The sequence below is a fragment of the Aphis gossypii genome, chromosome 2 (genome assembly GCF_020184175.1).
Source record: "Aphis gossypii isolate Hap1 chromosome 2, ASM2018417v2, whole genome shotgun sequence".
Taxonomy (NCBI): Eukaryota; Metazoa; Arthropoda; class Insecta; order Hemiptera; family Aphididae; genus Aphis; species Aphis gossypii.
Window position 1 is genome coordinate 23,544,026 of NC_065531.1, and position 113,601 is coordinate 23,657,626.

The 113,601-nt window shown below is 26.8% G+C and overlaps 10 protein-coding genes across 17 annotated transcripts; 4 read left to right on the forward strand and 6 right to left on the reverse strand.

The window, feature by feature from the left end:
• Positions 1 to 1,337: 1,337 nt before the first annotated feature.
• On the reverse strand, positions 1,338 to 16,125 carry LOC114130721 (F-box only protein 11). Its single transcript, XM_027995759.2, has 9 exons — positions 15,072 to 16,125; positions 12,613 to 12,942; positions 7,801 to 8,747; positions 7,427 to 7,730; positions 7,057 to 7,360; positions 6,145 to 6,365; positions 3,515 to 3,733; positions 3,238 to 3,445; positions 1,338 to 3,039 (listed from the first exon to the last, which is right to left on the reverse strand). The coding sequence occupies exons 1-9, from the start codon at positions 15,169 to 15,171 to the stop codon at positions 2,910 to 2,912; spliced, it is 2,763 nt and encodes a 920-aa protein (XP_027851560.1). The 5' UTR covers positions 15,172 to 16,125; the 3' UTR covers positions 1,338 to 2,909.
• A 160-nt stretch (positions 16,126 to 16,285) lies between these two features.
• LOC114130722 (CAAX prenyl protease 2) lies at positions 16,286 to 20,222 on the forward strand. Of its 3 annotated transcripts, none has more exons than XM_027995761.2 (7): positions 17,188 to 17,512; positions 18,370 to 18,529; positions 18,622 to 18,721; positions 18,782 to 18,923; positions 19,002 to 19,169; positions 19,237 to 19,305; positions 19,677 to 20,222. In XM_027995761.2, exons 2-7 carry the CDS (start codon positions 18,414 to 18,416, stop codon positions 19,994 to 19,996), a joined length of 915 nt encoding a protein of 304 aa, XP_027851562.2. In that variant the 5' UTR covers positions 17,188 to 17,512; positions 18,370 to 18,413; the 3' UTR covers positions 19,997 to 20,222. The 3 variants fall into 3 exon arrangements, with proteins under 3 accessions (XP_050054948.1, XP_027851562.2, XP_027851561.2); XM_027995760.2 differs by having other exon boundaries at positions 17,189 to 17,421; XM_050198991.1 differs by lacking the exon at positions 19,237 to 19,305 and having other exon boundaries at positions 16,286 to 17,512.
• On the reverse strand, positions 20,210 to 23,913 carry LOC114130704 (egl nine homolog 1). Of its 3 annotated transcripts, none has more exons than XM_050198992.1 (6): positions 23,390 to 23,913; positions 22,858 to 23,303; positions 21,835 to 21,954; positions 21,193 to 21,332; positions 21,021 to 21,120; positions 20,210 to 20,958 (listed from the first exon to the last, which is right to left on the reverse strand). In XM_050198992.1, exons 2-6 carry the CDS (start codon positions 23,269 to 23,271, stop codon positions 20,950 to 20,952), a joined length of 783 nt encoding a protein of 260 aa, XP_050054949.1. In that variant the 5' UTR covers positions 23,272 to 23,303; positions 23,390 to 23,913; the 3' UTR covers positions 20,210 to 20,949. The 3 variants fall into 3 exon arrangements, with proteins under 3 accessions (XP_050054949.1, XP_027851535.1, XP_027851534.1); XM_027995734.2 differs by having other exon boundaries at positions 21,050 to 21,120; positions 22,858 to 23,285; positions 23,390 to 23,912; XM_027995733.2 differs by having other exon boundaries at positions 22,858 to 23,285; positions 23,390 to 23,912.
• Positions 23,914 to 29,627: 5,714 nt separating this feature from the next.
• Positions 29,628 to 34,230, forward strand: LOC114130718 (vascular endothelial growth factor A-like). Its single transcript, XM_027995754.2, has 6 exons — positions 29,628 to 29,918; positions 32,835 to 32,955; positions 33,150 to 33,334; positions 33,415 to 33,519; positions 33,598 to 33,779; positions 33,954 to 34,230. Exons 1-6 carry the CDS (start codon positions 29,715 to 29,717, stop codon positions 33,967 to 33,969), a joined length of 813 nt encoding a protein of 270 aa, XP_027851555.1. The 5' UTR covers positions 29,628 to 29,714; the 3' UTR covers positions 33,970 to 34,230.
• A 2,929-nt stretch (positions 34,231 to 37,159) lies between these two features.
• LOC114130706 (40S ribosomal protein S12) lies at positions 37,160 to 37,806 on the reverse strand. The gene is made up of 2 exons (XM_027995735.2): positions 37,520 to 37,806; positions 37,160 to 37,454 (listed from the first exon to the last, which is right to left on the reverse strand). The coding sequence occupies exons 1-2, from the start codon at positions 37,662 to 37,664 to the stop codon at positions 37,189 to 37,191; spliced, it is 411 nt and encodes a 136-aa protein (XP_027851536.2). The 5' UTR covers positions 37,665 to 37,806; the 3' UTR covers positions 37,160 to 37,188.
• Positions 37,807 to 37,986: 180 nt separating this feature from the next.
• On the forward strand, positions 37,987 to 42,061 carry LOC114130716 (toll-interacting protein-like). Of its 3 annotated transcripts, none has more exons than XM_027995753.2 (6): positions 37,987 to 38,131; positions 38,414 to 38,507; positions 39,692 to 40,002; positions 40,092 to 40,293; positions 40,390 to 40,536; positions 40,596 to 42,061. In XM_027995753.2, the coding sequence occupies exons 2-6, from the start codon at positions 38,463 to 38,465 to the stop codon at positions 40,704 to 40,706; spliced, it is 816 nt and encodes a 271-aa protein (XP_027851554.2). In that variant the 5' UTR covers positions 37,987 to 38,131; positions 38,414 to 38,462; the 3' UTR covers positions 40,707 to 42,061. The 3 variants fall into 3 exon arrangements, with proteins under 3 accessions (XP_027851554.2, XP_050055156.1, XP_050055155.1); XM_050199199.1 differs by having other exon boundaries at positions 38,038 to 38,056; XM_050199198.1 differs by lacking the exon at positions 37,987 to 38,131 and adding an exon at positions 38,156 to 38,174.
• A 496-nt stretch (positions 42,062 to 42,557) lies between these two features.
• On the reverse strand, positions 42,558 to 48,290 carry LOC114130692 (protein cramped). The gene is made up of 14 exons (XM_027995719.2): positions 47,769 to 48,290; positions 47,471 to 47,660; positions 47,131 to 47,379; positions 46,856 to 47,059; positions 46,605 to 46,795; positions 46,287 to 46,487; positions 45,900 to 46,214; positions 45,685 to 45,816; positions 45,543 to 45,599; positions 45,298 to 45,444; positions 44,890 to 45,112; positions 44,380 to 44,612; positions 44,169 to 44,264; positions 42,558 to 42,916 (listed from the first exon to the last, which is right to left on the reverse strand). The coding sequence occupies exons 2-14, from the start codon at positions 47,628 to 47,630 to the stop codon at positions 42,809 to 42,811; spliced, it is 2,316 nt and encodes a 771-aa protein (XP_027851520.1). The 5' UTR covers positions 47,631 to 47,660; positions 47,769 to 48,290; the 3' UTR covers positions 42,558 to 42,808.
• Positions 48,291 to 57,905: 9,615 nt separating this feature from the next.
• Positions 57,906 to 63,138, reverse strand: LOC114130678 (apoptosis-inducing factor 1, mitochondrial). Of its 2 annotated transcripts, XM_027995698.2 has the most exons (10): positions 62,607 to 63,138; positions 62,439 to 62,536; positions 61,645 to 61,779; positions 61,412 to 61,567; positions 61,201 to 61,267; positions 60,998 to 61,137; positions 60,211 to 60,906; positions 60,008 to 60,148; positions 59,823 to 59,934; positions 57,906 to 58,441 (listed from the first exon to the last, which is right to left on the reverse strand). In XM_027995698.2, exons 1-10 carry the CDS (start codon positions 62,647 to 62,649, stop codon positions 58,041 to 58,043), a joined length of 1,989 nt encoding a protein of 662 aa, XP_027851499.1. In that variant the 5' UTR covers positions 62,650 to 63,138; the 3' UTR covers positions 57,906 to 58,040. The 2 variants fall into 2 exon arrangements, with proteins under 2 accessions (XP_027851499.1, XP_027851500.1); XM_027995699.2 differs by lacking the exon at positions 61,645 to 61,779 and having other exon boundaries at positions 62,607 to 63,129.
• A 1,027-nt stretch (positions 63,139 to 64,165) lies between these two features.
• Positions 64,166 to 73,199, forward strand: LOC114130677 (squamous cell carcinoma antigen recognized by T-cells 3-like). The gene is made up of 16 exons (XM_027995697.2): positions 64,166 to 64,408; positions 64,594 to 64,720; positions 65,629 to 65,733; positions 65,984 to 66,168; positions 66,242 to 66,460; positions 67,334 to 67,643; positions 67,724 to 67,903; positions 68,651 to 68,819; positions 68,930 to 69,088; positions 69,436 to 69,523; positions 69,594 to 69,714; positions 70,772 to 70,977; positions 71,171 to 71,318; positions 71,990 to 72,123; positions 72,185 to 72,351; positions 72,410 to 73,199. The coding sequence occupies exons 1-16, from the start codon at positions 64,295 to 64,297 to the stop codon at positions 72,537 to 72,539; spliced, it is 2,562 nt and encodes an 853-aa protein (XP_027851498.1). The 5' UTR covers positions 64,166 to 64,294; the 3' UTR covers positions 72,540 to 73,199.
• LOC114130703 (uncharacterized) lies at positions 72,836 to 101,382 on the reverse strand. The gene is made up of 4 exons (XM_027995732.2): positions 101,125 to 101,382; positions 74,502 to 74,620; positions 74,295 to 74,418; positions 72,836 to 74,060 (listed from the first exon to the last, which is right to left on the reverse strand). The coding sequence occupies exons 2-4, from the start codon at positions 74,612 to 74,614 to the stop codon at positions 73,227 to 73,229; spliced, it is 1,071 nt and encodes a 356-aa protein (XP_027851533.1). The 5' UTR covers positions 74,615 to 74,620; positions 101,125 to 101,382; the 3' UTR covers positions 72,836 to 73,226.
• Between the last annotated feature and the right edge of the window lie 12,219 nt (positions 101,383 to 113,601).

The window sequence follows — 113,601 nt, forward strand, 5'->3', positions numbered from 1 at the left end:
ATTTAAATAGTACCCAAAAATAATTATAACTTAAACGGAAATAAAGCACTAGCCACTGTCTACCACACATATATTTTGTTCACTTGGACGAAAGAAAGATGCAAAGTAGGCAGTATACTTAACAGTAATAGTTAATGAATCAATTATTATTATCTAAACTTGTCTATAAAATACCTATGTAAATATATTTGGAATCGTAATAAAACGAAAAATGCTCTATCAACATATATCGGTACTGGGTCTGGTTGTGGTTAAGGTTCCTATGGGCCTAGCCACACTATAAAATGGTTTTGACGAGATGGTATCTCTTCATCATGCTTCAAAGTAAAAAGTATAATATATCAATTAACCCTTTTTGCTCAACAAAAATAATGACCTTATCCTTATGATAAAACCAATGAATGAAATATAACAAAAAATGATTAGTAACACATACCGTAATATTCGAGTTGTATCTTGTATAATAATAAATATAATTTACAATAGGTAGGCTAGGTAGCCCTATGACAAATAGCATAATTATGATTTATGACATTTAGAATAGACCAAAAATCAAGAACAGTTACTAAAAAGTAATAATGATGAAACTATAATGTTTATAATCTTAGTCTAAGGGTGAATGTGATATGCAGATAGGTAGTAGACTTTCATTTATTTATTTTTATTTTCCGGGTATTGCACCAATGAGGTAGCATGACTATATCTAAACAGCTAAACTGTATTTTTTCGTTTCGAGAGTAAGTAGAAGAAATAAGATAAACAACTCTGTTGGGACTAGTAAAATATGAATGTATGTTCACAGGCGCTTCGTCATCAAACAATTTCATTGATCTCTAAATCTGTGTGAAATCTTATAAAATGCAAAATTATGCTAAAGCAAACAAATAACATGGATCATAACATCCTATAAGATAAAATGAAATACCAGCATATAACATTCAATTTAAAATGAATTTCAAATTATTTTAGTTACTCAATTACTCAATTGGGTACATGTGTGACGATCACAATGGTAATCGTCAAGCTTACCAAAATTTTTTTTGGGATTCAAGGCATTAAATCACGAATCTTTAGTCTTGGAATAAATTTGGTTACATAATATTAAGTCAAAAAATCATTTTGAAGAGTACTAGATATTAAGGTGGTCACACTAATCTACAACATTGAAAGGAACATCCTTGTAATTTGCAATAAAAGTTAATATAGCTTCATTATATTAGAAAACTAATTCCTAGCTAGGGATACTGGTGTTTTATAACTAAGCACAGGAGTACCACATACTGTGCGTAAGTATTATAAGGAAAAGTGTGATACAACAGTCAATTAAGATCAAAAAATAAAGTATTTTACTAGTTTTATTAATCATCATAATATTATGTTAAAATGAAATTAAATCACAACCTTAAATACATTTGAAGTATAGAAAAAATATTAAATAATTATGAAAATAAAAACAGCAAATTAAAAATGTTTAAAAAAAAACTGTCTTGAGAGTTTGGATTGTTTTACTGTACAAAATATTATTTTATGGCACAACACAGCATAAAAAAAAGAAAAACAAATTGAATTTAAAAAAATTATTTACACATTTTTGTTAAATAAATGCATTACAATAAAAGGTCAAGCAAACACGTAAATAACAAATCTAAACACTAAGAAAAATTGCACACGGACCTGTGATTTTATTTAATGATGATAATAATCATCAAGTGCTTTATAATTTCTAACATTTTTTTTTTTATTATTATTATTTGTTTGTTTTGAGCAATGGAAAGACAGTAAAAATTGTTAAAGAGTATGGTAACGTTTTTTCTTTCTTTTTTTCATCAAGTGCTGTTTATTTATGTGTATGTCAAGTATAAATATATATTAATATATCTTATTATATATTTATATATAAATATATAAAAAAAAAATTGTGAAATCAACATTTTTTTGATGTTATTTTGAAAACATGTACATTAGGTCTACAAAAAAAAAAAAAACGAATACAAATTAACAAATACAAATATTTTAAATTATTTTTAACTCTATTTACAAATTTATTTTTGATGTCGAGTTTTAAATGTTCCTAAAATTATTCATAAACAATATAGACGTAGTATATTCTATTACCATAGTAATTAAAGCTTAGATGTTACATGGAAATAATTTATACACAAAACGGCCTTAGTAATATACAATAATTGTCTAGAATGATACAAAAAAAAAAAAAAAAACTGATAATTTATATGAAAAAAAAATATATATATATATTCAATAAATATATTGCACAATTTATAAAAAGTACACACTCTAATATTAATTACATTAAATAAATTAAATCGGTATATAATATATATATTTATTATATTATACATCATAATTAATAATTATAATACGAAAAAAAAAATACAATTTAATCTTAATTTTGTTAATTTATTAACAGACTTGATAGAGTAATACCATAAATTAGTTTTAAGCCTAATGGTAAATAATGTTTAGGTAATCTGATAATCTGATTTAAGTATATAAAAAAAAATTACCTAGCAAGAATGAGGTGAGCCAACCAATTGTTTTGTTTAAATTTGAATGGCTTATTATTATTAACATGAAATGATAAATCACATTATTATGCAGTCAAAAATATTTATCCAAAATAATACACAATGAGCTAATAATAATAACTTGGACAATATATTAGGTTGTACGTTTTATTATGTTTTAAAACGAAAAGTTTTTATGTTAAGTAGAAGAACAAAAGGAATGAATAAATTTATACTTAGGTTACATAATAAACCATGTAATAGGTTTGTTAATTGGTTCATTTACCATCAAGTATTATTCACTAACAATTAAAAAATCCTAATATGATATATACATTTTGTTTTACTTAATTTTTAAAGTACTTAAAATGTCTTCTTTACTTTTTAATTCACCATTAAAGTATGTGATTCAATAGGTGCAGCTGAGTCATACAGTGTATCTGTGTCCTGTGTTGGCTCGCCTTGTAACTGACATTGGTTATTTAATGTGCCAGCTCCACAATCACAGAAAAATCTTTAATACAAAAGTTTTATAGTTATTAAATTAAATTTTATTATGATTATGTCCTAAAAGATTACATATTATAAAAATACAATGTGATTGTTTAAAAGATTTGTAACCCCTTATTCTGAATTGAAAATATAAATAACCCAAATAAAATATTTTTTATGAAATATAATCATATTATATTATATTGTATACTTAACATACCTATCATGCCTTATGAATTCAACATCATGTCCAGCATGACATGTTTTTATACAATTTACACAAATTGCATTTCTATCAGTCGTGTTGCAAGTCTGACAACGGTAAAAATCATGCATTGGAAATGAAGTGTATGAAGATATTTTATACAAACATTGACCATTACATACAGCCTTTTCTACAGCATCTTGGTTACTATAAATTTTATTGCCTATAAATATACAATAATTAATAACAATTCTTCAAAAATCAAATTATAACTCACAAATAAACCACTTACATCTAACAACAGGTTGTACACCACTGGCTAAACAAAGCCCACCAAAACGATTATTAAATATTTGATTACTATCTAAAGTGGCTGTTGCGTTGTTGGTGATTTCAACGCCAGCAGCTAAGCCATCAAAAATTCTATTGCGTCTCAATGTGGGATGACTTTGAGTTGAAATTAAAACACCAGCTTGAGCATTTCTAAATATTTCATTTTCTTCTAAATTACCTAGAAACATAATATATAACGGAAATATATTAATGGAGGTTTTTATAACATAATAAAAAGACATTGTGAGATTGAATGTTTGGTATAATTTTGTATAAAAAATAAAATTATATTTAATAATATTATTTTTTATATACAAGTATTATAATAAAAATATAGAATATTGGTATTAGTAACTATTGGATTGTTGGTTCAAAATACTTTAATCACAGACAGAGAGAAGAATGACTGTAAACTAACCAGTTGATGGATAGGCAGTTAAAATAGACAAAAAAGATTAATACAAATTATACATGGGAAAAAAATACAATAAATATTAAATAAAATGCTAAACTTGCATCAAAAACATTGTATCACCAGTTATGATTATATTTAATTAACATAGCTATAACCTACTAAAACTGGCAGTAACTATGTTCCAACTTCTAAATGAATTTTTCAAGTAATTAGTTATTAAATCATTTTTATCAATTCAAATACATTTTTAAAATAATTAATTTTGTAAAATATAAATAGTTGAATGCAGAAAATGCTACTATAAGAAAAAAGTAAGTGAAACAAAAATTTGAAATTGAAAAATAACTATAACGCTGTACCACATGTATCCAACACCGTGATTTGGTCAACACCAAGTCAACTATGTTTACTCCAATAAACAATCATATAACCTCAAACAACGGTTCTCAAACTGTGCTCCGCGGAGTCCTAGGGTTCTGCAAAACTAATCTAGGGGCTCCGCGGGCACATCTAAATTAAATACATATATTATTATTCATTAAATTGTTACAAGTTACATTTATATTGTAAAACGTTTGAATATTAGCAATTTATTGATCCATATTTTTTTATAAGTCGTAAAATTGGTATTTCAAGTTTTTGGGGCTCTGTACATTTTTTTTAGCATCTCAAGGGCTCCGCGAAAAAAAAATTTTGAGAACCGCTGATCTAAAATATGTTATAACATGCTGAGACAGAAAGTTACACTAAAATCAGAACTAGTAAAATAGGCTGAGTGAAGTCTGCAATATGGGCCTAGCTCTAGCATGGTGAATTTATATGGGGGGCGGGTCTATAGCCTTTTTTAGTTCTCTTACATGGACGTATAAAATAATACATTTTTAAACAGGGGGCTAAACAGAATTGTAGGACTGTAGCCCCCCTAAGCCCCCCCTGCCATTCTATGTCTATGAGTATGGGAGCAACCACTCACTGTATTTTGTTATTTAACTATAGTAATATGTACTACTGTTCAATAATTTAATTCTAGAAAAACAAATAAATTCTGATTTCCAGAACTTCCTATTTTAATCTGTGCTTTAAATTAAAGGACATTACAACACTAACAACAAGTTTGTTTAGATTTAAACTATGTCATTGTCTAAGAAATATGATGTGGTTCTCACTTTTAAATACTAATCATTATTAGTATTTTATTAGTTATAAATCATTCAATGAGATACAGGCGTTTGAAAATATGCGTGATAGAGCATCATCACGTCATAGAGCAAAAGTCAGAACAGCAACATATGTTTTACGTACAAAAGTGTCAAGATTAATGCCACAATTTCAATTGTTACATATAATATTTTTAAATTTTTTTTAATTGTTTTTTTGTGTTTATGTCACTGGTATGATTATAATTTTAACATGCTTTTTAATTTTTTCATAGTAGATAAAACTAATATCGTAAATTTGGTTTATACGGCAATACGATCCAGGTCGCCAATTCATTTATTTTACTAAATTATAATTTATAAGTACCTATGCAATAACAAGATACATACAATTTTAAATCACACCATAAACTATAAACTTAGGATTATGAAAAAAAAAATTCTAAAATACTGTTTTAAGATATTAAAATCATTGACTAAATAAAACTATTTTAAACGTCAAACATAAGTGGCGGCGACTCAGTTATTGGCTCTATGACGTCAAACGGCTATTCATCGACTCTCATTATCTCGTTGAATTATCATTTATACCAAAACATTTTTCATTGTGTAATGATGTCCTTTAATAAATTTAACACATTAGCTACATATCATATTTGATTAATTTGTTGATACTGAAAAATTGAGTTTTAAAAAAGGAAAATCTTAAAAACTAAAAATTTAATTAATAAACGATTTGCACATACGTATGAAAAATATTTGTAGGACACAAACAAAAAAAAAAAAACAATAGTTTAATTGTAATATCTAACAAATTGTGGTGCATTTAACAAGGTTTAACATTCAATAAGGTAGATGACACCAATTATTGGGAAAATATGCAAATTATGTTAATTGATGCCATTTAGTACAGTGAACATAGTAAGGAAGATATTAATTTAATATAATAAAATTGGCAAATATTAACACAATTGTTTTTAAAAATTTTACATAAATATAAAATAACAAATATTTTACCTTTTCCACCATTAAATATACAAATTCCACCATCTCTACCATCATAGATCTTATTTCGTTTTAGCGTTGGGTTCGAGTCTGTTTTTATCCATACACCAGCCATTGCATTATCAAATATTTCATTTTGTTCCAAAACTCCTAATCCACCATTGTAGACTAAAACTCCACCATTTTGACCACCCCAGATTTTATTACCTTTAATTATAGGATTACTACCAGTTCTAAAAAAAATAAACAAATTATTAATTTACAAATTGAGTACTAATTAAATACGATTAACAAAACACTAAATGTATCAAAAAATTAAAATATACCTATTTTATATTTTAAAATAATCTCAATTTAACAGAATTTATCACAATCTAATATTTAATATGCAAGATAAAAAATATGAATTTAACACAAAAACTTTTTGCATTTTTCATTTCTACTGTTTTATATAACATTTATTTTGGTAAGTTAAACAGTAAATGTTTTTCAATAATCAATAATTTTTATAAATAGTCATAATTGATAAATAATTTATCTTAACTACTAATATGTTATTTATACTTTTTTAATATAATAAATAATTTTAAAAACCTACTTAAATCACCAGATATTAGATAAACTTTTACCTTATAATTTATAATCCTAATTTTAAGTATTTATATAAAAATGAAAAATTAGAAAAATGGTTGTTTTAATAAGTGATCCACATCAATTAACAGACATCAAATATTATGATGTCATTAGCTTTAGAAGAAAGATCAGTAATACTATTTAAATGTGTTATATTTTTAAAGTGTACAATGTTTCAAGTACAATTTAAAATAGTTAAGCGAAAAAGTAGCCTAACTCTATATCACTTCAGAATACAGCAACAGATTTTTTTGATATTTAATGTTTTTACATGAAAAAAATACTACTCACCTTATTTGAACACCAGAATATAAGTGATTAAAAATATCGTTGTCTTCAAGTTTTCCATGTCCATTATCATAGAAATATACACCCACTTGTTTACCAGAATGTATTCGGTTGCGGCGCAAAACTGGAGTACTACCAGTAGTGATCCAAACACCAGCTAATGTATTTGCATATACTTCATTTTCTTCAACAAGTCCTGCACCTTTCTCATGTACGTATATTCCACCATGTTGACCATGATGAATTTTGTTATGCCTAACAATAGGATCACTATTTGTGCGAATTTGAATACCAGCTAATGCATTTCCTGATAAAATAAATATTTATATATTTATATATTTTATATCATGAAATTTATTATATTTGTACTAACCATATATATTGTTATGTTCAATAAGACCTCTGCCTTCACCAAATATATAAACTCCACCTTGGTGTCCATTATATATATCATTGCGCCGTATTGTTGGATTGCTGTTTGAAGTGATCCAAACACCAGCAAAATTGTTACTATGAATTCTGTTATCTATAAACTGGCCAAGACCATTTTCATGAACATAGATGCCGCCTGTCTGCCCATGATGAATCTCGCATTGTACAACAGATGGATTAGCTCCAGCTTTAACTTCAAAACCCGCAATGCGGTTATTATGAATATCATTGGCTTCGAAAAAACCCTAAACAGAAAGAAGAAATTGTAACAATTGCAAACTATAAGAATGATTTATTTTTAAAATTAATAATTACCAATCCATTATCAAATGTAAATATGCCCACATCTCTTCCATGATGTATATGGTTGCGACGCATCACTGGATTTGCATGATTTTTAACCCAAACACCAGCTAAAGCATTTCTACAAATTTCGTTGTCTTCAAATGTTCCTTGAGCATGATCAGTAACATATATGCCAACATTTTCACAGTCGCTAACATCACAATGGTGAATCCTAGGATTTGCACCAGCTCCACTTACACATACAGCAGCTCCTACAACTGATGAGCTTCTTATAATACAATGATCGATTGTAGGTGAACAGTTTTCGCCAACTTCCAAACAAAAATGTTTATGATGTGGTACAGTTGAAGTAACATTGGGAGTAAATTTTAATGTGACATGTCCCAAATAGGCACTTTTGGCACCCTCAACAAACATAACAGTTGATTCAGAATCTCTTTCAAGAATTACTGCATCAGCAACTACACCAGGAGCAGCTCCAATTAATGTTACATCTGAATCTATCACCAAAAATTCTCCTCGATAAGTACCAGGATGTAAAAATATTTTTGCTCCTCCATTTAAATGCTCATCTGCATAATCTAAACTAGCTTGAATTGTTTCAAAATGTGGCATTTTCCTAACTGGATCTTTAGCAGTACCATTATAATGTGGCCGTACATGTAAACAACGTTTTTTTAGTTGCCTAAAACTTTCTTTCCATGGATTGTGGTGTTCACTTTCTTCAAATGGAATAAAATCGAAACGACAATTTTCTGTATGAAATAGTGGTGTATCATACTCGAATACACTTTGATACAATCTTTTCCATAGATTATTATCATTAGCTATTGCTTGAAATCGTTTACAAACTTGAGCTATTCTACATAGATCTTGTTCATATAAATAACTGAATATTGTTAACATGACTTCATCTGGCAGTTCACATTGTAAATAATGGGCGGCTGAATTTGAATCTGAAACATTCAAATACATTTTGATATTTTAATTTATTTTTACATATAAATACTTATAAATAGTTTATTATGGAAATGTACTAAAATTGAATTGTAAATGTATACTTATATGCAGGGAGCATATAAGTATATCATAATTTATAAGAACTTTATACTAGGACTATATTTAAAAATCATTAAAAATATAAATTTTAAAATAATTAAAAGCAATTTTTTTTTAAATTTGTAGTAATAAAAAAACCTAAAAGTAAAATAAGTAGATGTATAATAGTATGTATTAATAATAAAATAAATATTATTGTGTACATATTGTACCTAGAAAAATAAAAAAAGCAAGTGGGTTTCAATCATGGAAATATCTTGAGTAATTTATTTTATAGGAGCAAATAATTAAAACCTTACTTTGGACTCTCTCCAATTTCAAGCCTAATTTATATAAATAAAACAGATAGTTAAATTTGTTTATTAACTACTGTATATCAGAACACCCTACTTCACATAGAGCACAGCAATTTATATCTTATTTGTTTTGTTTTGCTTTTTAAACAAATTTAAAAGATATTTAACCAATTTAATGAAAAATTATCACTCAAGAAAAAGGAAAAACTATGTGAAAAGAAGGAAGAGAAATACATTTTAATAGGTATGATAAAATAAATAATTTATAACTGTTAATTATTCAAAGAATATTAGGTACACGCAATTAATTAGGGATTGGTATCAGTAGTATTTGATTTACTTCAAAACCAATATCTATAGTGAAAATGAAAATCAAATCTATCAGCATCATATTATAATAAAAACATAAGAGTACAATTGTATTCTTGTTTGTATTTTACATAAAATTGTTATCATTTAAGTTAAAAAATGTAATTTTAGTCATAACTTTTACTTATAATAATAATCCTATTCAAGGAAATATTAATACCTTAAACAAATAAAGTAAATATAGATACATACATACATGTCTAAATAATGTTTGCAAATAATTATTATGGTAATAATGTCTAAGTAAATATGTCTATATAAAAAAAATAAAAATATTTCTAATGGAAAAAAATAAAAAAATTAATGTACCTATAACAATTTAGAATATTATATTTTAAATAGATTTTTTTAAAGTTTGAAAACATGGCTGCTATGACTAAAGTGTCAAACAAAAATATAAATTATATTAGATATGTCTCAAATATTACATATTCTATAAAATTCAATATAATTTAAAATTTAAAATTTATTAGCGTTGAATAGAGTAGTGTTTTCTAAACTGTGGTCCGCACGTATACCAGAGGGGATCCGCAAACGTAAATTGAAAATACTATATACCAGGGGTGGCCAAACTGCGGCTCGCAATATAGTAATCTACTAAATATTTTTAATTTTTACATTTTGGCTCTTCTATAATTATTAATATATTTGATGGCTCACGAATCTCTTCTCGCTGGCCACCCCTGCTATATACTATAATATAGCAGTGGTTCCTAACCCATGAACCCATGGGCTGGCTCCAACAGCATTGTACTAGGCCATGAACCATATAATATAAAATATATATGATATATAATAATATGTAAATAAATATGTATATAGATGTGCTATTTAGTGGGCCTCAAAGATTTTTTTTATAAAATTGGTGGTCCACACAACTAAAAAGATTGGGAACCGCTACTATATAGTATTATAATATATAAAAAAAATTATTTTTATTAAGGGGGTTCGCAATCATTTTTACTATCTCTAAGAAATTTGGCAGAGAAAAAGTTTGAGAAACGCTGGAATAGAGTGTGTTTTATTTAATTGTGGATCAGTTTAAAAACTAATGTAGTTAATATTGTTTTAAGCCAAGAATTAGTAAAAGATCATTATCATCTAGTTGACTCAGAGGAAGTTTCTTTAACAAAATGTACAGCTGAAATGAAAGTAAGCTATTATATTTTCTTAGTAATATTTATTACTTATTAGGTATATTTATTTTAATATTTTATATTGATTTCTTTTTTTTATGACTTAACAAAAAAAACTGCTAAAAACCTTGCATTTATTTTATTATAATACTATATAGATATTTATGTAATAGAGGCATTAACAAAGTATAAATGTATTTTTTAAGTTTCTACTGCATTTATTAAGTCAATAACAATGTAAATAGATTTGTGGTATAAATAAATAAATTGAAATATTTGAATATTTCTATGAAGAAATTAAAAATATTTGTAAAAAAAACCATTTCAAGTAAGTAATGGATATCTTGTATTTGAGCATATTATTATTTCCTATACACAGTTTTTAATTAAGTTTCCTTTGGCCAATTTTATAAATGAACCAGTGGTGAATGCTGACACCAAGTAAGTGCATACTCATTTATCAAATGTATAATAGTTCTATTTAATTTATAATTAAACGTAGAGCTTGCTACACGGCTATTGCATGGTCTGACAATAAATATATGATCAAGATAAACACAGATAAGTATAACAGAAATAGATGAAAATGTTGTTATTTATTATGATGTTTTTAAATATGTAATATATTTTTGATGACAAAATAAATTTTGCATTTTCACTGATTATATTTATATTCTTAAGCAAACAAGTGCATGCTTAGCATGGCCAGATAAATTTACCACAAAAATAATCATATTTACTTGGACATTTTTAACATGGACTTTATGACTACCATACAGATATAGTACAGTTAGGTATTTTAATTTTTAATAATCATTTTAGTGGTTTAAACATGTTTCTCTAAATGTCCAGTCTACACAAAGTTTAATATTATTGTTTTTTAATTTTATATTCTTTACTTCATTAACTTATTTAAAATGTTACAAAAATAATTCAAGATTATAATAAAAATAAATAATTAATAATTAATAATTTATATAAATAAATATTTAATATTTATATATAACAATCAAGTTTAATTTTAAGTGAGTAACTATTTTACATTTCAGAAATTGAATTTATAGCTAATATTGTTGCATATACCTAGACTAAAAAAAAATAACAAAATGCCTACCTACAAAATCCAACTCTAATACCACATGAAATTTATATTTTATTTTTTTTTTGTATAGGTAATAAATATACTTTACAAATATTGAGAAAATAATAGGTATATTATTCATATCATTAAAGTTTAATGCAGTGTTTAGTTTGTGTTAAAATATTAAATTTTGAAGAAATAATTTAAGAACATAACCAATGTTTCATTCTCTATACTACTTATTTAGGAAATTGAAAAATTAGATACTTCTTCAAACTTATACTAAGTGTACAGTGTTTATATAATGATACAATTGTACTTAATAGTTTCTAAAAAAAATAAAATCTAAATGTATAAAATTAACAGTAATAAATAATAATACAATATGCCATCTACCATAGTTTTATTTAGAATCAATATGCTAACAATAATGCTACCTATCAATATACAAATGAAAATTTAAACATATTCTTATGAAGAACACACATACATCTATTCATTTTGAATTGTACGTCAATGCAAATAATCAAGTAAGTGTAATCATACAACACACAAATACAGAAAGACTAATTTGATTTTAGTCATAAAAAGTCTAATATTAATAACAAAACTATGAAGTATTTCCAAGTATAATATGATAATTGGTAAGTATAATGAACAAATATTGGCTGATATATTTGTAGATAATATACTAAATCATGATAGACAACATATTATACTCGATATTGTACGAGTACCTATCTAGTAATTTATCTACAGAAGTATGAAATATTATTAAGTCAATATCAAGCTATAGATACATGTATGTAAAAAGCAGAAAATAATGATAAAATGTTGTAAATTTATGAATTGATTAAATTAAAATAAATCGATCACTTACTGTCAGAGCTAGTAATTGTACATGAAGTATTTCTTCTAAGCCGTTTTCGGGCAGGCTGAGATAAAGGTGGTGTAGCAGCTGACTGCAATACTGATGCAGTAGCTGATGCTGTAGGTGATGTAGGGCGAGTGGCAGTTGGGTGAACTGGTGCTGTCGCATTAAATCCAGCTGTACTAGCATCATGTAAGTGTAAAGGTGATTTTCGGCCACGTAAATCATAAGGGGGCACATGTTGGAAGCTAGTACTAGTGCTAGCACCTCCTGGAGTTGCATAGCTGCCACTTGCAGCAACTAAAGGTTCACATGTTACTCCAGCTTCAACAACTCCACCTAAACAATAATAATAATAATAAATATTATATTAGGTAAATACAATATACTATATATAAGCAAGATAAAATAAAAAAATATATACCTGAATTCTTTATGGTAAGTAATTATTAAGTTATATATAATTGAAATGCAGTATCATCTCTAGTACCCAAATCCGAACTAAATTCTCAATAACTAAAAATGTGAGAACCCAAATTTTAAAATAGGTATCTAAACACAATAAGTGTTGTGCTAATAAGATGAAAGATATTTTTAATTAAATGAATATATTCAGAGCTAAACAAACCAATACAAGATTAAAATTGAAAAGTACATTAATTTATTCAACATAAGAAAACAAGGGAAAGAATTTTGGTTAACATTATACAAGACAATTTAAAAAAAATTGGTATTAACCAAACCTTTTAATTGTAAGTGTTTCATAAGCAAGTACCTAGGTACCAATATTTTTTATTAAATACAAGTATTTAATTCAACGGTTCAATGATTTAAATTACTAATTTAATATTTCAAGGCCCTGGCCCACGAACAAGTAATTTATAATGGTTTAACTCTGATTTCTTTTTCTTTATTGAACTTCCTTGAAATAATATAATAGGTAGGTAAATGTGTGATTATAAATAAAAATGTTATTATTTAAAACAAGGTCCACACAATTAACAATAGTACCTACCTACCTACTTGAAAAAGATAATAGTTTTTTAATATTTTATAATAACTTGTTTTATTAATAGGTAGATAATTAGGTAGTAATAGTTAAACTAAAATCAATGAATCACATCGATATTTTTAAAGCACACAATAAGTACCTACTCTTTATCATTTACTTAACTAATTATTGATTAAGTAAAATCAGATAGAAACAACAAAGGAATAAAATAATAATAATAGCCAAACAGATAGGTAATCAAATTTTGATGACTAGTGATGGGTCAAAAACTAAGCCAGAAAACCAACTACAAACTATGGTAAATTTATCGTCTAACAAAAAACGTCACCGTATGTTTACTATAATCTAACACTAATCTAGAAAAAAACTGGATGGCATTTCACAAAATGCAGTCATCTGTTTCGAACTTGAACATTTAATAGATAGTGCAGTAGTTAGCAATCTGGCTATCATGGCACACTGGTGGGCCTCAAGTATCCACTAAGTGTGCCACAGTTTTTTCATAAATTACCAATTGCATTTAATTGTGATAAAAGAAAATAAATTAGGTAAAAATTAATTCATTAATTGATTCAAAACAATTTTGTTCATCTAAAAATAAAGGACAGTGTACAGTGTGCAATGTATAATAAAAGTTATAAAACCACTGATATAGTGTATAGCTAACAAAATGGCATAAAATGTTTAAAGAGAGAGAACATACAATTTTAACATAATGTATCTTTATAATATCTAAATTTCTAAACATAGTAAAACTTTTAAAAGATAACAGTAACAGACAATAATGATGAAATATAAAGGTATTTCTGTACGAGACCTACCTAAAATAATTACAAGGTTTACAACTGATAATCTAGCGAGTAATCTAGTAAATGTAAGAGTATTAGACTCTAACAAAATTTCCAAAACATTCATTGAAACTATCTAACGAACACCAACGATCGGTATGGCAGGTTCGTTTACCAGAACAAAAGCATTGGCAACAGACCACCCTAATGCGATCGGAAAGTCCAAATTCCAACTACCCATTACTCAGTCGGTTATTAAACTTCCCCCTCTTCCCCTGTATGCCACGACGTCAGTACTAGCACCCAACCGAGTGTCATACAGGTTACCCGCCCCCCACAGACCAATCAAGGTGGACACCGACCACCCCTCCAAAATTAAAAAATAAAATCTTGTGGCCAACAATACGAGACTATCATTGCCGTGCTGTACCAAAGCGGCAGAACGCAGAAGGTCCCTCACGGGGCCCGATTTATCGATTCAGAAAGTCGTACGCACACGCACACGAAACACATTTTACCTTGAAAGTAATCGCTTCTCGCTAGGCCGTCGCACACTGCTCAGTGCCATGGGGGCACCTCCGAGGGTCCTTACCCCCTCCACCTACCAATTAGCCTGAGGGGAGAAACGGGAAATTGTCAGCGAAGCGATATAACACAAAGGTACTCACCGGAATTCGACGTTCTAGACGGTATTGGCAGACGGTTGGTGCCTTTTCTCCTCGTCCTCCGAGTATAAGAACGGGTAGAGCTGAACGATGCGCTCGGCATTCTCTTCGAGGACGTTTTTCGTACAATTTTTAAAACGCGTCGCGTACGGTCGGACAACGAAATGATCTATAAAAAGGAACGACTAAGGTGTACCTACGGTGGTATAACGAGTAAAAAATTTATCACAAAATTGATTGATTACTATTATTATTATTATTATTATTACTATTACTATTACTATTATTATTATTATTATTATTATTATTATTATTGCACGCGAACGCGAATACCTACGACGGATACATACGGACACCGCACGCGCACACGTACACAATTTTATTTATAAATACACAGACGTCAGACGCACACACGCTCACACTGGTTTCTGCGGTCGGCCGCTCTAAGCCTACTACTCCTTTAAATAAACAATAATATTAAAGTATATTATTTTTTATTGAAATTTTTTATTATGTCGCGTACGTGTGTATACGTGAACGCGACGACGGCGGCGGCGACGACGGCGGCGACGACGACGACGACGACGACGACGCTCTCACACACACACACAGTCACTGTAGACTATACTCTGTAGCTCACGCGCACATATACAGCACATACACACCGTGTAACACTACAACTCGGTTCTCCCGCACGCACACAGACACACACACAACGAATGCACCAACGAGCACACGGGCGCACTCACACGCTCTCGCGGTTCGGTTCGGCGGCGAAACAAAAGAAAGGCACAAGGCAGCTGCTGCTGCTGGTCATGAACGACGGCGGCGGCGGTGAAGTCGCACGGGCATTTTTTTTTCTCCTCTCTCGGCAAACGTCTACTCACTCTCTCTCTCACACGCCGATTATCTCTCTCGTACGCTCTACAACTCTCTCTCCCTCTCTCTCTCTCTCTCTCTCTCTCTCTCTCTCCCCGTGTTTGTCGCACGCACGCACCGTAGCGCCACACAAAGTCTCCCCGCGCGCCCCTCACTGACCACCAACGCCGAATCGGTACTGCTGCTGCCTGCTACTACCACTACTACTACTACTACTACTACTACTACTACTACTACTACTACTACAAAATTATTACTACACAAAATACTACTATACCCACCCCTCGCTCGGCCCGAGTACCGCGAGTCCGCATGAGCGCGGCTCACTCACCCGCGGCTCTTTGTCGGCGGCGGCTAACGACGTCGGACGACGGCGGACGACGACAACGACCATTAATGAAAAAATAAAAATAATACAGACGCGGTCGGTCGCACGCATCGCACCGCACACCGCACACAGTCGAGTCGGCGGCGGCGCCCCTCGAACCAATACCACGTCCCGGAACCAGTCACGTGACGGCCCCGGACAACTACTACTACTATACGGTGAACAGACGAACGTACCCACGTCGCAGACGGGCGTACGGGACGTTCGGTGTGTGGGGCACCGCCGCCGTCGTAGCCCGTTGGGCCGACGACTTGAGTTATTTTTTTTTTTGTTTCTATACACGCGATTTCTAGGTTTTTTTTGTCCGATTTCGGTCACCGGACTCGACCCGACCGCCCGCACCCTACCGAGGCCTCTTAGTAACTAAGACTGTACACGATTTTTTTTTCCGTCTACTTTTACTTAGAATATTCTTACTCAGTACCGATGACGTTATGCACATCGAGTATACGATATTTTCATAACATCAACTATTATTATTGCGCAACTACGAGATTACTTGTAAAATTGATAATTGCACCTACTATTATACTTTCATTGCTGGCTGCAATATATTTATTATTAAAATTCGCAAAGGCACACTTATAAGGAGGAGACTTATGGCGGGTTACATTTACAAATTGATAATTATTTAATAATGATTGTTCATTTGTTCACGGAACTCGACATTAGTATACTGAATTTTTACCAAGTCCTTCCAAATTCAAAATTTAATTTTCTGTAATACCTCTAAGTATATTTCATTTTAAGAACCACCCCTCATCCGGCTCATCCCAAAAAAAAATCATGACCTATTAGTGCCCACGGTCTTAAATTTTAAATAATAATAAATATTAATAGATGTATTTATTTTGGATTTGGACCCTCAACTGAATCCAAAACAGAGTCTATGAATAAATTTAATAATATTACTCTATTATACTCAAAATACTCTACGATTAAAAGCACCATATTTGATAACACTTGTCACCGACTGATAAACTATCAATGATAACAACTGTCGTATTATATTTTTTGTTCGTTTGTATTTTGTAGCCACAATAAAACTTTCATAAATATTTGTAATTCTAAATTCGTACATATTAGGTAATATATTTTATGCTATTCGCTATAATGTATTATGTATAATTCAGTATTCTATATTAATATTTAAGTGCTTTAAAAATTCAAATATAAGGTAAATAATCGCATATTAGATTGCCATTTAAATTAAATTCCCTATTATTTTAAAATGTTTCTCATCATCGTATTTTATAAATCTAATTGCTTTAAAAATTTTGGATTAACAAAAATTAAAGTTCAATATTTTTAATAACTTATGTTTATGTAATTATGTTTATATATTCTATGAAATATTATTTCAATTGAAGTACTTATAGCTTATTTAAATAGATTTTTATTCATCCAACACTCGCAGTTTATTACTTCATCATAAACATATTTTATAATTATTAATTAAAATATTTAAAGTGCCAAATATCAGCAAAAAAGAAATATAACTATATATGTATTTTCAATGAATCGAAATTCTTTTTATAAAACAAAATATATTATGATATTCCTTTAAATTTTAAAGACTTACTTATAATTTATAGTTATTATAATTAAATTATTCTAAAATAATTATAATAATTAACCTTAAAGGTATTGCAAATGCATGTATACTTATTAGTTTAAAAATAATATGTAAATTCTAACCATCAATACAACATTTTTGAGTGTAAAACATTAAATTATTAAAACTAAATTGTTAGGTTACAGATTAATTTCATAATTTAAACTAATAAGAATTTGAATATTTGACAAATACAGTAACACTCCCTGCTAGACAAAAGACATAATTTCAGAAAACATTAAATTTTCATAAAAATTATAAGATGTTGATATTATAGTTAATAATTAGGTAATATTACTTATTAATATTATACTACAACTTTTTAAAATAAATAAATAGGCATTTGAAAATTAATAAATTATTTTAGAATACACAAATTTTAAAATTTTTGTTTATCACTTATCATTAAAATTATTCAGGAATATAAGTAACAAAATGATATGATTAAAATTTTGTTCCTACAATGAACAAAGACAAATTAAACTACCAATGTTCTTACATAAAATGTATTCTGGAGAGTCTTCTATTATCCGTGATTTATGTGTCCAGTTTATATGTGTGGAATTCACAACATTCTAGGTAATTTTTTAATTTATTAATTTCAATAAGTAATATTATAATTTTATATACATATTTGATAACTAATTATTCTTTTTTGTTCTTGTTCTAAGAGATCATCCTTTGACTATAAAGAAAAGATTTCTTAGTGTATCATTCATGTTAATATTTTCACCATTATATACATGGTATTTCATTAACGACAAAACTAAAGTAAGATATACCTATTAAAAAATTATTTTATTATTTAAAATTTTAAATAAATTTTTTTAGGTACCTATTTGGTATTGGTTGGGTTTGAAATGGGATGGAATATTTATGTCTGCTGCATCTTCACTATTTTTAACATGTATATTGTTTCTGGGTTCATTATGTTTAATTTGTTTTAAAAACATTCAATTAAAAAACATCATTAGTAAGTTTTAAATAGCTTATCTAGCATAATATTAATAATATATTAAACACAATTTATTAAATAATTTATTATCCTTAGGTATTGAAAGTATAAAATCAAACTTAACAGATTTGATTTGGCTCAGAAATTATGTGGTAGCACCAATATCTGAAGAATTTACCTTTAGAGCTTGTATTATACCTCTATTACTTCAATGTTTCCAACCAATGACTACTATTTTCATTTGTCCTATATTTTTTGGAGCAGGTAATGCAATTGTTATAGTATTATTACTACTTACCTAATCTTTACTCACGTTATGTATCTTGTTTAGCACATTTTAATCAATGGATTGAAAGAATGCATGCTGGTGTACCATGTTTAGATGCTTTTATTATGTCAGGTACATTTTTAAATTTTTAAAAACATTTTGTTCTTATCAATTGTTAAATTTCACATAATAACTATATGTTATATTGAATACAACCATTAGATTATATAAAAACCATTTTGAAAAGTCTTTTAATTAAATATACTATCTCCTAACCATCTCTACTGACAATTGGTTTTTCTGACATTTGATTCCACTGTAGCTATGTATGCTATGTAGGTGTGGTATCGCATGTGGATACCCAAAATCTGCCATTATTTCACTGGGCAAAGTGTAGATATAATATTTTAAGTAATGTTAATAATACATTCATAAAAATGTTTTGTTTTGAAAATAATCATTTCATAATTACTTGATATTTATTGACATTTACTATTCTATAGTGTTTCAGTTCATGTACACTACAATATTTGGAGCATATTCAGCATTGCTATTCATATCCACTGGGAATGTTATAGGACCAATTATAGCTCATAAATTTTGTAATCACATGGGATTTCCTGACTTTAGAGAAATGTTTCAATTTCAAGAGCCAAAACGTAGCTGTTTATTAGTTCTCTCATTGGTTGGGTTAATACTGTGGTGCATATTAATTAAATATGCTACTGACCCACAGATATATTCTAATCAAATGAATTGGACTGAAATGAATCAATGTAACACAATAAACTCAAGCAATAATTTTGAACAAACATTTTTGTGAAATTGTAAATACAAAAACCTTTATTTACATACACACAAAAAGAGAATATTATGTACATTATAACATTTTAATACAATTGTTTAGCTCAAACATTAATATAAATACTTCTATTTAAAATGAAGCAATCAAACACAATAACATTTTTTAATAAAAGACTGGATTATAGAAAAAGTTGTCAATATATATTTTTTTTTATATATGTAGAAATAAAAATAATTATAATATATTTCGTGTATTTATATAAACATTAAACATCATAGTTAAGGAAAAACAGTAAATGAAAAGAAAATTGTTTAAGATATCACAAAAAGTAATTAATAAATAAATATATGAATTAACACATTATATTGAATACTAAATAGTAAATATTTTTCAATATTCAAAAATATAATTATAATATACTCCTAAACATTTTAACAAATAAAACCATATTATTATGAATCACTGCAAATTTATATAAATAGAACATATTTTCAACTTTAAATTTTACATCATAATGGTAACAAAATATTTGTTGAACTAATAACAATAATTTATTAGATTGCTTTTAAAAATGATGATATTGATATTTGTTGTGATATTTAAATTTATAAAACACATTATTTTATATTATATTTTATTTATAATATACAATTTTTTTCAACAAATTAAAAAAAAATAAAATACTAAGTATTTTTTTTTTTTATACTTATTTCTACTAAACAGGTTAAATGGTTTGAGCCATTTATTTAAAATTCAAAATTAATTGAATTATATTAAGGAATCAATTGTACTGGGTCAATAAACTAAATCACAGATTGAAAACATTAACCCCATTACTGAGTTGATCTGTGTACAAATCACCTTGATTAATATAAATTCTTATTTAAGATCAGTACAGAATTTCAAGAGTCCAATTTACCAGTCAATGAGATATTACTGATATTTTCAAGACTATGGAACATGCATACTGTTTAAGTCGCCTGAAAAATATAAATATAACATTAAAATAATACATTATTCTGAGAAATTATAAATAACAAACATTTTGGTAACAACAGATATTAGACTGACTTGCATCTTGAAATCTTCTTCCAGCTTCTTCTTTCTCGTTGCCATCAAAATACCAAAGAGTAATTGCATACCTAAACAAAATAAACACACATACATTGATTATTCTACACTTCGGAGAAAAGATATTTATATACAAATTTTACCTAGTTTTAAAAGCTGGTTGAACTTCGTGAGGATTTCTTCGGTCAGACCAAAAAAATAATATACGATCAAATAATGGTTCTATATCAGCCACTTGGTCACTCCAACCTTCCGGAAATATTCTTAGCAAGCCACCATTTTCCTGCAATACAAAAAAATTCAATAAACCTATAATTAAATCATAGAAAATAAGGATTTATATTATTAAAAGTATTAAATTATGTCACTCTAATTTCACCTAAACATAAATAAAATAATTTTAAAAACTATTACAAAAACTAATAATTCTGAAAACCAATTATTTTGCATTTAGGAACAAAGAATCTTAGTAAGTTAATTTATGTTGTATATAACCTCAATTATACAGTAAAAAATGCTATTAAATGTTATAAAAAATAAAATATAATAATAAATGAGAAATATGAAACCATATTAATTGATTTATGCCAACTAGTAATATGATTATTTTATTTAATCACAAGTCACAACAATAAATGTAAGTAATTTACACCAACAATTAAGAGCTAATTTTTATTAATGTATATTATAATCATAAAAAATGATAAATAACTAGAACATTAATTTCATAAACCAGACTAAATATAAATCTTGGATGTCTACCAATATTTTACTTGAGTGCTTACTTTTATATCCCAGTCTTTATTTAAATAATATATTGCAGTAATACATCGGCCATCTTTGTTTGGATTATCAACATGCTTGACATAATGAGATCCATGTCCTGGATAACAAGCGACCATAGCCTAAAATAAATTTATGCTATTTAATTTAGTATAAAAATTAATAAATAAAATAAGATTCAAGTATAACTAATTTTTTGATTTGTGTAGGTATTTGTTTATTTGAAATCCAGTAATGTTCGGGGTAGCTAGTTCAATTTCAACTAAAAATTTAGAATGACAAAGAAGAATCATCAATATTTTGAAAAAGCAATAAGATACACAAAAAATTCTTATTCTTCAGTAATATAACTATTGTTTAATAAACACAGTAAACCAAAGAACTACTTTGAAAGGTTAATAAAAGAATAACATAACATTAAGTTTTAAAAAAAATATTGGAGTATTTAAACAAATTATAAAAAATATTTAAAAACATGAATATTTATTTTAGATAAGTTTAAAAAAAACGGTAGTTTTTTATGTGAACCAACACTGTGGCCTTCACCTTGATTCACAAAAGGAAATTGAAAAGACAATATTTTTGAAAATCAGAGTAAAATATCTCTGATGATTAAGTTTATGGCGTGTAGGATATTATGTACTATGCTAGAGTGAACATGTAAATCTTCCAATAAATCATTTGTTAAATATTCATCATATTATTCATAACCATTTTAGAACATTTATTCCATAATCATTGTCATAGTTTTCATTAAAATTTATTTTTATAAACATGTTTACTTAATTAAATTAAGTGATAATAATAATAACCATAGCTAATCATTTTTATTTAATTCTACTTAGCTTTACTAATGTTTAAATTTTGATAATTTTAATTTCCTTAAATAGTTGTATGACATAACGATAATATTAATATTAAAAACCAAGAACAAAAATATACATTCCATGTAAAACCCGATCCAAATTAATACATTTTTATTTTGTACATACATTTTTTAATACAGTTTATTTTTCTTAACTTACTTTAGTCCTGCCATTGATGGTATAGTTTCCAAGTTTACCATTGTCATTCATTTTATTTGACCCCATAACTACAGCATCAACATCACTTATAAGCTGTCCAATTTGTTTACAACTATCCTCTCGACCATCAACCCAAATGATCTGATCACCTCGTATTGTTTTGAGATTATTACTCGCTTTATTTCGAACCAATTGACCATCTTTAAACACTCCCATGTTGTATAAGTTCAAAACTTCATCTAGTACGGTCATACCCCGTTGATAACCCAGAAAATTATCTAGTACACATACTCCATACAGATCCATGTCGCGTATAATGTTGCGACATAGATCGACATAGTCACTGCGCTGGGACATTGGTACATTGGTACTCTGAACACTGTGGTTGGCTCTTCTATTTCGATTTCGTCCCATTACTAAGACATATTCTAAAATAAAAACAATATCTGTTTGTAATAAATTTACATAATATTTATTGAAAAAGCTTTGAGGCAGTCTCGACTAGTACTAGTTTATGTCCTGATCAACCTACTTTACATATTGGTATGAACAATGAGACTTTGTGTCTTTTATTTATATTCAATCGCTTCGTGTCACTAGTGATAATTTTCGTAGGTTCACTATTGTTGATCGTGGTAACGCATTAAGGTCGTAATGACGGAAACGCAGGGGTAGAACCGTGCGATAATACCACAGTCAATATTACTCACACTAACCGAAAAATCTGGCGACTGACAAAATGTTTTGATGACACTGTGACTGATTAATGATTACTAATCAAAAACGGAAAACCATCAGTTCACTCACTTCCAAATTTCTTACAAACACACACGCAAACGAAGAAAAAAGGGTATACACAAGTACGCACGGATGAAGTGCGAACTCGTAGTTCGTAGTGTTAGTACACACGGTGACACACAGACTCGATAGGGTAAAAAACGCATGAATATCACGATTCGCAGACAGACCACGGACGAACCACGAACACAAACTGCACGTACGCACTACGGAGTACGGTTACTACGGTCTACGGCACCTACATATAGGCACATAATACTAAAATAGTAATAATAATATTTATCTCGGTAGCGCATTATCTAGAGAGATAACAACGGCGGCGGTAGCGAATGAAAAACACTGCTCGAATTCTGGTCACGTCGGTATGTGGTCAGGAGACGGTATACAATCAGGGCAGGACAGGTGCACAGATAGCAGCAGGCAGTAGCAAACAACTTACTACTTACTAGCAACTAGCAAGCTATTATAGTTCACAATGTTCACATTAGGTACATCGTGTCATTGTGTATTTGTATTAAATTTTCTGTATTAATAAGTTACGAACAACCACAGAATATTCCTTGACCTATACAATATTTTTCATATCACGTTCAAAAATGTAAGCAAACGCCAAATCATAGACAATAATTATATTATACCTATAGGTATTATAGTTTATAATCTTTTATATTATATAGGTCTATCGTCTACTGAATGTCTGAATAAATTTATTATAAAATGAATAATTTCCATTAGGTATAAGACTACTTTCCCGGGCGAACTCATTTTTTCAATTTTTTTTATTTGAAAAGGAGTGTTTTAACGAGTTAAGAACGATGGTGCTAAAATAAATTGGCGGAAATCATTAGTTTTTAAGTTATGATGACTTATAATTATTATTTATTACTGTATATCGTATACATGTTAAATACCTCAGTAATTACTTGATTTGGAGATTTTTTACTGTTTTTAATGATTTGAATTATAAAAGTAGTACCCTAAAATGTATTTTAACCCAATGCCTACTTGAGGTAGCGTTAGGTACATAGCAAGTCGATGGATATTTTCGATTTGTGCAGAGCAGAGCGACGGCGCCGAGGAGCATAGCAACGAGTACCGAAACACGTGTAGTCACATTTTTTGCATTTGAAAAAATTAGATTGCCGGTAAAATAATTTTTAAAAAAAAGTGCAAAAATTAAATCTTTGTTCGCGGAATTGAATCCTGATCTGGTAGGCACTAGTAAATGTTAGTTACCACTAGACTACGACAATCGATTTTCGAATCATGTAATTATTGAGGTATTTAACGTATATACAATATACAGTAATAATTGTAAGTCGTCATAACTTAAAAAATAATCATTTCCGTCAATTTATTTTAGCACCATCGTTCTTAACTCGTTAAAACACCCCTTTTCAAAAAAAAAAAAAATTGAAAAAATAAGTTCGTCCGGTAAAGTAGTCTTGTTCCAATTGTCCTCAATATAGCTATATATTATACATTTATACACAGTGCTCGATTTTGGGGGGGGAGGGGGGTACGCAAGGGAATGGAGTACCCCAACTAATTTTTCAGAAATTTTAGCGTACCTCTACTTATATTTATAAGGGGAACGTACGAGACGCTGGCACGCTGCATCATTCTGCAATTGTGATAACATCATAATTTTGACAATTTATTTATTTATAATAATTTATGCAGCCATTTAAAAAGTACCTAGTTAATGGATTGTTTTTCATTTAGTATTATAACTTTTAAGTTTTGTTGTTACATTTAATAAGGTATAGCTATACTATACAATATAATATTTACAGTAATTTTTTTTTTGTAATTGATAATTTATAAATATTTTTTATATGTTTAAAGAGGGGGAAAGGGGGTGTGAAGGCATAGTCCCCCACGGCTCAGTAATGTTTAAAAAGTGATAGGGACGCTCTTTTTTTTAAAGTTTACAAAGTCCCCCTACTTTAATTTTGCCAAGTCGAGCACTGTTTATACATGTATTAATAATTAATATATACATGTATTATATTATCTACTTCAATACGTTAGAAATTTAAAATAATCTATTCATCACAATATCACATATCTTAGTCCAGCAGTAAGTTCTCAACCTGGGGTACTCGTATTCCTAGAGGGACGTGCGACATGATCTCAAGAGGTACGCGAAAAAATTATTTTTCGTTTATTTACATTCTAAATTGATACTTGGGGTAAGTGAAATAGTGGTGAGAGAGGTCTAGGAGTACGTGAATGAAAAAAGTTTGAGAACCGCTATCTTAGTTCATGGACCGTGATCCTGAATCCATAGGTCTTGGTATTTATTATTATCTATGACAGTACACAACACCATGTAGTTCACTGTGTTATGCAATGCACGATGTACCTATATATTATACCTACCAAAGTACCTAACTGGTACTTATAAAAATTAATTCTTCCGGAATATTTTCAATATTTTTAAATTTTATCAAATGTAGGTAGTACTTATGAAGTTTATTTTAGTCATAATATATTTACGTATTTATTGCAATAACCATTTTTGAAATTACCTACATTTATTTCATATTATAATTTATACATAAATTGCGCGTACAAAATTATAAATATTTATTATAGGTATTATATTTTAGACTAAAAATGTTGATCAGTACTAGTGGGGCAGCTATAAAACGAAAACAAAAAGAAATTGCGGAATCAAACGCTAAACTTCCTAAAATTACAAATTTTTTAGTTGCACAAAATATAAATAACCCGTGTAAAAATTCTGAAAATACTACAAATGAAACTACAATTACTTGTGTGAAAGAAGTAGAAATAGATATACTCTTAACATCTGATTCTCAGTCGTATATTTTAGAAAATACTGATTTAGGTAATTTTCAAGATACAATATTAACTGATGATTTGAAAAAAAAAATCCAATATCCATAGAAATCGAAGAGGTATTTCTTGGATTTTCAGAAGTGACTGATCACACAGCTGCTGGTCTGTCATCAAGAATATTGCAGTTAATAAAAAATAATAATTAATATGGATTTATCTCCTTGTCGTGGACAAGGATATAATGGGGCCAGCGTTATGAGTGGTAAACATGGTGGTATCCAAACACTTATCAGACAAAAGCAACCAAATACGTTGTATGTACATTACGCAGCACATAATCTTAACTTGAATATTAATGACATCGTTAAATGTTCAACTGAAGTTGAATTATTTTTTTCGAATCTAGAAGATATTTATTCATTTTGTGGAAATAGTATAAACAGATGGGACTTACTATCAACATTTATAGGAGAATCAATAATTACGCTTAAAAGATTAAATCCTACGCGGTGGGCTGATAGATACATGTCACTATTAGCTGTTAAACTTAGATATCTGGACAAAATGAAAGCATTAACCAAAATAAATTTAACTAGCAATAAAAAAAAAAGAACGTGATGAAGCAAATCGTATAAGAAAAAGTATGAGTACGTTTGAATTTATTTTTATTTGTGTAATCTTAAATGAAATATTATCACAACTTCACTTGACATCAAAATTATTACAATCAAAAAATATCGAATTTTTAAAAGCAGCAAATGCATTACAAAATTCTAAAAAAAAATTTGGAAAAATTTAGAAATGATTACGAAAAAGCCAAAACTGATGCTGTAAATATAGCTAATAAATGGAGTGTAAAATGTGTGAGTTCCCACTACAATTAGGTAGTCATGTTAGTTTCAATGGATATTGTAAAAGAAAAACTAGCAAAATTAAATTCAATAAAAAAATTTATTGAGTTTTTAATGAATCAACTATTAATATATTCAAGTGTTCCATATGTAATTACAAGTTTACTATTATTTTTAACGATCCCGAAACCCGTAACATCAGCAAATTCAGAGAGGTCATTTTCGAAAATGAAAATAATAAAAAATTATTTGAGATCCACACAACAACAAGAACGCCTCGGTGAATTAGCAATTTTAGCCATTGAAGCTAAAGAAGCTGAACAAATGGATATACAGGAACTTATAAGACAATTTGCTGATTTAAAGGCAAGAAAAAATCCATTTACGTCATAAATATATTTAAAATGTTGACAATGTAATTTATAAATTATTTCATGTTAATACATATTATTATGTCATTTATTTCATGTATAAGTATAATTTAATTAATTATGGTTTATTTTATGAATTATATACATTATAATGCATAATACAATTATACATTTTATATATATATATACGTGTAATTGTCTAATTTTATTCATAAAACGATTTTTAAGGGCCATAAAATAATATTGCACATGGGCTAGAATATTATAGTTACGCCACTGCTACTGGCTAGTGGTTACTAGTGACAACTGACAATAAACGATTAAATACGAACTCGCATACGGTTATATTATATAATATAATCAAAGAAAATACTTCCCATCAGAAATAAGTATGGTTCACTATTGATAATAATCCGCATGTCTTATTTTAAGAATCGGAATTACAAGTATACAAACGGTCGAACTGTCTGAGTTAACGTAGGCCACGTTGAAGTACCATATAATATAATTTAATTTAATCTGTAATTAGCCACAGCTCACAAGCATAATAATACATCTAATTAATTATAGGTGTATTTAAACTACAATTTATTAATTTAAAGTAAATAAAATTGTTTGCTTTGGAAATGAGAATATAGTTTGAATGGTCATTACCAATACTTTCATCAAATGTTAGCAGTAAAAAAAAGTTTTTGGGGGGATATATCCCCCCAATCTCCCCTTAATTACGCATTTACGCCCCTGGTAAATTGATTAATGATTTCGAGTCCGAACGAATAAAACACACTTTATTACAAGTTACAACACATGACACGCTTCAAAAAGATATACAACACATTGATAATATCACTACTACAGACGAAAATACTACCGATGTTGTCGAAGAAGTCATAGAAGATAATAGTTGTTAAATCTTAAAAGTGCGTGCTATGACGATTCGTTGCCTGGCAGAGACGCACCGTCATCTGAAGAACCTACGCAGTCGGTCGAAAGCACTCTCGAATAAAGAACAGCAACGGCTGCCGACATTTCCGATAACGAAACAAAAGGCGACGTAATGGATATGATTAGAGAATGACAAGAATATACTTATTAATATACTTATTATCGAACATTATTTTTATAAAAAGTGTGGAAAGTGAATCCAGGATTTAACTATTTTAACTGGCGTTAGCGCTTTACCCTTACAGAACCTTCAAAAGTTCATTGAATAAGTATTAGACTCCACTGTACTTGTATTTTATCATATTATATTTGAAATTTGAATTTATAATTATTTATTTTAACCTACCTACCTAACCTACCTACACTTTACGTATATATAGTAATATAATATTAATATTGACTATTCACTATTGTATTACTGTGTTATAAGATATTATAATATGTACTAACTACTAATTGGAATTAAATTAACTAAATAAAGATTATTATAATTATATTATTATTGAAAGGAAACTTCAAGGGATGGAATGGATGGATGATCCATCCCACATTTAATTTGATACCAAAATAGAAAGCAGAGCCTAACTTAGGGGGGGACTAGGGGGGCTGCAGCCCCGGGCCCCGATATTATTTGGGGCCCCGGGCCCCTCTTAATATTTAATTGTTAAAGTGGCATTTAGATAATAATTAATTTTGGGGCCCCATTAGAAAATTTGACCCGGGCTCCAAAATTCGTAAGTTAGGCTCTGATGGTAAGCTACACATACTTGAAGTGTATTGTGTAAATACTACAGTTAGGTACCTACAACCTACACCAATACGGCAACAAACCATATACTCGACAGTCGGCATATCTATACAATATACATATTACGTATACGACACACTTATTAAGATTAGGTATATTTTCAAAGAAATAATTCAATTGATATTCAAACAAATAACAATTAATTCTTATCTCTAGCTTCACTCTTAGTCATAATACTTATAATAATCCATACGATTTTATTTAGGTAACTTACCTATTTAACCTACCACGTTTGATGTAAAACTAACGCAATAACAGTGTGAAACACAATTCATAATGTACTATACATATATACTTTATTGGTTACTACTTTTGATCACAATAACGGCTACTTTCGACAAAAAATATCAGTTTAAACTGTTTAAAGATTCTTATAGTAAAAACATTCATGACATCAATGAACATGGAACCGAACGACTTTGTGATGGACGTACTATCGAGTCAAACAGTCATCAAATTAAAAATTATCCAAAACCAGAAGTAGGTAATTATTAGTTAGTTTTGTTTAGTTATTGGCTTACATGCAATAATAATTATAAAAAAAGTTGAGATGATCAATTAAAAAAATTTTATCTTAAGATTAAATTTTTATGAAATCCAAAATTTACATGTAAAATACCTAACGATTTATTATCAAAAAATGTTAGATATTTGTATTGTTAAAAATTACTAGTCGTAGAAACTTAAAACATACACCAGTGTTCAGTTGTTTAAATTGACATTTTCGGTATAAGAATTAATTTTGGGGTATAGAACTATAGAGCATAAATAAAAGATTATAAGTATAGACTAGGTATAGATGTCATCATTGGCGCAAATCTCAGGGGTGTTAAGGGTGCTTAGCACCCCCAAAATACAAATTAGCACCTCCAATTATTTTCCATTATATTCCATTATACCTAATACCTACCTGGCTACCTACTATAGTTATTAAAAGCACCCCAGGATTTAATAAGGATTTGCGCCAATGGAGGTCATTAAAATATAAACCTGCACCTTTCTCACCATCTAATAAAAAATAGATATGTATCCTAGCGGAATCGTGGAAAAAATGGCCACGGAAAAAAACCCAAACTAAAAAACACACTCCGGAAAAAAAAGCCCAAGAAAATAAAAGTGCTATCATTGTAATCTTATATTATGAAATATTTTATAAACTGAGTTGATTGTTGATTATACAATGGATTTACAATCACATAATATATTTTTAATAATAAATAATAATATTCTTTAAATAATTTTATCATATAAATATATCAGCAATATAAATTAAATTAAATGTCAAAATGCTTATCAAAGGTTGGGCAATAAAAATGAATTTTATTGACAGGGTATAATATTATTGTGTAAAATATAGATTGTATTGTTAATAATTACACACAGAAATCTTGTGTTGAATTAACAACAAAACGTGTCAATATTAAATACATTTGAGTGTAGAAATCTAGCTGAAGTAAGCTTGGTGTTGAAATACTATTAGGTATAAAAAAGTTGAACTTATTTAAGCAAAATCAACATTTATTAAGAGTTAATTAATAATAATTGATTACATTTGTCTCATTTGAGACAATAATAAAATGGTATCAAGACGATAACAATCAATAGTTAATACAACATGATTTTAAAACATAACTTATTGTTGAATTATAAGGTTAATTCAGCTACACACTGGTGTTACCTTATCAACCCAAATCACATAATTTACTTGTAATAATAGGTAATAACTTGTAGGCTATATCAATACATAAAAAAATTAAAATTAACTTAACTGTACAATAATGATAATTAACTATAAAAAGCTAAGTTAAAACAATACAAAATTTAACTGAATAAGTTATATTAATTAATAAGTTTGATTAAACAAAAATAACTAACTAGTTAAGTTAAAAAGTTAAAAAAATAATAATTTTATGTATGTATCATGTATGTATAATTTAATAAAGTATTACATTTTACTACTGTGTATGTTATTTAAAATATGTATCTATAAATGTAAATATATTATGTATAATATATTTTTTGGGCCTTTTTCCGGTGTATGTTTTTTTTTTGTTTGGGTTTTTTTCCATAGGTGTATTGTGGGTTTTTTTTTCCGTGGCCATTTTTTCCGCCTCCCATCCTAGCGACCAAGCGACCTTACCCCAATGCTAACAAATCATCTTTGTTCAGAATCGTTTTTAGTATATTATAATGATACGCTGATGCCTATAATTGCATTCAAATTTAACACACCCATTATAGTGACTTACTCTATGTTCGAGTTTCCCTCGATAGCTATACTGTTCAGCAGAGCGTTACGTACCTATTTGACCACCCTTTTTGTATTTTGTTTTCAACAATTTTTACTTTTGGAGTTGTTTATTGTTTTTTTTTTTTTTAATACCTATTAAACTTTATTTTACTATAGTTTAGAATAAAATAAGGCACAGATAAAAATCAAGATGAAAAAAGATACGCAATGAGCTCTACAATATTTTATTACACGGCGAATACGTCGCCCGCTTTCCACTTTTTTATTCAATAATACTTTTAACTTTTATGTTAACATTTAATATACATATAATTATATAAATGTATAATATATTATTATTTATAGACATAACAATTTATAAATATTAAATATTATTTAATAACATTGTGCTAGCCATTGTTATAATTTAATATAAGTACCTATTTTACAAAAAAAAATATTATATCATCAACTTTTTTTTTCAAAATTAATAAATAATCAGGATAAAATAGTGTATTGTGTAATCACTGATAATTGTAAATAGATTCCTATCAAGTCATCAAGAATTGGTCAATAATTGTTCATTCACTTCATTTTTAAGCCACGACCACACATTTAATTTAGGTACCTATATTTGTTTTTATTTCGCTACAATTTTGACAATATTATTGAGGATTTAAAACACGAGCTTCAATAGATAGGTAGCAAAATTCTAAATACAAAATACAAATAATGTATTTCGAGTGTAAACGTCTATAACATAGTAATAAATAGCCACTTGTAATGGTGAGGTATAGTGGAAGTGCAATAATATTTAAATGAAATTATTCAATTTTAAAATAGGTATTTTTCTGTTTTATAAACTAGTTTTAGAAGAAATAAATAGGTAAGAGATTTGTAGAAAAATAATGGAGATTTTAACACTAAAATAATTTGAATTGTAAAACAAATTACCAAATATAGAAAAAATAAGAACTTTATTAGTTTATAATACATCCTGAACTCAAAAAAAAAAGGAGAAAAATGTATTTACATTTTCCCTAATTGTATACAATTATTGAATTTCAGCATGAACAAAAAATAATTATACACTTAATTTTAATATATGAAAACTACCATGTGTATCTTACTGTCTTATACTAAAAATGATTGTCTTAATGTTTTAGATACCGTTGGACATTATAATGAAATTAAACCAGGTTAAAAGTGTTTCAGAACTATTTTGGAAGTTTATGCCACATGTAGATATTCATGAAGTATTAATATATGAAACTAATGATGGTCAAAGTAAGATACATTTTTAATTATGTTTTTATAGTAGAAAATAAACCTTATAATATTAGACAGGATATGACAAAATATCAATTAATGAATAAAAAATTATAATAATACATTTCAAAACAGTACAAATAGTATCTATGCATTATTTTAATATATTGAAATATAATTAATAGTATTTAATTTTATTATATAATCCAAAGATTCGACAATTATTCCAAAAGCGGCCACTTGCAACATAGAAAATCAAACAGTTAGCCTAAGAGATGATGATAATCCAAGTTTATACTATTCACCACCATGTACACGAGTGAAGCGATGTGGTGGTTGTTGTGGTAGCAGTTTGGTTTCTTGTCAACCAACCGAAGTAGAGATGCTTAATTTTGAAGAAAGTTAAAACGTTTTGAATGATAATTAAATTTTTATTTTGTATTATTCTTACTCTTTATTTAAATTTATTACTCACAGGTCACTGTTCTACAATATAATGAAACGTTCACTTTCAAAGAAAAAAGAATTATTACTGTAGAACAACATGTGAAATGTAAATGTGATTGTATCGTAAAAGAGAAAGTATGTTATGAATAACAAATAAAACTATAAAAGCAGCAAGAAGTAAAAATATTAAATACCTTTTTATTTATTCTACAGGACTGCAAGCCCTCCCAAATGTATAGTACCAGAGAATGTCGATGTGTTTGCAATAATTCAGAAGAAGAACAAAAGTGTGATGAACAAGAAAAAAAAATATGGGATTCAGACACTTGTTCATGCCAATGTATTGAAGAGCAAGAATGTACAACAGGATATAAATTTGATTATGATACATGCTGGTAGGATATATTTGTAAACCATTTAATTATACAGTTCATACTATAGCAGTATATTTAACTTCTAATTAGCCTAATATAATTTTTTTTCAATATTTAGAAAATACTATCGCACACAGTAAAATATTTTGTATAATTTACACTAAAAATTGTAATATTATGTGTTTTATTTTTCAGCTGTGAATTAGCATAGACGATGACACTGCTGTTATTAATTGTTCTTGCAATCCATATAAATACCACTTAGCCAATAATTATGAATTAAGTGAAGACTACAAACTTAACTCGTAAAAGTTATTTTAATTAATATACAAGTATAAATTATTATTACGCCTATATTATATTATACTTAATCAATAATTCTGTAAAATTAATGTATCAACTATATTGATAATATAACTAAATAATAAGTAGTTTCAATAAAACAGACATCAAGCTATTTTAAACTGTGAAATGTGGCAATTTCTTCAAGCAGAGCATTTGAAAAAAAAAATTGTATTTACCTTTATTGATTAATGTCTTTACATTTTAATTGAATCTATTAATAATTTAATTGTATACTCAACGTACCTGTTGAAGCAAATTTCAAAGTGTTGTAGGCCGAAGGATGATGTTTAAGTAATTTCAACGCAATTTGGTGAATATTAAGTGTTTTATGTTTACTAACAATAATACGGCTAAATTAATTAATAATGCAATAATGTGTAGCAATGAGATGTGAAGTGTTGCTTTTAGTTCTGTGATGCAGCGTCTAGCTAATCACTGTCAGTATGAAGACCAGCTCTCCTACACTAAAGTGCTTATTCCTAGGGAGCTATTCCCTTCTCTTTCTGTAAATACTAGTTGTTAAATACATATTATATAGTTACAATATCATATATATGTATACGTATGCATAAGTGTTCACAGCTTGATACAGTATCAATGTTTGGATTCAGTATTTATTTACATATATTATATTATAATATTATGATATGAAAACACTTTTGGTAGAAATTTGTTTTTTTTTTTGGTTTGAACCAATAACTAAAAATAAGGAGCTAGATTTTTAAGAAAAGGTTTTTATCAAAGTTCTTACTAAGGTAGCATTTCTTTATTATGACTTAATTGAATGGAAAAAAATTAAAATGCCAAATTCTGATGATAATTTTTACTCATAGTTTAGGCATACGTTAAACGGTTAAACTAATGAGTTCAAAGTGAAATTTTGTACATTTCAAACAAAAAAAAGTAAATTTAGCTAGATAAAATTAATATTTAATTTTTGACAACACAAATATTTTTAAAAATTAATCAGTTATAAGTTATATTGTAAATACTCGTTTTTAATATTATAGAAATTTAACACATTGACTGCCTTATGAATGCCGGCAGTTAATCAATAGGTATTTGTTATAAGCCAAGCATATTTTTCAATGTCTTCCAAATTTGTATATACTATATATTAGAAAAAAAATGTATCATACAAAAAAATTGTAATGATTCCAACCACGTTCCTTATTTTAGTTGTAGTGCCATAGAAAAGTTAATAATATAAAATCAAATTCATTTATAGTCACCAGCAGTCTTGTGGTATGGTAGTAATGATGAACTATGAGTGCCGGCGGCCACAAATGTATAAAATTTGAGAAATACAGAAAACACCCAGCAGTCAAAGAATTAATAAAGTATATTAAAGACATTTTATAAATATTTAAAAAATTAAATACTTCAAATTGTTAAATAAGGCTAAAAGTAATAAAAAATAAAGTAATAAGGAAGTAAGATCGGCAGCAAAGTTTAAAGAAAATAGTAATTTGCAATATGAACTATTTTGAAAATAATGTCAACTAATAAAATTAGTTAACAATAAAAGAGAACACAATTTCATAAGGCTGTAAAATAATCTTGACATTTACAATGTATTCAGTATAACATCACACAATCCAAATGCTCACTATCAATAATATCTTAGATTACATACTTATAATACGTCATTCTCAAGTGCTTTTTATTCATACTTAATACAAAGATGCTTAAATTCAGCAACACTCATTATTTCAAAAATCCACGAACTTTGTAAATATATTTTTTGACTTTTGAACAACAACATACAACTATAAATTCATATTTAAAAGCAAATTATTTCGATATACAAAAATTTAAATTCAAATGGTTTTTTAAAACTGTTGGTTGATTTATTTCAATTGTAGATTAAGTAGGAAAAATATTTCCAAAAATGTGTGTTTTTTGATTTAAGAATACAGACAATAATATATCAAAGATATACCTAGTAGTATTTTACAGGATCAAAATTATGTTTAAAATTGAAAACTCATACATTGTGCAGTTAAAATTTAACAGAACAATCTTATAATATTAAAAGTACTGATAAGTGAGATCACATATAAATATCTGTGAACAAGGATGTTAGTCTCACATGGAATTTGAAAAATAACAAAAAACCCAATTTCTCATTTTAAGGAAAAATTACCTAGGTTAAGAAAATAAAGAGAACATAACTTATGCTCAATGCCCTATAAATATTGATATTTATAAGTTACTATAAGTACAATAGACACTATTTGATTTAAAACAGCCATTTTACCCAATGCATAATTATTATACTAAGTACATTAGTCACGGCTTATTCAGGAAAATCAGATAGATTTTGTTCTTAATGTAATTATTATAGTGATCATAATTGATTATTTCCTGGGTATTTATTCTGTAGTATTCAATGGTCTAGATATGATAGTAACTACTGTATAATTTTATATGGATTTAACATTTGTATCAAGACAAAATACTGGTAATATTTTATAAAACACACTCATATTTAAATATGTTAATCATATTGTACGAAAAACACAAATGTGGTATGACATTTTATTATTTATTAAAAATTAAAAACTAGGATGACCATACATACCATTTAAACCTATTATCTCTATATTATTAAAAATATAAATATTCCATATTATTACTAAAAGATGTGCAAAAATATAAATATTTTTGATGAGTTATTATAGAAACCCAAATTAGTAGCTATTACTTACAAGTTGTCAACAATAAGCATAAGAATGTCCTATATTGCTATATTAATCAAGGTAAATAATATTAACAACATATAACAGACTAAAATGATCACCAAGATAACATTAAAAATATACTCATCACTAAAATGTAATAGATATGAGCCCAAACTAGTAAGTCATACTTCATTTTAAACATAAATATGGTCACCCTAGAATAGAATAAATTTAATCAAATTATAAAGAAATAAAATTACTAATTTGAATAAAATGTATGTTATGTGATCTTGTGTACATGGTATAAGGCGATCAGTGTCATGTTGGTATTTTCTCGGTTATCAGATGCAAAGAAAAACACAAGTTTAACAATTAAATTAAAAAGATTTGGTTTTATTGATCTACGCAAAATTCTTTTTCTTCAAAATCTCTAACAAAGTGTCCAATTCTTGTGTGTCATCACCGAAATGTTTGACAACCACGCATGAACATCCTACCACTTTCCTGGCTTGACCGTTGTTGTCGTACTTACACAGACCGCTCCATTCCCCTAAAGTTTTGTTGCTGTCTACCTCTATCAGAGGAGTACTGTTCTCGGCACACAATCCAGTCACTAATTTTTTATACATGGCTTCTTCGCAGTTGTTGGCCAACACGCACAGTACTCCTGTACACAAAATCAAAAACATAAAATGTACAATAAAATATGTAAAATGGATAGTTAAAATTTACCAAGTTTCTTCTCCAGAGCTTTGGTACCCTCGTGTATTCCGTGTAAAAGGCTGCCGTTAACTTGGGCATTTTTTAACACTTCTTTCAAAAGGTTGTACATTTCTCCGTGTTCACCAACCTCTACGGCATCTTCAACGTCGGACATTGTGGACTAGTGTATAGATACAGCAATAAATTTAATAAAAAATTAGCAAATACTTGCTAAATTAGTTGAACTAAACAAGAGAATTTCTTGAAAAGAAATAATTAAAGTGAACACGTTTTCGAGAAGGAGAGAGAAACCGATTGATATTGTTGAGGTTAAGTTGTTTGCTTTCTGTTTATTTCGGCAATCAGTGCATGCAACTAACTCTTGTTAGCACGGTAATTTCATCAAATCATATTTTATTATCTATTGCACAGCTTTCGTAGAAAAGCTGATGATATCACATTAAAATTTAGAATATAATAAATAAAATATATTATTATTATTTATTAATTATTTATCATTTTATCATTTATCATAGAACAATATATTATTTTGAATAATATTATGAGGTACCTATAATAAATAATTATTAAAATTTATAATTATCTTTTCTGCATCATGATTGGGTAGTGATCATAGAAAAGGTATTTAAATGTTTTCGCGTGATAGCGTTTGTAATTATTATAGGTATTTACTATTTAGGTGACTAATATAATATTTAATATACTTCTACTGTATTACTGTAATACTATATAGTATATGTATATATATATATATATATACCATATTTTTTTAGCCGCAACTAACACAAATACGCAATTGTGAATTAAGTGTCGACAAAAACAAATAGAAGGATATTATACAAACATCAAATGAACATATGTGTACATTTTTATTTCATTAGTGTTTTTTTTTTAAATTTTTAGCAATTTAACAAATTAATACGTGTCCGTGTTGTGTAACAAATTTTAAACCATGGAATCCGTAACTACAAGGGTGAACGATGAGAGACGAAAAATGGTAATTTAACATCCAATACCTAATTCAATATATTAATCAACATTTTTATGACTTATTACTATTAACAATTAGCATTAGCTACTTTCAAATATTGTACTGTTTGATATTTTACTTATGACTTTTAGCTAATTTTAGCTCATTATTCTATGTATTGTATTCATTCAACCTTTCCATTATTGTATATTTTCATACCTATTAATTCAAGTTATTTCAAAATTTTGAACTCAATATTTATAATTACTTAATATGTAGTAATATTAATGGTTAGTGGTTATCTATATAGTTTTAAAATTCTGAAGAAATAAAAATCAATAATCCAAATGAAAATAAAAATAAAGTTCGTTTGTACTCTTAATTTTATCCAGGTGTATGACGGAATTCTGAATTTAAATTTTTTGTGATATTTTGTATATCCTTCTATATGTCCAATATTAATAATTATTAATGTCTATTTTAAATTATTCATAGAATTCCTTTTAAATGAACAAACTTGGTCTGTGCGTTATAATATAAATGCCTGTAAAAATATATTTTATTAAATATTATACATAATAAAACTATTTTTATGTATTATATTAATTATACATAGTGTTATCTAAAAATATATTATGACTTATTACCGATTTATAACTATATAAAAGTAGGGATTGAAATCAATACTGGTGTATGATATTGAACGTCTTTTTTTTTTACATCATTATTTATTAGTTTACCAACTTTTATATGATAATACAGTTACAGTGTACAATATTATTTTGTATTTTCTTATTAACTAATGCATTATTAAATGTTATTTTTTCTTAGCTTCTATTAACGGATATAAACTAAATGTCTTTAAAACTGAAACAAATTATGAGGATATGAATTTTGTCCTGTTTTTTTAATGTAACAGTAACAAAGTCACTGTTTACCTGTATCTTCTATCTCAAATTTCATTTTTATGGTCATTGGCACTGCAGATTACATTAATCTAAATATTTAATTTATGTTATTAATAGTTTTAATCTAGGTTTTAATTATATGAATTGCTTTATGAACCGAAAGGAAAGATAATAGTTATGTAGGTTTGAAAAAATATGTTCTCTTTTATATTTGTCTGTATAATTAATAAACTTAGCCAATTATAACTTATGTCTTGACAAATTAATATTAAATTTAAATTTAAAATATAATTACATTTGCAGGTATATGTTGGTGATTTACCTAATGACTTTTTACGGCTAGATGTAGCTCCTGTAGATGATTCTACTAATAGATTACAACAAGAGGCTGCTGACCAACAAGCTGCTATGGCTCTACAACAATCATTGTCTTGTATGCAAGATCGTGATAGAAATAGATTAAATATTACAATTGTACAAGCACGGCTAGTCAAAAACTATGGTTTAACCAGAATGGATCCATATGTACGACTTAGAGTTGGGCATTGTGTATATGAAACTCAAACAGATCCTAATGGCGGTAAAACACCTAAATGGCATAAAACTGTTCAAACGTAATTCAAGTTTTAGTGCTGAATAATTAAAGAAAAATAAAATATGTAGATTTTTAGTATATTATTATTAAAGAACTGTATATTTTTAGACTTCCACAAGAAGGTGTTAATCATATTAATGTAGAAATATTTGATGAATGTTCTTTTAAAATGGATGAACTTATTGCTTGGACAACAATACCAATTCCTAATCAAATTTATAAGGGGGTTACAATAGAACAGTGGTACAATCTTACTGGTAAACAAGGGCCAAATAATGAAGGAACTATCAATATAATTATAAGTTATGGGGTAAGTATTTTTTTTTTATGAAAATTATAATTCTGTACCAAATATATTTTTGTTTTGAAGATAATATATTAATTATATTTTCTTGTTGAATTTAAGACTCCACCTAGTTTGGGCTTAACAAGTTCAGTTATGATGTTACCACAAATGCCAAAATTCAACAATTCGAGTGCCAGTTTAACTCCTATTTATATTCAACCTTCAGCACCACAAGTGCCAACTCTTAGTGCAGAAGACTTAAAACAAGTAAATTATTCATAAAATTAAAAAAAAAATTAATATTTAATATTATTTTTCTTTCATAGATTCAAGACATGTTCCCAAATATGGATAAAGAAACAGTGAAGACTGTTTTTGAAGCCAACAATGGCAACAAAGATCTTACTGTTAATTCCTTACTCCAATTGGTCGATTAAATGTTTGTTAAACAATTAAGATTTTACATAATAATTATATATGAGTGCCATTTTAGCAATTTGGCAGCATTATTAAAAGGTATCAGATAATTACCTATAATGGGTACTAAACCCTAATTCATTTTCACTTGCTTTAATTAATAAATCTAATGTAAACAATTATTTAGTCAATTTGTCCTTAATTCATTTATGTGTTAACTGAAATCCCATAAACATATATAACACACTAGTTATTTATCTATTAGTAGTTTATATTTATATTATATGTATTAATTAGATTGTTTTTCAACTATTTATTAATAATACTAATCTTTTATCATTTTATTTTGTTCTGTTATTGTTATTTAAAATTATTTATGTTGTGTACATGTTTATATTTTTCAAAATAACAGATTAAATAATTTTATTAAATTTATTAATACTTACACATTCCTAATTTTTAAATAAAAAAATTTGTGTATTTGATATAATAAAATAGAAATATTGTTTTCATCTTAACTATTACATAGCCATATAGGTATTATCAATTTATATTAATTATACAAATATTTAAAAGATAATTACTTACCTACATAACTCTGTTTTTGTATAATTAGAAAATAGATATTTAGTTTTCAAATTATCACATTCTGTATTTTTTAATATAATGATATAATAAATTTAAAAAGTAATGTTACTTTACTCTTAATATTTAAGAGTAAGATATTTTTATAAAATATATGTATTTGAATTTTTAGATATTTATAGTACAAGTACACTAAATAAATGAAATAATACATAAAAATATTTCCAATGATTCTAGTTTTATTCCTTTATCAAACTATGAAAATAAAAATTTAGAAAGCTATCATTAAAATATACCTCAAGATAAATAGAATTTTAAATGTTATTCATAAGTGTAAACATTTTAAAAATTATTACATAAATAACATATTTTTTTATTTTTATTATATTTCACATTTTCACTCAATATGTAAACAATTTAATTATTACAAGTATCAGTGATGATTTATATTAAGCAGTTAATAGTATTAAGTAAAGAAAACATTAATTTAATTCGAATTAAATTAAAATAAATTTCCTTTTTTTTTATAAAATGTTATAGAGATAAATTTGATACTAACATCTAATTCTTCCGGGTTTTAAAATTATCAAAAAATTTAAATACATTGTTTTCTTTATTATTTTTTTAATTTGTGCAGCATTTTTTATAATTTATTTTTTTGCTTTTTAGAAGTGAATTAATATCATTATGCACCAAAATATGCTTTGTAATATTTTTTATGAAAAATTAATTTCTATATTATATTATAACGTTTTATATGAATATATGTTTTATTTTACTTTAAATATAACTGTTATTTGAGTACTATACAATCTAAAGAATAATTATGTCTAATTTGTCTTTTGCCTTGTTGTTAAAATGTGTTTTTTTTTTTTTATTGAACTTAAGCCCGGCGACTAAGGCCATTAGCTGTTGTAGGGGTTATGAACTGTGGTAGGGGTAAGGTTTGGTTGGATAGGTTGTGTTTTTACGGTTGGTACGGTCGGTTTAGGAACACGTGTATGTGTGGCAAGGTTTTTGCGCACTACGTACCCAGGTGGTCACCCATCCGAGTACTAGTGGCAGCGGCCATTGCTTACTCTTAACCACATGAGTGATTAATTTCAGCCACTGCACCGCTCCAAGCCACTAAAATATGTTTGTTACCCATCTATTTCGCTAAACTTTTTTATTAATTATTATTGAAACTAATTGGAGATTATCATTATAGTACTGATTAGGTAGAATTTAAAATAACATTTAAATTCTCTAACTTTAAATTAAAAATATTATAAAATTTGTTTAAATATTATATTACAAAGAACTCGACTTTATTTTGTAACATATAGTAAGTTAAAAAAATATTAACAACATTATTTAGTTGTATAACATAAAGATATTAAATAATATAAATAAAACAATAAACATTCATATTTTATATTGTACATAACGTCAAAAAAAAAAAAAATGTAATATTATATTAAATAACAAAAGATTGTTTAATATTAAATTATAATTCAATAAATATATATATAATAGTTAAAAATAATAATGAAAGTTACTGGCAGTTGTTATTGCTTGCAGCTACTTGTGCTGCTAAATCTGCAAATTTAGCCGTGTAATCCACACTGTTCTCACTCATAAGACACTGAAATTGGGCTTCCACCTATTACCAAAAATATAACAATTAACTTAGGTAAATAAAAATATTTATGTTTTCCTGTTTATTGTATTAGTTTAAAAACAGATCTAATGAGAAGGTAAAAAAAAAGATTCCTCCTGGCCTGACTGGATTTTTTGGATTAAATAAAATATCCATACAAAAAAAAATATCATTAAATTTACTATATTATTATACCTAGGTCATGATGGTTAGGGCAATTTTTGTGTTGATTATTTTTACATCTAATATTTAAAAAAATGTTTATTAAGATAATATAAATTTGAGATAATGATTTATTTCGACATCTGGTGGTGTAAAGTTGGCATTATGAAGAGGAAAAAATGTAAATACTAAATAAACATATTATGGTAAATAAAAAACTAAAATTTTAAACATCTATAAATAGTTCAATAAGATCTAAACAATTAGATAAAATATAATTATTTATGGTTGCCTATTCGTTTTTAAATTTCAACAAAATAACAAAATCAGTTTTATCAACAAATTATTAGGCATAAATATTCTTTTCTTTAAAATACTGAGAATTGGTTACTCTAAATCTTCTTAAAATACCAACAAAAAACAAGTGTTCTTATTATTCCAAAAGGTGATAAAATATTATTTATGACATAAAAATAAACTATTCATACCCCTACTGGTTGTCAAACAGCAAGGTATGTAACTTAACTGATCATATTGTTTATAATATAATATTTGGGTTTCTAACCTAACTTCTCCTAAGGTATTTACTATTCTGGAAATAAATTGCAAACACCTATGTGATATATCCTTATATCAGTTATCAAATAACATTGTTTTTATCAACCATATAAATAACAAGAATGTGCATCATAAATATTCATTAAAAAATTGCACCGCTGGGTAATGATTTATATTGGTTGACTACCAACTGGTAGACAATCAAACTAAGCTTTCATAAACCTTTATGAATTCAAAACAAGACCGCAAAAGCATTTATATTATTTATATCCTCTCAATGCTAACTTTTTGAAGAGTTTCATCAATAACAAATTAAAAATAAAACACTACTGTTTAGTAGATATATATAATATATTTATCTCAGTATCACAAATCCACTTTTTAATACAAATTTAATACTAAATTAAAGTGTTACAGACCATAAGAATAAACTAGTTTTATTTATCATTATCATTATTAATTACTGTATTGTGTGAAAATATTCATGAAGTAGAGTAGAACTTAAAATAACTTTTAATATTAGTATTATACTTACATCATTTGAAATAACTTTTTGAGTATCATTTCTAGCTGTTTCAGCCATTTGTTCTTTATCTAGATGACCTAAGAAACTACTTAATGAAAAGTCCATCTGAAATTAAAAACTTTATTTAGATGATGAAAACTAAATGACCTAAGTCATAATTATCTAAAATTATGTTGAATGACATATTAGTCATATTTTAAACAATTAAAGTTTGACATACATCTGGATTTAGCCATTGATTGCTATCGTCCTTCAAAAGTCTAGAAGGACTAGTGGATGGTGTTGTTAAGCTAATAGATGTTGTTGGATTACTACAGTTTGATAAGAGACCAGAAAAATTTGGAGCTGAATATTCATTCATGGACGGCAACGCTATGTCCATTAATCTGTTTATAGTCGATGATGTGATACTTACATCATCTGGAATATCTTCATCTGGGGGTTTCCACTCTTCTAAAAGAAAATTAATATTATAATAAATACGAATTAGGCTTAAGGTAATATTTTAAAATTAAGTACAAAATCTCTTATTTTACAAATACAATTTTCAACATGTATAGGTTTACAACAGTTTGATAAATTTAAAATAATACACAATTAAGGGAAGTGTTTAATTCTTAATTGATGAAAAATTGAGAAAGTTTATAATTTATACTCCAAAATTATTAACTTAATATTATAATTTTACTTTTTTAAACTAATTTTAAATAAAAGAAACTATTATACTAACTTTTTGGAGAAAGTGATGTTTGATCTACATGGTTAATATCACATTGCTTGTCATCCAATAACTGATTTTGTTCAGAACTAATTGCTGGTACAATAGGTCTAAAGTTAGATGTTTGCACAATGGTTAAACTGGTCTTTGGTTGGAGTGGCAGAAGTTTTTGAACAATACCAACATGTTTATTACTGGGTCGACCTGTTCGATTACAATACCTAGGTTGTAATTTCTGAAAATAAAAGTTCAAGTGTTTATCATTAATTACACATAGTGTCTTACGTTAGATAGATCACTAGGTATAACTGTATAAGAAATGATACAAATTTTTTCTATAACTAATAGTAAAGTTAATAATTTTAAAATTAAAATTATTAATTGAAATTCAAAACTGAAATTTTACATAAAAAACCTTACATCAAGTTGAGCTTTGAATGAACCAGTCGAATGTAAAGGTTTTGGCTGCAACGGTCGTCTAAATACTGATGATGGGTGAACCATTACTTTGCAACCACTGACTAATGAGTAAGCACCACGTTGATTTTGATCCACCTCTGTTTTAATCTAAAATTGTAAATACAAGCACATTTTATCCGTTAATACTATTTAATACTTTTACTAATTAGCATGATTTGGTTCATTGGTTAGTTATTAAAATATACCTCTGTCTGTCTTGGCAAGCTATGTGGTTTATTGTTTACAGATCCGCATGAACAGCCCTGCAAGTTTCACATAACATTAAGCTTATATTCAGTGAATAATAAAATAAAGATTCAATGTTAAAATTTAAGAATCTAGACATACTTTAGAAGAAGTTAAATTATACTGAGCAATAGAAATGAGTTTATTGAGCGATTGGGATAGTCTATTTTGACTGGTAGCTTCAACACAATCTTCAAACCAATACTCTAGTTGAATTTTAGATTCACTACCACACTAAAAAGAAAAAAAGTTTTATTTAAATGAAAAATAAAGAATATATTATTATATTCATTCAAATTCTAATAAAATAATATTACTATGAGATAAAGTTCCCCTATTTTAATAGCTTCAACATTGGCCAATGTCCACCCCTGCTTAACTCTAGCAATAAATTCTTCTTTCTTCTCTTTTTCTTGGTCATGTGATGAAATAACTGGATCATTTTTGGGAGGACTTGCCATTAGAATATCCAAGTTTTTTTCTCCATCATAACTCATATCTGTTATCGGGCATGCTGTAGATGAACATGGGGTTGAACTATTTTCTTGACTCCCAGATGATCCAGATGCAGAATTAACTGTTTCTGTACGTACCCGTTTAACATATGGTTTTTGGACTTTAGTTGAAGGAAACTTTAAACAAAAAATATATATTTTTTAAAATATACAAAAGAAAATAATATTGTAAAATAATTGTAATGTTACCTTTTGAAGAATTGATTCTACAGATTCTTTAGAAATTCCATGAGTGTTTCTATGAGCTAATAAACTAACATTTGTATTTTCAATATCACTAAAATTTACACTAATAGGAGTAATATTAACACCAGTTGCTGGCGCAACTCTTAGAATTCTTTTGGATTCTTGATCAACTTCTAGTGATTTAACTCTGTGTATTTGTTCACGCTAGTAATATGATGTTTAAGGACATTTAATTTAGAACTTATACAGATAAAATAAATATAATACTTAGTACATCATAAAAAATCAAAGTTAAAAATAAACTAAATGGTAAAAGGATACAAGTTTTCGATTTTCAGTTTGCCATCTATTTTCTAAAAATGATAAAAGCATAGATAAAGGTTTCTGTAACTCAACTGTTGCTCTAATACGAGGGTTCATCGCAAGTGATTGCACTAAAGACCATGTATCCATATCTCGAGGCCTTAATTCAACACTAACTTTTCCTGGTAGTTTTAAGTCTCCAATAGTATCTGGAAAAATGTGAATTGCATTAGAACAAATTATAGAAACAGAAAAAAAATACATTATACCTTCAAGACAGTTGAGCTTCCTCAAAGCTCTACAATGTGGTGTTTTAACTTTCCACAATTTTCCTTTACTCCTGACTTTAGTCGAACCATGATAAATCATTTCATACAATTTTGACCAATTTTTATCATTACAAAATCCAATTCTTCGTTTAAGTTCACCATAATTAATCAATCCGTAAAGCTCTTGCACTACTTTTTGCATTTCTACAATAATACAGTAATATGAATAATTAATTTTAAACAAATAAATTGCTATAAATATTATAACTTATTACCTTTGGGAAATTCAATATATTTGCAAATTTTGTGCCATGTCCGATAATAAAAATGCCTCAATTGTTCTTTACTTTTAATAGCCTGTTCACAAGATCCTTTACGCTTAGCTCGATTCACCATAAACCATTGAATGGATTCGAAATCTTTACCAAATTCATTTAAGCCTTCAAAAAAAGAATTAGTATCCTCGGCTGACCAAAGTTCGCGTCTAATTTTTGAAGACTTGAAAACTGGAGCATCATTTGAGTCTATAACAGATATGTGATTTGTACAAAATATAAATCATATGTATGCAAGGCTAGGATGTAGATACTATGATATGGTACAAACACTACAAACCTAATTTGTTGCAATTGGGTCCGGGTGAAGTAGACGCTGGCGTCATACGTAGTTTTTTGGACACTCTAGCACTAGTCCTTAACAGCACACCCTTTTCGGATACTACTGTTGGAGCATCAGGCTCCAGATGGCAATCTTCCAGTTTAATCTTCTCGTCCATGTTACTGCAGTGGGATTAACGACGACAAACCTACAACAACGAAAAACTTACAAGGACGATGTTTTGACCCAATTATGACGCAATTGAAAACATAAAATGAAAATTGAAAATAAAAAATAACCAGTACTCGGCACTTACCTGGGACAACGATCGTCTTAGTAGCTGCCCAACCAACACCGCAGTTCATGTCCAAAACTCAATGAAGTCGTCGGACTGGCTCAGAACTTTAGGTCGCGCGGGGCCAATTAGCGCCATTGTGGAAATCCTCCAGGGACAACGTATACAATCCGGGAACCCCGGACGTTTGGGGTCGTTGTTATTTATTTGACATAAGCAGCACCATGGCTAATTTTCAGGCAACAGCGACAAAATGGAAAACATAATGGTAATAACGGTAGAAATCGGACGTATAAGTCTTAAGGCTCGGCCTTTGGGTGTTATAATATTCAGTAGTCACTGCTACTCACTTGTACGCGCAGAAAATGATAAACAGAAAAATCTAATCAAAGTATCAAACGGACACACAACAACAAACATGGCGTTAATGTACTGTTATCATTGCAACGGTGCTTCGATAGTTCGGTGGTAGCGTGCAAAGAAGGGGAAGAAAATTATAATAATAATCGTCGGCACTTGGTACGATACTGCGGTAGTGCGGTGACCGAAAAGCGTTCGCGGAGAGCACGACGAGTATTCTGTATTTCTGTGAAACATGGCAAGTGACAACAGAAGCAATATATCATTATGGTAGTCGACCAAGGCGCATAATTTTTATTATACACACATACGCCTCAGATACTCGGATGACGACCGAGGTGTAAATTTAAAATATTGTTGCAATATATGGTATAGGTAGGTATTCTAAAGTTATTGGTGTCCAAATATGTTTTTAAGGATGACGTGTGAATCGAAAACATACTGGCAATACCCACGTATGATTTTGTAGTGGTCCACTGCTGCAGAATTGGGTCAACTTTTAGAGCGTTCCGCCGCAAAGTTCACTCGGTATTCAGCTACAACACCCATAAATCATAATACAACATAATAAATTAGAATTTTTCAGCGAACCATACTTGCAACAAGTCACATATATGATATATCTATCTAATATTATACATATATTATGTATTATATTATAGTATATATTTATACTTATTATAGGTACTTGAATAAGTATATATCTATCTTACTTTTATAACTATATACTATAGTACCGTTTGTACTCCTATAATCCTATACTACGATGGTGTATGCAAGAAGAAATATTTTTCCGCCAGTGATTCATACATTTTTAGATGTATCCTGTAACAACTATATTTCAGAAATTTCAAGAAACAAAAAATTAATACAACATAAAATATATTTGTTTTTTGTGTACCAAGATGTTTGGAATAACTAAAATGTTATAAAGTTTAGCACTATGGTTATATGTAATATTATAATTTAGCAAGTTTATTAGGTACTATAATATAGACTATAACTGAGTTCGGAACATAAGTGGTGGCTATGGAACGACGCCCCTTCAAAATTAAAAAAAAAAATTGTACAAAAGTAAATGATATAAATAAATTAATAGGTACCTAACATTAAATAAAATCCATGGTCCACGAGGGGCTGAGCCCCCTTAAAAATCTCATGATGGGTTTCAGGTCTCCCTCAAACCTCTGTACGGCACCTACGCATCTACAAGTAAGTATCAAGTAGGTACCACTATTGACAAACGGGTGTTGTTAACTTGAACACAGTACCTATACTTATTATAGATATACGTCTTTTGATCTACGTCAACATCTTAGTCCTATGTAAGTACACAAATAACTAATTAGTTATAGTTAAATTTCTAAGCTCAAATACATTATACAAATCAAGCTTAAAATGCATTTGTTATAATTTTAATGTAAAAATAAAAACACCCATAGTCAGTACTCAGTATTACTTATTAGATTAAAAAGTGAGGTAGAAAAATTTTCCTCCAAAAATGAGATAGTTTTCGTTTTCGTTTTCTCATTTTATATTCTGAACGAAGTGATGAATGTATTGATTTTACGATGATGTGTGTGTGTGTTTTTTTTTTGTGTGTACAGCATAACTTGTCAAATGTTTCAATTTATACTTCATGAATGGTTTCCGATTGCAAAGTGAAAATCATTGATGCATTATAGAAGTCAAAAGTAAGGATTTTCTAGTAGTTCTCAAAAAAACCGGGAAAAACAAAAATGTGATGGAAAAACGGGAATTTTTACGCAAAACCTGCAGTTTTCGACAAAATCGATTTTTTTGTTTGTTTATAACTCAAAAACGAATCTCTGTAAATACTTGAAATGTTCACTAAATATTTATATTAGTGTTATCTATAAGCAGTTCAATTTTCAATATTCTGGCATTTTGGAGCTATTTATAGATAATTGAAATTTTCGATTTTTTTAAGTATTTCTTTTTTTGAAATGTCGATAATTTTGAGTTCCCTAAAAAACTTGAATGTTTAATTCAAGGTTTCTTATAAGTTTTTCTTATTGTAGTTAAAAAATAATCAAAAATTTATAGTCACGATTTTTTTTTGCATTTAGAAATTTTTTACGAAATATATGTAAAATTCACCAAAATTTACAAGTGATTTTGTAGTTAAAAATTCATAAAACTGTTTGTATTTATATCTAAGGTTAAAAAATTCAACAACAAGTTTTCCATAAGTTTTCCTTCAAATACCTAGCTATAAAGAAAATTCAAAGCTTCGTTATAGAAAAAATGTTAGAGTGTTTAAATTTTAAATTTTTACGAAATTCATTCATTACTAATTGTCATTATTCAAAAAGTTAGGTTTCGAAAAATGTCACCAGTTATTCTTTAGATTGGCATTTTATTTATACAATTTAACTTTCAAAATATTTCGCTTATTTTAAGGCTATTTTTAGGCATTTGAAATATTTGTTTTTGTTTAGTATTTTTTTTATAAATATCGATAAATTTTTTTTGGCTATGTCAAAATACTTGAAAATTTAATACAAAATTCCTCATAAGTTAGTCTTATAATGATTCAAAAATTATAAGTATAAATAAGGCACAATTTTTATTTATTAGCATTTGAAGTTTAAGTATTGACAAAAATTCGTCAAAATCATGAATATTTGCAAATTATTTTGTAGCTATAAAGAAATGTGTATATAGGTAGTTATAAAAATTTAAAACTGATTACCTACAAGATTTTCCATAAGCTTGACTTATAATAATCGTGACTAACGATTTTTTATTTATTTTTTTAACTATAATAAGAACAACTTATAAGAAACTTTGTATAAAAATTTCAAGTTTTTTGGGCATTCAAAATTATCAACACTTCAAAATAAAATACTTCTATACTATATAATCGAAAATTTCAGATATCTATAAATAGCTCAAAAAAAGCTAGAATATTTTGAAAATTGAACTGTTTATAGATAGTACTAATTACTAATATAAACATTTTATAAAAATTTCAAGTATTTACAGTGAATCGTTTTTGATTTACAATCATATAAAACAATCGGATTTGTCAAAAACTGGTTTTTCGTTAAAATTCCCGTTTTTCTGTCATTTTTTTTTGTTTTTCCGATTTTTTTAAAAACTATCGAAAATTCTTACTTTTGACTTGTATAATGCACCAACGATATTCATTTTGCCATCGGAAACCATCCATGAAGTTTTAAATTGAAGCATTATTTCGACAGGTTATGGTGTACAGTGTACACACATAAAAAAAACATACACACATAAATTATAAAATCAATACATTCATCAATTTGTTCAAAATTTAAAAGGTATTTTCAATTATAATTTATAATGATATGGTTACATATCATGATTGTAAATTGATTATTTATTATATAAAAGAAATAATGGTCAAGTTGTCGCACGCATATTATAATTATTATAACCCACACATCTTAAATCACTGATGAAAGGAACGATATTTATATTATTTGATTACGTAGGATGTTATATTGTTATACATAGTTAATTTATTTCGTCTACCGCCGGAGACGATGGGTGGTTCAGTAAGGGTCTCTGTCGCCAGGGATAAAGACAATTTCATTGTAGCGTGGAGACCTTTGATGGGGCCTGTGACTCTGGCTGGCTTGACCAAGTCGTCTTCTCTCTTCAGTGCATGAGCACCCTTTTAAAGCAATAAGTGCATGAGCACCAAAATACTTCGATACCAGACATTGCGAGCAATAACTGGCCTTTTTTTTTAAATCGAAATTTAGCAGTGTTGTTTTCTTTTAACCTGAGTGTTTAAAACCTTTATTCATCTAATTAAGTCAACGGCGCATTCAGACACAGCTGCAGCGAATAAGCTAAGGTGCATGCGCATCATCAATATTTATATATTTATACAATTTTACATATTATATTTTATTTATTAAAGTTTTTATAATTTAATAATTAATATTTTATTATTAAGGTGTACTTGGTCATTTTCGAATTACGACCTCGAGAACCCTCCGACGATCAGGAGGAAGGTAATTAAGCAAATTTAAATAACTTATAATAAATCCGGCATTCATTCAAGGCTTGTGTCCCTTATGTAATGTGTTTGCCTAGAATTTATCTTAACTATATTATATCTCATCACCACTAACTAAAACTCATAGCAATATATTTACATTTTATATACTTTTATTTAGATATTTTATTCTGATATTTCATTATATTTTTAATTTATTTTACTTTTCTTATTTTTGCGTTATTACAGTATCAATGTTCAAGTGGAAAGTGACCACCGTGGAACCGGAATAACTGTGTTTAAAGTATCGAATGTTTGATAAACCTTGGTCGTAATAGATTCCTTCAGCAAATTGATTGAACTCGCTCCGAATCTCCGACCAAATGATTATAGCTACATCCAGAATAATCTTCGACATCAATGTACATTATATATCACAAAGGACAAAAATCTCGTTTTTTTTGTACGTATATCTATTTTCCACTATCCACACCTTAAACTTTCGGATCATGGAACTCTTGTATAGTTCACAGTTGGTGAAACATTAGGGAATGGAAGCGCATCTACGCCCCAGGAACTGAAAAATCTATATGACGTTTTAGTTATAATTTTATGAAAAAATCCTGTATTGTTTCAAATTTCAATTACTTTCAAAATCATTTTTCTAGTTTCTAGTAGTATCATTCATGCCGGTTTAGTACCGATATTTGCAATCAGGTATTCAGGTGTTTTATGATCTTTATCTATAAATAATCATATTCCCATAAATATGATATAAAACTTTCTAAGATATACAATATATACATAGGTATATATATATATATATTTATGAAAATATAATATAATATGTCACTGGATGTTTGTGATAAATAATAATCAAAAAAATTTATCAAGTAACGGATTGACTATCAAATAACAACAGGAAGTCTGGAAGTCTGGAATGCGCTAATGGGCCATAACTCATGATAGGCCCATAGCTCATTACAAATTACAATACTCAGACACTGAGCGTCGGATAGCGATTGCAAATATTGCAGTTATATAAAATATTAATAAAATCATAACACGCAAGGTTATTTAAACACATATTTTTTTCTTGTTAATGTGATACTATAGTACTCATAGAACTGTAAAACTGTCTATCTTTGATTCTTTAATCTTTCAGCTGTAGTATAATAAATGTTGACTATTATTTTGTGGGTATTTCTATTTAATTATCGGTTGTTATTACGTTGTATCTAATATTTTAGACTTACCTACACCGGGTCCACACATTTTAAAGTAGGTACAAACTTATATATGCGTTTGGAATATTCGGAACAAATATTTACGGCGTACATTTACGCCAAACATTGCATGAAACTTTGTTTTGGAACAAAAAAATATAGCCAACGGATCGTAATGATAGATGCGTGTAGCATTTTCACACGGCATTCCAAATAAAAATATTTGAGCTAGTAGTGCGTTGTTATGCAGCGAACACGTGAATAACACACGCACACATACATTTTCTATTGCACAGACAAATTTGTGGCGATTATGACGCACGACATAAATTGATACCTACTATATAATAGTGTTGATTCGAGCCACTCCGATTTAAGTGACACGATTCAGACATAGTATAAACTATAAAGTATTAAACATAGATATATACTTAATATTTATAATATATTACCTATTATATAATATATAGGGCTCAAAACATCACTAGGGTTTTAAAGCATATGCTTCTTTTTTTCACAAGCGTGCGCACAAGGTGTGCAGCTGCGTTTTGTGTCTTCTTAAAATTTTTGATGAAAACTTATTCAATTATTTAAAACTAATTATTATATTATATTTATATAATAGGTATATCGTATATAGCAAATACATCATGTATCTAAATGCATTGTAGACTGTAGTAGATCAAGTAACCCTAAAACAATATTAAAACAATTCTGCACACCCTGTGAAAAATTCCTGCGGCCTGCGCACGCCTATGCTTTTTTTATATAGAAGATTGAAATCTAATTTGTGTACATTCTGATTCCAAATAAACCAATTTATTTTTGCTTTTTTGGATTTTTTTCTATAAATGCTTTTTTTTGCTTTTAAAATTGCTTTTTTCAATTTATGATTTTTTTTATATGTTTATATTATCATGCTATTGTAATAAATAAAAAAAAAAAAATTAATAAGAAATGTAAAACTCAGAAAAGTGGATATTTGAGTATTATTGTTTCCGTTACCGGCTTGTTTATTTTAAATATATTAAACGTATAGATTGTCGATCTACATTATTATAGCCAGCAGTTGCAGTATCTATTAGATCAGTATGCCCTTAACATCGATATCGACCATTTCAAAATTTAAGATTTAGTGTTGTAATTTGAAACCTCTTGTATGAAGTATGCATCGATCACTTCAGTGGATGTAGAGTTTGTTTTCTAAGTATAAAAATATTCTATCAGACAATATAATCTGTTTCACTACTGCAAATCTATGAAAAATACACAGTAGTTAATTTTTTCTTTTAATTTAAATTAATATTTCAAATTTTTTAATTCCTTTTTATAACTAGTTTATGATAATTTTTGGTCATGCTTTTTTTTTTTTTAAATAAATATGCTTCTTTTTTAAAACAATCGTGTGCTTACTTAGTTAATTCAAGCCCTTATATATTATTAGGGCTGATATAGATCAATATAATCTATATCAGCCCAATTAAAGTAGGTAAATCTCATGAGTAATATGTTTTTTTGTACACACCTAGGTAGCTGTTAAAGTTATTTATTTTACTTTTAGACTTTAGTATTATTACGGTAATCAATATATTTATAAAAATGAATCCCTATTTTCTTTAGTCACACTATAAATATTATAAGAACGCCTTTACCGTTTTTATTCATAATTTTTTTTAAGTTTTTTAATATTTTGTGGAAGGTTCTTACGAAAAGAAAAATACCTATATTAACTTTAAAAATTAAATATTTTATAAATTTTTCCTACAAAATACTTGTATCTACATAGTATTTTTTATGATTTTGATGCAGTTTATAAAAATGTACCTAAACTTAAGATGCATGTAAAAAAAAAAAAAACTATGGCTATGTATTTTTATTAATTTTAACAGATGATAAGAACAACTTATGTGAGGTATTGTAATAAATTTTCAAGAATTTTAACCCAGCTAATAATTATATTTTATTGACATTTATAGAAGAAAATTCAAAATATTTTCATGATTATAAAGTTATAAGTTATAAATAACTCAAAGTTATAAAAAAATATGTTAAATATTTTGTAAATTATACCGCCAGTGTATAGAAAATGATACTATAAATATTGTGTGAGAATTTCAAGTACCTAAAGTTATTTGTTATTAAATTACGATAAAAAACAAAAATCTTTTGAAAACAAATAGTTATTATATACAGATATGGCATAAGAATCAAATTCTTATCTAAAGGTACTCGGATTTATATAATTGTTTGTACTAGGGTACAAGATAATAATGGCAGTCAAAAGCGTAGGAAATAAGATGTTATATTTTCAAAAATTTGTAGAAATTACTTATACATTTATTAAAATATAAAAATAGGTCATTGAACGGCAAAATTGAATCGGATATCCAAATTATTGGGATAATTCGTGAAATTTAGACATCGAAAATTCGAATTTCTAAAATCTGAATATGCCCATTAGAAAATTATAATATTATGTAGATTTTAAATATAGGTAATGTTGAGTGTTTCTGAGCATAGATTACGTATGTTGTAACTTTCTTACGAATCACAGGTTAAATACAACGTAACGATTTTAACGTTATTGTACCCAACTATAAAGTTCAAGAGCTGGCAAAATTTAATTTTGGTTTTTTGGGTTTAACATAGTGTATTAAGTGTATTAATTAAGTGTATTAATCCAGAACATATTTATGGAGGGGGGGCATCTTGAATAAAATTTCGCTAAAAACGCCATCAGGGCAAAACAATGCCAATATACATATTACATACAGTATATACCAGTCTACGGGGGGGGGGGCATGGCACCCTGCCCCCCTTGGATCTGCGCCTGATACTAGGACTAGTTGGTGTAAATTGGCATGTAGTTCAAAACGATTGATACAATAGTCGATAGTAGGTAGATAGAAATCTATTTAATTAAATTAAATAATTTTTCAATAAATTAAATCAATGCATCGTTGAAATCTGTATAAAAAAATATATTTTATTTTAATTATTATAAATAATAGATTTTATTCTACTGGGTCATAATTTTTTTTTTTAATTTAATTGGCCTATTATACATTAATATCATGGAGTTTAAGAAATTTATCATTTAACTATAGGATGAATTTTTAATAGCATACTTAACAATTGGAATAATTTGTAAAATTTTACCACATCAGTGTCAGTATAAAGTATTTAATAGAATTTTTTTTTTTTTAATACTTGACTATGAAGTCTAATAAGTTTTATTTAATATAGGTGGAATAACCATGGCAAAAAAAAGAACTAATATTATGGTCTATGGACAATAATTTTGAATAATGCCTAAATCATGATTCTGAATAATTATTAAAATAAACTATAATATACCTACTGTATTCTGTTACATGAGTTATAAACTTATAAATTAATCAAAATCATATAAGAAGTATTATAAATACTGCATAAAATTGATTCATATGGCAATTGTATTGGAATATTATTTATATTAAATGTACCTATGCCTATTGTCTGTGTATAAATAATAATAATAATTAATAACCCATTCCTTTAATATATATTCATAGGTATTATACGAATAATATATTTAAGACTAACATAATGTTGATGTATTATTATCTACAACTGATAACTGATGGAAAAAATACTTTTTAGAAAATTCTCTAATGACTTATAGTACTTGTACATAAATATAATAAATATTTTATTAAAATATGAAATATACGCATTATGATCTAAAAAAGCAGCAAATACTAAGCAATTAAAAGGACGCCACACCCACCTATGTTGTCTCATTCTACAAACGTATCAGCCAAAATTACGTTCAGTAGAATTAATTTTCAGTTGTAAGTTTCAGTGTGAGATTGAATTGACTTATGATCAAAATTAAAAGTAGGAATGTTATTTTTGATTCCACATTAGGTTTTTACGATATTTTTATTTTTAAACAAGTTATAATCTTATATTATAAAACCCTAAAATATGAAAATACACATAACTCGCAAGACAACACATGCAGGTCCTCTGAGGCATACCCTTTGAGATGAATATTGTTACTAAAAATTAAGTCAAGTTAAGTAAACGGTTTATTTATTTTTTTAATAGATAAACTAAAAAAGTATTAATATTAAAAAAATTTTAAATTATAAATTGTATTATGTAATATGTTCTAAAACATTAATTAATATAATTGTACATTATCAATTTAGTGTAGTTTTTATTTATTCATTCATTTTTTACATAAACAATATTTTCTTGTAAAAATTTTATTTTGTAATGTACAAAATATATAAAATGTGTGTTCAATAAATTTATTATACCCTTGGCTCATGTATATTTGAGTAAGTACTGAATGCATTAACTTCTTTTTGAATAATTAAAAACATACAACATATTATAAATTAATAATATTAGTAGTTAATACTATTCACAAATCTAATAGTAATAACACTATACTATATTGAATAAGTATTAATACAATTATTTTTAATATTGCATTAGTGTAAACATTTTACTAACTAGTGAAAAACAACTTTACGCAGAAGGAATGTCAATAAAATATGAAATAAAAAAATTCTAAAATAGAATCAGTCTATACAAAAATATATTAATTTTTACATATACGAAAGGATTTCATATTTTATTATACTATCTAGTATTAAAAATACTAGTATAACAGTAAAACAATGTAAAATAACTTTAAATTTAATGTGGGCATCATGAAGAATCACCATGAATATTGAAGAGTTTAGCAACTTCATTGAGATCTTTATAACATCTATCTGATTTAAGCACTTGGCGTGCTATAGACATTCGATTGAACAAATTCCATAATACAATTCCAACAATTACATCATTTTTCAAGTAAAAAACAACACCTTTGTTGTAATCATTTTCAGAAATAGACTCATTATTTTTGGATACTAATTCTTCATTTATTTCTTTTTTATTGGTTGAGGTATTTTGGTCAGTTTCATTAGCTAGTGATGGATCTTTATGGTTTCCTTTGGCAAATACACCCATTGTTATTAGAGACGAATCAACAATTCCAATAGCTTCATAACCCACAGAAGGTCCAATGTCAGACCAAAACATAGGTTGATGTTGATATGGTTTTGCTGAAAATTAAAAATATATATATATATTTTTTTTAAATATAAGTAAGATAGTAACTTTAATTTATATAAGAGCCCATGCCATAAACCTAATATTCAGATATTCATTATTTACATTTTTTCCTGGTTTTTTAATATTGTATAACATCATTTTAAATTTCAATGTTTACTTATCATCAAATATCTGGTTTTTGAAAATGTTAATTTATTTTTATTTTTTATTTTTATCATTTTGTACATATATGAGCTTCAAAAATGAATAATTTTGGTTTTATAATAGTAGTTGTCAGGTAATTACTTTTGTGTTAAAATATAAGTCATGTGACATCATAAAATTACATAGTCTAAAAGTCACATCTTAAATATAGGTGTCATGTGGTATTAATTTTGTACGATTAGCATATAGTTGTTTTAGAAAAATTACGTAATTATATTGAAACCAATGAAGACATGGAAGATTTATTTAAACCACTCGGTTATTTAGGAAATAGAACGAGAACTAGGTTTTAAATAAAAATAAACAATTAACTTTAAAGCAATTCTTGAAAAATTTTAATATGCGAGTATGTATATTTTTTATTTCTTTAATATAAACTACTAAAATTAATTTAAACATTAAAAAAAAAAAAATTGTTTGATAACTCCAAAAATTTGGTAAGTAAAATTTTTTTTCCTTGATAACCTCGAAGTTAACAAGGGTACACTGTAATTATTTGACAGAAAAGTTATTAAAGTATACTTCTAAAAATGTTATATATGTATTTCTTCAGATTATGTATTAGCCCCAAATTAATCATATTATTAATATTTTATTAAGAATAGTTTATATAAATGATTAAAAATAAACAAAATAAATCATAGATAAATAAAAACTATTATTTAAAGTAATTTAAATTTATAATGTAATAACTAAAATTATTTACATACAAAAAGAGTATAGAAGTATTAGTATATAGTCTACCAATGTTTTGTGTTTTACCTACAATACTTACATTACAATCTTTTTCTTATAATTTTATTTGTTTATATTAAAAACCCATTGCTATTATAGGTAACAAAAATGTTGTCAGGCCTGTTTCAAATGGTTGTATATTGTAATTGTAACTATACACATTTTGAGTTTACATTGATTAAGTTCATACATACCATACCTACAGAGGATAGCATATAGGAAGATTGCGTTTTCAAAAGTATTTAATCTTTATAGTTTATATGGGTATTGTATCTATATAAAGAAAGTCAATTTGATAATAATGTAATGAGTAATGACAAATTATAATTTATCATGTTATTATCAAATAATAGTATGCACCAATATGTAACAAAAAAAGTAATTGATATCCCCAGAATGATATTTAAATATTATTACTTTAAAGTTACTTACCAGCACCAGCCATATTTTCACCAGCTAACCTGCCTGATATAACAGCATGATCATGATGTTCAACACGCCTCCTTCCAAGTTGTTTGTCATAAAAACAAGCACAATCACCAGCCTATAAAAAAATTTCTTTATATAAATATGTTCATAACAATATGATTTAAAAAAATATATTTTTAGAAACTAACAATATACAAATCTGTTCTTGCTTGTAATTCAGAATTGACTAAATAACCATCAAGTTTTGAATCAATTTCTAATCCAGCATCAGCAGCAAGTTCAGTGTTAGGTTTAGCACCAACTGCCATTATTACATGGTCAACAGAAATCTGAAAAATTATCAAGATAAAAATTTCAAATTTGATTTAATTTATGGTTAAATTGCACTAACATTTTTTCCATTACTTAATACCAAATTAACTTGTTGTTTATCGTTATCTAAACTACAATTTTTCACTTCTGTTTCAGTCACAACTTCAACGCCTTCATTTCTAACTTTTTCAGTGGTCCATTGGCTAAGATAATTAGGTAATACTTTCCCCATATTACCCTTTTCTTTGAATATTTGATAAATCTTAACTCCATTTTTTTTCCCTTTATTGGCCAATGAAGCAGCAAGTTCACTACCTAAAAATCCACCACCAATAATGGCAATAGATTTTATATGACCCAATTGTTCCCATAAATCTTCAAAGTCATTGATGGACCGAAATACTGAGAATTTATTTTTAAGTTCTTCACTTGCATCATCATATAATTTTAATGTTTTTGGAATTGATCCAGTTGCGATTAAGCACTTATCATAACTGATTTCTTTTCCATCATTAAGCTTAACTTTTTTTTGTGATACATTTATTGATTCAACTTTCCAACCTCTTGCTAGTGATATACCACCGTTTTTAGCGGTTGTTAATTCTTCAACAGGTGTATAAAATGGTTCAGGTTCGTAAAATAGACTTCTAGATGTACCATTCCATTGATGAAAATTTAATGATTTAGCCATTTCAGTATCATCACCATACCATAATTCTTTAGATAATGGGGGTCGCATATGAGGAAGATAACCTTCTGCTGATATAACTAAAACCTTAATTCAAAATAAAATATCAAAATATGTCATATTTATTTATCAGGTATAATAAAATAATAATAATAAAAAAAAAACAATAGATATTTACCCTAGCAGTAGGGTCTGCTGATTTTATTGCTCGGAATGCTGAGAAGGAAGCTGTACCTCCACCAATTAATAAATACTGTATTTTATCTGGAATTGACTCAGATAATGAAGGAATTTTAACCAGTTTACGTGTTTTCTTAGCTAAAAAATAAACATTAGTGAGTTTTGATTTTAAAATTTACTTAATATAAAGTATAATATTACCATTAATAGTCTCTTTAATAGTATGGCTATCGTCTTTTTTTTGTTTCATAATGTCAAAATGATAAATCTATTTTAGAAAAAATTCAATACATAATTGTAGAGTAATAACTATTAAATAACTAGTAGGTACTAGATATTATTGTTGAGTATTATTAAATGAATGATGTTATTTTAAGTAAAATCTAGTTCTAGTAATAATTTCAATAATTACGCCATATAATGTTCCCGATAGAACGATAGCTCCTCCAAGAAGACTCCAATTACGAAAAGACTGTTTATTGTTAGAATCATTATGCCAACCATCATTTTTTTCAGATTCTGGAGGATGAGATGTTGAGGGTGAATTTGAATTGCTACTAAATTCATCCTGATGTAAAATAAAATAATTCATTAACCATGAATAACTAAACACATTGAATGTAATTTTATTGACTGTTAGTCTACCTTAGCCACTAAAGGGCAAGTTTTTAGAGGATATTCATTATATTTTGATATTATCATTTCTTTTTTAGGTAAATTGACTGGTTCATTTACTTTTTTTGTTTTTTTTGAAAAATTGATTTTAACTGGTTTAATAACCTAAAATATGTGTTAAGCGTGTTATTTTTAAGAATTTGATTAATTTCAAACTATTTAGGTATATAATATTAAGTATTATTGCGTCATCTATTGAATAGCAGTAAAATATACAATGTAGTATATTAAAACTAATTTTTCAATATTGACAATATTATGTGAAACTATATAAAAATATTATTTTAACAAGTAGGTATGTTTTGAAAATATTTTTTTCCTATACATAAAATATTTAATTTTATTATATACCTAATAGCCAAATAAAGTTAATTTAAAATTACATAATATTTAACGTCTTAATCAACAAAATACAAAACTCTGCGTGCATTTCTATTTTTTTTTTTATTAAACTAAATTGTATAACAAGAGTTGCATAAGAAATTAAAGTAATAATTAGGTATTAAAACGTTTTTATTTGTCTAATTTTATTTTTATTTAAAAATAATAATAAACTTTAGTCATGCAACTATTATTACAAAAATGATTTTTTATTAATTAAATAATTTATGATTAACATGCAAAATAATATTTTTTTAATCAATTTTACAAAATAATCTAACTACCTATTGCTTATTGACAACATGGGAATTTTTACAGTTTAAATCACTAGAAGCTAATAATTTTTAAACATTGTCTATAGTTGAATAATAAATAATCTTTACCTGAATTAATGGAGGAGTTTTTCCTCTACTGTTTTTTCCACTACCATTCTTTTTATCACTATAATTTTTACTATCCCATGCACTTAATATTTTGGATCCTGTAAAAAGACATTCAAATGCATAATATTTAAATCGAAAACTGTGGTATTAAGTGTTAATTATACTAACCTGGGGAAACCGGCGGTCTGAGAAGTCTTAGCTTTGACAGCATAGTTATTCAATAATAGAGCCGATTAAAAGTTCAAAAGAATATTCTTGTCGTCAATAAGCCGGACGTTTTTAAGATTTTCCCCTCAATCTATGTATAGGTAATGATAACAAAATGGCTACAAAATTTGAATGCGCTTAAAATATTATTAAACGAATACAATAATATCACATTCACGGTTTGACGACTTCGGAGCTCATATTATATAATACAATAATAGTATAATACAAATACAGTTCAGCTTCAATCTTCAATGAACGTTTTGGAAACAAAATGTGTTCGTCGGGAAAACTTGGGTACCTACATCTGACCCAAATGGCATTTCTCATGGAACGTTGAAAATTGAAGGTGAGACACTGTGGTCCGTAATTTGACGGTGTGGCGCCATAGAGTACTCTATGTGTGGCGCGCGCGGTGGTGGCGGCGTATTCGATAATATGACCGTGCGGACATGCGTACAGCGTACAGGCAAGTGAGGATTTTGTAATCGAATTTGTTTGAGACATGAAAAATAACTGAAATAAACAAATATTCATTTTTGATTTATCGAATGAAAAATAAGCAAGAATTATTTTCAAGTCATTTATGTCAAAAAAGAATATCTGGATATCGAAGTGCATGAATGCTTATCGAAAATTTCGTATTGTAAACAACAATTATTATAGGTACCAATATCGTCTGGGGTGAAAATAATTTAAATAATTAATCTATTTAAATTTTAAGATGCAACCGGTGTCTGCCGCCTGGTAGTAGAGTACTAGAGTCCAACGGGTTAACATACTTGCCTGAGCGGTGCATGCTAATCATCTGAACCGGTTTTCATTTAAAAAACGTTTTACATTATATCTATTCTTATTTCTTACATAGTTACATAACACCAAACATTAAATAACTACATATTTACTTTACAATGTATTACCACAGACTATATAGTTATTACCATAAACAGTGTTCTTATATTAGTATATTACACTTTATTTAGAATAGACAGCAGTATTTTCAAAAATAACAACAGAGTCCATGAGATTCTAAGCGAAGCGATGAATATATTTAATTTTAATTTTAAAATAACTACGTATTTTGAAAAGAAAACGTTGTTCAAGTTCACCAGTCAACGAAAATAGATATTTGGATTACTGTACGTCCAAAATCGATCTTATTGATCGTAGATAATAGATATATGAATAATTGATTTCAAAAATATTTAATAATATTATTGTTAGATGGTGGTTGGTATATTATAAATTATAATAAGTCGTATAGTACCTACCACTGGGCTCCGACCACCGGGCACCAACTGTAATTAATTTAATATAATATTTTCAATATTTTCATGTTTGTATATGCTGTGGTAATACTGTCGACACGGAGTTAATGTTTTTACTTATGGCACTACACACCCATGAGGTAATGTCGTATAGCCCCGTTTGGTATCACAAAACTTTTTTTTCCTGTTATCTTAGTTGTGATTTTTGTTTATACAATAGTTATCAGTAGAATAATATTATGTTGATAGTAGATTGTTGTTGACTTGCTATGCTTATTTCATCATCAAAAACGTGAAATTATAATTAATTATTATTTTTGTTTTAATTTGATTTATTTTTTACTGTACTTTACTATTTGAGTGTGAGTGTATTAATTCGTAATGGACGTTGATTCTGATTCCTCGTGCTCTTCTTCTTCAGACTCTAATGATGAAGAGCTTGAAAAGTTTAAGCAAGATGAATTGAAAAAAAAAATTGATGTTTTAGAAAATAAGGTATATATTGAATAAAACTTTGTTTATCCGGATTTTAATCACTAAAGTATTTTATAAACAAATATCGCATTGGCGATTTACATTTACTTTTGAGATAAATTTTATTAATATTTATACTACCTAATGTATGAGATATGTAAAAAGTAAACTTATTTTATAGAAAAACCTTTTGTGTCCATTTTTAGATCTTAAATAATCCATCAGATTATGATGCACATGTTGAACTAATAGATGTGCTTCACAAGGCAAATGATTTAGATCAACTACGTGTGGCTAGAAAACGTTTAAATGACAAATATCCATTAAGTGCAAGTATGATTTTTTTTTTTATTATTAATGTTTAGTTAATCCATAATAGTATTCTACAACTGAGAATGTTTTTTAATTACTTATTAAAATTATTTTGTTAGAATTACCATGGTTTACTGTTTGGTAAAAACAATTACCATTGTGGCATTTGATTATATACCCCATTTCATTTAAGATTGAACCACTTGGTTGACCAAAACTCATTTGGTTTGTGTATTCCCACTATAAAACGACAACCAGCAATAACTTTCAGCTAATTACAGAACGTATAGCCATTGCTGGGGGGTCTTAAATGATTGGCAATTCAGTCTGCGTGCGCAAAAGCGCTTCATTAAGATGGAATTGAGTATAGTGACTAAAACTAAACGCATGTATAACTATTTTTTTTCTCTGATTATATTTGATACAGATATTGCTAGAAGTCATACATATAGCAATATAGTTTTATAGACGTCGTGTTAACTGTTAACTATAATTATGTATTTATTTCTAAGCTGCACAATATTCTTTAGAACTTTAGAAGATTTTATTTTTATATTCGTATTTATTTAATGAACCGAATAGATTAATTAATTTAAAAATGTATTATTATAAGGAGTTACCATCAACTCCAAATTATAATTTGCGTCACTGCAATGATTTTAACGACTTTCATTCACTGGAAAAAGGGTTACACAACTGATTGTAATAATTTTTTTAATAGTAATATACTCTAGTACCTAATCAGTCTTTAAGCTTTTTTATTTAGCTAATTTTATTTTGAAAAAAGTATAATTTTAGCTCTACACATTACATAATAATTAATTACATGGAAATAATTTTTTTTATATCAGAATTTAAAATGTATCTACTTATAAAATATATTATTAAAACTCTATTAAGTTATTAATTGTTTCATATATTTTTTTCAGATTTATGGTTAGACTGGATAAAAGATGAAATAGCTATAGTAACTACCAATGAAGAAAAAGATAATATAATTAAATTATTTGAAAAAGCAGTCAAAGATTATTTAAGTAATTAAAAAATATGTCACTAAAACTTTATTTTGCTAATTGTTTATCATAAAGGGTATCTATAAATTATACTTTTTTAGAAGTAACACTTAAATTTATATCTTACTATTATTAAATTCTTAAATTTTAGTTTATTCTGCTTATATTTTTCATAATTTTTGTTATAAATATTTTTTATGATAAATTAATAAATAAATAGTCTTAAATTTATAAGTTATTATTCTTGAATTATATAATATGTTGATTACAGGTATAGATTTATGGTTAGAATATGTACAATTCAGCATTGGTTGTATGTCTGATACTACAGGAACTGACATCATACGAGAATTAATGGAACGTGCATTGACAGCAGGTGGTCTTCATGTACCTAATGGCAATGTTCTTTATGAAGTGTACAATGAATTTGAAAAATTAATTTTAATATCGTTGAAGGTTAAAAGAAACATTAATTATATTCATTATAGTTAATTTTAATAAATATTTAATTATATTTGATTATTTTTAGCAAGGTACTGATGAAAAAGCGATAAATGATCAAAAACGTCGTATAAATAATTTATATCGTCGTCAACTTTCCGTGCCTTTATTTGATATGGAAAACACTTATGTAGAATATCAACAATGGTTGACTACTGAAAATCTTGAAGTAGAAAAATCTACTGTGGATGCATATAATAAAGCTCTTAGTAAATTACAACAAATTCAAGTTTTCGAAGATCGTTTAGTAAGTTTTTATTAATTTATAAATAACTCCTAATGAAATTTGGAAGCAGTGATTTAATTTCATGATTTATAGTTTAGTCCTAAAAGTATATCAAAATTGAATAAAAAAATATCTAGGCTGATGAACAAAAATTTGTCAAAGCTCATCTATTTCAACTATCAGTTCCAGCACAGTTGCTTCTACTTATCTTCCTATTGTTTTCCACTATAAAATAACAGATTGTCATGTAATGTATTAATTCATGTGCGAAGCTGGGTTTAATTATTTTGACTTAAATATTGAATTACCAAATTTTAACAATGTAAAAAAAACGTAAGATAATTAGACCTCTTTTTTAGGTGAAACGGGAAATCAATTTATATATTTTCAATAAATTTTTTTTTTTTATTTCTCAAATTGTTAGTACTTCAGTATTTTTATTTATTTTTTTTTTGTAATAAATTAAATATTTGTTTAAAAATAAACATATTCAATAACCTAATAAAACATTTCATTCAGCTCAAATATTTTTACTAGATAAAAATTTAATCAATTTAAGTATGTGTTATTATTTTTTTATAAAAATTGGATTAAATAAGTTTTTCCATAAATGAATACTTCATTTTATTGAATGCAATGACTTATGCATATGTATTTGCATTTTGAATTTATGGGTAATATTGGAAAAACCTATTCAACAATAATGTTTAGTGTTAAAACAATTGCCTATCAAATACTCCTTAGAAAGAACATATTTAATCCTTTTAATTTTTAAAATGTTTGTTCTTCATGCATTATTATTATTTATTTCAATTTAATTTTATAACTCATTGAAAAATGTTATAATTTTGATGATGGCTTTATAAATATTTGTAATTATATTTATTTATTTAGTTATCAAAAGAGGCTAAAGATCGATTAGATTCTTATGAAGAATACATTCGTTGGGAAAAAAATCCCAAAGAAGGTGGTAATAAGCCAAGTCGAATTATATGCTTGTATGAACGTGCTATTGCTGATATACCCTTGACGCAAACACTTTGGGCTGACTATATTGATTATATTGTAGTAACAATAAAAGAAGCGGATTTGATATTAGCTACTTGTAAAAGGTCTGTTGATAACTGCACATGGTCATCAGATCTTTGGAGTACTTATTTAATTCAAGCTGAAGCCAATAACCAATCACATGAAGAAATTACAGGTTTATTATTAATTTTTTTTTAAATTAATTTTTTTGAATATTAATTTTAATAATATACATATTACTTTTTTTTGTCTTAGCAATCATGGAAAAAGCATTATCTTCATGGTTCAATTCCCCAGCTGAATATCGTTCTTTGTATCTTGCATATATTTTTTATTTGAGACGACGTTTGAATAATACAGATGCTGAAACAAAGCTAAAGAGAATTGAAGATATAAGATCAATGTTAGAACAAAGTCAAAAATTTCTTCTCGAAAGTATGAATATTAATTTTCTTTTCTTATTTTTTTTTTTTATACTTAATTAGTTTGTACTATATGTAAATAAATAATTGTATTTAAAAAAGATACCTAATCGCTTTGGACTATATTTTTATGTTGCACGTGTTATTAGTAGGGTGCAGATTTATGTGCTTAAATCTCAAAAATATGTACGTATAATATATTATGTATTTATTGTTTTCCAAGTATGTAAAACAAAAAATTCTTATTTAAATTCTTCAATAAAAACAACCGATTATAATAAATTAATAACCTAAAATAAAACTATCCATTGATTGGTGCATGGGATTCTCACTGTTAACCAAGTAAAGGGCAACCGTGTACTTTGTTAGATTTGTCAATGGTAAATTAATGTCGATTGAGGCACACATTTGAAAGCTCTTAATTTAGTAAGACAGTGATCATAGTAATTATGTGTACTACTACCAATCTACCAATGTGGATGTACAGATAAAGCAGATTTGCAAAAAATAGCAAAATATTTAACAAAATACATAGTAAGTCTAAATAATAACACAAACAAATCAAACAATCAGACTTACGACATATTTAATCTGTAGAATCATTGATTTATCTTCATCCATGACAAATATGAACATAAATACATACAAATCTGCACCCTTGTTATTAATATTATTATAATTGAGTATAATTATATCAGAATAGTAAATATAGTATATAATTATTAGTGAATAACTTAATAGTCTTAAATATACTTTTAAGGTTATGGTTATTCTGGTGATCCAAATTGTGAATTGCTTTTATGGTGGACTGATTTTGAAGCCATTATAACTGGAGATATGGAGCGCGTTAGGAAGATGTGGAATGAAATTTTAAATGCTGGTCTTAATCAATATTCTTCATATTGGATGAAATATATAAATATTGAAATGTATGTATAGCAAAAACTAAAACTTAAATATAAGTAGAATTATTTCAAAAATCATGAACTTATATTTACTATTTCAATTCATTAAATTTATAAAATATTTTGATTTCCAGCCAATTTGGTGATCCAAAACATGTACGAAAAATATTTGCTAGAGCCTTAATGACAAATACCGATTTACCTGAAACAATTGGAACTGAATGGATTAGGTATGAAACATTGTATGGTGATTTAGATACCTTATTGAATTGCAAAGAAAAATATAAAACTAAGTAAGTAATTACCAATTATTGTTATTAAATTATAGAATTAATTTGTTTACTTAATTGATATCAATTATGACTTTAAAAAAAAAATTTCTCACATGAATTTCATTTGTGTTTATTGTACATACCTACATTTCTTGAAAAATTAATAATTAATTTTTAAATTAGTCTTATTATATAATTAAATTATTAATTATAGTATTATAGTAAGCAGATAATGAATGAATAAAAAAAAGTATTACTCGATAGTTATCTATAATTGATATTAATAAATTTATGAATTACATTCTACTATTCTAATAATCAAACACAAAAAATATTAATATTATATAAATTTCATATTTTATCATAAGAATGAAACAAGTACAAGAAGCACACGATAAAGATTCAAAAACTGAGAATAAAATTGGTACTAAAGAGAAAGAAGCAAAGAAAAGAAAAGTAATACTGTTGTTATAGTAATACAATTTAGTAATAATATATTAAAATTAATGCTTTTTAATTTTTTTAGTGGGACGAAAGAGATTTAACTAAAAATTATAATGAAAAATCAAATGGAAACTTTAAAGTACCTTATGCTAAGAATGACAAACAGGAATCTGAAACTTCTCCCGTTAAGAAATTTAAACCAAGTAAATGGAAATCATAACTTTTAATAGCTATTTTAGAGTAAATGACCCCTTTATATAGGTACTTGATTTTACAATAATTTGTATTTTATTTCTTCTTTGATTTACAGTTTATTAATGACAAAATAAACTTTATGATAGAGTATTTGACTAACCAATAACAATTTTTTAGGAGAACTTTGTGCAATAAACATTTTTGTTAATTTATTCTCAATAATTAAATGTTATAAAAATACCGATGTCTACTATTAGGTACATCAGTTGTTTACTCTTTTTTTATTTAAATAAAGCTCTGACAAAAAAACCTATGAATTAAGCCATGTTTTCCTCGGGAATGTAAATTAATTATTTATAAAAGCAAATTTGATTTGAATGATTTAAAATGATTCAAATCAGATATTGCTCTTGGTTTAAAACAAAAAAAACTAAGAATCAGCTACCACTACCTGAAATATGTAATTAATTAAATTTACCAGTAGTTTTTGAGCTCATCTTAAAAATAAAGTAACAGTAAATAAGTTTAAATCCCTTTGATGAGTAATGCCACAATAGTTTTTATACTTGGTCCAGCAAGAGAACATCCTCATTCTAGGTATCTTTATGTAATGTTTTGCTATCATTTCTGGTTCATCTATAGTATAGTGTCGCACAATCATGTATAGAAAAACTATTTTTTTTTGAGCCAGTGTGTTTTCTGAATGGACAAATTATTTTATAATCATACATTTCTAAAAGTACTGTCATGGGTAATGCTGTATAATTCATTTATATTTTTATCTGATAAAACACAATTAATATGGCTTTATAACTCAATCCAATTACATATCAGCTGATAGTATTAAAACTTAGATAACTGATATTATATGATTGGAATTTCTAAATAATGTACTAAATTTAAAATTTATTATTTTATTTTACACTGTTGTGGGTGTTACTTAAAATAATAACCAAATTACAAATATAGTGAAAAATATGAATATGAAAAAAATATTTAAAAAAATGGGTATAATATTATTAATTACAAATAAATATGTTTCCTAATGTAATATTATTATTAAAGCTGAAATAAACCTGGACAAAGGTGGTCGACATCTAGAAGTTGAAGGTAAAGAAAACCGTTCTGTATTTGTAAGCAACTTGGATTTCGCTGTAACTGAATTGGAAGTAAAAGATGCATTATCTTCAGTTGGTCATTGTGAAGTGTTATTAGTAAGAGATTTCAAAGGTCGGTCTAAAGGATTTGGTTATGTGCTTTTTGAAAAGCCTGTAAGTATGAATAATTATTTTTATTAATAATATTTTAAACGTGTCATTATTGGGTGCCTTCTTTTATCAAATTCTCATGTTACTTATTTAACCTATAGCAAATACTCTTATTGTACCTTTTAGGAACAGATTGTGTATATATAAATAAAGGGGAAAAAAATTAATATTATTAAAGCTATTTAATATTTTGCAGGAAATGGTTGCAGAAGCATTGAAAAAAGATCGTGAATGTGTTAACAATAGACCAATGTTTGTGTCTAAATGCGAACCTGATAAACAAAGTAGATCGTCTGGGTTAAGATTTACTACTGAATTAGAAAAAAATAAATTGTTTGTTAAAGGTAAAATTGTAAAACATCTATTATTAAACTTTTTATTTTTAAAAGAATTAGAAAACAACCGTTTATGTAATCTAACTTCAATGTTTTTCATCATTATGAGTAAATTATGAAAAAACAATAATTAATTGTATTGCTTATTAAAATTCAATTTATTGTTAATATTACTTAAATGTAAATTTGACATGTACAAATTAAAAATTTGATACAAATAATTAATACTAAATATTTCATTGTTTTTTAATGATTGATATCATACCATTCTTCTAGGCTAGAATAATATTAAGTTAATTAAATTAAGTATGATTTCAAAAATCATTACAATGTCAAAATTTGTCTAATATACCATTATATTTACAGTATATAAAACAAAATTAAATATTTCTTTAATTAATTATTTTTAAGTACGTCATTTTTTTTTTTTTTTTTATAAAAATATTTATAATAACTTAATAATTGTAAAAAAAATAATAAAAAAATGATCATATTATTCAATCATAATTAAATTATAAAACAAAGTTTGTTCATAAATTGTTCAATTTTTAACCTAATAATCTAATTGTATTAAAATAAAAATGTCTTATTTTATTAATTGTTTATAAATAAAATAACTTAAATGTTGAGTAATACATTTTCAGATTTAGTTATTTATAAAAATTTGTAACTTTTCATAGGTTTACCATTCACTTGTACAAAAACTGATATAGAAAATATTTTTAAGCCATACGGAGCTTTAAAAGATGTCCGTATTGTGACATTTAGAAATGGTCATTCAAAAGGATTAGCTTATGTAGATTTTGAGGATGAGGTAATATAATATAAGTATTATAATTTGATATATCCTTATGTTTAAATAAATATTTTATTAGGTATCAGCTGCTCAAGCATTGTTAAAAACAGACAATATGATGATAAAAGATAGAACTATATCAGTAGCATTAAGTCGACCACCAGAACGTAAAGATCCTTCAGAAATTAAATCTTACCCTCCTGTTGCTAAGTTTAAATCACAAGCTTCGAGTCTACCATTAGGACGGTAAGTTAGTTTTTATTTTGTTTTATAATAATTTTTAATGTAAATTTTTTTTTTCTAGTCGTTCAAAACTATCTTTAACTCCAAGTGTATTACAGAAAAAGTCTGTTCAAACTTCATCAACATCTACTGATGATAAAACTCCACTAAGTAATGATGACTTCAGAAAAATGCTACTTGGTAGCAAGTAAATAGTTGTTGAATATTATTTTTAATTTTAAAATAATACCTTATTTACTTTTTATGTTATCTTTGTGTAATTTAAAATATCTCATTTTAATATTATATCTGATAAAGATACAATTTTCTTCTATAAAATCAAATCATTTTTGTAATAGACTTGATTGTGAGTATTTTAAATTCAATGATAAAAATAATAAAAACGTATTTAAAAGGTATTTGTTAATTTACTTCTTTTTTATAGTCTCTTAAGTTATTACAAAGAATTTATTAATAATATTTGGTTTTTAAATTAAAAGATTGGCAATTTTACAATTTAAATTCAAAAGTTTTTATTGCCATAATAATTTAACATCTTATATTTTCTACATTAACAACTGATATGTTTATAAAATAATCATTACAATCTTAACACCTTACCTAACCAATTATTATGAATATCTACTTTTTAGATCATTACTAATTGTTCCATAAATAGAAATCAAGTGAAAAAAAAAAATACTCACAATAACCATGTCTTCTTCTGACACACAAACTCTTGTTATATCATAATATATTAAATATATATACAGATTTTAATTAAGTAATTCTATAAATTATCACTTTAATTTAAGTGTGATCACAATTTGTAAAATGTAAAAAATAATAATAAAAGTTTTCTTTACAGCTTACGTGTTATGACTTATAAATGTAAACTACTATACTAAATTATCGGGTACACCTTTGAAGCCTATTGTAGTCTTCTTTACCCTAGGTGGTGGTACAGGCTGTTCATTTTTGCTTCTTTTCTTATCTTCGTTGACACTTTTTCTCACACAAGAATAAGATGATTCGGCCATTCTTCTCCACCACGATTTGATAGTGTCTCCAGCATGATAGAAGTACCAATACACAAACATGAATACCATCAAAATGAAGCCCAATGTCAATAATATAATAGATATGATAAATATGGCCAAGCTGAATCCTGTAGATTGAGGCTTATGATGTTCCGTTGTGTCTGGTATTTCGTTGGTGTCAACCGTCTCAGTGGCGCTGGTAGTCGAAGTCGTTATTGTGATCGGTGTTGGATATGGTGACGTATCGACTGTGCCATCTCTGTCGGACACTGAGATGTCAGCGCACGCCCGAAACTCCTCTTGCGGCCCACAGCCAACTGCACTGGTGCCATTGCCGCACTCGCCCCAATTGTTGCCTGCAATGTACTTCCACTGCAACACGCACTGGCTGCATGTCAAACTGTCGGGCAACAGGTACCTCATTTCGTACACCTTGTTCTCTGTACCCGGATAGAACCGTGTTTCGTGAAACGCTTCGATGGCGTCCTTGGTCTTAACCCTCCGCAAAACGTATTTGTCCAAACACGACTGGCTGGCCACTTGCTTGGGCGCGTTGTTAGGACATAGCCTGAATTCAAAGTACCCGCGGTGGTTGGCCGTCAGCTCGATACGTACAATTACTGGCTGTCCGATTTTGTAACGACGCACGATCACTCCCTGTCCGTACTTTCCGCCAGCTTCGTGTTGTCTTGGCTACAGAAAAACACAGAGTCGTAATTATAATCGTTTAGGTATATGAATTTGGGACATTTTCCTCCCACATGCGTGGACTTGCCACTCCCCCACCCCCCTTGATTTTGTTAGATATATTTTTTATTTTTGAAGAAAAATGAACAGTAAAGGAATTTATGTAGTATCAGATACTGGGTATTTAATTTTAGGAGAAAATGGCAACTACCAATAACGTATGTATATAGTAGGCTTTACCTGTGGAGCGTCCCATGGGTCGCCGCATATACCGCATTTGCCTCCGTTCGTCTGATACTGTCTCGTAAAGCCGCCGCAATACAATTCATTGTCGTTGTAATTTGGCGGTGTATCGAAACCATATCTATATCGAGATAAAAAGCGTCAGGGTTTTCACTTTTCAATTGATTTCATGCGGAAATTTTATAAAACGAGAAAAAATCTTACCTCCACATGGATGCCCTGGAGGGCGGTTCAATTAGCCGTCCGTGTCCATTGGTTTCTTTGTACTCAAGCGCCCATAGGATAAATCCAATAACTAGTTTTGGTCCAAAAATCATTATGATCTGTGGAAAGAAAGCAAAACGTAAATTTCGTTGATTGGTTAGGAGATTATCTATTTGTGTTATTCGATATTTCGATTTACAAATAGATTAAATTCATAAATTTATTAGTATATTTTACATCTAGTACATCGTATAGATACATGGCAAACTCTATACAAATATGTAATAATATAATATGTGTTAAAAAACATATAAACAACTAGGTATAAATTACAATTATAATTTATTACGTTAAACTCCTTTCGAATTCACCGGATCCGCGACTCACGGACAGAATATTACAGTTCACCCATAACAAGAAAAGTGAAAATTGGTGTAGAATATAATATAGTTAATAGTTACAAAGTTTATAACGTATACTCGGCATAATATGAATGTGCGTTTTTCTAAAAACCAGTTGATTAAACAAGATTTAATATAAGCCAAACTTGAAATCAATAATAATACGCGTGTATATCATTTTTATTATTTTAAAGAACGCCATAATACTATTACCTTTTAACTTTCAGATTTTAAATTATTATTCAATGTAATTTTAAAACTTAATTAGAGTTGAAAAATTAAATGCAGTCCACTGCATCTACGTGTTTACTATTTGTAGTAATATTATTGTTATATGCGGACGCAGGATTTTGTTTCATGTTCACTACCGCGGGATGTCAAAAAGTGGTCGGTGGGATATCAATAGAATTTACTATTTTTTCTGAATGATTAACTAATCAAATAATATAAGTATTAAAAAACTTGAATTTTACTTTTAATTAATCATAATTGAATTATGAAATGTTTATATAGACATATAAGTGCCAGCTACCATTGATTGTTCGCGAGTTAGTAGCCTACTGTGACAAAAGTAGGTACTATACAAGTGTCAAGTATTCAAATTTAATTGAGAAAGGTTTACAAATAGTAGATGTATAATTAACCAATAAGTAAGTGTTGTTTTAATAATAATATAAAATATTTAATTAACAAGCCGTTACCTAGTTGACTTTTAAAAACGATATAAACTATACCTCATTATATCGCATCATATTGGCGTATTATTATTTATTATAACATTTTGTTTAGTAACTTTTTATGATTTTTTTTCTTTTTAATCAATTAGAAAAATATTATTTGGCTAATAGAGTATCTATTATCGTATAATATCGTTTCAAAGATGTACAGAATTTAATATAATACATAGGTACCTACTAGGCTACTAATATTTTTTATTAAAACATTTAAAAATAGAAAAGTGTAAAATTTTATAGTGTTGTCAGGGGGGGGGGTTCCCATAGGGTATACTACATATACGCAGTATACTCTCAAGATTTTTTTAAAATATTGTGGGGATACTGACTACTGAGTATGCTCTCAAGTCTCAATCGATTTGCTATTTTAACTCTCAAGATATTTTTACAAAATTATAAGTATACCTACTACAATATACTACATAATATACTCAAATCATATACAAAGGAAAAAACAATATTAATTTAATTAAGTAATTGTCTCAAATGTACGTCAATTATTTATGACTGAAAGAGTCATACTCTTTACTTTTTAAAAATAAAAAATATTTTTAAGATTTGTAAAGATTGATGAGGTATAAATGTATAATATAACGAGGATACATAAAAAAATCTGATTTAAATTTTTTACATATTACTAACAAGCTCTTTACCGGCTCTACTACTATAACACAGCAAAAATATTTTTATTGTATTAAATGTTTATATTTTGATATTTTATGATGTAGTATACTCTCAAAAAAATTAATGGGAACACCTCTGAGTGTTGTATTTGTATATAAAGTATAATACCTATATGTATGAAATATTAAAATTAATTTATCAATAATTAGACAGTATAAAAGTATAAAAGTAATAATATTTTTATATTTCTAACCGTGGCAAGCAAACTAGGTGAAATGGAAATTATATGACTATAATGAGTTGCTGTATTTACGAGTATCTACATAAAATCTAAAATTGGAGTTGGAATAAATATACTTGTAAACAATTAATTATATTATTTAGTAACAATTATCTAAGTTATTACTTATTATAGATACGTATGATGAATTGGATAAAGCAGAGCGTACAATTCGAACAGTCTACTGGATATTGACTGACAGATGATCGCTTATGAAATATATAGGTATTTATAGACAGTATTCATACTGTGTGAAATTAAGTTTTAAATAGTGTAAACAGTAAATAAAAATCTTCTTTCGTTATTTTAAATAGCGTCTCATAAAGTAAAATAGAATATAAATATTATTTCGTAATTTATAATTTAAAATCATCTTCTGTGGAAAAATAAAATAAATGTATCGTCCTCGATCCATCGTTGAAATGACAACTTCGCTTCACGATATTTTTTTCTCTAAAAATTTACATAACATTGTCTGTGTGCATTGTTTATAACAGCTTCCGTTCTAATTAGTTTCGCATTATAAAACCAACTAACGAAATGACGGCATCCTCGATTTTATCGAAAACTAAATTTTAATATATTATATATATTTATAAGTTTAATATGGTCTTATATTTTAAAAAATGTATAGACATTAAGACATCCATCTCAATCATATAGCCTTAAATATAGGTAACAATTTTGGGAAATGGAACTTGGATCTTAAAGTCTCCTTAATCTCCGTAAAGTCTTTGTAATGTGATAGATATATTATATAATCAATTTTTCTGTATTTTCTTCTTCTTTTCTATAGATCTTCTTTAGTCTTCTTCTTTACTACCGACTTAGAAATTATTTATTGCCTTTCAAAGTCACTGAATGGGTACAAATGGGGTTTTCACTGTTGGTTGCTTCACTTGATTTTTCGTCGAGATTTAAGATCTAGTTGAATAGACTCGATTCCTGTATCCGGAAAATTGAATGATAATGTAAGAGTAAGTACACCATAACGCTATCTGTTCTGTTTTTATAGTAATCACTTACAGTTCACTTTACCATGTTAAGGATTTGTCTTGTTATTCATTTATTACCGGGTAAAGGTAAATAAATAGGGATAGCTAAATCCATTTGGTCATGAAGTTATTACACTTAAACTTAAATCAAAATAATATACCTAACAATAGTCGCTAATTCGCTATAATACCTAATTTGCAGCAACAGGATTTCCCAACTCTGGGGAATTTTTTCCCAGACGAAACTAGGAAATAAAGTAATTTTAGAAAATAATGCCAATCATTTCTTATTTTTTTATTAGGTAATATTATTTTGCTAGTTGACATGTCTATAATATATAAAACACCATTATGATGTTTTTGAATCATATATAATATAAATAATTAAAAATAATTTTGAATTTTTATTAATGTATCATATTATGTAGGTACTGTTGTAAAAGTTTGTAGATTTTACTATGTGCGTAGGTGTATTGCAGTATGTACTTATAATAACTAAGTACCTACTTATTGATAAGGGACATTTTGAATCAATGTCAATGTCATCCCCCGGTGGCTTACTAGTTACTTCACGCGGTGAAAATTTACTCCGAATTGAGTACCTACCTAGTATTTTTTGGAATACATACTAATTAAATATTTTTAATAAAAGTATAAAATTATGTATTCTGAACTTTATTTTCCTTTTCATTTTTACACAGAAAAGGAGTGTTACTGCTGTTTGTCGCATCTATTGAAAGCAGTGCATCATTATTATCAAGCTGCGTCCGAGAGATAACTGCTTGCACTTAATGTAGGTACGTATATAATTTATTAAAATATCAGCAAATATTCTGTTCTAAACTTACTATAGTTTAAATTTATTAATTATTACTGTTATGTAAACATCAACTAATTTAGTGATATTTTCAATTGTTAGTCACGAAATACATTTAGTAATTATTATTATAATAAGGTATAACTACAAGGAGAAAATATGTATTTTATAATGTCAAGTATTGCCATCGTCATTTCAACCAATATTGTTAGGTATAGGTAACTGCAGTCTACTGCTTGTTATTGTTCGCAAAATAATTTTACACGCATTCACAAATCTCAAGTATTTTACACCCACAGGCGACAAGCCACAGTTAAAAACATCCTACTTTATACCTTCGCATATACTGTCCTTTATGTACTGCACCGTACATCTAATTCTATAGGTATATTATTATTGTGTATACACTGTACACACGACTGTGCTGCACGGATTTGACATTACATACTACTGCTATCATTCACGGTAAGTATTTTTTTTATATAGTGTTGATGACACTTACATAGTTACATTTGTCAATTCACGATATTGTATATAAGTATACCCTGTATAGATATATAGTTACTATTAAAACGTCTATTGCTCTACCCACACTCCTATATTCGTGGCTTCGTGCATATATTATGTGTGTCTACGTTGTGCAATGACTGCCAAAAAAGTGCCTAGACCTAAAAATGTATTCAACTTGTTGTTTGCAATACCTACTACACCTACTATGTGTATGTATATTCTGTACACACGTGTTATACGTACACATGGATAGTCTCGTTAAAAATGTTCATGAACTCTGAACAGTCAACACCTACGTGTATAAGTCTAATACTATATAAAAATATAAAATATAAACAATAACTGCAGGGGCGGATCCAGAAGTTTATCAGGGAGGGGGGGGGGGTAATACGATATACCTACGTAACACTGAATATAACTAGTATTTCTCACAAGTCACAATGTAATAAATTTGTGTATACTAAGCTCAAGGGGGGTATTTACCAAGCTATAACCCCCCCCTTGTATTCGCCATTGAACAATAATATATATTATTATCATGCATAGGAATTATAGCAATTAAGCTATTTAAGTCTTAACAATATATGAATAATCAATTTTAAGATTCAAGATTGTTTTTTTAGTTTTTACTAACAAAAAATATGCATTAATCTGGCTTTTTTTTTCTTACGAGTCGTTATATGTTGCAGGTCTTATAAACATTGTTCTCGCGATAAAATTATATTTTTAAGTTGTACTTATATATCATTATTTTTATAATAATGATCATATTATGATGAATATAAATTATAATATAATATGATCAGGTATTATTTTTACTAATTTTAATTTTAACTATCAACAAACCATTGTTATTTTTTTATTTTTATGAAAATTTAATTTAATTTTTTGTAATTTTTTTGGTTCTTAATTGTTTTACTCGTTACTCGTGTTTTTTTGAAATGTACAACATTTAAAATGTAAGTACATAGTAATTATATGTGAAGTAAATACTAAGCTGCTACTCATAAATTTACCTAGATAGTAGATGGTAGTGTGGTTCAAAATTGAAATTTATCTTAAATAAACTAAAAATAATCTGAAGCAATATAAAAAAATGTTCGAAAATTAAATCGTTTTTTTTTGTGACAGTTTTTAAACAAATTTAATTTTCTAGTTTATCACACCGTTAATGCTATAGTAGGTAATGCTGAAGATTATTTGTTTAAATTTAGATACATCATTGACCATAGCGAGTTTCTAATTTACTATTGTAGGTACCTATAAACTCCGTTTCCGTTCCCATAAATAACATAATATTATATTTTCAATCAAAAACGAATTAGGTTAAAATTTCAAACTTAATGCAACATTAGATTTTGACTAATGAGTGTATAAATACGTTTCTGAGAATTTTTTCTTTAAAACCAAGATATTATGTAGTTTTGTTTTTTTGAACCACGGTGATTACTGGTATAAAACTTTCATATACAATCAATGGGAAATATCTATAACATTAAGTACCTATAGATAAGTCTAATATAATATAATTATAAGTTTTAGAAAACTTGTGCTGTTTAATTATTTTAAATATTAAATTATATCAAACTATTAAATTCGGCAAAAGTCATATGTATGAATTTGTTTCGATACCTCGTATAAAACTATCGTGGGCTGAAATCGTCTACTTTTGTACTTTACATTACAACGGCCAGCGTGTAAATGGATTATTCAGGATTATTTCAAAGTTCATCGCTTATAAAAGTATTGAGCGATAAATATGAAACACTATGTATTATTTGACGACTACCTTATTGATTGTTCTTTGTATTCATTTAAACTGTGTGTATAGCAGTGCACTCTGTGGCTTACTGGACTAAGGTACTCGTATAGGTACACATTGATAATAGTATAATACATTATAATTTATGAACTCAAAATTATGTCCAAATAAATAATTTTCACACGATGTATATTGGACAGTATGTTTCAAATGACCCGTATCATCCTTAATATCTCCATGACTCCATGGAAAATCAATATATATAAACGCGGCATTTTTTACAGTACTTAGTATGGAAATTCTGATTGAATGACATAAAATTTGATTTTTTTTCAAAAAAATTTTTAATTTAAGAATTTAAAATTTTTAAGATAGCCATTTTGTTGAACATATTTTTTAAAACAGTTCAAAAAAAAAAAAATATATTAAAATTGAATAAAAATTAACCAAGTTAGAGCAAGTTATGTTTTTGAATAATAATAGCTAATGATGGATTTAATTGGCCACTGCGTTGCTGTAAACACTAAACAAACTGCCACATTTTTATAAATATTTTTAAAAACTTTTTTATTATTATATTATTGAAAAATCAACGTAATATGAAATATTTTTGTACTTTCTCGTTTAAAAATCTATATTATATTCCTATAACACAAAATATGACAGCTCGTAATGGTGTAGACAATCAGTAGAAAATTATTCCTTTCATTATTTCTGTGTTTGCTAATAAAATATAATAATGTATAGATAATATTTTATTTGCAGTGTTGAGAGAGCGCCGAAGATAATGATTGGGATTAATGACATCACTCGTGTATAAATTAAGTTTAATCTAATCCAAACTATTTTTCCTCGAATTGCTGGATGATATCATTGATGTACGCTTCACATTAGTCTTGGTTTTTTTTTTGTGTCTATAAACTATCTAATTTCTTATTTTTTTTTTAGTATAATAAAAATGAAACTCGCTGATAAAATATTATAATTTGTGCACGAAAAAAATATACTTAAATGGTTATATATTTAATAGGTTGTAACGTGGCACGTACGAGCAACAGAAAGATACTGTATCGAGTGATATGATTTTAAAAAATGAAGACTTGTTGATTATTCTAAGTATTTTTTTTTTTTATTGAAAAATATTCTATGTTCAAACAATTAAATAAATTAAACTTTGAAAAATATTCTAAGTCCAAATAATAAAATTATTGAACTGGGTAACGTGAAGGTGCTCGCTCTAACTCTGACATATCACGTCTAAAATGTGCCTATTCAGGGCCCCCTTATATATCATCCAGGGACTCCCGCGATACCTGAAGATCCCTGCTGGGGAATTACATACCTATAATCTACCGATTAGCAATTGTATATCCATAATATTCCACCGGGTAGAAAGCGTACGTGCGATGATACCTTTTTGATTAGTTCTTATTCTTCATCTTTAGGTCTAAATTATAATCTATTATAATAATAGCCCAATTATAATAATAGTTGCTACCCCTAATGTTTAGTTATTGTTGGTTATGGTATGGAGTTTATGTATTATATTTAGTGTGTAGTATCAGAGCACGTTGCAGGTATTAAAAATTTGCCGCCCCTAAAAAATTACCGCTGTAAGCAGTTGTTTATAGTGTTTACCGGGGAATATGGCTTTGATACATACCAATATACCATGTATAATATGTTAGCATGCCAACTGCAGAATCATTTGAATTTATTAGTCATTTTTGTTATATATTTTTAATTACCATATTTTTAAACGGTAAAATTTAAAGTGCATTACTTAAATAAAACATCTGATAATGAATAATGATGGATGATAATAAAATGGCGATGTATCTTCAGATGTCTCTATTATCTTAGGCTTATAACTATAGGGTAATAGGGTTTTGGTTTATTTACAATAAAATATTAAAAGCCCAATTTATTTATTGCAATTTGCAGTGTATAAGTCTACTGTATGTTGTCGCAACAATGTATTTTTGTTACACTGCACTTACATCTTTTACGGTATATGAGTGTAAGATAATAATTTGATTTACCTACTAATAATAAGTACAGTGTATAATGTATATGCATATTAATATTATAACTATATACGATGTGCGCATGAAATATGAATAATACAATTTGTATACAGTTGAGTGAACAAATAACGATCAGTATTATTATATCCGTTGGTTTATAATTCGATAGAATGTTAGGTACTGTGAGGCACTGTATATAGATACATATAATGATGATAATTTTAAATTTATAAGTTATAACAATAGTAATAGGCGTTGCAGCCGCGAACAGACGGAGCGCGTGCCTAATAATCATACTATGTCGTTGCGTCTCGTAGTTTTCTAGGGCACTCATTATCATTTATCAGTAGGTAGTAGGTACCTACAACAGTTTCCGTTTTGCAATCCTCCGGAACCACACGAGTGTCTTATATATTATACGTACTTTATATATTTAATACACGGGCGTACAGTAGACTAGTTGGTAGGTAGGTATATCGTTTATGTATAATATTGTTTACAACAAATATTGCTATATTTTATAAAGGTAGGTATATACGCGTATAACACGATCATGTGTTATTTTATAACTTTCCCCGCTACAGTGGTCGAACGAAAATTTCGAAAAGATTTGATGGTATAACAAACAGCGATAATCACTTCATTTTTACGATCAGTGAAACGAATGATTATAATTTATAACAATGAATACAATACAGAGCACACAATGGATGGTATATATTCTATAAAAGGTACCGAAAAATATCTGCTTTGTTTCGTTAACAATTATTTCCAAGTAAATAAACGGTTATTAAAAAAAATGGATCATAAACTATAGGTGTACAAGAAATCGATGACGTTAAAAAAATATAGGCAATATCAATAATATATAATATGGTCGTCCAATGTCGGGGAATGATTTAACCGTAGACCATATTATACAATAACTTACGAGGTACATGTGCCCAATGTAAGTTCTTAGATTTTAAAACATTTTTAGTTTTTACCCGTTAAAGAAGAAATAGTGTAAATTTTTACATTTACTTTATTTTGACTGATATTTTAAAAACAAATACGACTAATTTATTGAATTTTTTTATTTTCTCATCAATTTATTTAGGTACTTTTTTAATATTATTGTTTTTTTTTGTGTTTATTATGCTTTAAATCCCCTGTGCTATTTATAGACATTTATCAAATTTCTTTTGGATAATGTTGAAATGTTTCTTTTTTAATATATATAGCTTAAAAATATCACTTTTAATAGTTCTCATAATTTCTTATTCAATGATTTTTTTTTTGACATCATAACTATTTTGTTAACTGCACATGTAACTGATTAGGTTTTTGAATATTATGTAATAATGCATCTCATAATATTATTAAAAATTGATATTTTTATGAAAATAATAAGACTGTCTTTTAGAAATTATTTTTTTTTCAAGCTTTCTTTTTAATAAGAGCTTGTATAGGAGTCAACGTTACTATGTCTGTGTAAGAGATTAATGATCACATACTCTTTTGTAAGAGTCTATACCATTATCCTGCTGCACATAAGTAAGTATAAAAAAACGTGCTCAGAGACGCTGATCTTATTTCCAATTGTGACTGTTTCAATCGACCGACAGAATATTAATAAGAACAAATTGGGGTTCCGACTCTACCGATGTTTAGTCGCTCCGCATGCTATGCACACTTATGCGCTGTCGTAATAAAAAACGTTATTGTTATTAATATTAGTTCCTGTCGAAATCGGCTCGTTCACAAAACATTACGTAACGACGTATATAATGAGATAATTAAACTAGCTACCTGTGCGGTGCACCCTGTACAGCGTTTCGCTAATCAAATCAGCCTGTTTACATATTATTATTTACTTAACAAAATTGATGTTGTGTGTCACGCACGACTACCGGACACCCCGCGATGTCTCGGACATAATATCTATCGTACGTTTCGCGGTGGCTTAAAAATGTATATGTGTAAATAATAGTGTTTAGATATTTGTGTATTACGCAAAGTGTAATTTTGGAGGGGGCACTTGCCTTTGTAAAATTGTTGTGACAGAGCTGGTATCATCTTGTACTTCCCTTGCCCGGTCGCCCACAGATATTCCAACAGTAGAAATCTTTAAATCTTTTAAAATAAATAATAAATGTATTTAAAATACATTTATGAGATAATTTTTTTCTCAAATTATTGCATATGTCTAAAATAAGTACATTTAGGTATTTCACGTTCCTCGTATTATATAAGTATAATATCGACATATTGTCAACGATACGGGGTGTAGGTAGGTACCAACGATTTTTTTCTAAGCCATAAAGTAAGTCCTAACACTTGTGTAAAAATAAATAATTTTTGGATATTACTTTGATTTTGGTAAACTGTTTGACACCTCCCCATAATTTTTTTACCCAATTACTCCACTACATTTAGGTATATACACACTATCTACGCATATTTGTATGGAGTATGATGACAGTATATAATGGTATATATTTCAATACATTAATATAACATATATAATATGACCAATCGTATTATGTGCGTGAATAGTTATTTTTTAAAGACATAATTGTATGCGTACAGTCATATAGATATTAAAATAATAAATATTATACGTATAGGTATAATGGGCGATATATATAATTCGTATACACAACGACGACGACGACGACGACGGTATTATACCGTTGAAAAAAAAGTTACACGTTAATTACATACGAGACAGGTAAGACAAGTATGCCAGGCTCGACGAGGTGAAAAACAAACAGCGCGCGATACGCACTTTCTATATAATAATAATGGTAACGTGATTGTAATAATATATATACATATTAATATACTATAAATTTATAATATAACATTATACATATAAAGCGTTGTATATGTACGACGTATTATATGGCGTGGATGATTGCCGACTGTTTCGGTACAATAGACGTGCGCGTAACACCCATCGTAGGGCTGCGGTGTCGTCTCTTCCCATCATCACGGACGTTGCGAACTTCTATTGTTTCTCTGAACTCCCCGTAATGAATAGTATATCGTTATAATATGTATATATTTCGTAGTAACCGTGTCTGGAAGCGATTTTCTTAATAGTGTATACTTTATAAACGCGGTCGCAAAATAATATTATAATATTATTATTATAACTTATAAGCGTGCGCTTTCACCGAGCGACTGCAGCCACCGCGGTCGCGGCCGAGGCTTATTTGTGGTTTCCGCAAAACGGTCTCTCGCGTGAGTTCTGCAGTAGGTATAGGTAAACTATTACTATAATATCTTATACTGCACTAGTCTACATTATCAGATATGTAATATACTATCATAATATGTCTGCAGAGCAGCTGTCCAAGGCAAGGTCGTAACTAGGGATATGGTCCAGGGGTCCGGACCCCCCCCCCCCTCCCCCGAAATTTTTAAAAGTAGAAATATTTTTGTTATTATTAAATTATAAATTAATAAATAAATTAAATTTTGCAAATTCTGTATTTCTTTACATGCCAATGTAAAGTGCGATTTACTAATCACCATCATATTATGACTAAATTACAATTTCTTATCGCAGCGTATATAAATAATACTATGTTACTATTGATTTACAAGAATTAACAAAGTGCCTAAAAACTTTATAAAAGTATTTTATCAGATCATGGAACATTTGATGCAGAGGTAAAAATATTGAAGAGGGATGTGTAAAGGGTTAAAATGTACCAGAAAAAGACCTTTCAAATATTTGTTTAGTACCTACAGCCTCGATTTTTGTTTCTATATACAGAATAAGTGATGTATTCATAGGTTAAATTTAAGATTCCGATTCAAATTAATATTAAAACAAATGTTCGAATTGACTAAACAAATTTGAATGTCATCATGTTTTCAATTTTTTTTAATGCACCTATTCTTATTTTTCTTAATTATATTTTATTCATTACAAATAATCAACAGACCGTAGCTGTAGCCCAGTAATGATAATGGATTTTGCCAGTTTTAGTGGGTGCTAAATCTCAAATATTATAATATACTGTCTGTTGGTCGATCAACGATCTTAATGAAGATAACTGAAATAGCGATGATGACCTCGCAATAATGTTCTTTAATTCTACGTTTATTAATGATAAAAACAGGTACAACTGTACAAGGTACATAATAATGAACACGTTTTTTATTAACTTTGTTAAAAGATTAATGTAACTGTGTATATACAGTTATTTAAATTTGAATATTTACCTGTATGGCTGACAGAAGAAATGAGATATTGGCCCATGGGATGTTAACGAATATTTTTATAATATAATATATTTATATACCAAATAACATAATGTACTAAAATAAAAATTATAGCTTGATAAAAATATCAAGCTTGAATAAATTAGTATCTAATAAATTATATGGTTAGGCGATAAACTTTATAATTTAAAATTTTCAATTAATTATTAGAGTTTTTAAAAAAAAATGTTGGTATTGCTAATTTTGTCAAAAATAAAATAAATAAATATAAGCTGATAAATTCGAAATAATTTTGTGTGTGATGTATACCTACATCAATTTAAAATATTTAATGTTTTCATTTTTAGAATATACCTATTATATAATTCTCTAAATATTATTTTGACAATAAGTTGTTAATTGTGGATATTGTTTCCGCAATCGAGCCAGAGTGGTTTTATGACACTTGAAACGAGTCTCAATAAATGTATAAAAATTAAAAACGTGTTCACCTTGAATAATGTACTCGTAGTTCCAATTCAAGCGTTCAATTATTAATTTAATAGTGGATCGTGTAGTAGAAAAAAAATATATATTATATTATTGTATATATAACAAGGGTGACCAACATTAATGTTCGCAAGCTACATGGACGAATACAATTATGACAAGAGCCAAAATGTTTATAAATACATTTTATATAATCTGATAAATTGTTATAAACAGTTACAAAAAAAAATTAAAATTCATAACAATAATAAGTAAATTTTGATTTTATAAACCAGCCACAAGCTACTTTCGAGCTGCAAGTTGGCCACCCCTGGTACATAATAATGTAATGGCCAAGTTTAGGTAATTCACATATACGTATGTATATTAAACATTAGATAATAATAAAAATACGTTTTTAAAAATTATATATTTAGGTTTACTGCAGATTTTGTAGATAAAAAATATTCTTATATTTAATTTTACTTAGCATATTTTATCAAGCTGATCAAATTTTTATAAATGAACAACTAACGAAGTAAACTGATATAGTAATAGTTATTAGTTATTACTTATTTAAAAAAAAAAAAACTTTAAAATAAAACGTGTTAAAGTGAGTCACTGAATCATTTTGTAATATTGATTAGTTATATAATATAGTACTATTAAGAGTTACTACCTATATTAAGTTAAATTTTCGATAACTTAATAGACGGAAACGGGAACACAATATTTTTTTGTAGAACTTTTCTTTTTCTAAGCATTTCTTACACCACTTTTACATTAATCACATACTGATGTATTGTAATTTTACTTGTTTCAATGTATTTGATTTAGTTCAATTTAATCAATTTTGAATGTTGTTTATTAGGTTATCTACTACTTTCATTTATAATATCCAAACCAAACATCTTTAAACATTTAAAATTTAAACAACATATTATGTTGTTATTATTTGTAACTATTTTTTCAAATGTTTAATAAAATATAAGGTTGAAATAACTTAAAATTAAAGTTTAACCTAACCTAACCTAACTAAATTAAACAAAATAACTAAAAAGCAAAAACTATTAATACCTATAGGTATTAGCATATAATATAATATATATATTATGAGCGCATAATATGCTAATAGGTACCTAAATTAAATTTTCTTTTTAAAATCACATTTCAGTTCAATCTTGTGATTTTAAAATGAATACGTCCATCATTTTCAATTAAAATATATAAATTAAGTATCCCACGGTAAGAAATGCTAATTATTTAGTAATTAAAATACAATTGTTTTAGAAAACTGTAAAAGAATAGACAACGCGCGAAAGTAATACTAGCCAGTTTATATATTATATAGGTATACCTGCTACTACATAAATAATTTATATTATATTACTTATATAGGTACATTGATATTATTTTTTTGTTGATTTCAAAAAATATATAAAATTTATTTTACTAATGAACATTTTAATTCCTATAAAACGCTTTATATATTATATACAATAAGGTACCATTTTATACTTAGTTAAATTTTTATTTTAAAGTAATATCGCAAATATGAGTTGCATATATAAAATATACCAAAAAAATGTACTATGAATATAGTAGGTATACGACCATATGTTATGGTAATTACATTTGTACTAGTAAAATATTCAAATCGCGCGGTCAATACATTTTATTGTTTTGTTTAGGTGGACTATAGTTGAATGGACTTTACCTATAACCATTAATAATTCGACTTCCTTCGAAAAGATTTTTCACGTGGGCGATATTTTAGTGTTGTTGACCTAACCTACTCAAAATGTATTTTAGTGTAAGCTTGTACAAATTTGTACTATAAACAATTTTTTTTATCAGTTTATTTATAGTATAGGTAGCCGATGCCCGATATAGATATGTGGATATAACGTAAACGAATCTAGTTTCTTGTTAAAATAGTTGTAGGTATATACGGATAATATTTTAAGTCCATATTTTTTTTACATATTTTTACAATAATAAAATTGGAAGTATGAAATCTTATTAATTTGAAATTGTATGTATTATATTTTATACATATTAATATGACTGCGACTGAATGATTAAAATTAACATTTTGTAATAACTTCTATAACAGTACTTAATACTTACATAGGTTATATATATTTTTTTGTAATAAAAATAATAAAAAAATTAATTGTACATTTTTTTGTTAAAAAAAAATTACAATTTTGTAAAATGAATAATAGTTCAATTTTCGAAAATAAGTAGATTGTACTGACTTAAGTCTTAAATTTTCATTGACAATTTCGATTAGTATAATAATATATCTACACATTGAATAATATTGATTTCATCGCTAGATAATTAAGCAAATTAATTTTTGTTTTATTAATTTGTGTAAAAAATGAGTTTGGTAGGTACTCGTATGTATGAGTACACTTTGCCCAGTTGTATTGTTGATTCAGACTTGTAGCTAGAGGGCATACATAAAAATAGATAGGTATCTATAATTTCAGAATATATCTTATGACTTATATCTAATAAACAATAAAAGCTCATCAATTATTAAAGTAATAATTATAGGTATGCAAATTAATAATATATAATATACGTATATTATATATTAAAGTACTTTAGTCAAATATTATTTTTATCTTTAGGCTTTTGAATTTTTAATTAAATGTCTCAAAAGTCGTTAAATTAAGTTTTACTTTTCTATAGATTTAAGTTTAGTAGGTTTTAAATGAATAACAGCTTAAAATTAAATAAATACGAGTAATATTATGTTGGTAAGTACTCAAAAAATAATTATATTCCGTTCGGCACAAATAAGTAATAACAATATAAACACTAATGTCTAATAAACAGCTACATTAAAAACACATATTATTTATATTATGTAACATAGGTAAATAGGTTTATAAGAATGCCTCAAGAGGATTCATAATGCATATCTAATGTTACTGTGTTAGTGTTTAAAATGAGTAAGCTAGTATACCTACATTTGAGAACTAAAATTCAAATACAGGATAAAATGGATAAGGCATTGAAAGAACTTGGTCATACCAAAAGTTAAAAACATAGGACTTAAACTTCTTAAGTATAGATACCAAGTGCAAGTTCAAGTACAACTTCTAACTAATTATTAAATAAAATAAATATACTCGTATATTTAAAAATGTATTATTACCTCTTAAAAATGTTCTCACATAATTTTTTGTTTTTATACTTTATAATTATTTACAGTCATCAACTTCTATATTTGATTGTTTCGATTGTACTCAAACACATATTAACTTCTAACAATTAGCCTTATAAGTACGGAAATACAACAAATATAAGTATACATTTCTATCTAACCAATTAAAGTTTGATTACATGCGAATGTTAATTTTTGTTGCGACTTTTAATAACTTTTAATTTGCCGATAATAAACAGATAATAGTGAATAATATTGTGTTTGTACTTACAATTATTAGTTTATTTTTCAAATTTTTAATATTTGTTTCATATTTATAATTTTTATTTTAATGACATTTTTCAAATTTCGTAAATAATATATAACAATAATAATAATAATAAATATTACCTATAACATTGTTATTCGTTATAATTTATAATACAAAATCTTTAATAATTATTAATTAAATTTTACGTCAATTACTCAATTAATGCATTTAAAACCTCCGTGATATTAAATAACAGTTGTACCAATATATTTCAGAATTTAAACATCTTAATATACTTTTCCCAATTTTTAACATTAGCCATTTGGTTATGTTGTGTTAATTGTAATAATCTTTATAATCACTAAGCGGAATCTGAAATATTAATTTTTTTAACAGAAAGTTTACTGAGTTTGGGTATAAAGATAGAGTAATGCACTCGTCTTATGTATCATATACTTATAACACGTGTAAGTAAAATATCTAGTTTCAAGAAGCATATATTTTAAGGCATCTGAAGATAATATAGTAAAACCTCAATTAACCGTCTATAACGAAACCAAGAAAGTAATGTATAATTGAATAAGACTGGTAAAAGAGAAGTATTAATTTTAAATTTATGATTTTTTTTTGTATTAATTTTAACATTATACGTGTTAATGTGCAATGTTCATGATAAAATAATTTTATCGAATTCCGGGCTCTTTTCATTTATTAATTTTTATTTTTTAAATTACTCGAAAAATCGTCTTCATTTTGTTTTTCGCATCAATCAATACATTTTATTTATAGGTAGTACGGGCATGAAATATTTTATTTATAATTCACGATACCATTATGACGATGCGGTAGACGTATAACAGGAGTTGGTAGATGAGAGAGGAACAGATAATCGAGATATTAGTCGTTTTACTGTAATATATATTTATAATTTATACTTTATACCCAAGAAATCATTTTTAAGAAATTAAATAAATTTTTTTTTTTAATATGGTCAAAAGAAAGTTAGTAATTATCAACAAGTAAACGTCTATAGTAGAGTAGGTCTTATAAATTATAAAGTTATAACATAATATTTTTCTACATAGTATCTTTTTAGCATATCATATGTATTAATGTAGATATTAATTATTTATTTAAATTATTCAACGGGCATAAACTCATTAATTCATTTAAGTATTTAACAAAATATTACATATTTATTGACTTATGGAAATTAATAGACGTATTGATGATAGTATAAATACAACTAACAAAAAGACAAGAAAAAAAAATATCATATGAAAACAAAATATAAAATAGGTATGTATATGTCATGTTTTAAAAATAACATTGTTTTAGCTTTAAAGATTTGGTGAGATAGAACAAAAAAAATCTAAGATTGGAAAGTTTATTCGAGTTTAAAAGAACTCTTGAGAAAAAATGAATTATAATCACAATTTGTTTTAAATTTAGGTATACTATATAAAAAAATCAAAGTTACTCAATACTCGCGTATTCTACTAAGGATTCTAAATCCAATTAACTTTAAATTAGCTGGGAAGTTGTCAGTTGATATAGTTATTTAAAATATCATAAACATACATTTTATCTATTAAATCATGCCTGATGGTAAGACAATCAAGACCTATATTTTTTTATAGTACCCAACTTTGTAGAATTAAATATATTATGATCGTATATTATTGTTGGTAATCAACATAATTACATTATTACAATATATAAGTGTATAGCGTTATTTAATATGGACAATATGGTTCACTACAGTCTTATTATTGTAACAAATAAATGTCAGGTATTTTATTGTGGTCCTCTACGAAAAATACTAAAGGACCTTGATAAAACGAGATTGGCGAAAGGAACACGACACAGTTGCACGAAGTAACTATAACATTACAAACAAATGGAGTTCATGCAAGTAAAATAGAATGAAAAAAATATAATTCACGTTTTCAGTATCTGAATAAATCATATTACTTGATATTAGCATTATGTTATCAAATATATTATACATATATAAATAATTTCAAGTATTTCAACACAAAAATAAACATAGTACCTATTAAGCAAATAATAATTTTTAAGAATTTGTACAATTTCTTATGTAGTAGGATATATTATATCTGTAAAATTATCTTTAATTTATTCAATGTTTATTTGTGACTAATGATGTCGAACTTAAACGAATTTACTATAACGAATATCTAATTTGAATATAACTGCATTACGGCATTACTGCAGCCAGTTAAAATAATAACACCAAGGACAGTTGAATTGTTGAACAGTTACTGTTCCATTACGATTTACTCTATATTGATAAATTATTTATAAAATTGTATTTTATGTATTATTGCTTTATTTTATTATCATAATCTGCGGGAATAAATAAAGTTTTGCTAAATTCAATGTACGTGTAGAGTGCAATGTGCACTGTAACTGCAATACTATATCATATAGCTAAATTATTTCCACTCCTATATAGGTTGACTAATAATTATCGATAATTAATACACTATATTATAGAGTAGTTGAGTTTTTGATGTAATTGTATGAAGTTTAATTTTTTTTTTTATTACTAATTGTAACATAATATTGACATTAAACTTAATTAATTTATAATTATATAGATTTATGACGAAGAGTGAAATTTTATTTTTATATTAAAAAATAAATTACAATATTTCTATTTGTTTATATTTCATTCACAATTTAAGGCGTATTAAATTATATGTTTTATATGTATAAAAGTTAAATTACTATTTATAGTTTATACATATGTACTTCATTATATTTAATGTTATACGTTAAAATAAGTTTATATCTTGGAAGTTTTATTCCAGTAAATAATAATAATCTACTTACTCATACAATTCTAACTTACTAATGGATTTAATTATATAATAGTCTGTATAGCTATACCATAAATAACGTAATTCAATGTATTAGCTGTAAATAACTTACCTACCTATTATAAAATTTAGTGAAAATATTATGTAGGTATAAGGCGTATAACTACCAAATAATTATTATCTAAAAATATATAACATATGAAAATTTCACTTCACTTTCGTTCCTTAGGGCAACTTAATAGGTGATTATAACTTGTCAAAGAATTAATTGAATGTTTAGATATTATAGAAAAAAACTTGACTTTATTCATAAGTTCAGCGTCTATAGTTTCTCATTTGATATCCAAACAAGAAGATTTTGATAAATATCTTATTTCCGGTTGATTTGAAAATAAAAATTATCTTTATTATATTGTCAGAGGTTAACGTACCGGAAATATTAGTTCACTACCGCTTCTTCTCTACCAATGGCCAGGCTGGTCCACTTTGTATCGCAATTTGGGCTTCGATTTAGAAAAACATATTTTTTCATTCGTTGTAAATTCGGTACACTTGTTTGATTGTGGTAGGATTCAAGTGTTGAGCATTAGTTATATCGTATATAAATTGAGTATTTCTTCATCCTTGGGGAAATGAAATTTAGCGATTTTGGTTTTTTGATTTCTACTTTAGGTGAAAACTCTACAGAATTACCACTTTTTAAAATTAAAAATTGTCGTTTCAAAATATAAAGTACTATATATTATTTTCCTTTACCTAAATATAAAAATATATTTGCATACAAAATTTTTGAAAATACGTAACTTAATTAATGAATCTCAAATGTATTTGCCTTTAATTAAATATTTAGCATTTATTTAATTATTCTTGAAATTGTTTTTAAAAATACAGATATTTGTAATTATATGGCCTATGTTGACACAATTAATGATGATAATAAGAATATTAGACTAGTAAAGTGAGATTAGTATCGACTACGTATTATTATTTACATTATTTACAGTATTCAGTAATGCGATAAAATAGTATGAATTGTTCCGAAAATATAAAAATTAGGTTTATTTAAAAATCGTTGTAATATATATTTTATTTAAAAACTACAATATTTACACTACACTTACAATTTATAGTATTGACCATTGACCAATATTTAAGTACTTACCTAATAAGAGTATAATTTTCAAAACACGGAATGCATTTCCAAAAACATTTAAATATTTGAAAAAAATACTTGCAAAATAAAATTTCTCTATAATGTATACATTATTTTTTATAAGAAACATGTTTATTAATGTTTCACGATAAAAGTTCAGAAGTCAAGTGAATAAAGTTCAAGAACTAAAATTTCTATCTTAAGTCATATACCTCGAGTGAATATATTATATATGAAATAATGATGTATATATACATAAAAAGCTACATTTTTGATAGTCTCAGAGCACGCAATTAATTAAAGGTCAAGTTCAAATACAACTAAAAGAAGGCGGATCATGCAGGCGTAGGAGTACTGTGAAACATTATGGCTTTAGGGAATTGTGATTTATAGGTGTGGACCTAGTAAGTGGTAAGACGCGTGTATAACATGATGCCTTTATTTGTACATTACATTTTTAATAACCATAATAATATACAAAATTAATAAAATGCGTAACTTAAAGAAGGAGTCATTATATTATATTTTATTTATGATAGTACATATAATATTAAATATCCTAATAATTTAAAGTGTATGATATTTTAAATAGTTTAGAATGATTAGAAAAAAGTGATTTATTTATGGTACAGGTACTATAGGTACATTAAATCTATTATAAATTATCATATTTCTTCAATTAAATATTTTTCACATTAAAAATAAATTAATTTACCTACTATTATATTATACCTAATTGTATTATTTTAAATGGCTATTATATATTTTTCACTTTCATTAATTTGTAGTAGATTTTAATATTAGAAAAGTCTATAAAAAGTTTAATTTTTCCACAATTCTGTTTAAAATTTAAACGAAACAAATATAATATAAATGTGCTATAGGCAAATGTTAATTAAATTATATAATACATATTATATGTATTCATTTCATACGTTAATTAAAATTATTGTTGACGAAACAAACAAGAAAGAAATAAAAAACTCTAAATCTTTATAAAAAGAATGAATAATCAAAAAAAGTAATTTAAAATAAAATAATGTCATTTAATGGATTTCATTTTTTTTTTTTTTTTTATGACATGAATTGCGTATTTTTAAATAAATTATTCCTCGCCATATTGTATATAAGTACATAAATACATTTATTGAAAAAGTACTCACCATAAAATACAAACAATAAAATAAATATTGATTATTAATATAGGTATTTAATATTAATTACACGGCTACATAATAAATTATGCCCCCCCTAAAAACCGCCCCTGATTTATACCTATATATATTGTTTGCAGCTCTCGATTCTGCTGCAGAGTTATAGTTATATTAGTTGTAAAATAAAGCATACTCCATAAGATATTTTGATGTTTTACTCTTAGTAATAATATATTAATATCAATTTATTATATGATTATTGATTACCTATAATTACCTATAATTTTTTTAATTTTTATCCAATATCGAAAAAAATAGTATGCACCATATCTACAATACTTATTATCAGATCCTTCAAAAGAATAAAATAAACAATTGTTTTATTAATCCGTTGTTAACCTATTGACATCAATTGATGTGATTTAAAATGCACTAAAGAGGCTAAGGCACCATCACGAATCACGATTATATTTACCACGCGGAAGAAAGTGCGGATGTTCATTCAATGAACGTAACGCGTCGCACGCATAAATCTATTATTGCGGGCGCAGATAATAATATAGAGTATTTTTATTTTTATCGGTGTTAAAAGATTTGCGCTCTTTCTCGACCTCTCTGTAATAATATTATTATGACGAAGAGCCATTAATATTTTGATATATTAACTACGTCTGTAGCATAGACTAAATAATTAATATAACATTATACCTACACCAATAGTACCTTCGTCTGATGTATAATATTATGCATTTCCTCTCGCGCGTGCCACTGACAGATTTTGGAACGCATATTGAATACTTAACATACAAATTATATAGGTAATACGTATTACATGTATGTCTATACACTGTAGGTAGTGTAAGTAATATTACATTTATTGATATATAATATTTTATATAGCCATAAAGGTATAAGGTATTAAGGTATAACTATTTGCAATGGGGACAACGCACTGCATGCGTAGATGATTTTGTAATGGTTAATACGTTTATAATAGTGGTACGTGACGATTTTTTTTTTAGGCTTGAACATTTGGAATTCTAAAACTAGTTAACAGGCGAAAAACTTCGGTTAACATTTGTATGACAGTAATTCATTCTGTACTATTATATTATTATAGTTTTTATATATATATATACCTACATATAATTATATATATTTCCGCAGGACTCTGCAGTATGCGTTTTGATAATGTCAATGGACCGAGAATTCCTCCACTATATCTACGATTTTTTTAGTTTCACAATTTTATACATAAGTTTTGATAAATACGTTTTATAGGTACTATATGTATAATGTTATATATCTATTTATATACAATACATCGATTTGTATAATATGTATATAGTTATTATTATAATATTATATGGTCATCATTTATGGTACGATAAAAATATAGATATGTATTTGCTATTTATATACTATATATTATATGAATTATTTGCTGAAAATGTATACTATTATTGTATTTTTTTTTTCATCAGTTATACGTTTTATTCTCACCTACGTTAAGTATTAGTTAGAAATTAAATACCAAATAATTTAAAAATATTTAGATCCTGAGTGTTGATACCAATTTATTTAAATATTACGTAGAAAACATCAAACAATGATAAATTTACATGCAGTTTACTCGCATTTTTTAATATAAACTATTTTATTATATGTTTAACTCTTATACTCCTTAATCCTCATTAATTTTTAAAGTAGATAGTATTACATTCGATTGCAATGCGTTGATAAAGTTATGCATTTAGTAATTACCAAGTATATAGTTAATAAAAATTTCACTTAAGTTAGAAACTTATAAAATAGTATTTTCATAATATCCAACATTTAACAAAAGTTTAAAAATGTTTACAAAACTTATTATCTGTATCAAAATAACAGTACCTAGTTAAATGTCTTCTCTTAGCGTTGTAGTCACCAGAAAGCATAGATTCAATATACTAGTATATTAATTAATCGATGCTAGAAAGGCAGTAACATATTCATTAATTGATTAATTTATTGATCAATGGTAACTCTTTATAAAAAAAAAAAAATGTGGAATACAAATATAATTAATAGTCTATTATATTATAATTATTTATTTAATTTTTTATTTATTTATTTATTTATGAAAACAACAATTAATAGCCATGCTTATTTCGTAAGCCTTCCCCGTTATTGAGATTTTAACTATATTCAACACCGATTTAAATTCTAGCCTCAACCCTATTGCTTATTTCACCACATGCAGTACACAGATTAATTGTCCACCGAATTTACATCGTATATGATACATAGACAATATGAAGACGGCAATTTCACACATTTAAGTAATGTTCTACAGTAATGTGTACAAATTAGACAATAGAATATAATCGGGTTGACACGTGTAGGGAACACGACCTTCGTGGTTCGTTGCATTTCTAAAAAAAAACAAAAGGGTCTGATATGGTATTTTTTATCATTGATATACGTAATTTAAAAATAATATACGTCTGTTGATCTTTATCCGATGAGCCATATACTTGCCTACTTGTAGCTAGCTATCGCGTATTCATGTGTATAATAAATGGAACTATTATATGCTATTTGATGTTTTCCTTGGTATACAGCCATGACAATAATAATGAGTTTATGATTATATTTTATTTTCATCTTATTCTACAATTGAAACTAATACGCGAAAAATCGAGGTTAGCCGCGAGAGGTTAACGCAGGGAGAGTTTTATTAACCTGTCTCGATCTCGACCTATAATAACGCAGGAGGCGTTAAAACCTATGTAAACGTAAGGAATCACTCCGCCGCCACGGACGGGCTTCACAATAACGTAGTACAACTATTATTATTTATAATTAGTGTAGATAGTATTTCTACGTTTGATTTTTTATTTTCATGGAGCTTTGCTACAAAAATATTTATAATCCTCCAATACTAGAAAGTATAAATTAAAATCAAATGTAGATACATAAAATAAACATAATATACATAGCAACATGTAGGTATGTAAAAATGAGAAAAACGTTTATTAAAAATTACTTATACTAATTTAAAATATTTTTCTTGTGGTTTTTTTTTTTTTTTAATAACGTATATCAATTATAACATTTATATAAACATTATATTGTTTATTTGTTATAGGGATTCTAAAATATTATAAAAATAATCCAGATACTAGTACTGACATTATTATAAAGGACAAAAAAAAATTTGTGACGCTGAAAAACGGAAACGAAAGAAAAAAACATGAAAATTATTAAAAATTTTAAACAAAAAAATAACTTTATTTTTAAATAGCAATTTTTATTTGACAGTTACATAACATTTTTAACCATGAATTTTTATAAAAAGAAAATGTCGATGGCTATAAGCCTATAAATATCACATTTTTTGTACAATTTTCCATTATTATTATTATTTTCTCTCTTTATTGTAATTATATTTTAATTTTTTATCTAAAAAATGATCAAACATTGGTAATATTTCAGATTCATCAGATCTTAATCCTAGTTCATCTACTTCAAGTTTAATTTGTAAGTATTTATAATATATATAATAAAAACAAAAACAATTTTATTTACATAGAACATGTTTTTTTATTATAATAGTAGTTTACATAGTTTATTTATGTACATAATTTGTTGATTTAAAAATATTAAACATATTATTTATTGTTTAGATGAAGTATTATAATTATGTTTACTCCTGGTATCAATTAACTTATAACGGGCAAGTTAATCCCAACTGTATTGTTAAATATTTTATCTGTTTACAGTTTTACTATAATTTTTATTTGTTGGAATTGAAACCATTAAATATTATTGTTAAAAAGTATCATTATTCATTTAAGCAAATAGATATACCTACAAAATATGTTTGTTGAGTTTTAATTTTTTTTTTTTTTTTAATTAATTTATCATGCTCTCACCGCTTTTGTATTTTCTAATTACATTAAAATAGTGACATCGTTTTAGTTGAATTGAAAACAATATTTCTGTTAAGAGAGTTTAATGCAATTTAAAGATTGCTTTCGTATATAAAAAAAATAGCTTTTCTATAGTTGATTTAATCATCAGCTATTAATTGGCAACCGTATCGATTTAAAAAAAAATGTTCACCGAAACAATTATTTTGCTTTATTTAACATAGTTCAAATAATTTAGCTTACATGTTTCTGTAGGAAACTCAATAATTATAAAAATATGCTCTACATTTGGCATTAAATTTGTTATATTCTAATTAATTTTAATACAGTTAAATCGTGATTTGATTGTCTAAGTATATGTATAAAATAAATTATTAGTTCAGGGAAAAAATATATGAAGTCTTATTGCTGAATAAGTATTGTGAGGAATAATAATGGGTAATAATAATTATTGTGGTAAGAAATATTAATCTTTAATGTTTATTTTATTAAATGTATTCAATTCACAAAAAAAAATATTAAATTGTTTTATGTAATCACACGAAATTAGTAGCGCAATGGGTAAACAAATGTATAGAAGCATTTTAAACTTTTTATCTTCTTTCCTTAAATCCTTACACAAATAAATAATTAACACCATTTTTAATTTTTTTTTTTTTTTAGATAGGTATCAATTATCATCATTTTTATTGTAATACATTTGTGACAAAACGCTTAGGAAATGAGAGCTCAGATTATTACAGGGTTAAAATAACTACCTATCATACAATTTAAAAGTAACAACAATGAGGTATTCATTAATCATTATTTAGGCACCTAGCTCTTTTTCTCCGAGACCTTTTTTCGATTTTTCAAGTTTAAAGAGTATTATGAATAAAATATTTTTAAAAAGATCATAATACAATAAATTTGTAAAATTAAAACGTTAACTTCTGAACGTAAATGCGTGGTTTTTTATGCGCTTGTAAAGTTGTAATAGTTATGACAAATATAAATAGACAATAAATGCAAGTGTGGCATCCTGAAAATGTATATTTATTTTTCAATTTGTTATAAATTATCAGCCGACAAGTCGTTAGTCAAAAAATAAGTAAAAAATGGATTTCTATTATTCAGGATTCCGTAAAGTACTTATATACGAGTAAAATAAATGCAAATAAGATTAGTATAGGTAATAATTGTTTTGATTTCTTATAGTCTTTATATTTGAAATCTAATCATTAGTTGCTAATCAGCTGATGCTCTATAGACATTCATTAGTTTTAAATGATAGAAGAAAAAACATTTACCTTTTAAAGTATTTTCCAAATTAAGCACCGGGGGGCGAACTCATAATTGCTAAAATCGTATATTATAGCGAACTAAATACTTTAAGCACAATTATTATTCACTAAAATATTAATGAACGTATTTAGTTACTTATTGAAAAATATAATAAAATTCACTTTGTTTGATTATTAAATAATTATCAAAAATCGATAAATTTAAGTAACACTAACCGCACGTCTACCTACCGGTGGTTTCGGTCGCGATACTGCCGAGGTACGTTTGAGTTAACCGGCTAACGGTAACATCTATAACAACTAACGATTCTTTCACTTTACTCCCACCTTAAGCATGCATTTAGACTTTATTACTGCATGCGGTTTTATGGTTTCTGTTTACAGTTTTTCTATAAAATAAAAAATATCAACTCACCTCACAAGAAGATGTTAGGATATCCGATATAATCATTGACCTGATTTAGCTAAGTGAAATATAAACAATAATAAATAATAAGTTAATAGATTTTTTAATCACATACATTTTTGGATTTATAGAATTATTTTTTTGTAAATATACAATAGCAAATATTACATATTTAAAAATACTTTCAATTGTACTTAAAAAATGTTAATTTTAACGAGTTTATAAACTATACTAAAAATGAAAATGTTTACATTAGTTACAATTATAGATGTGTAAACACAATAGTTAATAATTAAAATTAGGTTAGAGTGATTTTCTTTGTTGTTAAATAAAAAATATTAAAAGTTAATAGAAAATTATTTGTTCCTTCATCACAAATAAGTAACACATCATGATTAATAATGTAATATGTATATTGTATGTATAATATGAGTGTATTATATGCAATATTTTTAAATGATTATATATTTTTAATTTTCAATAAGCAAATTTAATATTTAAATCTATAATTATTTAATGTAAAAATTAAATTTATCCAAATTAATATTTTAAAGAGACAATACAAATTATACAGATACTTCAAATAACTTTGGTTTTTTTGTTTATTTTATTTTAAAACATCATCTACATTCTACATACTATAAGTACAATAATCAAATTTGCTAAAAAATGTTTTGACATGAATTTTTAACGTGAGGAAGAAGGGTGGACTGGTGGAGGCTGCTCATCTACCACAAAAGTATTAAAATGTTTGTTTAAATTAAACAGAAATATGTTTACTTATATATAATTTGAACATGTAATAAAGATCACTTTTAGAACAAAAAATTAAATATTGTTAAATATGTGAGAAAGCTTTGGAGAATCGTAAGTTCCTACACGAGAAAATCAGGCAAAAAAATACACAAGTGAATTCCTACATAATATATGATGTGCAAATTTCTATACGAATTTTAAAATGAGATTTGTAAATTCTTAGATGGTAAAAAAGGTACTTATGTAAAAATAACCATACTATATTTTATATAATACCTATTATAAGTTATCAAATTTATAATACAAAAATAATATAATATAGAAAAACATAACAGTAATATAAATGTGGTATATTTTTTTACAATTATGAATAATTATATTAAAATGTATTCCCCGTGTAGGAACTAACATACTACATACATAACCTTTTTTACCATATATAAACTTACATGTTATATATATATATACCTTTTTTTTTTACAGCGTAGGAACTTTCATATTATGTATTTTTGACTTGCTAGGGTTTTGTGTAGGGACTTACATTTGCCATAAGTTTTATAAGCGTGTTTATTGAAACATAATTTATTTTTGTTTTTAAGGTATTTTTTTTTTTTTTTTTTTTGTGAACAATTAAGATGTTATATATTTTTAATGAGTCCAAAATTTTGACCTTGAAGTTATTTTTACTTTTTATAGAATATTAAATTAAGTGTTTATTTGTTACTGGTCAACAAATTAAAATGAAAAAATAATGAATCATTATAAATGTATTACTATGTTAATAATTTTTTTTTCTGAAAATCAATAAAATATTTGAATATTTGCCATATAGATGAGGTTTTAGGACCTAAACCCTCTAAACATTTCAATACATCTTCCTAATTTTTTTAAGCTTTTTTAATATTCTTATAATGGGGCTTCAAGCCCCCTCCCGCCAAAAAAAAATATATCAAATGTTATTTGCACCTATAGATAAAATATGATCTATTAACGGTTGTAATTCAAAGAAACTCGATAGATCAATGGAATATACCTATTCAGTCAAATCTTTTGTGTCATTTACCAACATCTGACAGTAATAATGCACATGAATGCTTGTAAAATATGACTCATCGTATTAGAATCACATAGGTATTTTTAGGAAAGATACTCGCAATGAATCAGAAACTGTAACATGTAAATAATAAATATATATATATATACAACGTATAAACGATCATTTTCATTTGAAAATCATAGTCATAGTGTTATATAATATGTGATAACTTATATTCTTTTCTTATAAACATATTTGCAAGGATATATCGCATACGCATATTTGTATTCATGCATTTCATGTTATCATGGTTGTACGGAAGAGTTTTGGACAAGATTACATTGGCAGGTACAAGAAAATAAATCGATCAGTGTTTATTGACTGTGACTTAATAATTTGCATGATATTTGTTTATACCGGAACCAAACAAACTCTATGATAAATATTTTATCATCACTATATAAAAAAAAAATTAGCATTTTTATAGCTTACATATAGTTGAAGTTTGATCGTGAATTATGATTTATGGGCTATTTTATTAACTAATAATTAAACGTGGGAAAAAATATCTAGCTGATTATTAATTATGTTCCTCCATTTTTGACTATAGTAGATGTTTTCTCAGCTTAAATTTTGATTAAAATAATAAAATGGGACTTATAAAATATTTAAAATCAACAATATTATTAAGTCACTGATTCAATCAGTTTAGATAATTTTTATTTTAAAAGGTAGTTAAATTAAATTATTTTTGTTTAGATAAGTTCTTGAAAATATTTGGTAATTATATTAGAGTTATAAATTTTTATTCGTAATAGTTTATCATAAAATACTATTTTATGTAAAAATACAATATAAAATGTACTAACAGAAAATGTTTATATACCTAGTCAGTAAAATCGAGTAATTGACTGATGAGTTTAATGAAAACCTATAAAATACAATTTCTGAGTGTACAGTGTACATACTATACATAGGTTCTATAGATAATATTCAGCGAATTTCATGAAAGACTATAATCATCAAACTTTGATATAATTATTATTATGAAATATCTCTGAGAAATAATTTAGACTGTAAAAAGTTTATTTTTTTGGTAGAGAGGAATACATCAACTGATGAGTATCACCTGAATAGAATGATAAATCTAGATCTGAAAAAAAGTTGCTATAGGCACAAAACATGCACGTTTATATATTTTTTTTTTTTTTTTTTTTTTTTTTTTAATACACCCGCGGCAACTTAGGCCATTGGGGATGGATTAGGTTTTTAATCGGTTATTACTGTAAGGTTGGGAACGGTAGGGAGAAACACGTGTGTGTGTTGTGGCAGAATTTCTAATGGGGCACCCGTAGGTTTCTGCCATGCCCCGGGGTGGGGGATGGCGGCACTTATTCTCCGGACACCGTGACTTGCCCGAAGAAAAATGCCACCCGGTGACCGCGGATCGAACCAGCGACCGGCTGCGCCGCAACCGACGCCTTAGACCACACGGCCACCTCGTCCCCCGTTTATATATTATAATATACTCTAAAGTCATAACAGTCATACATCGATGTACATAAATAGCTTAAAAAAGTCATAAAACCCGTAAACCCTACAAAATTGTGGATATGTATAAATTGTAAAACTTAATTGTAAACTATAGAGAATATATTAATTTGTACTTCACATATTTTTAAAAAAAATCTCTAATAAGCTACAGACCTAACTTTAAAATATTAACTAATGAGAGATAGATAACCCACTGCATGATGTCTGCATGTATCCATCCCGGATATTTTATGCTTATACATATTGTGTATTATGATTTCGTTATCTACACTCTACCAGCTTTATTACACACTTAACAGTACGATAACGATACGGATTAACCGAGGTACCAGTATGTATACATATACTATGTAGTTATATGTATAATATAATGGTAGAATATAATACAATAACAATGTAACGCGCTATAATAAAGTGGATACCAAATAACAAAAAAATTACGCACATCAATGAGACCGCATGTATATAGTTTGTGCACTGTGCACGTATAATATTATATAATTGACGAGACGCGACTTACTTAACATTGTTGGATTTGCCCATAAACGACATGACGAAATAACTTTTTATTATTATTACTATAATTATCGTTATTATTATCATTTATGCAATTTTTATATGAATCTTACAAAAAACAAATATATTTGTTATCTAAAGTCAATGAACAATTATAATTTAATATAATTTATAACTTTTAGCCTAAAAATATTCCAACAAATCGTTGACGGATACGGGATAAGTAATAATAATAATTAGTATCTCATTGTATTACCATTTCATAACTTTTGTGTATACCTATAGGCTATAGTTTAAGGTATTTTATAGTTATATTATGTTTTAAAGGCGTCGATTTCATATTAAATACTTACTTAAGACACTATAAGAAGGTTTATGAAGTCCAAGTATAAAATTTTTAAAATAAATTTGAAAACTTCAAAAGCATGTAGGTACATCAAAATTTGTATTTTAAATAATATATCAAACCGGTTTATCGCAACCATACATGATCCAATAATCCATATATAATATATAATACATTGATATTAATAAATAAGTAACTATAAAATAAAAACAATGAGTGAATAACTAGTAAGTATTAATACATTAGTAAACTTAGTAAAATTAGTATAGTAGAGTATCGCTGATGATCTTATGATACCTATATAAAATAATTGACAAATATTCATGATTTTGACGAATTTTTGTCAACATTTGAACTTCAAATGCTAATAAAAAAAAAAATTGTGCTTGTGTATTCTTATAATACCAATCTAAATAACTGGTGAAATTTTCAAGTATCTACGACTTATACTTTTTGAATTATAACAAATATTTAAAATCCTTGAGGATAAATCGTTGTCGTTACGCTATTTAGTAAAAATTTAAAATTCTAACGCACTTAAAATTTTTCCTATGATTATGATGCGTCGAGTTTTCTTTATAGCTACTTGAAGGAAAACTTATAGAAAACTTAGTGTTGTATTTTCAATCCTTAGTTATAAACATAAACAATTTTATGATTTTTCAACTACAAAATTACTTGCAAATTTTCGTGATTTTAACATATTTCGTAAAAATTTGAACTATAAACGCTTATAAAATAAATTATGACTAACGATTTTTGATTTTTTTTAACTACAATAAGAAAAACTTATAAGGAAACTTTACTAAATTTTCAAGTTGTTTTGACCATCCAAAATTTGTTTATCGACACTTCAAAAAAAAATTCTCAGAAAAATCGAAAATTTCAGTGGTCTATAAATAGCTCAAAAAATCAAAATATTTTGAAAATTTAGTCATGTATTAATAACGATAATATAAACATGTGGTGAAAATGTTAAGTATTTACAGTGATTAGTTTTTGGGTTACAACCATATAAAAAAATCGATTTGGTCAAAAACTGGTTTTGCGTAAAAATTCCCGTTTTCCCTTCACTTTTTTTTTGAAAACTGTTGGAAAATGTTTACTTTTAACCTCTTTAATGCACCAAGGATATTCACTTTGCCATCGGAAACCCCCCCAAAGTTGGAAATTGAAGCATTATTTCGACTTGTTATGCTGTACACAGACACAAAAGCAAACAAAAAAAAAAAACACACACATCATTGTAAAATCAATACGCATTCATCACTTCGTACAGAATCTAAAATATACAAAGAACATGACTCATGAGTTTAAAACTGTATATAATAATTAAAAATAAAACTAATGTACTGTACGTATTTATGTATAGTTCATAAATCATAATTATAATATGTCAAATAAATATATATTATGTATTGTTAAAAGTAAGTAGTATAATTAATTTAAATTTTATAATATAAAATAAAAATACATTTTTTCACTAAAATTTTGTAATGTAAGAATTTTGTTAATGTGGATATTTGACGTACCTACCACTATATATTGATTTATTAATTTAATACTTTTACTAAAATTGGTATAATAACATCCAACCAAGGCAGTATGTGTACGCATAACCTATTATTTTGTAAATTTTTTATTTGTTAAATTCGTTAAAAAATACATTCATAAAATGTTTATAATTCTACTTAGTATAGGTAGTTATTTTTAAATTGTGTTATGTTAAAAAAAAAAAAGCAATTTTTTATGTAAATATCCGTTTAAAATGGAAATGATGATGACTTGATTATGACGTTCTGCAGTTATTATAATTAATATTATTGTTATGATTATTACTTATGTTTTTTATTGTGTTTAATTTCAATAATCATTCGCCTGTATAGCTGTGCAACAGATCATGAAAAAAATATCACGATTCACAAATTAAAATAACTACTTGAATATTATGTATCTTGATTCATTATGTATCTAATCTAACAATAATCCATAACAATAAATATTATAAATAATAAATTTATACGTCAAAAAATTGTTAACAACTTTCAAAATAAAAAAATAAATAGTTATTTTCGTGTAGAAAAATCAAAACAATTATCATAATTTCACTATAATGTAAAACAAATTACGTAATATATAAAATATACTTTCCTATATGTATGTACCTACCTACCTATTATTATTTAATTATATGAATACTAAGAGGTGAATAGCTTAGGTAGGTATAATTCTAGAAGTACTAACACATGTGATATACTGATATGTCATTCAGTGGCAATTACTACATAAGATTACAATTTAAAAATGAAACCTATTTCAGAATTTCACTAAATTGTTAAATAATGTTATCCACCAGCCGCCACTTATAAATTCTGATAACGTCAAAAACTTTCTTTGTGGTACCTATAATGTTTAATTTTACGTGACTAGAGACTAGAGTAAGTTACGTTTTTTATAACCTATACTTTTATGGTTTTTTTTATAACAAGGAATACTTGAAAGTTATTACTTACTAAAACAATTAATTTACACAAGATTTTTTTGTGGTTTTTTACTGGGTAAGTAATTAATGATGTCTGAGATCTTAACTCTTAAGTAATAATATCCTGGTAATTTTTATTAAATAACAAGTTAATATTATTTTTTCGGGGAGGTGCAAATGCCTCATTTTGCTCTCGACCAATACCAATAAGTACCCATCTCGGCGATACTTCTCACCATTATACCTTCTTATAGTTCTTACTATCATACTTACCTAACTATATCACATTATTATTCCCTTCTTTAACATTGATTTTATTTGACATTTTACTATAATTATTATTTTATTTTTGAAATTATTTATAATGACACCTTAATAATTATATACATTTATTCCGTTATTAAAGATAGCATACGAAAACATATGATACATTTTCCTCCTCTATATTTTACTTAGGTATAACAAAATAGATTATTTTTACAAAATACTTTTAGTTGGTAGTTATGTCTCATGAGTTTATGCCGAGGTATATATATTATACAGGTACCTACCATATTTTAGGATCTATACTTGTCCTACCTATGTCTATAATATATTAAACCTAATTCCGCTGGATATATATAATATATATATTGTTGCAATGATTTATCGTTTAAATTTATAAAAATGCTGTTATTATCTGACACTGAGAAAACCTTAATACTTACGATTACCTATAGCATATAATATACATATATCCTGTCTTGATTTTTGTTAATATTGTTTTTTAATAAATTTGAAGTACATAATATGTTCAAAATAATAATTATTTATCTCTAAAATTAAGCCATGACCATGAAAATAAAATATAATTCCAAGCAAGAAGTAGGTAGTTTAAATATTTTATTTATTTATGATCAACTGATGCGTGTAAAACGCGGTGACTCAACAAATAGCTAATATGTAGTAAAATACTATATGACTCACATTAAAATATTTTTTATTTAAAATGTATTAAAATTAATTTGTAATAATTTGAAATATTTTTGAAATAATCTGAAAATTTGAAACTTATTATCATATAACTATACCGCGATATAAAGAAATGTTACAGCAGTGGAGAGCTTATATACCTTTACCTTAAACCTTACCTTTACCTTAACCTTTATAATACAGGTAGATGACTTTTTTTAAATTTTAAGTTAGATTATCTGATTATATTTAACTTAGTAAAAAGTGGCCGTTTTTGGTACTTATGTCAAAGACAAGTGTGCAAATGTCCACTTATAACTATTTTTTCAACAAAGTTAAACAAAACAATACAAATCTACAAAAACCAGGAATTTCTTTTAAATACTTGTTATTATAATATTATAATCATCATTGTCGTAAGAATAGATCCTATAAATAATTTTATTTTTTACACTTTTATTATATTATAGATTAAAATTTAGTTTCAACTTAAATTATACGACGTATACAATACTGATCTACTCCTGCCAATCGATCATTATCTATAGTATTTGGTATTTGGCAAGGCTGAGCAGTGGGCAAGTGAACTAATTATTTTGAAAAGAAGTAACTTAACTTAATTAAAAATAAATTACTTTTCTTTTTTCATTTAAAATTAATTATCATACATTTTTATTAAAGCTTAAAAAATAACATAATTAAATGGAGGTCTTACCATTTTTAAAAAAACGTATGTAATTGTATTTATCACATAAATTAACTCGTTAACTTAAAAGTTATACTTATAAAAACAAAAGTAACTCGTTAAATAACTTAGTTAAAAATAACTTAACTTTAACTTTTTAACTTTTTAATGTCTAGCCTTGGTATTTATGGTAGATAATAATTGATTAATTACTAATATTGTTTCATATACTAATAATTACAATCAGTGGCGGTCAAATGATTTTGTCATGGGGGGGGGATGAGGCTGATTTTTTAATATGCACTACTATTAATCATTAAAATATAATTTATGGTTATGCCTAACATCAATTTTTTTAAATTCAGATAAATTGTTACTTTATTTATAACAATGTAATATTACTAATATTAACAATATTTGTATTATATTATTAAATCTATTTTTTTGTTTTTTTTTTGCTATTCATCCAGCACTTCATTGGAGGTTATATTTATAATTCCACGATGAACAGCCATAGTGGCCAAACCATTGAGACGACTCTAGAATAATAAAATTACACAATTAAAAAATATATACATACATATATTAACATAATGTACTAATATACAAAGCAGTATATTGACATTTCAAAGATGCTTATAAGTTATAATTTTACTATAAAATAAATTAACAAAACCTACAAAGTTAGTGTATAATATATTTATATTTGAACTGTTAATTTAATACTTATTCCAATTATAGGTTAATATATTATATTATTTTATAATAAGTACAGCAAACTTACCTCCCCCATAGTATTTCTCAAATATGTTTTCAACCGTTTTATTGATACATTTCAGCCGATGACCCGGTCAAGGGAGGACTCAGGAGTGTGTTGTTATTGAATATTCACGATCACCGAGCTGGGTAATTCCCGTAAATTTTGTATAAGCAACTAATTACTAAATATTAATAATAATAACAGCCTTCTTCCTAGAACGAGTCTAGAATCGAGATAATAATAATATTATACGCTCATAAGCGTTATTTTCAGAAAAATTAAAACAAAATGTAATACATTAACATTATAGTACAATATACATATATATAATTGTTATAATTATTAAGGAAAAAAAGCCAAGGGCCCCCCACAGATCCCCCTCATCCCCCCCCCCCGTTTGACCGCCACTGATTACAATTCTTAATCCTGAATTCTGTAAGTAACCTAGGTATATGATGGAAGCGCGTTATTAATTATTATTTTATTTTTTGTATAAACGCAAAACATTTTATACTAAATAATAAAATAAACATTAATTTAATTTTGATTATTCTTTGATTTGTGTGTTAAATAGCTATATTACCATTTCGTAAAAAAAAAAATTATTAATAATTGTAAACTATAAAGTACATAAAATAGTATATAATTAAATAAATTATAAATTATATAGGTAGTATAGGTACTAGGTAGGTATTCACCTAAATTAATATGAAATACAGTACACTTATCGTAGGTAAACGGGCAGTTTGTACTATCTATTGTTTGAGTTGCATATCGCGGACACTGTACGGTGATAATAAATAAATTGGTAAAATTCGATCGCAGACGTTTTTTACGGTATAAATAAACCGGGAAATATATTTTAAAAGATGAGATAAAATTAAATTTCTCAAAACTTTAGATTGCGAATCATGATCACTCCAAATTTAAACTCCAAATCAGTACATAGCCAAAATAAATAAATTTATATATTATATGATACGGCCAATGGGGGGGGGGCATGGCCCCTGTACCTCCCCTGGATATGCCACTGTTATTATGTGCTATTGCCTATTACTTTTATTCTAGAATAAATTGTATTTATGTATAGCCTATATAGGTACAAATAAAATTGTGCATTCAATTTTATACGGTCATTTAGAATGAAAGTAATGATGTACCTATACTTATGTTACCTACGAAGTATTATTACGGATATTCGCATAAAAGGTTATATTTTTCATGCTTTGAATTCGTTTGTACCTACTCCAAATAGCCGAGCAATCACTTGTCTGGATGTCTGGCTCTACAGTAATTTAAACATACAATAGGTAGTCCGTTTTCCATATTTGATGTGGCCAAGTGCCTTCTGTATATTGTACATGTATAATAATATAAAAAATACAATACATCTTTATAGTCATATGTACATTGTACATTTTAAAATTTTATTTGATAGGCGTACGAAGTATAAATAATGAACAAACTTTCCAAATCCATGACACTAAATGAACTCTAAATATTCTATATTTGGAATCCACAAATTGATTGTTACGTATTTTAATCGGATGATGATTCCGACAGTTTACACCATCGTCCATCTTGGAAATATGCAAGACTAATTTACAGATTTTGTAATTTTTTATTTATTAGTATTACAGGCTACAGCCACCTATTGGCTAATGGCTTTTACTTATTACTTTTTTACTTTGATTTTTTAATATTCATGTAAAATCAAAGACATAAGAAAGGTGGACAAGTGGGTACCATTCTGGGTATATTTCTATTTTACCGGACCCCCTAATTTTTGACAATTTTTTTTTTTTTGAAACCCATGTATTTTGACATTCTAAAAACGATGGTGCAAAAATAAATTGGGGCTAATCATTAGTTTTTAAATTATAGCACTTAGAAAATTACGTATTTTGTAATATTTTGTTTAAATAGCCAATATATTCGATTTCCTAATTGTTAGATTTTTTGATTATGACCAAGCTTAGTATCGAATTGCAACCGAAATGCATTTCTGTTGGTCCTGTGACCTACTTGAGGTGGTGTTACATAGCAAATCGGGGGATATTTTCGATTTGTGCGGAGCGAAGCGACGGCGCCGATAGGAGCGTAGCGACGAGTGCCGATATACGCGCAGTCACTGCCGAGGCATATTGTGATAATCAATTTTTTTTTAATTTTTAGACCAAGTTTATAATTGAGTTGCAACCAAAATGCTTTTAACTCGATAATTAATTATTAATAAAAACGTAAAAAAGCGCAAAAAATTTATAAATCGAATATATTGGCTATTTAAACAAAATATTACAAAATACGTAATTTTCAAAGTGCTATAACTTAAAAACTAATGATTTGCCCCAATTTATTTTTGCACCATCGTTTTTAGAATGTCAAAATACATGGGTTTCAAAAAAAAAATTGTCAAAAATTAGGAGGTCCGGTAAAATAGAAAAGTTCCATATTATGATCGAACAATGATTCTGACTTCTGAGTGAAAACATTCTATATCTGCCTGTATTACTATATAGTCTATAGGTTTATTTGATAAAACGTTTTTCGTTATAATTATTATATAGATAAAATAATTTATTTTACTATTATTAATTATAGTAAGTTGCAATTATTTTTAGTGAAAACACTAAATTTGAAAATGTTTTTTTGTGTAAAATATACTAGGTAGGTACCTAATATTTATAAATTAATAATAATATAATATAAGTACCTAATGTAAACGTTTTATGTCATGAATAACGTTTTTGAATTAATAACAAAATAATAAAATATCGTTCTTCATAATTTAAATATTATATTATCTTGTCCAAATTTACGCGGTGTTGATGAATTTTATTATAATTTTAACTTTATAAATGGTAATAAAATTTAATTGTGAAAATGTATTTGAAATCAAACTTTTTTACCGAGTGAACATTTTTCATCAATATTTATAGAAATAATATTAAAACAATTTGAAATTTGAAATGTCTAAAAATAACGCAAAAA

What these genes read in the sequence shown, in the direction of transcription:
- LOC114130721 (XM_027995759.2), bottom strand. Translation starts at nt 15,171, where the DNA reads ATGCCGAGCGCATCGTTCAGCTCTACCCGTTCTTATACTCGGAGGACG. An exon ending in GTCTAGAACGTCGAATTCCG is followed by an intron (nt 12,943 to 15,071) that starts GTGAGTACCTTT and finishes ATTATTGTTTAG; the next exon opens with GTGGAGTTGTTGAAGCTGGA. An exon ending in TACAATTACTAGCTCTGACA is followed by an intron (nt 8,748 to 12,612) that starts GTAAGTGATCGA and finishes TGAATGTTTCAG; the next exon opens with ATTCAAATTCAGCCGCCCAT.
- LOC114130722 (XM_027995761.2), top strand. Translation starts at nt 18,414, where the DNA reads ATGAACAAAGACAAATTAAACTACCAATGTTCTTACATAAAATGTATT. An exon ending in TCCTATATTTTTTGGAGCAG is followed by an intron (nt 19,170 to 19,236) that starts GTAATGCAATTG and finishes TATCTTGTTTAG; the next exon opens with CACATTTTAATCAATGGATT. An exon ending in AGATGCTTTTATTATGTCAG is followed by an intron (nt 19,306 to 19,676) that starts GTACATTTTTAA and finishes ACTATTCTATAG; the next exon opens with TGTTTCAGTTCATGTACACT.
- LOC114130704 (XM_050198992.1), bottom strand. Translation starts at nt 23,271, where the DNA reads ATGGGACGAAATCGAAATAGAAGAGCCAACCACAGTGTTCAGAGTACC. An exon ending in CCATCAATGGCAGGACTAAA is followed by an intron (nt 21,955 to 22,857) that starts GTAAGTTAAGAA and finishes AATTTATTTTAG; the next exon opens with GCTATGGTCGCTTGTTATCC. An exon ending in ATAAAGACTGGGATATAAAA is followed by an intron (nt 21,333 to 21,834) that starts GTAAGCACTCAA and finishes TTTGTATTGCAG; the next exon opens with GAAAATGGTGGCTTGCTAAG.
- LOC114130718 (XM_027995754.2), top strand. Translation starts at nt 29,715, where the DNA reads ATGTACTATACATATATACTTTATTGGTTACTACTTTTGATCACAATA. An exon ending in TAGAGATGCTTAATTTTGAA is followed by an intron (nt 33,335 to 33,414) that starts GAAAGTTAAAAC and finishes TATTACTCACAG; the next exon opens with GTCACTGTTCTACAATATAA. An exon ending in ATTGTATCGTAAAAGAGAAA is followed by an intron (nt 33,520 to 33,597) that starts GTATGTTATGAA and finishes TTTATTCTACAG; the next exon opens with GACTGCAAGCCCTCCCAAAT.
- LOC114130706 (XM_027995735.2), bottom strand. Translation starts at nt 37,664, where the DNA reads ATGTCCGACGTTGAAGATGCCGTAGAGGTTGGTGAACACGGAGAAATG. An exon ending in AGCTCTGGAGAAGAAACTTG is followed by an intron (nt 37,455 to 37,519) that starts GTAAATTTTAAC and finishes TTTTGTGTACAG; the next exon opens with GAGTACTGTGCGTGTTGGCC.
- LOC114130716 (XM_027995753.2), top strand. Translation starts at nt 38,463, where the DNA reads ATGGAATCCGTAACTACAAGGGTGAACGATGAGAGACGAAAAATG. An exon ending in TGGCATAAAACTGTTCAAAC is followed by an intron (nt 40,003 to 40,091) that starts GTAATTCAAGTT and finishes GTATATTTTTAG; the next exon opens with ACTTCCACAAGAAGGTGTTA. An exon ending in ATATAATTATAAGTTATGGG is followed by an intron (nt 40,294 to 40,389) that starts GTAAGTATTTTT and finishes GTTGAATTTAAG; the next exon opens with ACTCCACCTAGTTTGGGCTT.
- LOC114130692 (XM_027995719.2), bottom strand. Translation starts at nt 47,630, where the DNA reads ATGGACGAGAAGATTAAACTGGAAGATTGCCATCTGGAGCCTGATGCT. An exon ending in ATATATTGAATTTCCCAAAG is followed by an intron (nt 47,060 to 47,130) that starts GTAATAAGTTAT and finishes GTATTATTGTAG; the next exon opens with AAATGCAAAAAGTAGTGCAA. An exon ending in AAACTGAAAATCGAAAACTT is followed by an intron (nt 46,488 to 46,604) that starts GTATCCTTTTAC and finishes TCATATTACTAG; the next exon opens with CGTGAACAAATACACAGAGT.
- LOC114130678 (XM_027995698.2), bottom strand. Translation starts at nt 62,649, where the DNA reads ATGCTGTCAAAGCTAAGACTTCTCAGACCGCCGGTTTCCCCAG. An exon ending in CTTGCCCTTTAGTGGCTAAG is followed by an intron (nt 61,568 to 61,644) that starts GTAGACTAACAG and finishes ATTTTACATCAG; the next exon opens with GATGAATTTAGTAGCAATTC. An exon ending in TATTAAAGAGACTATTAATG is followed by an intron (nt 61,138 to 61,200) that starts GTAATATTATAC and finishes TTTATTTTTTAG; the next exon opens with CTAAGAAAACACGTAAACTG.
- LOC114130677 (XM_027995697.2), top strand. Translation starts at nt 64,295, where the DNA reads ATGGACGTTGATTCTGATTCCTCGTGCTCTTCTTCTTCAGACTCTAAT. An exon ending in ATGTGCTTTTTGAAAAGCCT is followed by an intron (nt 70,978 to 71,170) that starts GTAAGTATGAAT and finishes AATATTTTGCAG; the next exon opens with GAAATGGTTGCAGAAGCATT. An exon ending in ATGTAGATTTTGAGGATGAG is followed by an intron (nt 72,124 to 72,184) that starts GTAATATAATAT and finishes ATATTTTATTAG; the next exon opens with GTATCAGCTGCTCAAGCATT.
- LOC114130703 (XM_027995732.2), bottom strand. Translation starts at nt 74,614, where the DNA reads ATGATTTTTGGACCAAAACTAGTTATTGGATTTATCCTATGGGCGCTT. An exon ending in TCCAGGGCATCCATGTGGAG is followed by an intron (nt 74,419 to 74,501) that starts GTAAGATTTTTT and finishes ATCTCGATATAG; the next exon opens with ATATGGTTTCGATACACCGC. An exon ending in ACCCATGGGACGCTCCACAG is followed by an intron (nt 74,061 to 74,294) that starts GTAAAGCCTACT and finishes GTTTTTCTGTAG; the next exon opens with CCAAGACAACACGAAGCTGG.